This window comes from Cajanus cajan, chromosome 3 (assembly GCF_000230855.2).
Source record: "Cajanus cajan strain Asha chromosome 3, NIPB_CcT2T_4, whole genome shotgun sequence".
Classification (NCBI taxonomy): domain Eukaryota; kingdom Viridiplantae; phylum Streptophyta; class Magnoliopsida; order Fabales; family Fabaceae; genus Cajanus; species Cajanus cajan.
In genome coordinates, this window is record NC_138519.1 from 76,340,672 (window position 1) to 76,484,850 (window position 144,179).

A 144,179-nucleotide genomic window follows, 5' to 3' on the forward strand; every position below is an offset into this window, starting at 1 on the left:
AATATTGATCTCATAGAAATCTCTATAATCTCTCTATAATTTTACTAAAAAGAATGTATTATAATAATTTACTAATCAACAGACCTTTAGAAACCTTAATTTTATAATAATTTCTAATAGACTTTCAGGTTGAATCTAATCATTTAGAGTGTCTATTTTGTTTGTTGTAAGCTACCAAGTGAATATGTTTAAGGATATTCTTTGTCTTCACTCACTCAAAGCAAATTTGTTGAAGTTCTAAACAAATTCTGCTTACTTAAGCACCTGGGATGCTCGTTCTGAGTGGTCAGATGTAATTTTCCAATGTTACTCTCTATCTTGACTTGCTTAAAGCGAATTTGTGACAACTCTAAATGAATTATGGTCGTTGAGAGCATCCATGTTACCTGTTCTAAGCGAACTGATGTAGCCTTTCAATGTTGTTGTCTTTCTTGGCTCCCTTAGAACAAATTTATGGTAGCTCTAAGTGAATTTTCATAGCTTGGAGCGACGATTTTGTGTAGCTTGGAACAATGTCTTCCTTTTGAAACTTGTAGCTTCCAAATTATCTTGTGTTCCATTTCAACAAAGGAAAACATAAAAAATAATAATAATAATAATAATAATAATATTTAAACAATTAAACTAAAAATGAAATTATCTCTTAATTAAGTGTTTTGAGGCTAAAAACAAGATTTAAAAGCATAATATAAATCAATAATTTCCTAAATTGAATAAAATATAAATGCATATTTGACAATTATCAATACTCAAGAAACAAAAACAAACATTACCATCATCATTGTTGTTATGTCACCACCTCACCCTTTACTACATTGTCACACTATTGCACCCTACTATTATTGTCATTGCTTACCACTACTCCACACCTTAGCACTATTATTATCATCGCCTACCATTACCTCAAATCCTACCACCATTGTCTCCACCATCATTATTATCATTACTATGATGATTGTTGTTGTTGCCACCAATGTTATTGTTGTCCACTCTTCCCTTCCTAGTAATAATTGATCAAGATTTATCATGATAACTAATTTTTTTTCTATAATTAGGAGGTATAACTCTCTCTCACTGGGTTAACCTATATAAGTAAAGTGATTTCTCCAATTGCAACTCCATGTATAACACAAGGATCGAATCTCAATCCTTTGTTAAGAAACAAAAATACTGAGCCACTTTTACTAATAACTTTTAGTGATAACTAATATTAAAAAAGGTACAATAGTAAATTTAATACCATTTTATTTGTGTTGTCTATTGTTTATATATCAAACAATGTACAAAATAAAATATTATTCAATAACTTAAGTATTTATTCATATTATTCTTTTTGAATTATACCTCAATGTATATCAAATTGGCCCTAAATAACCTAAGTTGTGATTTATCACAACTTATTAGTTTGATTTAAAAAAAAAACAAAATTTTTAAATTGAAGTTAAATTTAGTTATTTAAATAACTCATTCAAACTTTATGAATTTAAATTTATAGCTTTGTATATATTATCTTTAAAATTGTAATTTTATTTAAGGATAATTATTTGACTTTTCTTGAGTTTACTTATAATTTTACTTACATTCAGCTTATTAATATGAAAATTCACACATATTATATATTTTATTAATTTTAAAAGGAATAATATATATTGGTACATTGATCTGTGGGAGAGAATATGGGTTGGAAAGTTTCAAGTTTGACTTCGTCCCAAATCAAAGATGAGCTTCATAATCGATTCAAAAGGATGAAAGCTACTGGAATACTTCAAGATGCAATCGGGAACAGTTGAGAGAGAGAGAGAGAGAGTATATTTTGCCTTTATAATTTTTTTTTTCTACAAATTAGGATGGAAAATTAATATAATATGAATTGAAAATTAGGGAAACAAAATGCATTTAAAGTTTAAATCGAAACGGATAACATTTTATATGTAATTGAAAACCGATATGATATGTGTAAAAATTATTCTGGTGTTTTTTTTTTTTAATTTATGCCACGAATTTTTAAAATGGTGCAGTTTTAATTGAAAATTTTGGAGTAAATTAAAACAGATTCATAAATAAGAATATGTCCATTTTTACGCATAATGGGTTATCGATGTATAAAAAGATAGTAAAACTAAAGTAAGGCAACGGTATCAAATTCTGCAGCTATGACAATTGGATTTTCGTATTGTTGCTGTCACAAAAATAGAAATGGTCAAACATTAATGAAGGAGGACAAAAAATATGCTGGGCCTAAAATAAGGTCCAATTTTCATATAAGCTAGTTTAGGCTTCGCAATGTGCCCAATGTGCAGACAAAGTTGATCACGAGTTTGAAAATCAAAAGTAGTTAACTATGTCTTTTAGGAAAAATTACAATTGACAGCGCAACTCATTTTTGGACTGGACAGACACGATGATGGTAACATCACACAGATAAGCATATAACTCTTGAAGACTGTGTCTGAAAACGAGAAAATTAGATTGTTTTAAAATTGATTATATAATTAATTTTATTATTATTATTATTATTAATTATAATCAAAATAAAATTTTATTTAGATAAGCTTACTGATATTTCGTACCGTTGTCATTAAAAGTTAGTACTAAAAATCATGCGAACATGGTTCATTCTCAAACAATCTTTGGGAATTGAGAGCCAACATGATAAAGGGCAATCCAACCCAAATTTAACAGTACGTAATTCATCACTAAGAAAGTATTTTTTTATCATTTAACCAATATATTTCCTTATTGTTGAAAAATAAATTTTGTGAATCAACCTAATTAACTAAATATATTTTATTAAATTCAAATTGACTGTCATCTTAATTCTTTTATTTAAGCATTACAATTCAACAATCTGAAAGAAATTAATACAAGTGTCTTTATGTAATATTGAATAATTGTCTACCATTTCAATTCCCAAGCCATCGGTCCAGAGTTCATTGGGGTGTGCATAACAGATCAAATCAAATTAATCCAAAATCCAATCAAACAACTATGTAAAAATTGTCAGAGATAATCAAATCACTTTTATAAAGCAGATTAATTTATTTTTTAAAAAAATAAATCATATATACATATAAAGTAGATAATCAAAACTAATAGAATATTTTAAATAATTAAACTAATTTATCATGTAAAAATAGTTTAATTAATTAAATTAATTAAATTATTGGGTTATTTTAAATAATTAAACCAATTTATTTGTAAAAATAGTTTAATTAATTAAATTAATTTTATAAAATAATTCGATTCAATTTAATTTTATATATCTTTATAAAATAATATATTTTATAACGATCTGATAAGTTATTATACTTACTATTGAATAATTACTATGTAGCGGAAGACAAAGTAATATGCATTAGAATAAGAGTTTATAATATAGTCAATAACTAGTATCTTATACATACAAGCCATATACAAAATATAATATTAAAATGAAATAAACCTAAATGTCAATCAGTGTCTATATAAATCTCAACTACAAAGGAGTAGTCAACAACAACCAAAACTAGCCCACCTTCAGTGTGATTATCGTTCAAATGGATAAATCATCATGTTAATCTTGTCATGCTCTCACATTAAGTATAATTATCGCAATTCCAACTACAAGAAAAATATAAGGTAAACTAGTAAAAAAGTTCAACTTAACATCTTATAAACAACATTATCATATAATATATATACATACATTACAAGAAATGTTACATGTAGTGACATATAAAAAGTGTCATTATAGGTACAATATATGTAAGTATATGTCTATTTGACATATAGTTACACACAATTTTAGTGTTGATTTTGAATGAGATTTAACAACATATTTTGTGTGTCACTATAGTCTATACCCACACTTTTTAATAATATACCAACATATGTTGTAGTTATTGTGTGGGTAAAAGTAATTTTTAGTGACATATATAGTGTCACTATAGGGTGTATGTCACTGTATGACAATTTTATTGTAGTGATATATGTATATGTGTGTGTGTGTGTGTATATATATATATATCAATTTACAACAAAACAACAACATCAGCATAACAACTTAACATCTCACATCATGTACAACATATCTACAAATACATCATCTTTAATGTATCGTCATGCATATCAACTATGAAGATCTCCTACATCTTAGAGTGAGTAGTTTAAGTAACTTGATCCTACCAAATCACAATGACTAGTGTAATACCATAAATAATGGCTGACAGGAAGGTTAGAAACAACAACTAACACAAGGCTAGAAACAATAGCTAACACAAGAAAGATTGCTTTCAGGTCTCACCACTTAAATAAGAAAGTATGGTTCAATGTCAGGATAGGACAATTTGGGTATAGGTCTACCATGACATTAGTCTGCAACACTATCACCTATGGGATTAGCTCATCAACTATCCTTCAAATACCACAACCCTCTGATACTAGGTTAGAGACTAAGTTTTCAACCCAATACTTTACTCGGTTGGTCGCTTTATACATGTATGTCTCAACCTTATTCATACACGAATATCACATAGAACCTAGAGGTGACAACTAAAAATAACGTACTTATTCAAAAACCAACTTACTTATTGAAAGGTTCAACATAGCGTATATACGCATAATAAGATGTTCAAGTTCGAAAACATCTTTAACTTTCTTATAGTTTCTATGTATCATAGCTAAGACATGTATCTAACCCGCATATGTATAGCTTAGCAACTTAACAACTTTATCAACTTTCAACATTCAACATTCAACTTATTAGCAATAACAACATACAATAAACACAACATTCAACTTATAACTTTACAACATATTATCTTAACAACGTAAACATCAAACATCTTTGCAATATTCACAACTTTGATTCTACAACATCAGAAATCAACTTAAGACAACATAAAACAACTCACAACTTCACAACATGTTCAACTTATTACATCATAATAAATCAACTGCCAAACAACTTAAATAATCAACTTTACATCGTACAACTCATTCACCACCAATCAAATGTAAAACAACATTAAATAAATTTTCATTATACAAATCACGGTCAACGACAGTCACTACACATCTGACGCCATTGAAGCATGAAGCTCCTTGTCTCACCCATGCACGACATCTCACCACTCGCCCCCGATGTGAATGAGGCAAAGAGTGCCCCTCAGCCTCACGCCTAGTTTAGCAACATCCATGCCTAGTCCTAATTAGGTAGAGAGTTTTCTGTCTGACTCACCACCAATGCCTAACATGAACCTAGATAAAGACCAACTTCTCATCTCATGCTCGATATCATTCAACCTACACCCATCATAATTCCAAGCCAAGACAAATCTCTCTCCTCATGGCCGATGCCACCGATCATGTGTCCAACGTGGTTAATGTGTGGAACTCAATATCGAATTACTCGGCTAGTGTCCAAATTCAATCATTGGCGAAAACAATCATTGACTAGGCTTTACTTACCTCTCGACTAGACCATATTAGTTTAAGACAAAGCTTTATGACATTAGTGTGAAAGCAAAAATAAAAAAGTAATCAGGTATTATTATTTCATCTCATTGTCTCTTACTTGTTAGAGATCTATAATTTAAATCATAGATTTATAATTTAGTTTTTTTGTCTATACTTATTTAATTGTTTGAATTTGAACATGTTGCATAGAAATAACATTTTGGTCATCTAAAATGCAAAAAAAATAAACAAATTGAAATTGATATTGATTCTCAAAAAAGATGCCCATGATAAAAAAAATAAACATCTTATAATTTTTCTTCAAAATGATGCAAATTTAAATAATTTAGACTCCAAAACTAAAAATTTTGATATTCAAAAATTATATTTAAGAAAATTTTAATATTTTAGTTGAAAATAATGAAAATGAAGATGAATATCATAATAAGATTGACTATTCTAATGATAAAAATTAATATATTTACACTAAATAACTTAGTGAGTATTGTTCATTAGATATTTACAATCTAATAATAAAATAAAAAATGATACTAAATAAGATGTCTATTATGAATGATTCTAAGAATATTTTTGATATCCTAATAATTTTATAATAAAAATATAAACATAATATTTAAATAATTGAGGACATTATTTTCTTATTCACTAAAGACCTTAAAAAACTTATAAAATCAACCTTTTTTAAAATATGTCCTTGGGCAGTTGTCTATGACCATGCAAAATCCATTTTTTAAAGAGTAAGAATTTATTTGACTATAAATTAGAAGTGTTTTTTTTTTTAATTTATTTACTAAAAATAAAAAGTATTTTAAAAATTTTATCCAATGAAGTTATAAGTATCCTATTACGTTCTGGTTCATACAAGCATTATACCTTCATACATTTAATCCACATTTTTTAAGCCTATTTATTAGCATGACATGACATGCGTGCTTTCAATTTTTTGGTGGAACTAATTGTAAAGTATTTATCCTATGAAAAAACGATTCATTCGTGTAAAATTAGTTTCAATTCGTATATATGCGTTTGTTTACATTGATGTGTGACAACTATTTTTCTTCGAATGGGGATCACTTCTAATCGAAAATGACCCTTTTTCTTTCAAACAATGATTTTTGACACCAAAATGTTTTATTAATTTTTCTTCTTTCTATTTATCTTTATTTTCTTACCAAATCAAACTATCAGTTATATTTATAATTCTTTTTTAAATGTTGGATAGTGCCAAAGGTATCCAATATTTTTTTTTCTTTTTTTCCCTAATTATTTCAAGCAAATTATAAAATAATCTAGACATTAATATTCTTTTTTAGTAATCAACTTAGATTTCAATGATAAGATATAGTTTGACCTATTTAGACCCGTCCGGTCAATTATTCATAAAAAAGAGATAGGACAAATTGTCTCTCTTAATTAAAACAAGCTAAAAATCTTGATTTATCCTAATTAAAAGTTGATTGTCAAACGATGAATTAATTAGTCAAAATTTATAAAATTATATTTTTTAGTTTTTTATTAATTTAAATTAAAAAAATAGTTTTTTTATAACAAAATATATATTTGCCCATTTAACTTCAAGATTACAACACGAAAATAATAAATTATGAATTATTAAAGTCTTTCTTTTTCAATCAAAATTAATATTAAGTTTCTCAATAAAACAAAATTAAAATAATCTTAAAGAACTATAATACAAATTGACACATGCCATAAGTTACAAAATAAAAAATAAAAAAAACATTTAATTGAGCATGTCGGCAAATCAACTCATCCCAATTTGCCATTTAATATGACGAATTAGCTTTATAATCCAAACTACTAACTTGTAATCCATTTTACCACCCTTACCTAAATCATAGTTTTTAATCTCCTCGCTACGTTGGAGACACCTCAAATAGTGGGATAGTTGGTCCCAAGATTTAACGCGGCTGCATACACAAGGCAGGATTCGAACCCCTGACATTGCTTAAGCATGGATCAACCCCTACCGCTGAATCACACGCTTGGGGTTAAATCATAGTCTAGTATAATATTCATTTTATTTTCTATTATAATAGTAAATATATAAATAAATTTTAACTACTTTTATCATTTATTTAATATTTAATATTTCAGTTACACTATTTTTTAATATATATAAAAAAACAATTTTAAAAAAATATTATAGAATGATTAGTAAAATTTATTGTTGATGACTAATTTTTATAAAATGTGTAAAATTATTGTTTTTTTTTCTTTTAAATTTATAATACAGAATAGAGAGTGTATCTACAGCAAAAACATAAAAATAAATAGAATGAATTTTCATGCGACGGGGATCAGGGGGTATGTTTGAATGGTAGATACGTAGCATGTGGTAATGGAGGAATAATAAAAGGATGTTAATTTCTACCAGAAATCCCCCACTTTGCTATGTTAACGACACCTTCAATTCTGTCCTCTAAATTTGTCGGCGGGGGTCGTTCACTGTTCAATCCAGTGTTTTAAAACCCGGACCGACCCGACCGGTCGGACTGGTTGGACCGGGAACCGGTGGTCCAGCCGGTCCGAATTTGAAATTGGATCGGTTATGCAGTCGACCCTTTTCAAACCGGATTGAACCGGTTAATTTTCTGGTTAAACCGGTGAACCGGTGGGTCAAACCGGTTCAACCACTTTTTTTTATAAATTTTTTAAGGGACCATATAAATCACAAAAATAATAATGAAAATTGAATCTCTTAATGAAAAAGCAATGAGTCTTATTAAATATAACAATGACTACTTGTTCTAATATATTTGTTTGCAATATATACAACTTAAATAACTTTTATAGTATATTATTAATTTTAAATTATATATTTAATAATGCAATATTTATGTAAATATTACATATATTATTTTCTGATATTAATTGCAAGCATATTATATATGTACATATTATTTATATTTTTAATTTGTATTAATATACCGTTTAACATGTAATTTTTTTATGTATTTTTTTACAAAATAAAAATTAAAATAATTTTAAATAAGATAGAAAAATTAAAATTTAAAATAAGATATGAATTTATTAAAATTTATAAGTATAAAATATATTTAATGTGAATACTTTTTAATAAAAATAAATAAAAATCGAGTCATGCGGTTCAACTAGTGACCCACCGGTTCAACCTTTGACCCACTGACCCAGTACCTTAACCGGTTCGATGACTGGTCCGGTTTTTAAAACTATGGTTGAATCCGATAAAAAAAGTTTGTTGTGCCTTTCTTTCTGTACTTTGCTTTCTAATTCTATTTCAACCTTTCCTATTAATTTCCCTTTTTAGACAAATATCATATTTTTAGTTAAAGTAAAAGCAAGTTTAAAACAAAACATTCACTCCACTAACACAAGTTTCTACATTTATTTTTCTCAATAAAATATTGTAATTAAGCATCACATGTCAGATAGGTGCTAAAAGAACTTACCAAACTTTAACTTTTATATGTTATTAGCGTAAAAGTTTACTTTCACAATCGATAAAAAAAAAATATTATGATATGTTGTCTAACAATATATTTTAAATATTATTTTATATGTTAAAATAAAGTAATATAATAAATTGTTAAAAAAATTTAAAATTATATATAATTTTGTATATTTGATTTCTAAAAAAAGTTATAAATAATCATGTCACACATATACTTTTGTTGCTTTTTTTATTTTATCTTATTGTTATTTTACTGCATTACTTAGTAACTTGACGTGTTTTCATGCAGTTACTACCATCTTCTGTCAACCTTAATGCGAAACATATTCATCATTCTCACCATTCAAACAATTTTAAATTAAAAGGAAGGAAAAAATGTAATATTAATATTAACCTATACCTATTATATATATATAAATATAAGATAGTTTAGAAATTACATCTTTGGATATTTCTCACTGCAATAATAATAATAATAATAATAGGTATATGTATTTTAAAGTATCAATATTTTTTTACAATCATTTTTTCTTAAAATTTCTCAATAATAAAATTTTATAGAGATACAAAGTGAACCTTTCCTTTATTAGTTAGTCTAATTAGTATTTATTTTAGTCAATTTATAAAAAAAATTGCTTTGATATTTGCTCTTTTGCTTCTTTTTGTCTCTAATCTAACAGAGTATCAGTATTTTTTTTTTATATAAAAAAAAAATCAACTCAATTTATTCGTCTCGGTATATTAGTTGGTTAACTCATTTCTACGTGATCAGGAAAAAAAAATATTAACTGGTTAATATAATAATTTTTAAAAATATATTTAAAAATTGTTTTTATGTTTATGTTTGGACTTTGGAACAAAAAAAGCAATTGAGTGATTGACTAACTAGCTAGAGGCAAACCTGTATAGAATAGTAGTTAATGGACGACACAGCGACTGATTCCAACCTTCTTAATGAATTTCCCCTAACTATATTGGGTTATCATTTTTCTGTATCAATGTAAAGGCGAGTAGCATCAAGAGGAATTTATAATAATATCAATTGATGAATTAAAAAAATTAATCAAAAAAAGTTGATGAAATATAAGTGAAATTAATTTTTTTATATATTAATATTATTATATTATCTATAATAATAATTGAGCAATAAAAAACTATGACTAGAATTTTAAAATATTGTAGAAAATATTATTAGTACCAACTAAAATTATAAATAATTTTTAAAATAAAATTATAAAGAAGTCATTTTTGTATGAAAATTGTTCCGGTATACCCAAAAGTCTCACATCGCTTAGGAATCGATGCTAAGGTTAGTTTATAAATACCCTTTCTCTTTAACCCACCGAAGCGCCTTTTCAAGGATAAAACCGTGACAGCCCAACGAGCGCCAAAGTGGACAATACCTCGGATGCGCTGACCCTAACGATGACAGCGGACTTACAGTAGGAACATTGGCGCTAGAAGGAGGGGGCCCATGCCACTCTTGCCCCTTAACATTGACTGGGGGGCTTATTCCGGTGAGGCGCCTTTTCAAGGATAAAACTGTGACGGCTCAACGAGCGCCAAAGCGGACAATACATCAGAAGGGGGCCCATGCCACTCTTGCCCCTTAACATTGACTGGGGTGAGGCGCCTTTTCAAGGATAAAACTGTAACGGCTCAACGAGCGCCAAAGCGGACAATACATCAGATGCGGTGACCCTAACGATGACAACAGACTTACGGTAGGAACAAAAATAAAATTATTTTGCGTCAATCTCACGAGTAGTTTTAAAAAATCTCGCGAATTAACTTGAATTACCAGTGGGATTTTAACTATATTAACTTCATCTTTTGGTATAATTAGTCATTTGTTACTTTGGAACGAAATTGTTTAATAGACAGTAAAAATTGTAACATGCAAGCGGGATTATACAATCATCATATATCTGTTTAAGATTTTTTTTTTTAAATTAGCATTATCACTTAAAAAAATTATGTCACATGACTTAATCACTCGCAATGAGATGTTATATACTATATTTAATATTTAGTTTTTCACCCTTATCTAAAAAAGATGTTACTCTTACTAAATGTTTTGAAATTATTCAATTGTTAACATATTTATATTACATATATTATAATTTTCATTCATGTCAAATGATATATAATTTTTATTATTAAATAAATAAAATTTATACATATTATTATTGTTATGTTATCCATAAATAATATCAATATATTATTAATATATTTATAAATAAATTAAATATTTCATAAATATAATTAGTTATATATTAATATATTTTTACAAATACAAAAATATAATAAATAAGATAAATATATTAGAAAAAAGTTAATTAGAAATATTTGTACAGAGATTGTACAAATATAAGATTTGTATAGTTGATGATGACTTAAAAAAATTAATTTGTACCATCTATATCAACAAGATGTATCTACTTTTTAATAGCTTATTTCATAAGAACTACATAATTAATTGTGCTTGATTTGAGATAATTTAGGAATGGGTGACCTTCTGAGAAGTTTTTCAAAAAATGTGCGAGTGAGGACAAAACATGCTGAAAAGTCTTATATTGATTTGTAGGGTCAATCGTTAATCCTAAAAATGGATGAACATCTCAGAAAAGGACTACCCACAGAGGGTTCTTTCCAATAAGAGATTCTATGACAATATTTGTTTATTACAAGTGTTATCTAAATGGGTCCTATGACAACATTTATTTAAAACAAGTGTTTAAGTGTTGTCTAAAAGAATCGTACAATAACACTTGTTTATTACAAATGTTATCTATTTATGTCCTATAATAATACTTATAGTGTGCTGTTAATAAAGGTAGTGACAAAATCCAAGTCCATTATAATCGGTATAAATAGTCACACAAAACGAGGTAATGTTATCGCTCATTTATCGTTATCTATTATCGATATTTGTATTTGTTCTAACTTGAGCATCGAAGTGCCTTTTCAACCTTAAGATCCCAGATCACTACGTGAAGATTACTAGTATACCCTTAAACAAGTACATCATGTAAAAATTGAATAAAAATTTTCTTCATTTTTTTTTCATTTATATGTTTTGGATGCTTACAAAGCACATGAAATATCCATCGATAAAATATTAAAAAAATAAAATTAATAAAATGTTAATATTAATTTTTCATTTTATCCATACAATTACAATTACAATAATAATATTAATAGTAATAAACTTTAAGCTTAATAGGTTGTCACTAAGTTGATTCTAACCGTTTATTCAAAATTACGATATAAATATACAATAAAAGGACAACATAAAATGAAGAGTATATATTCTCGTGTAAATTAGGTTACATATTCTTGAAACACATTAGACTTGGATCTTGTCGAGATCATGGGAATAGCCACCATTAATTCATATTCTGCATTACCACAAATTTAGGACAAAATAAAGAAGCCCAACAATGAAACCAGTCGCATTAACTAAACACTTTATGCATGATTGGTCATACGTCTTGACGCCAGTTTTCAACTTCCAAAATAACGTTAAGTTTTCATCAATGATCTGATTTTAATCTTAAACATGAATCACACGTGCAATTAAATTAACATGCACTTACTCCATTTTACTCCTTTGCTTGTGAGAAATGATTTTTTATAACAAAATTGTACAACAATTTCTATATATATATATATATATACTATCTTTTTTCATCACATCATTCATAAATTTTTTAATTAAGAAAAGTGATAAATACAAAAAAATAATATTGTATAAATTGTCATTACAAACATTACTCTTGACTTATTATTTAGTATCGACAAAAAAAACTATATTCTCTCTGTTCAATATTATTAAAAATAGAAGAAGAAAAAATATATTTCAAACATATTTAAAAAAAAATTAATTATTCACATTAAATTTTATTAATCTCATAAAATTTTTCTAAGTTCTTCTCGTTATAAATATATATATATATATATATATATATATATATATATATATATATATATATAACACAACCAAAAAATTATGCATTATAAGATGAATATCTTATAGAAAATATTATTAATGACATAAAATATGTTTTTTTATTCATAGATGAGAGAGGTAGTGATTACTTAAAGAACTGAACACAAAATAAAGATGGAAATAATGAAACGCTGGCATGTGTACATAGATATGGTATTGAACACTATATACACTTGAGTCTAAGTAACATTAATTAATCACAGAAAAAGGAGAAGGCCAGTGGGAGCAGAATCCTGATGGTCATGGATGATGTTCCTTGTAGTTGTAGGTTTAGATTTGTGTTGAAGAAGAGCATGTGCAGGTGATGAAGGGAATGCAATGGTTAGGTCAAGGTTTAAGTGGGGTGTTGAAGAAAGCGTTGTTGCTGTTTCTTCTGCAAGACAACTGTGTGTGTCAGAAATTCTATCATTGTTGGCAGAAGATTGTGCGGTACTAGCAGGTCGTGAAATATGACAAGGTTTTGGAACTGGAAAGGTTTGGTGTAGCTTGTGGTTGTTGGGATCAATTCCCATCTTAATTAGCTTTCTGCGTATGTGAGAGTTCCAATAGTTTTTCACCTCGTTATCTGTGCGACCTGGCAACCTTCCAGCAATCAGTGACCACCTGACACCAGCAATGCAAAATCAAATTCTATTCTCAAACCCTAAACCACAAAAATAAATCATTCTAATTTTCCTATGCTGTTTGTTATTAAAACAAATTGACCATTTTTTTTATAATGTTTTTAAAGAATTAAATGTATTTATTTTTTATGTAAACCAAGAGAAGGATAAATAGACAGTTTTTTTTAGAACAATATAAGAGGCATTTGAAAACAAAGATAATACACTATTCCTGTACTATATATCATGAATTTAATTTACATGTATTATCAATATAAAAAAATTATAAAATGTAATGAACATAACTTCTAATTAGAACTTAAAAGTCACCAAATTTATCATACAATATTAATGTGAAGTTTACATTAAGAAAGTGAGTTTCCAACAATTATATTAAAAGTGAACACAATTCATTTGTACTTTAAGTAAAAATAAAAGTATTGAGTGGTTAATTTAACTAATTGAGGGAGAAAGGTACCGGTTGCCAAGGAGGGCATGGAGTTTGATGATGAGGTCTTCTTCATCCTGCGCAAAGTTCCCGCGTTTAATGTTCGGTCGCAAGTAGTTTATCCATCTCAACCTACAGCTTTTGCCACAACGATGTAGTCCTGCCAGTAAATAAATAAGCATGGATATTATATCCTTATAAGAGTTGGTTGATCCGGTAGGACGCAGATACATCTTACGAAACGAAAAACATTGTGTAAGGAATTGGAACATTGTGTGAGAGAATAAAGTACCTGCAGCCTTGGGAAGGGAACACCAACGTCCTGCCCCATGAGTTCTGATGTAATCAATGAGCTTTTGGTCCTCTTGCTTGGACCAAGCACCTTTGTTTGTGCCTTCTTTGTCACAACAAGGTTTTCTCATACTTTTCTTGTGTGGCGAAGGGCTCTGATAACCATGGTAGATATATAATCTATGCTTGTGATGTGATGGAGAAGAGATCATACGATTTGACTTGGACCGGTGGTTTTGGTAGGTGAATCAAGGATTCACTTTATATAATTATGCATTATACGGTCTTTGCTTGACAAATTGTTTACTGTTAAGTAAACGTCATTTTCAGCTATTGCTACCACTTCCCATAAAATTATATTTATTTGACCCGTTCATTTTTCTTTCTGTAAATTACATTCACACATCTAATAATAATCGATTTATATTCATACTCTTTACTTTTTTTTTAATGTTTATCGTTATTTTCTTTAAAAAAATTACAGTATAAGGGTTTTTAATAGCCAAGTAAGTTAAAGTAATATCTAAACACCATTAGTTTAATGTTTTTTTTAACTATTGAAAGAGAATAAGAGGTATTTATATCGGTCATCGATACTTTGGAGTTGAAGTTGATTTTGGGTTATCTTTTTTCTCTTTAATATTAATGATGTTTTGTTATTCGGTTGTCTTGTTAAGTTGAAGGAGTTATATTTATAAAAGATATTTTGATATTTAAGTAAGTAGTTCACTCAAAATAATAAATGTGAATATATTGTGAACAATAATTTTATCTTAATATACAATGTTATTTATACTAATTGTGATGGGTCCAAAATATTAATTAGTCTCAACTTATGATTATCAATTAAGTCATACATTTGTAATTTGTTTTGTATTGTAATTAGTCTTTTATGACTTTGATTATCTTTAGATAAAATGGGGAGTCATTCAACTCATTCGTTGTTACAAGTAATAGGTACTTGAAAATGCTAAACAAATGCATCTAGGTCCTACGAGGGTGCCTCAACATTCGAGGGTGTCGAGGGAGGCATACTTGAACTCACGAGAGTGCCTCGGCATTTGAAGGTGCCAAGGGAGTTACACTTAGATTTACAAGAATGCCTCAACATCCAAGGATGTCGAGGGGGATGTTCTTTGGCTTGTGAGAGTGCCTCGACATTTGAGAGTGTCAAAGGGGATACACTTTGGTTCACGAGAGTGCCTTGGCATCTGAGGATGTCATGGGTGATACACTTGGATTCAGGGGGAGGATGGTGTTTCAATATTTGACGATGTCGAGCGCATTTGGATTCTTCAAGCGTGTATTAACATCCAAAGACGCCAAATGAGGACACCTGAATTCGCAAGGGTGCCTTGTTATCGGGTGGTTATATAATATACATGCCCCCCAAGCCTTGGAGGATTTCAAGAGAAAGACGAACAAGGTTTAGATGACTATATTCGAGGGTATATTTGGAATGATATCTTGCAACCCTTATGTTGCTTATACTTCCTGGAGGTAGTTACATTCATTGGAAAATGAAGAGTCGTGTCTAGTAAACTGTTAGATCATTTTTTTATCTAGCTAACAATTATAAAAGAATGTATCATTCCAATTATAAAAGAATGTATCATTCTGTCTTCTATTGTTAGGGTACTATAAATAGGAATTAGTAGTGGAGTCCACTCTACCATTGTGATTGCTTCTTCTAAGATTGAGTGAATTGCAATTTATGTGTTGATCTTTTGAGTCAAGCACATTATGGTTTTTGATTGGTGCGTGTGGTATGGTCGAATTGTCCAATCAATCTTCAATTGGAGACTCCTCGGTGGGATTGTCACTATTAGGGAGTATGTGTAGTGATTTGTCTACATCATCTTCTCGACCTAGCAAGTCCATTTTCAAAGGAAATCGTGAGGTCGAAAAGGAGTCAAAGGTGATTGTTGTTGAAGATAAGACAACAAATCATCCAGATGGTGGAAATTTCCACAAGACGAATTATCATCTAGTGGCTTAGCCAATCAACCAGTGCGTAAGCGAGCTTAAAGCTAGAGGAGGGATTATAGGCCTGCTACCATGCTTGGGTACAAATGGGTGCATGGAGAAGTAGCTTCCTACTACTCCTGATATAATGAAATGTTGTTCATTCTTAATTTGCTTTTGTATATCGAGTTTTTGAATTTTGACAAGAGGGAAAATCCATATCATATAGGCATCAAAGCTTGCTAAAACGATGAAGGGTATGACCTTGACTACGTTTAATTGGGTAAGACACTAGTCAAGATAGATTTTTTCTATGTGTATGACTGTTGATTTTGAGAATTGAAGGTAATTTGATCGTCGTTCGAGAACTTCACAATGGGTGTAACACCCTAGGTTTTTTTTTAATTATTAAAAAAGATATTTAATTAATTAAGTGGGTTTTAGGATATATTTTAGATCTTTTCAATACTTATGAGTGTTTTTAATTAATAAATAAAAGCTTGTGAAATTATTTTGGTATAGTAGGTATTTGGAGAAAATATACATTTTAATTAATTGTGTAATTAAATGCATTTTAAAAACATATTTTTTTATTATAATTGTTTTATATTTCTTATTGGGTTGAGAGGAATATGTTTATATTACATTATTTATTTATAAATTTTAATATTTTAATGGAAAGGAAGCGTAATCATAGTTTAATTGTGTTATTAGAGAGTTAAACATAAATTAGGAGTTTTATGAAAAGGTTACATCAATTTTATTTTCAAGCTACTCATTTTACTTTAGGTTTTTGTGCTCTAGAGAACTGTGAGAACTAGAAATCATGGAGATTTGTACCTTATTCATCAAGATAAGGGAGGAGTGAGTAATTTTACTCTACGCGTGAGATAACTATTAGGTAGTAAAATTAACCCTCAATCTCTTATCTGTTATTATATGTTGTGAGGGAGGAATTCCAATTCTGTCCTATAATTTATGAACTCGTGTTATGTACTTTTCTTATGTGTGATTTTCTACAACAAAAGTGAGTGTTTTAAGTGGCTAAACCCTACTGAACCACAATGTTTGACCTGTCACAACCAGGTCAAGTGTAAACAACATTAAGCCTCATTAGAGTGTCAGATATACAAATTAAATTGATTTCTCAAGTTCACCACTTAAACTAGGAAAATCTAGTACCACTATCAGGATAGACCAGCTCGGATATGAGCCTACCATGGTCTTAACATGCATAAATTAAGCTTTCTATGAGATTAACCCACTAACTATCCTCCAATTACTACGCATTCTTCCAATAATTGGTTAAAGATTTTAACTCTCGACTTCATACCTTACTTAATTGGTCACTTTATACACATATTACTTGACCTATCCTCCACACGGTCTTTTCTTGTTTCCCCTTGGGCTCTCCACACAAGATCACCTTTGTGAAATTCTCTTGGCTTCAATCTAGAACGACCGTTTAACTATTCTCTATTTGCAGGCTTCAACAACTATTCGTTCTTGTTCCTAATCCTCTTTGGCCATGTTGAGTTCTACTTGTTTTTCATCGACATTATGTTTTCTTTGGAAGTAAAATTGCTAAAAGGATGGCTCCCTAACTTATAGAGTGGCACACAAGTGATCGGTACGCAAAGATGTCAAACAAGTGCATCTTAGTCTTGTGAGGATGCCTTGGCATCCGAGGGTATCAAGGGGGGCGTACTTGAACTTGAGAGGGTTCCTTGACATCCAAGGATGTTGAGGGAGTTACACTTGGGTTTGCGAGTTTGGCTCATGAGAATGCCTCAACATCCAAGGGTGTCTAGGGAGATACACTTGGATTCGTCGAGTGCTTTAGTATTTGACGATATCGAACGCATTTGGATTATTTGAAGGTGTATCACATTTGAGGATGCCGAATGATATTGAATTTGTAAGGATGTCTTATCATTTGAGGTGTCAAAAAGGTATTGCTAATTCTTGGTAATCGAATAGGTATCTAGTATATGAGTATTTTCTAAAATTATTTACTAAAATGAAATTATTTTGAATTTCTTTTTCCAATTTATAGTAGTTAGGAGGGTGATTCTAGTCAACCTAATATTATAGGTGTGACATTTTTTTTATAATAATTTTCTTCCATTAAAAATTTCACGTAATGTCGAAGTGAGAAACGCTGCATCCTCTAGCACAAATTCTCACATATTTAACAAAAACAATAAATAAAAAAAAATTGTAATATGTGGCACTAGTGATGCTATTGTTGACTAGCGTCAAGCATGTTAACTTGTTTGAAGTGAAGAATTATTGCAAACCAGCTCCACTTCAATAAATAATTTTAGAAAGTGTTCCAAAATCATTAATGAGCCGTATTTATGGAATCATATACCTGAAAACAATCGTGGGTTTCAATTCATCCCTTCAAAACTTGAGTGGGATTTAGTGGGCTAACCTGAGTGTGTGGGTGGACTCGAAGTTCGCAAGCCCATTTCGGCTATCCTCCACCTTCTGATTTGGGCTACCTCCACATTTAGGCCTTTTATTTTTTAAATTACTTCCTTTTTGCGTTGATATGACACTTTGGAAATAGTTATGGAAGTGTGAGAAATTTTTAACACTTTCATAAATTTAATTTTGGAAGAACAAAAGAGAAAAAAAAAAGTGTTGAATTTTTTTTATTGGTCTCGGAGAGAAAGGTTGCATCGTTTTGAATATTCTTTGGCCATCATTTTTTTAAAGTCTGGATTCAACAGTCAAAATTTTCTAGCATGTCTAGCAGAGAAAGAAAGTGACACATTTTGAAATTTTATCACTTTCAGAATTTATTTTCCGAAAGTAATAAAAAAAAGCATGCTCTTGGAATTTAATTTATGAGAAAATGTAAAAATAATTTTCGAAATTGGATTTTCAAACATAACTTTGAAAAATAAATGGGTATTCTTAATCCATCCACCTGTATAAGGGTATTTTTAATATATAAAAAAATACCAAAAAAAAAAAAAAACAAAGTAGTGTAGTTAGTAAAAATGGGGTGCAGAGGGAAAAATGATCATCATTCTTTATTACCCAAGTAATGCAACGTCTATTTGTAATTTGGTCTTGTGAACATAGATGTAAAAGTATAATATTTTATTTTATGTGCCCATCTTTCAATATATCCCATTCATCATATGTTTTGAAATGGTTGTTCTGAAACATGTATAATGGGTGCAACATCTAACCGACAGGCACAAAAAGTAATTTTCAAAAGTATTTGATATTTACTACAACAATGGTTCCCTTCCAATTATGTTATTCTATTGAATCTTTATATCTTCTTTGAGCAATGTTAATAACATTCAGGATTGGCAACTTGAACAACTAGAGCTACCCCTCTAGTAAATTGATAATATTTTATTGGTTCTTGATCTTCTTGTTGAGCCATTTGTGTTTGAATGACTTGTTGATCTGAGTACAAGAGACTTATGATATACTCATTGTCTGTTCATGAAAAATACATTGCTTTATTTATATTAGAAAAGTCATATACTTTTATGAAATGATGCATTATTGCTTAAATTCATAGTCAATCTTATCTACGATTGTAGTGGTTGACAATTAAGTAAAAAAAAAAAAAATCATGAATGTAATGATATGAAAAGAAAGTTTAACTTCAAGTTGTCTTACAATTTTTTTTACCCTTTGCATCAGGACTTGTGAATGTAAAATAATAATAAATGTATTTTGATGTATTGGAAGATATTATTTTGAGCTTGATTATCTTAAATTGATGTACATATGTCTTAAATTTAAATTTTGAATATATAACTACATTAAATATATTCAAATAAATAATTTTTTGTTAAACCGATATGAGTAGTGTTGTTTCAAATAAAAAAAATTATGATTGTAGTGGTTGACAATTAAGTAAAAAAAAATAATCATAGTTTTATGAGTTATATATTGCTATTATATATTCACTTTCTAACCTATTTCATTTTATTATTCTTTTTATATCTCTTTTCATATTTTACCACATTACTTATCATATTTATTATTTTTTAATCTTTTCTCTTTTATTTTATTTTTCTTTTTACTCATATACCTCAGAGTAAGACGTGCGTTTATCATTTTATTTTCCATCTCCTAATTAATTACAAGATCACATTTTTGGTCTGAGTAGCAGAAATTTGATCCATTTGCATTGGAAATTGTTGGTTATGACTCACATACTTTATCACATCTAACAATCTTTGCTGCTTTCTTTTGACTTCAAAATATCCTGACGGAAAATCTTTTGTTTACAACAAAAATAAGACAATTGTGTCTTTCATCTTAGGAAATATTTATTTGTTATATATATATATATATATATATATTTATATATTTATATTATAATCTACATTATATCATTTTAAAAAATTAAAAAATCAAATTAAACTTTTAATAATAAAACAATTACATTGAATACATTAAATAAATTTGGATTAAAATAATAATTTAATCTAAATAAATATTATAAGCAATGTTATCATTTCCATGTGAAAAACATCGCAATGTTAACTTTCATCTTATGCTTAGAAGACGTGAAAGTGAAAATAAAATAAAATAAAGTGAGAAAAAATGTATAATACGATTTTTTTTATTCGAAGAAAAAATATAAAGAAAAGTTAATTTTAAAAATACAATATTTTTTTCTTTCAATTCAGTTTTATTTTTTCAAATTCTTTTCACCCTCCTTCTACTCAAGCACACATGAATCAAAATTATTCTCATCTATTATATTGCAACTAATGTAATAATTAATATAACTTGTGTCTTTGTATTAGGGTTTAATTTATAATTTTTTAAATGTATTTTTTATTGGTTTTAAATTTTTATATAAATATGTATTTAAATATTTCAATACATTAATTACGAATGTTAATATACATTAAAATATAGTTATTCATATATTATATTATTTGAATTTGTATAAATACCTATTTTAAAATATTAACTTTATTTACATTTGTAGACTAGTTTATATGTGTGTGTGACAATCATTATAATTATATATATATATATAGACTATTTTTAGAGATTTTCTTTTAAAGAGAAGGTTTTTAAGAATTTTTAAATTTTTATTTAATTTAATTTTTATTTAGTAATAAATAAAAATAATATCATATTATAATATAAATTATTTATCATAAATCTATATTTTTTTTACCATTTTCAATATGATTTATATATTTAAATATAATATTTATTTTTATATATAATTTATTATAAATTTTAATTATATACAATAAATATTTAATTTATGCATTACACACATAAAAATACTAGTTACCAATAAATAAAAATAATATTATCTTACAATATAAATTATTTATCATAATTCTAAAATATAATTTATATCTTTTAAAAACACCTATTTACACAAATTTAAAACATAATTTATATATTAAAACATATTATTTATTTGTGTGTATAATTTATTATAAATTTTATTAATATATAATAAATATTTTATTTATGAATTACAAAGATTAAAATACTAGTATATTTGTATATGTGTATATATAATTTGAATAAAAGTTATTAATAAAATATGTTTTATCTTATATTTATAATAAAGAAAGAAATTCTTTAAAAATGGTTTTTCTTCGTAAAGGAAAATAGAGTAAATAACATTAAGTATATAAACAATTATGTGTAATTTAATTTATGAATTGCAATAAAAAAAATGATGAATACAAATAAAAGATGATGTTTATGTTGATCTTATTTTATTTTGATCATTAATAAAAAAAATACTTGTAATTTTTTTCCTTGTGATTTTGAGATGGTTTATTGTTTCATGTAACATTTTCATCTCTATTTAGGGAATAATTATGTCCTTATTTTAGTATCTTAGTCAAGATTCCGTTCTTAATCATATGCATAAAATAGTAGATGTTGGTAGCACATTTGATATGACCAACAATGTAATGATAGGTAGAAATATAATTTGTTTTTAAAATTATTATTTATATAACAATCTGGTAGGTCATTTTATTTATTATAGTCTAATTACTACATATCAAAAATACAAAACAATGTTTAATTATCTTAAAGTTCTTATATAAGAGTCACCTAATCATTCATGCAATCTACACATGTATAAGACAAAAAACATAATTATTAGAAACATAAATTCCCTTATGGGATTACATACACTCTATACACATATAATTTACATAAACTACATAACTATATATAAAAGATCTCTAATCATCGGTCAAACGCCTATATAATAACTATGTCACATCAGAGTGACACCACCAAAAGTGGTCATTGGTTGCATGACTCTCCACCAACTGAACAAGTTATCTTACTAGTCATATCTCACTCTTATACAGAATATGATGATTGTAGTTTCAACTACAAGGAAAAGAAATGGTAAACTTGTAAAAAAAAAAATCAACATAGTATTTACAACAACAACTTACAGCATACCATATAAACAACTTAATCAACATTCAATACCACTCAATATAACAACTTTCAACTTGTTAACAACATTATCACATCAACATCACAACAATTTACAACACAAACAACAAAATAATGACATCCTTAAACAACTAATGTGTTGTCACTCATCAACTATAAAGATCTCTTACAATAGATGTGAGCAATCTAAGTGACTAGATCTTATTGAATCACAACATTTGACATTTCACAACTAAGTCAAGTATAAACAATGTTAGGCCTCTTAGAGTCAAGTATACAACTTAAATTAATTTCTCACGTTTCGTCACTTAAATTAGGAAATCTACTATTCTTGTTAGGGTACAACAACTTAGATATGAGTCGATCATGAAATTAACTTGCAGCAATAAGCTTCCTATGGATATAGTCTATCGACTATTTTCCAAATAGTACGTTTTTCTAGTAGTCAGTTAGGAATTAAGCCCCAACCTTGTTCCTTACTCGATTTGTCACTTCAACTACAATATGAATCGACCACGCCTTCATATTGTTCCACATAAGTCCTATAGGGAACAACTTAAACAACATACCTTCTTCTAATCTTTATGTATCTTAACTAATGCATGTATCTTCACCACATGCCTAACAACTTATCAACTTAATTAACTATAACATCACTACACATTATATCAACTTAATGCATAATGAGTTATCATCTTATAACATTTATCATATAACTTAATAACCATTCTTCAACCATTAATCAACTTAAATCAACATGTTTTATCATACAACTCATGCCCGATGCCAATCCCAACGCACTTAATGCTACTAGGGATGGCAACAGGACGGGTCGGGTACAGGTTTTATGATACTCGTCCCTGTTCCCGCGACTCAAACCCATCCCCATACCAGTTCCCACCGGGTATGTAATTTATGTCCTCATCCCCATCCCCATCGGGTATACCGGTACTCATACCCGTAAAAAATTATTATTTTTTTTACAAAAAAAATACAGAATATTTTTAAATTATTTTATTATATTATAATTATAATTAAATTGTTTCTCTATCTCATATTTTAATCAAGAGATTTCTTAATAATTAAACAACTATAAATATTTTACATTATAATAAATAATTACACATAATAAAATATTAAATTTTTTAACATAATTCAATCGGGGACGGGTACGGGTACGGGCGGGTATGTATATACCCGCACCCGTACCTGGTTTGACATATCGGGTTTTACCCGTACTCGGTCAAACCGGGCATTTTCTGTCAAAGTTAGGACGGGTTCAGGTATTACCCACGGATACAGGTTTATTTGTCATCCCTAAATGCTACTGAGACAAGGGCTTTATGTCGCTCACATTCAACACTAATACACCTGCGCTCATCGTGGATAAGGTAGAAAGTCTTTGAGTCTTTCACACTCAACGTCAACTCAGGTAGAGATGATTCTCTCTCCCCACATTTGACATCATTCAAATCCACGCCCGGTGTGACCAAGTTAGAGATAATTTCTCTCCTCACGTCGGACACCGCCAATCCTATGCTTGATGTCATGAGAGTTTAGAATCCTTGACTTGAGTCACGTCTAATGCCATGAAGGCCCATCTAGCGTGATGACGATATTTGCACTTGACAAAAGCTCAATTTGGCTCATTTCACCTGAAATTTATCAAATACCAACATGCAAAAGGTAACTCAACTTATATACACATATAGAACTTGAAAATAAATCCAAAAGCAACATGCAACCAAAGATTTAAGACCCAAATCTCAAGCAAAACTACATTCTAAATAAATTCAATTCAAAACAACTAACATTTTATGAATATCAACATCAAATAATCATCACATTCCAAAAATGATCAAACACAAAGTTTCTCTTGCCTTTAATCGCTCAAAAGAAAAGAGAAGAGAAAGAAGGAAGAAATTTTTGCATGTTTTTGACTTAGAATTCTTGGCCCTGCAAGCTTCAAATCACCAATCTACCAACTTCAATCAACTATAGGAAGTGTTTGGGAGGGATGAGAGGAATAAGGGAATGAAAAGATTTCTCAAACTCTACAGACCTTCTCTTTAGTTTTCCTTAAAATATAAACTTATAAAGTTCACATCTTAAGAAAAATCTTATATACCTTTATTTTAATTAACCTAACTAACCGTGCTTAAAACTAACTCAGGAACAACTTAACTCTCAAGATACAAACTATTTTTAATTTTTACTTTTTTGCAGACTATATCTCTCATGTTAATAACAACAAAAAGGAAATAACTTCTCTTGTTCTATATGAATAAAACTACTTACAACCACCTATTTCATTATTTATTTATTTTTATTATTTTATCTCAATTTTTAAGAAATTAAGAGGCATGAAGTAGTGATCTATTATAAAAAAAAAAATATAATTGTTTTATGTCTTCACTTTTTAATAGATTATTATATTTCTTAATTGCTAAAGAGAAAAAATAATCACTTACAACTAGCCATACAATTTATTTGTTTTTTTATTATTTTTTTAATAATTTTAAAAAATTAAGAAACCCAAAATACTTATTTTCTCTACTGGTGGAAATAATTAAAATTTAATTTTACAATAAAGTAAAATCAATCCGGTACATGTTGCGAGACAAACTCACGATGAAACATAAGAAAAGTACGATGACGTTATGAATTGAAGCTTTAGTTTTGGATGAATTTGCTCCAAATTTGGGTTGGAAAGTACGATCTTCCACCGACCATCAATTTTCATGGCTTGGTCAGAGATACCAATCTCATCCAATTCTAGATGGATTCTTGTTTGACCCCATCTTTTTACTCAAGCCGTCTTCCTGGACCGCTACACCCAACTTTTCCAGATTTTTCACCTTTTCTCTACCTTTGCTTTGACATACTTATTACTATGCTTAATTTTAAATATTCTATTTAATATTTTTTAACAATAACAACTATCGAATAGGAATAACAATTACTCCCTCTTCATTTTTATTACAAGACACTTCCAATAGAAACACAAAAAAAAAATATAAGTACTTATTTTAATTAATTAAAAAAAGTAATTAACATTGTTTGAAATCTATAAAATATCAAAATATCTAGAACAAATTAAAACCTAAAATATAAATTTATGGACATGGAGGAGTAAAAAGAAAGGAGTGAAGAGACTGATTTGTAATTGTGATTTATTGGTATCACAATTAATAAAAACATTTATATTTTAATGAATTCGAATCCCTCTCCCTCCCCCTCCCCGTATGAGAGTGGTGGCACTTTGGTAATTACAAATAATAGAAACATATTAAAAAGCATGATGGTCATGTATCGTATATCTATAATATAATATTGAATTATAATAATATGAATGAATGAATGTAAACGCAGAAGTTGGCTGGTTCAGCGTCGAACAGTGTTCCATGCTGTTACAGCCTCCACGACTCACACATCCATCCAACTACAGATTTTCCCGAGAAACTCGCATTTTACGGTAAAATCCTCTCATCCGATTCTCAATTTTCTCAGCTCCTCTCCTCGCCTCGCCTCGCCGCACTCGCTTTCCAATTTCCATTCTCTTCAATCGATTTCCTCTTTCTTCTCTCAATTTCAAGGGCCACAAACTCCAGGAATCCGCACATGGCGCCTCCAATCCTCTCCCTCGCTCTTCCCTCGGACACCGGTCGGGTTCTCAGCATTCAATCTCACACCGTCCAGGTTTTTCTCCTCACCGTTTGTTCCTCGATTGCTTGTTCAAACGCCACCAATTGCATTTACAAATGAAGAGTAACCTCCAATAGTCTCGCCGATATTAAAATCAATAGTAATTCGCTGAGATGTTCTTAATTATGCATCAAATGCTTTGGTGACTGATTGCGCGGGATGAAAAGTCAAAAGATGTCAAGGTTGATGTATTTTTATGTGCATGATGTTTTGGATTCAGAAAAATGGAATTCGTGATTCCTCTTATGCTGTTGGCAATTTGGCCATAATAATCTCGAATGTCATTGTCAGTTGCATTGCATGCAGCTTGCTAAGTAAATTGTGGCTGTTTTGTGTTATTCTCAGGGGTATGTTGGCAATAAATCTGCTGTCTTCCCTCTGCAACTACTGGGATATGACGTGGATCCAATTAATTCCGTGCAGTTTTCGAATCATACAGGCAAGCTGCGTCTTTAGTTTTTCATTTATAGCGTGTTTGGTTTCACATCTCCGGTGTGATTTTTCATTTTTACTTAGAAGCTAATAGTTACTGATTTTACATCTCATTAGTGATATTTTGCTTCTGAACAATCTGAATAAGGTTTGTCTGGAACAGTATACAGTGGCCACATGAATGCAGAAGTTATTGCTGATTGTGTTGGGCTAAATGTGAATTTAGGGGTTGTGAGGCGTAGTTCCAAACATACACTTAAGTTTAGGTGTGGCATGGTATACTTGTTAAAGTAATACTGCAGTTGTGGTTTAATAAAGTTGAGGGTTATAATGCAGGATACCCGACATTTAAGGGTCAGGTTTTGAATGGACAGCAACTCTGGGATCTAATAGAAGGCCTTGAAGGAAATGATTTATTGTTCTATACTCACTTGTTAACAGGTATTTTAAATATTTTTTGATTGTGAAGTATATGGCACTTCCCTCGTGAACTGTATATTAAATCGGTTAAGGAGGCAGCTGATTCAAGCTTTGCCATTATAGATGGCAATTTGTCTTTCTTAGAGGATGTGTTTCGTAAATTGTTTTTCTAGCTCTTGATAAAATGCTTCAATTTATCTTACAGAAAGTAGATGAAATGATTCTTTGACTGTCCATTGAGTGTCATATTCTTTTGGATGTTAGAATTCTTGTGTCTTTTTTTATTTTTTGGTTGATAAACTTAAGTTTCTCTCTTTCTAAATCATTATTTTGTACTATTGTTGAGCCATCCTGCAATATTTCCTTTAGTATTAAAAAATTCTCATCATTATGCGCTTTATGTTATACTTTTGCAGACTACTGTTATATTGTTAGTTGTCTTCCATCACTAACATGTCAGTTGCAATTTTATTTTGTTCCCTATTCCAATCCATGTATTTTCAGGTTATATTGGTTCAGAGTCTTTTCTAAATGCTGTATTGCAAGTTGTCAGCAAACTTCGGTCAAAAAACCCAGAGCTTACTTATGGTGAGCCTATTGAAAATACTTGGGATTTGTTTGATATGCTGGATAAAATTGCCCTGATTAGTTACCCTATCTGACCTTGTACAATGTTTGTGCTTTCCTTTATTATTTTCAGGTTCACTTTTAACATCAGACCATCTTATATTGGCCTAGCTTTTATAAATGTTTAGATATTACTAATTTTTAAAAGGAACAATGGAAGACTTCATTAAGTCTGTAGATATAAAGGGAGGAATTGAAGAGAGAACTTACATACTGTTGTTCTAGCCAACTGGGACTACACTTTTTTAAGTCTCAACTACAGTATGTGTTCCAGATGGCCAACACAGTTTTGTCGCGATTTTTATTAAGTGTTGACAATTGAAGCCTGGGGAATAGGATTTCGGTCTTTTTCCTTTTTAGGTGTTAGGCACTTGGACCTCAATCATGTTTTTTACTTTTTTTTCCTCTTTAGAGAATAAATATATCTATGTATATATAAATGTAATAAAATTGTGCTTCCTTGTCAGTATGTGATCCAGTGATGGGTGATGAAGGAAAGCTTTATGTTCCTCAAGAGCTAGTATCAGTCTATCGTGAGAAGGTATGGCTGTTTGGCGAAAATGTTTCTGCAGGTGTGCAAGTGCCAATAATATATACTGGATAGTCATATACAATGTAGCAAATTTAAAAAAGATGAACTTATTGGACTGAACTATTGTATGCCTTCATCTATAATTGAAAATTATATTTTAATGCTAGTTAACAGGTTCTTATTTTTATAGGATGATACAGTATATTCCTAGTTTTAGTATGTGAGTAACACATTTTGGCAGGTTGTTCCAGTGGCTTCAATGTTGACACCCAACCAGTTTGAGGCAGAACTACTGACAGGCTTCAAGTAATTATATAACAATTAAGAATGCATAAGTTTTTTCTAGTATATATTCGATGTTGTTGGTTTCCTTTCTCTACTGTATAGATGATAGCAAATTAATTTCTTTTGCCTTTTCTGTTTAATACACAACGTTCTTGACTAAGTTTTGGGATGTAAAAGATTGTTTTTGTTGAGATGAAGTTATGGACATTACTCAGAATGAAATTATTTGGTGTCCATGCGGTGCTTTGATGTCAATACTATTTATTTGCTTGCCTTAATTAGGGAAGGTTGAGCTGCAAGTATTCCATTTGTTTTTTCTTTGTAATTTGGGAGAAAGAGGGGGGTTTGTGATGCGTTCCCTCTATCTGTTTGCCTCATTGTTAAAATCCAGGGGTTTCTTGTCATACATATTAGTATATATCTTTGTTTTGCATGCATTTTTGTTGGTGCAGGGTGTGGGTATGATCATATCGAGGGAAAAAATCTTGGTAGTTTTTAAGTGTCCAGTGTACACTGTTGCTGTGCCATGCACTAAGGCATGTTGGCATTTGTTGGTTCCTTGGAAATATATTTTTGTAGTTTTTCATTTGTGGAGCTAATTAGGTTTAGAGCCAACATCCACTGACAAATTAGCCTGTTCTGTAGTACATCAAACAAATGTATTTTGAGTTCTGTAGTTTTCATTTTTCTTTATGTTATCAGCAATATTACTGCCAAATTAGTGCATATTCATTCTGTTTGTGCATCTCCACAATATGTCTGTTTTGCCTTCTAAGTATTCAAATTTCATACTTATTATAGGATTCAATCTGAAGGACACGGTCGAGAGGCCTGTAGGTTTCTCCATGCAGCTGGGCCCTCAAAGGTTTGTTTTTATTGTTGTATGTTGAAAAACACCTTTTTTTTGGGGATCCTGAAGCCTCTTGGTCTAAACTTTCTCCTTTCAACATAGGCTTGTTGTACTGGTCATGACTTTTCCCTTCTGATCTGTGTTTGAAAAACACCTTCTTTTTAAAAAAAAATTTTATAGTCAAGGGCATCTGTTTTTTCCAACTAGTCACAAACGTTTTATACTTTCTCCAAGTTATGCAAATTGATTTCTCATTTAAGTTTTAAACCATGGGCTCAGATGTTTTGACTCCAATATTAAAGAAAAGATTCACTAATTGAATCTGTTGGAAAGTGTCTCCTATTTAAGCAGAACATTTCCTATTCAGTGGCTGTATATTGGGTGTTTGTTTGTTTATTTATTTTTTAAATAATCAGGGTTTGACTTGTATTGTTTTCCTAGTTTCTTTATTTTGCTGCTTTTCTAATATTAGAGATTGTAAATCATGTGTATGTAATTAATAATGCTGAGGATTTCCCAAAGCAATTCAGAAATCCTTTGATCTGTCTCAAGTAGATAATCTCAGTTTTGCTATAATAATTTGAATGCGGGCCTGCGTTATATTCTATGGAAATCCCTGATATGTGGTATACAGAAAAAAGAATTGAAACTACCATTATATTCTTGAGAGTGGATGTCCAAATTGGTCCTCAAAAGATATATGTCATGTCACATTGGTCATCCATTTCTAAAGATTGGTCCTTCAATGATATGTGCAACAAAAAATTGGTCCTTCAAGTCACATTTTTGCTATCAATTTGGCCCTTAAAATGACATCAAAATGGTTTTTGAAGTTGAAGGAAAACCTGTAGTATTAATTTCCATTATAGGACGAATTTAACTTGCATGCAATTGGAGGACAATGTGATGCTATGTATTTCTATGGAGGACCATAATAAGTGTTTACTCTATTTCTTGACAACTAAAATATTGGGTAGTGCAATAAATTTCATTCTTCATTGTCATATAGCCCTGCAAATAGATGATCCAAATCAATTTATCTTGTCTTCCATCTACTTGATTCTTTCACTGAATAGTATAACATGGCATATAAATACTTCTTGGCTTTCTGGATAGCTTTAATATTTTTTTAAGTTCAAGTGTATTTCTTTTTTCAGTTAAGATTCTGGTTTTAATAATCAATATATCCTTTTTTTGTGTGAATTATTAATTAGATCTGTTATTGGTTTATTCATATAATAAAATCCTGCCAGATTGTTGACTCCCTGAAAAATTGTGGATCTTAACTTCATACAAACAGCAGCAGTAGAGGGCTTGCATGCTTGGATCTAACAATATCCTAAAGTGGCATGCTTCTAGTTCTAGTGTTCAAACAACTTGTATTAAACTCACACAGAAGCTTGAATTTAAATTACTAAATTACTCATGTGAATTTTATGCTTGAATCGCTGTATATATCTAATTTTTCTTTTCTTAGTGTTCTTTTTTTGTGCCAAGAAAATGTCCAAGTCTGATGTCACAACTCACAATGACTCTTTCTTTGATGATTTTCCAAAGTGTAGATTAGGGTCTTTTACTCTCAAACATTTAGCTGATGTATATATGCTCTTCAGGTCATAATTACTAGTATAAATATAGATGGGAATCTTCTCCTGATTGGCAGTCATCAAAAAGTAAAGGTGAATTATAATACATTTGTTGATTTAAATATTTTTATTTCTAATTTCAGATATATGAGTGATAATGGAGATTAAAATTACTAGTTTTCATAATTAACTTGCATAATATGTTTGCTTATGTTTTGAGTATTGACAGTGATTTGTAAAATTTCTTTTCCAACTTCCATAATTTTCTTAACACCACACTGACCGAAGTGGTTCAACCAAAAATAGATGAATCCGTTAGTTATATAGTTCAGTTAGTACCTCATATGCTGTAACCAAAAATAGATGAACATTACTTCTACAAATTCTAATGTAATGTAATTTTTGTACATCTGTAATAATACATGAAATTGAAACTTAAATATGTGAGAAATATTTTATAAAATAGTATTAGATTTTTCTATATTTTCCAGTATATATACACACACACACATTGTCCTATTGTAGTAATAGTAGTAGTAATAAAAAAAATTATTATTATTATTATTTATACCACCCAAATAACTGGACCATGAAAAACTGTTTTGTTTAATTATACATTCAGTGGTTAATTCTATACATTTCTACGTTCATCTTTTTAAATTTCATAGACTCGGTGATTTTATTCTACACACTAAGTGCTCTCATGGTAACAACCCCACTTGTCTTATCTTTGTCTGATAGGGAGAGCCTCCCAGACAATTTAAGATCCTGATTCCAAAAATACCAGCTTATTTTACGGTATGAATATTCCTCAAAAAACTTCTGTTTATATTTGGTTTTACCAAGATTGATCTTTACATTTCTTTTAAAGTGAATGACAAAAAATTATTTGGAGTCCAACATAGATAATTTCTGCTTGAACTATTCAATAATTTTACATTTGTAATAAATGGATTATCGTAGTCATTTCAATTTAGGGCCTAAATAGATCTGAGCTGCATGGTGTCTTGTTCATCATCATGTAGAGCTCCAATAATTACTTTTGCCTTGTTTTCATTTTGGAAAATACGATGATGACAAATATTTCATTTTAAAAAACTGCTTTTCATTGCAGTAGCTATATGCTCCTTGGGAAAATAGAGAGCAATGCAGTGGTCAATGGTTCGTCTCCAGCCATAAAACACCATGTAACCACTTTTGCAAACTAGCCACAAAGAAAACTCACCTTTTTAACATCACTGCCCATCTAAAGCCTTCTATGATTGTCCACTTGTTCTGCATGCAAAAAAATAAAGCACAGGGCATATTGCTTTGGTTGCTGTTAATCCATTTAGCCTGGTGTTTATTAGACAGTAAGAATTTTATCCAAAGCCCAAAGGATAAATAGGAAAAATAAGATTCATTCAAGAAAATTTTCAAACTACAATCTTATAAATTCATTCAATAAAGATCTTTAATTCTGTTCTATTTAGATTCAAACTTTCAATGACCATAACTAGAACCTTAACTATGTTCTTATGCTTGTAGGGAACAGGAGATCTCATGACTGCACTTCTTCTTGGTTGGAGCAATGTATTACCTTTACTCAAAAGTTATGACTAGAGTTTGGTCTTGCTAGTAATTTCATAATGGTGATATGATATTTGTCTATTAATTTCAGAAATACCCAGACAACCTTGAGATTGCTGCAGAACTTGCTGTGTCAAGCTTGCAGGTATTTATTTTCTTGATGTGTGCTGTTAATGTTATTATTTTTTATTCCTCTTCTGATATTTGTGCAATTACTTTTGGATTAATAAAAGATCTTTTATCATTCAAAATATTTTGACTGATTTATTACTTCTTTCAAATAACAAGAGAACATTAATCGATATTTTTAAACTTTAGCATTCATCTGCTGAAACAAACCTACAATTTTTTAATAACATGATTAACAGTTTCAAGCTTCACCAATATGTGCAGGCAGTTTTGCATAGGACACTCAGTGACTACGAAAATGTTGGACATGATTTTGAGTCAACCAGTTTAGAGATCAGATTAATTCAAAGCCAGGATGATATTCGCAGTCCACAAGTCAAACTTAAAGCTGAATTATACAGTTAAATTGGTGGTATGATTTGAACATGTATGTATTTGCCTGTATTATTAATTATTATATTTTTTTAAAGAAAATTGAAGTTACAAGAACTTTAGAAAAAAGTTCATCTGTCTCCTATTTATTGATCAATTATAGAAATTGAAGAGTTCTTAAAAGCTAACTTTACTATGTACTAATGTGACCTATTTTGTTGTGTTTGGTAAAAGGTTAAATAAAGAATAACTAGTCTGAATCTATTATTCCTTATTGAGAAAGTAAAATGAATGTATTTTAGAAATATATTTGCACTGACATGGTAACATGACATTGAATTGCTAATTTTGCTGTGGTTTTTACTAGGGTCAAATGATTGATCGAGTCTAATTAACAAGGATTCTTAAACTCTGAACCCAGTTTGGATTGTATATTTAATGAGAAATTTGAATTTCATCTTTATTGTGTGAAAATTAAAAACTTTATGGTAATAATTTCTTGTATATATGATTTTGGGTTTTAGTGATAATGTTTGAAACTTTTTTGTATAAGATTAAGAATGTGCAGAGTTTAGATATGAATGTAGAAAAATAAATGTATATTCTCTAATTCATTATTGACATAAAATGCTTTCAATATGTTTTTTATGTAATTTGATAGAGTTGGACTGTGCTTTATAGAACTTGTTATTAGGTTATTTCTAAACGGTAGCGAGAGTTATAAGACAATGAGAAATGTTTTTGGTTTGTCATGTGCTTACATATCACTCCCAGTTGGCATCCTCCGTTGTGAATGTTAAATGCGCGGTGGATGATTATAGGAAGAAAACTACATCAGATTTGATGGATGAAATTCATGATAGTATCGTGTATGTTGGCCATAGGAGTTAGTTGGTTTGGTCAAAAATTTTATCAAACCAAATGAGTTATTAAAGATTGATGTTTCCGCAAATCAATTTCATGGGCTGGATTTTTTTTTTTTTTGGTTTATTCAATAATAATTGCATTGTGTATTAGACCAAAGGATTTGTAACTCGATTAATATGACCCAACACAATCACAATTTAATAATAATAATAATAATAATAACAATAATAAAACACCACATAATTTGAAACATAATGATTGTTAATTTTATTTTAAAACACAACACATAATTCGAAACCTAAATGATTGTTAATTTTATTTTATAATCACTTTTTTAATTTTTAGTTTGTTAATTTTTATTATCTAATTCAAATAATTGTTATCTAGTATTGCTTGTTTGGAGCAATACACTATTATTATTTTTGTTAGTGTTTATGTTATTTTTTTTTGTTTGGGACATCTATGAAAACTTAAACTAATTATTTTTTTATATATTTTTTGACTTTTTTTTATCTAAAAAAATATAAATATAATAATATTATATTTGATTAACTCGATAACTTAAATTAAATACGGATTAAGTTGGATCACTCAACTAAATCTTGTTCATTTATATTCATAAATTTAGCGTTTATTCTTTAAGTATATATAAACAGGTAAAGTTGATTTATTTTCTCGATTTGAAAATTCTATATTTATCTTTAAGAACCATATTTGATATTAAAATTTAGACATTAAATTTAATAAATGCACTCGAAAATTGAACACACAATCTTGACATCATTTCTAAAACTTATAATTGAGAAATTATTCAATTTAACTATGATGAATCCAGTTAATCGTCAATTGAACAATGACTTGTCTAGTTCTAAAATTATTATTTCTAATGTCATCTTCTATGAATATCTTTGAAACACTTTCTTCAACATTTTCTATTTCATTATCTTCTTTGTCACCTTATATAAACAATAAGACAATGCACTCTTAGTATTTCTTCTTAGATACAATGGAAGTTAGCTAGGGTTTTGAAAAGGTTAAATTTAAAAAAGAATTCATGAGAATAATTGTTAATCACACTCTTTTTAATCCACCAGATCAAAATGAGTATGCATTATCAAATAAATTTTATGAGAAATTAAACACAAATTTTACATGAATGAGTGACGAGGATAAATATAATGTTTTATTTGGAAGAAGTACCCTTGTGATATGTGAATATAAAATATAAACATAAATTTTGTCAAGATTTTTTTCCCCAATTTAAGCATTTACAAATCAAAAGGGTTGATTATAAAATATAAACTTACATGTTTTGTCATGATGTTTAAAGGACAAACAAGAAAAAAAATGATAGTTGAAAAATTATGACTTGATTGGGCTTAGAGAACAGGCTATTTTGTTGGACAAAATCCATGTACTTGGCATTTTTTTTTCATCTCCTTATAACCATTCTACACACTCCTTACAATCATTCTGCACACTGATCTTGTGATATATAGGATGTGTCAGACTGTCAGTCTTGACACATTTGACCCTTCTATATCTAGAATAAGTACATTCCTTACAAGAGAATCCAAACAAATAACAAGTAGGGTCATAATTGCATTAAATATATTATAAATTATTAAATATAATTGAATAAATTAAAAATAGTAAAGTCAAAAACAAGTATCAAATTTAGATTTATAAAAGTATTGTATTAATTTTGTTTATAATTTCATTCTCAATTACATCATTAGAGTGTGTATTAGTTTTATTTTGATATTTTTTTTAATTTAAGTATTATGATTAATATTTATAATTTAGATGTAATTGACTTAAATTACTATGCATTTTTATTTTTTTAATATTATTATATGTTCAAAAATATAAATATAAAAATTAAATAATTTAATCTAATTCAAACCACTTTAAGTGGATATTTAATATTATGTTTAAGTTTGTTCGGGCCATGAGAAAGCCAACTTTGAACTAGTATTCATGAGTTGAACAAATAGACTCATTCATAATCATAAATATATAGAATATGGGTAAATAAGCAGAAAAACTTCATTCTATACAATTTAATCGTTGACCCAGATTATTTGTAACCTGAGAGTAAAGACCTATGGTGCTCCCAAATAATTAATGCATTATTAATAATTTCTTTCTTTCTCTCAATCTCCACATCTCATGCTAAATTATGATAAGGTGTCCAACAACCGCAGCCAACATAATGCAAAGAATATTGATCTGATAATATTTTTTATACTTTTTGTCAAATCATCTATTTTATTATTTTACATATTTTCATATTTTTATTTTATTTTACTCTTTATAATAAAGAATAGCTTTAAATTCTCTTATAATATCTATTTAACCATATTTTATACCATAAATTGAATTTTTTGTATTTTTAAGATATTAAATGTATGTTTTATATATTTAACATATTCTTTATTTATTATTAAGAATGTAAAGAAAATTTTCTATAAAGTTACTCTATTATTCAAGACGTGAGCAAGTATGTAAGAAAAGAGGGCATATTAATGTCTTGGTTTGACTTCAAACTTCAAGGTTCAAACCATGTAAATAAATAACGAAAAAAGATAAACCTCCCTACGTGCATTTATTTAATTATTTTAATTAAGAATACAATGTCGTCCAAAAAAAATCTTTCTGTCCCCTCAATATTTTAGTCAAAGAATAATAAAATATAGTCTAGACAAGGCATTTTGTCGTAACTATAATTTTAGCATACTTTTATATAATTAAAAACTAAAAAACAAGCAAACGTGTGTTACTGTTTCTTTGTTGAATTTGAAAAGTAATTCAGAATCTAATGGTCTAAGCTGGTATTTAAATTAAATTAGTTTTTATTATATCAAATGTTATTAATTAAAAAATTATTGAAATCAGTTTGTATATTTTACGATACTAAATCTAATGAAACAAAGATAAAATATATATATATATATATATATATATATATATATATATATATATATATATATATATATATATACTATGCTGAACGAGTGGAGATACTAGATAAAATAAAAATATATTAAATTTGTATTTTTAATACATTGTTTCTATAAATAAAAAATTCATAATACCAATCAATTAAAGATTATAGTAAATATAACTTTAAAAGCAATTATCACAAAAATTAACAATCATACTATATATAACAATATACATTTTGTCAAAAATATATAATTAGATAACGGTGTAAACAAATTTTATACCATCAATATATTTTACTTTATTTTCGATTGCAAATTAAATTTACTAAAAAGTTAAAATAACACAGAAAAAATAGATAAAAACTCGCTTTACTTGCTCAGAGAATACACAGAAAAAAAAATGTTAAACAATAATGGAGAATATATCAGATGGAAATAAAGGGTAGTCCAATGATTAAAGGCAAGAGTGGGGAAAAATTACAATGAAAGTTATTAACAACTTTAGAGATTAATAACTGATCCATAAACAAGACATGATTTATGAGAGAGTAGCAAGTAGCAACTTCGATTACCTGAAAAATTTTGGTTCACACTTCACGTTCTAAAAGTTTCATAACTTTGTGAAAGATTTTTACAAAATTTTCTCATTGCAAAAGCATAGTGAGAAAAACAAAAGATTGAGAAGTAGAAAGCTCAAAGCAAGTCAATGCTTAACGGTGGCGGCTAGGACAACCCCGTTCTGATTTGGTCGTTCTGAATGATCTTAATAAAGTGGAAAGAAATTTTCAAGAAAAGAACACAATAACATAACATCATTCACACCACAACTTTTGAATTTGGCAGATATCTAGTCCTCTGGTGACAGCTATCTTCCACGTGTGAAATTTCTTGCTTTCACACTTGAAACTTTTCTTTCTTCTCTTCCAAGGCCTTGCTTTCTTTGCCTATGCAAACTTCTCTTTACCAAATTGAAAACTTCAACCTGTAGCTTCTTCTGTGGTTTTACTGAAGAAAAAGAGAGACTCACTAGAAGAGTTCTTTCATGGGTTGCTTCTTTAGTGTGCCTCCAAAGATCAAAGCTGAAAGCCCTCCACGTAATGGTATGGTATCATTCTTTTTCTATTCTTCCCTTTGTTAACTTTATCAGCTTGTTTCTGAACTCTATTTGCTTTAATTGGATCCCTTTTTGGATTGGAGTTCTGAGTGCTCCAACCTTCTATGGTTTTGTCTGGGTTCAATGTTTGACTCAAACATCAAAATAGACTTGCTTCAGATGAATAATATATGATGAGTTATGTACATCCAAAGAAAATTAGAAACACCCTGATATCAAATGCAACAGTTTTATTGGCTTAATTGATGAAATATGTCTAAAATGTTAGAATAATCTTTTCCAACTAATCAATCATTACGAAGTTGTTTCAATTAAACCAATGATCTAGAATATGATTACCAACTAATCAATTAACTTGGAAGTAAAGTTTTGCCGAATAGGATTGCCTTAGCGGATCTGAAGCCAAATCTAATGTCTCCTGTTACTCATATGGGTTACTAATGTAGTTTTTAATATTTTCCTTTCAATTGAGCCTTTCTTTTATATGCAGTTTCTCAACTATGAACTCGGATGCCCTGCACAGTTAATTAAATTTAGTTTAAAAGGATAAACTTATCATGCAATAAAGTTAACAGATGTGATTTATGCAGTTGACAAGAGAACTCGACGATCGTGGTTAGAAGTGAAAAGTAGAAAAGAAAAGAAAGACTGACAGAAAATTCAATTTTAGAGATTATTCCTTTTCTTATTTGTTTTGAAATAAGAAAAAGTTCATGCAATGTAGGATTTTTCTTTATCTACACAATAATAAAAGGTGTGTTGCATAAGATTGCAATAACGTTGCTCCACAACTTCTTCTCTTATGTTTTTTTTTTAAAAAAAAAAAAGAAGAAATGATTAAATGTAAAAGAGTATTGTATGGATTACATTACAGTAATAACTTCTATTGATATGATTGGTAAAAAAATTATTTCCCTATCTGAGTATGTCAGTAAAGTGCTAGTATATGGCCTGAAATGAATCCATGTTTCTGTTTTGCCATGGGCAGGTTTGGACTCAAAGGATGGTAGTAAAGAAGAGAATGGTTTGAGTGGTTTAAGTGGCAAGGTGTCCTCTTCATCTATGCTTCTAACTCCTCAGAGTGAGGATGAGATATTGCAGTGCAGCAATTTGAAGTGTTTCACATTCAATGAGCTAAGAACTGCTACAAGGAACTTTCGTCCTGATAGTATGGTTGGTGAAGGTGGTTTTGGTTCTGTGTTTAAGGGTTGGATTGATGAGCAGACACTTGCCCCTACTAAACCAGGGACAGGAATGGTCATTGCTGTGAAGAGGCTTAACCAAGAAAGCCGCCAGGGACATAGTGAATGGTTGGTAAGTGTCACTTTCACTTGGCATGGCGTTTTACACTTTGCAACTTTTCTCAATGCTTGAGAGTTTAGTGGCATATATGTCAAGTTAAATCCTAGTTAGATAAACTTATCCGTAACCAATTTTAGGAGAGAAAAAATAAGGTAAAATGAATTTAGTTTTTCTTATGGGTTAAAATCAACTTAGGATCTGTTTAGATATAAATTTAGAAGAGTTTTTTAGAGTTTCTTTATTAGAAAAAAAAAACTTTATTTTCACTAAAGAAATTTTCAAAAATTCTTCTAAACCTGTGTATAAACAAACTTTTATGCACTTAAGTTTTAAAGAAACACTTTTATTTAGCTTCTCTAAAAGCTGAAGTGCATAAGTTGATTTTTTTTAGCTTCCAACAGTAGTTCAGTTCATTTTATCTTCTTATTTCTTTTTACTTATGGGGAATCTTATTCAAATAATGTCTTAATTTCAACACGCTTTTTTGCAACCCTTGTGTTTTGTAATGTAAGTAGCAAAATAGATGGTGGTAGTTTATATATTTGTTGTGAATCATGCGACTGATTAACCTTGTACTATAGACAGAAATCAACTACCTGGGGCAGCTGAGTCATCCTAATCTTGTGAAACTAATTGGTTACTCTTTAGAGGATGATCACCGGATCTTGGTGTATGAATTTGTGGCCAAGGGTAGTTTGGATAATCACCTGTTCAGGAGTAAGTTTCTTTGTGGGTTGGCTTTGTTTACTTGTTAGTTCCTAAAGCATCTCAAAATCTCATATCTAATTGTATGTTTCTGGATCAGGGGCTTCTTACTTTCAACCACTCTCTTGGACCATACGTATGAAGGTTGCTATTGATGCTGCTAAGGGTCTTGCATTTCTTCACAGTGATGAAGTTGATGTAATATATAGGGACTTCAAAACTTCTAATATCTTACTTGATTCTGTAAGTGAATCACATTGATCTTACAAGCTTAGGAGATGGATATTATTGGTTAGACTGGCTTTCTGAATTTCGTTTTTGTCAATGACAGAACTATAATGCAAAACTCTCAGATTTTGGGTTGGCAAAAAATGGGCCAGAAGGAGATAAGAGCCATGTCTCTACAAGGGTAATGGGCACCTTTGGCTACGCAGCTCCTGAGTATGTTTCCACAGGTATCACAAATCTTCTTCAAGCTAGTATCACATTCCAAACCTGTTTGAATAAACTGCTTTTGAAAAATATTATTTCATTTTTTTTTTGTTTTCCTTTAAGTACTTTCAGAAAAGTTTATTCACACAAACATATCCTATTATCACACCTTGCAATTAATGGATAGGCATTTAAACTTGGATAGTGTGTAACCAAAATCTTGATTGCATTGGCAGTTCCAAAATTTTGAGAATAATAGAAAAAAGCTGGTATATTCACATGTTGAACTAATCATTTATATAGTTCTTTCCACCTACAGCTTAATTAAGCTTTTGGAATATTGGTGCATGACATCGTAACAAAGCATATATGACCAAGAGTCATAAAAAGCTAAATTTCAATACAAGTGGACGGACCTGTACATTACCTTAACTACACTTAAATCCTTAAGGGAACTTGCCTGTGAGGATGTGTTATTAGATGTAATATAAATCATTCACATGTCTTCACTTAACAATTAAAACTTTTGGAGTTGGTTTATGACAACTTTCTTACTTAACTGCATTCAGATTTCACATGCTCTCTAGAATTCAATTCAAAGTAACTTCAAAACCTTAGCTTGACCAGAACCTTCCATTTTAAGATTTTAAGTAAATTAGCTGCGCATTCTCTCCCCAACTATGTTGTCTCTATAGTAATCACCACATGTCACAACAACAGAACCAAAAAACATGAAACATAATAGCACCACTGACATTTTTCCCATTGTGTTTTTTTTTTTTTTTTTTTGTGAAGGTCACCTAACCAAAAAGAGTGACGTGTACAGTTTTGGAGTTGTTCTGCTGGAACTAATGTCAGGAAAACGTGCACTGGACAACAACAGGCCAAACGGGGAGCATAACTTGGTTGAATGGGCCAAACCACTTCTCATCAACAAAAAGAAGATTTCACAAGTCATGGATTCTCGCATAGAAGGCCAATACTCAAAGAGAGAAGCAAAGAGAATAGCTCACCTAGCAATTCTATGCTTGTCTACAGAACAAAAAGTGAGACCAAACATAGATGAGGTGGTGAGATCATTGGAACATCTTCAGGAGTCCAAAGACACAGGTGATGATGCAGTTGGAAACTCTCAGTGTCAAGATCAAACCATTAAAATAAATGGTCGTAATAGCTCAAGCAATAGTGGCACTCCTAATCCAAGTTTATATCCTTCTCCTCTTCGTACATAGGAGAGGAAATGGAAATGCATGAGACGTGTTACACGTAACTCGATTTGCATTGTTTTGAAGATATACATAGTATAGCATGAGATGAAAGCATGTCTTTTTGTTGTTGTACAGATTTTGGTTTCTTAATATTGGTAAAAGAATTTAAAATACAAAAAAAAAACTTTAATTCACATTTCCTTCTCCTCATTCTCAACTATCGATTTTTTTTTTTTTTAATTGAAATGATCTACTGTTTCAAAATTGACAACTAATGATTAATTATAATTATAAAATATTATTATAATTAAACATTATTTTAATACAAGTGAGACCAATAGGCCAATTCCATATCTAAGAATACAATTTATAATTACTAAACCAAGAAACTTAGTTTAACTATCATGTAAAAATTAAAAAAATAGTTATAATACAATTTATTTATTATATTAAATTTATGATTATATTAAAGATTGATTAAAAATATACATATTTTATATTATTGATGATTTTATGATTTAAAGAAATAATATTCATAAATTAGATATGATGTATTTACCGAATATGATTTAATATTTATTTGAATTTATTATTAAAAAAATTCCAGCTCCTTGTTTGATAGGGTTCTAAATTCGTCCCTAGTAATCAACTAAAGTAAAATTATTCCAATTTAATATTTATTTGAATTTATTATTAAAAAAAATTCAGCTCCTTGTTTGATAGGGTTCTAGATTCGTCCCTAGTAATCAACTGAAGTAAAATTATTCCAATTTAACAAATGTTCTTAAATTTGGGATTATCGCCTATAAAATATACTTGTAAAAAAAAAAAAAAAAATCTGCAATGAATGATTCATAAGCATCATGTGTGAATGGCTTCGATGCTTGATTCAATAGTCAATTGGGTCTCAAGATTCCGAATTCAAGTAGAAAACAACCCTCCAAATAAGTTGAAAACAACGTGAGGCAAATGATGAAGAAGATTAAAATAACACCACCTTGTTGTTCACGTTGCAACTTGAGGTAAATAATAATTAGTCCCGTTCTGAAACCATTTTAATTTAGTTTACGAGAGTTCCACCAAACTGGGTCAAAATTGAACTACTTACATACATCTCCCTTTTCAATGGCCTTTTACATTTCACCATTAAATAGTAAGATTCCGAGTACAAGACCAACTACACCCTGCTGCTCAAGTACAAGATAAAACTTTTTCTCCCTTAATTCATCTCTATATAAATATAAACTAGTCTTTTTAATCCTGATTTTATATCTAAATTTTAATTCTTGATTAAGAAACATAAAATTCGTCTTAAAAAAATGAATTAAAAACTTAATTTTGTTATAAAATCAGTTGATAAAATAAAGGTTGTTATTCATAATTTATATATATCATTCATCTTGTTTGTGACATTGTTAATCTTAACAACTACTTAACTTTCTTAAAAAAATTCTTAAATATTTATCACATGATTCACGTGATGTGAATAATGTTAATTATGTAAAGTGTGTTTGTTTGTTTTTTTGTTTAAACACAATTCAATAGATTTTTTTTTCACTTTTTAAAACAAAAATGTAAAAATAAGAAAATTGTTAAATTGACACTCAGTTGGAAGTAACGGAAAAACAAACACACTAATTATTTTTACATCTTCAAGGAAAGTTTAGCTATATTGTATTATTTATTGGTGCCAATTGACAATTGTTTATTTTGGTATAGGAAATGGAAATACTTAAAGATTAAGGTGGGTGGGTGTCTGGTTGACCCGTTTTTGCCAAAGTCTACTATATTATAAGCCACTAATGATGAATCCTCTATAAAAAGCAAGTACCACCCCTTCCAACGTTAAAGGAAGATACTAAGAATTTTGCTAACTTATAATCTTCATACACAAAGACACTGTTAGTCTGAGAAAGAGATGGCAATTGGGTTCATGGAGGTGCAGCTTGTGAAGGCAAAAGAGTTGTGTCATACTGATATCTTAGGTATATATTTATTGCCTCATTTTGTTTTCAACAGCTTTCATCAAACATTTTTATGTTGATTCTGTAAACCCTTTAACATGTAATAGTTAAGAGAATCTAACTTAGTTGATTCAACAATATGTGTGTAAATATCCTGATATTAAGTTGGATTCCTCTGGATAAAGAATAAATGTAGTGTATATAATAACTTTTTTTTAATGAGTTTTCCTTTAAGCAAACCAAAAACTAATATATCAAGCACCAATATAAGTTCAAGTTGTTGTGTCCTAATTAAGTCGTACTTTAACAGTTCTAATAAGGTTGTTTGTTGTTTGTCTTTAATGTTCTGTTAATAGGTGGTATGGATCCGTATGTTGTGATTCAATACAATGGCCAAGAACAGAGGAGCAGTGTTGCAAAGGGTAATTAATTAGTTCTAAATTGCAAAATTCTATCACATATTCTAGTTGACATTCAAATCACTGTGAAATTAGTACTGCCTTCAAATCTCTTCATTCTGCTTTGAATTGCATGTAGTCAATTGCTTTAATGGTTCTGCTTTGAATTTCATGTATTCGATTGTTTTAATGGTGTCATTGAGAAATTTAAAGAATTTGAATTTTTTAAAATTTAAATTAGTTTGATTTTAATTTTTATCTTTTTTTTAATATTTTATTTGAAGAGGTTAATTTAATTTTTTTTATAAATTTTAAATTATTTGTTTGGATATTATAATTTGATTTCTATAATGAATAAAATTAATTTTAAATATATATATGAGGAGGGTTCAAATGACACCGGTGTAACTTTTACTAAGTGTTACACCGCTCAGTAATTTTATATTAAATGTGAATTTTGAAAATCCAACCGTTAGATTGAAAGTTCATATCTCTTAGATCACATATGTCAAATTTTATATTAATCTAAGATGATTTGATGCTTCATTCTCATAAAAAAAATTGACGTAATATATACATTTCAAAATATACTAATATATGAACACTTTGATTACCTTCAAGTTGTTGTTCAATTTTAACAAAATTTGACATACATGATCTAAGAGATATGAACTTTCAATCTAACGGTTGGATTTTTAAAATTCATATTTAATATAAAGTTATTAAGTGGTGTAACACTTAGTAAAAGTTACACTGGTGTCGTTTGAACCCTCCTCTATATATATATATATATATATTAAAATTTATAAAAATAAATATTAGTCAATTTTTAAATATTTAATAGTTTTAAAGGAGAAAATACGAAAGAGAAATAAGAGAGAGAGAGAAAGAGAGGAGAGAAGGGAGAGAGAAAATAAACTATGAGAGATGAAAGAGAGGTAAGTAAAAGGAAACATAAGACATAGAAGAGAGATAAAAATATATAGGTGAGATAAAAAAGAAAAAATATAAAGAATTTTAAATTTTTACTTTTTAAAAAATAATTTAAAATTTTTCTATTTTAAGAAATTTAACAAATGCTTGAAATTTAAATTCTTTGAAAAAAAATTTCCAAACAAGGCATTTGAATTTTTTTAAAAAAATAAATTATTTCATTAATTTGAAGCTCTCCTACCTAGGGGACTAGTCTTTTGGATTGGATTCTTCTTATGTATTTAAGTTCTAATTATTGGTACTCTCATTTTGAGTCGAGTTACGAAAAGGATTACTTATATATTAGATTAAGGTGCAAATTAAATACTGATAGGTGAATGAAGTCGTCAAAGAAAAAAGGATTATCATCATATCAGTGTCAGTGTCGGTAGAATGAATGTATATTTTTAAAGGAGATGACAATTTAATAAAATATGAAGCTTAATGTGATACTTAAGCTTTGAGAGTCTTCCACCTAATAAAATAATCTTTTAATTTAGATTCTTCTCATGGATTTAAGTCTTAACTATTAGATAGTTAATTGTTATGTTAACTAATGAAATGCAAGTGTTATGATATAATTTTTTTTTAATAATTGAATATGTTTTGAGAGACCAAATATAAGGGAGATAGTTAAATTTTTATTGATTTCATTTTTAGTGAAAATATAAAATAATTTAACATTTAAAATATATGTGTATGTATTTGTACCATTATTGAATATGAAATATTAATTATAATTATATAAAAATTTAATATGTTTTCGGTTAAATTAATTATATAAATTTGTAAAAATTAGACTGCTAGTTTTTTGATTATCCTAATATTAATTAATAACAAATAAATTTTTATTCCTTTTAAGGATGCTTTAAATGACTAAAAATAAATATTTCATAATTTTTATAGACTATTAGAAAAAATTAAAATAAATTAATAAATAATCATAATCTTAGAGACAAAATATGAATGAAATTTTTTTAAGTAAAGTCATTTGAACTTTTTTTATTATCAATGTAATTTTGATAAATAAAAAAATTAATGAAAAATTTTAATATCATAATTTATCATATAAAAAACTAAATAATATTAACAAAATCAAATCAAATCAAATTATAGGAAGTTTTCTTGATATATTTTATAATTCATAAAAAAAAAAGTGATTTTAGTCATTATGTTAAAAATATTTTACTAAAATTAGATGAGAAAAGATTTTGTTTTCTACTTTTTCTCTCCTACAAATTGAATCAAATAAAAAAAATTATAAAAATCTCTCCCTTCCCCTTATTTTTTTTCTCCCACTAAACACTATTTAAACTTCATTGATGTGTGTTACAACGTCTTGTGAAATAGACTTTTCACTAACAGCTATTGATTAAGACAAAGTATGTATTTTTTACATGTGTCAATATGGGGAGCAAAACAAATTTTCCCTTTGTTTTTTTTTTCTTCAATTGACTATTAATAATATGTTATTTAAATCTTTTTTCATGATCTTTAAAAAATAGTTAAGGATATGAATGGGGGAAAAATAACGGTTTTTTGACTTAATGCAATGCAGGAGAGGGTAGTAATCCAATTTGGAATGAGAAATTTGTGTTCAAGGTGGAATATCCTACACCAAGTCATTCATACAAGATCATTCTAAAAATCATGGACAAAGACAATTTATCTAAAGATGACTTCGTTGGTCAAGCCACGTAAGATTTTAACATATTGATCATATAGGAAATACATCTCACTAATCTCACCATATTTTGTTTAAATGTTGTTTATGTTTTAAGGGAATTATTTTTCTTTATATGTAGGATCTATGTGGAGGATTTATTAGCCATAGGAGTAAAGGATGGTGTAAATGAGTTACAACTTCTCAAATACAGAGTAGTTCGTGCAGATCAATCTTATTGTGGAGAAATTGATGTTGGTGTAACTTTTAAGGTGATTAACATCCAATAACTTGTAAATTTAAATGTATGTATATTCCTAATGCTATATTAATAAGATGTAAATTTTATGGATAGACTTTTGAAAAAATTGATTACTAATTAACTAACCTTAAGTACATAGACATATAACATGCTAGTTAATTGTTTTAATGCACTATAATAACTAAATTTTAATGAGACAAATGAATGTCTTACTTCTTTTTATTACATGTTTGAAATGTAAAGGAAGTTTTATAATATATCTTACACTATACCAATAAAATGTGACATAATTTATAGATGACATTCTCTTATAAACACGTGATTAATAGTTGAATATTTGATATATATATATATATATATATATATATATATATATATATACTATTTATTATTGAAATTAACCTCTTAAATATATTTTAGTATTTGAAATGATTAGTCTTTAATTTTTCTGTAAGAAGATACCGTGATTTAAAAAATAAAAAAAAAAAAAAACTTTCAGTACTCTATAGACTATATGTTACTTTGTTTGAATGATGTTGTTTATTGTGGGTGGGATTAATGCACAGGTGGAAGAAGATTTCATTGGAAAAGTTAAACAAGGATGGAAGGACACCAACAAGCATTTGTAATATTAGTCGGCCAACATGAACACCAATTAAGAATTAAATGTAGGTTTTGATGTCGTCCATGTGTAACGAAGATTTTTTATTATTTTTAGTTGCCTTTGATCCTTCTGAAAAGTAGGATTAACATATTAAATAAATAAATCGTTGTGCCACTAAGCTAGTATGCATTGATAATCTTTTGATTTATCCTCGCGATTATTAACTCGTTAATGGTTCAACCTTGAACTTCCCTAACAATAAAATTTTAATAATTTTTTGAGTTGTTGTACTTTTTCTAAAATAAGATAGAATAATGATAAAAATAAGAAAATAAAATAAATACACCTTACTTTTAGAGTGCATGAGAGGAGCTTAAAAAAAGTGCATGTGAGGAAAGCAAAATGATAAAGTGCGTGTTTGGATTTGCGTTTGTAAAATTGATTTGAGATTAACGTGATTTTGTATAATTAATTTTAAGTAAACGTGATTTTAAAGTAACGTTATTTTTGTTTGAATACATTTATTAGAAAATTGATTTTCATATTAAATGATGTTTGGAAAATAGTTATCAAAATTGATTTTAAGTGTATAATTACCAAAATAGACCTTAGTTAATTATTGATTTTTTTGTAGTGTAATGTATTATTTTTTAGTTGTATATTGACATGTATATTATTAATTTTATAACATGTTAAAAATAACAATTAATATATTACCTTATTATATAAATGGATGTATATAAAAACAAGTAAAAATAAAGTAAATTAACAATATATAAAGTAGCAACACTAACATAGGAAAAAAGGAAAATACTTTTTAATGCAATAAAACATTAACCTACAACATCAATACTAATGTTTGTTCTTCAATTGTACAATTTCATCTCGTATTGAATCTCGAACTTGATCCATTTTGGATGAAGAAATAACATTTAGAACTTGATTTTTCTCTAAGTTAATTGTACCATGATAATTACAATAATAAAATGAAAAGCAAGAGTTTACAAATTGTTTTCAAAAAAATATTTACAATTTCAATTCCATATAAAAATCTATGTCCTAAAGAAAATTCTCTGCCCCGATGTCACAATATCAGAGCATACCCACAACTCAACCGTTGGCATTCTAGATGTCACTCGTAGCCGGATCTTCCTCACCTAAAATATCCACAAATCGCATGGTGAGAAAAGAAAATATCTATATATATAGCACATAAGAAAACAAACATATTATCTCATTATAACTTAATATTCATAAATATTTCAACATATCGTATTTCAATCAATCATGCATCGTCATCACGTCATAATTCTCAATCACCCAAATCATCACAAATCTTGCACTTCACACTATGCCAAGGTCACGCTACCCATTTAACAATCTCAGGTCGTGCTCACCCCTGGTATAACACTGTGTCAAGTCACGTTATCCTTATCCCAGGGTCGTGCTCACCCCTGACATGTTAACCAAGGCCACGATACCCATTTAACAATCTCAGGTCGTGCTCACCCCTGATATAACACTGTGTCAAGGTCACGTTATCCCTATCCCAGGGTCGTGCTTACCCATGACATGTTAACCAAGGTCACGATACCTACGTAACAATCCAGAGCCGTGCCCACCCCTGATATAACACTGTGCCAAGGTCACGTTACCCCTAACCTAGGGCCGTGCTCACCCCTGGTCATAGGTGTGAAGAACCACAATCACATCTCATTCACATTCCACACAACATCTCATAGTTCAATTTCATACACGCATCAGATAAGTCCAACATAATGAGTTTCATACATCTCAAGCAATTCACATCTAAGTCATCAATTTCATCAAGTAATATAACAATAACAATCATAAGTTAATATGATAATCAATGGAATTATCAATTTAATACAATGTTAACATAAATAGTAAAACCCCCAATTATTCTAAAACCTAACTCACAGGCACTTTTCTACAGTTTCGTTCTTCCTCTCAGGTCATCATTCTTACAAATTAAATATGTATTTCTAATCCTCAACACATAAGAATCTAATGGGATCATTAATTTCTCAAACAGAAATATTCTAATTTTTCCAAAACTTAGCTTATAGGCACTTTTCTATAATTTCGTTCTCTCTCCCAGATCATCATTCTTACAAATTATTGGCATATTTATAATCTTCTCATCACATACAGAATCTAATGGGATCATCCATTCCTCAAACATAAATCATCCAACTTTTCACAACCTAACTTACAGACACTTTTCTATAATTTCGTTTTCTCTCCCAAAGCATCATTTTTACCAATTAATCATATATTCATGTTCCTAAATACATACATAATCAAATAAGACCAATAATTCTTCAAACAGAAATAATTATAAAATTAGGGTTCTTCCTCTATCCAATTTCCTCATGTAACTCTACATATAAATAATTCTCATTTTCCCTGTACCTGGATAAATAGGAACTAGGGCAGAACCTCCTCCTCTTTTTCCTTGAACAGGGACCAGAACTAAAACTAGGGCAGAACCTTCTCCTCTAGATTCCTCTTGGTCTTCAGAAAGAAGGAGAGGGAAAGAAGAGAGAACAGAAGAGAAGAAAGAATGAGAATGAGAGGTGTGTGAAAAATGAGAAGTGAAGCCCCCTATTTATAGGAATTCTGGCTCACCTACCACTACGGCCCATTCTAAAAGCGGAACGGCCCGTTCTGGCCCTTCAAACCTACGTAAATTTCTCAACTAGAACGGCCCGGTCTAAAACCAGAACGACCCGTTCTGCTTATACATTTTGGGCATTCTAACTATTCCGGAACGGCCCGTTTCAATTTTGAAACGGCCCGTTCCGGGCTGCGAATTGGGCCTTTGGCCCATGAAAAATGGGCTGTTACAATGTGTCACAATATTGCAAATCTATTCTTCCATACCCCAAAGGTTCTCTCAATTGTACACCTTAAACTTGAGTGGTAATAATTGAAAACATTATTATTTTCAAACTCATTCTGACGTCTAAAATCCGGTAGATGATAACGTTCGCATCTATAGGGACCAAGATATCCCACTAGTGTTGGATAACCAGCATCTACCAAATAACATTTACCTATTAAAAAAGTAAAAAAGAATATTAATATAATTTAATTGAAATTGGAATTCAATTGTATTGATATAAATAAATAATACCTTGAGGAGGATGTGGAAAATTCAAGTTGGCAGTTGTGAGAGCATGATCGAAGATTCGAGCATCATGCGCAGTACCTTCCCATCCAGCTAGTACAAAAGTAGAACACATGTTCCAATCACAAACTGCCATTATATTTTGTGTTGGAGTACCCTTTCTCCCAATAAATATTGCTTGGTCACTAGGAGTAACCACACATGGAACATGAGTTCCATCAATTGCCCCTATTGCATTCTTAAAAAATGGCCAGTATCGTGTATCATTTTCTATTTTGGCTTGACTATCATGAAATAGAGGATCTTGTGGCCTAATATATTCTACACATAACTTAAGGCAAGCATTTAATACCTTATGGATATGTCTACTAATAGTCTCTCCAGAGTGTTGAAACCTCTCTTAAAGCATCCTATTTCCTACCACATGACCAACCATGTTTAAAAAAATTGCAACCATTTCTTTAACAGTATTCTTCACATTATCCCATCCAAGCCCAGTTTCTTTACCAAATAATTTATACCATAACCTCCACTCCCTTATTAAATTATCAAACCTATTTTTAAACTTTGTTTTTTCATAAACCTTTCCTGTTAACTCCTTAAATTTGGTTGTAATTCCAACCCATCATTTCTTAGTAAAACTAGTACCCAACTGTTCGCCGTTAGTCACTTGTTCCAAGCATGCTATGATAAAACATTCAGTTGCTTTAAGATCCCAACAAACTTTTTCTTTCTCAAAACCCATACTTCTACATTAAAAGGTTTAACAAAATATAACTTAGCAAATAGTAGCTAAAATTAATACTTAAAATAAACACACTGTAATTGGCAGTGGTATTCAAGCCAAATAACGCCAATTCCTCAACAATATGTATTAATATGCCCAAAGTAGTTATGGTGATCTTACCAACCCAATAATGTCAATAATGCCAAAGTAACAACCGAAGGAACAAATATGCTTGCTACCTGCAAAACAAGAGAATGGAACTTAAGTTCATATCTAATATTTCCTCAATCATCTATGGACACATCATTTATTGCAGCTAGGTACATGAGATTTCTCTACAGCCTTGATTGGTTCCTGAAGTAATGGCAAGAGGATTATGACCATTTAGGACCACAACAAAAGGAACAGGAAACGAACGAGATACTGATGTTTAGGGAAAATTCCAATAATTAGGTCGGCTTTCTATCTCTAGGTAAGTAAGGAGAAGTTGGATTTCTGGAAGAAACTTTTCCGTAATCCAAAAGAAAAAAGTTAATCTATTAAGACTTGAGAGTATCCTTTGTTACCTTACAACTGCATTGACAAAACGTGCATGATGCAGTATCCTCTGTTGTCCATTTAGATTGAAGATTTCCAGCACTTTCACTTATCATTATATTGAGTAGTTTATAATAAAAACTACTGTAATTGCGAGTAAACTTTCACATGAGAAACTAGGAAGTTTAAAATTACTTTAAAAAAATTAATATCAAGGACCGTTTAATCTTGCATCCATGTTGTTGGCCTACAAATGGAAAAGGTAACGAGAAAACTAAAATATAAATTCAATGCAGGGATTGTTGCAAGTAAATTTTCCAAGTTTCAATACCTTAAAGTTACTATATGACACTAAATCAGCCATATCATTCTTCTCACACATTGTTATTATTATATCATTCTTCCTGAAATGCTTAAACTTCATCATACATATGATGGGGGACATGCATGTAAAGAAATGAGAAACACAATTTTCAATTGATACTACTATTTAAACCAATTCTTACTTGGCACACTCGCTCAGCTTGCCAGTATTCTAGCTTTCAACAATCTTCAGAATCAAGGACTTGTTCTCATCCAGATACTGCATGTAAAGAGAAAAGAAAATGGTCATATGAAGATAAAATCTTCAGGAAGCTCATATGCCAGCAAAAATAGAGTTTTATACTAGCCACACCAACAGATCGATAAAGCATGAACGCACAATCCATCAAAATGCAACTTAAATAAAAGTTACAACTTGGAGAGGTTGTTGGTTAGCATTGAAGTACAAAATAAATGCGCAATAAAATTTCTGGTTCACAATAGGTGCAACATGTACACACGCAAGGAGGAAAAAATCCTAAATCAGTGAAAATAAAATTGATGAGAAGAATCAGAACATTTATGAATTAGGTGAGGAGAAAGGGAACATTGAAGTTTCATGAGGACAAATGAGGAAAATCAAATATCCACTTACCAAAATCAATTTCCTGAAAACGTAGAAGCAATCTTCATCAGCTTCAGCCAAAATTGATTTTCGTTCATGGAATCGTGTGAAGAAGAAAAATCCAAACATGCTTTCAGAGAGACGAATTGCGTTTTCGGAAGGAAATACGCGCGTTGCATTAGGGCAACGCGCATCCAAACACGCACAAAGAGGAAAAGAGAGAGAGAATGTTAGATGTTACTATGTCACAAATGATGCCGTTGTAAATTTTATGATATTAAGTTGAATTCTTATAAATAAAAAATGAAATGAAATCAAGATTCTTATAGAATCAATAAGATATATATTACATAATTTTTTTTAATGATAATACATAATAATAAAAAATAACAAGAGATACACCTCTCTTTAATTAAATGACATTTTAAAAAAATTTATAAAAGTATATTTTATTTTATGAAAATAATTTATAATTTTATATAAACTCTTTTTAAGTTGTATTTCAATAGATTTCGTATAAAAGTTTATCAAAATAAATTTCACTTTTAACTTATTTCAATAAACTTGTCAGTCAAATTTATAAATAAATTCTCATTTAATAAACCGATATTTAATAAATAATGTTTAATTAAATTATATCCAAGTACACCTTAAATAACAGCTAAAAACATTTTGGTTCAAAATTGTTTTTTATCCACAAATATAATTAAGTCGTCCTACACTTGAACTCAAGTTTATTAAATGAATTTTTACATTTATTTCACTTCCAATTTGCTATCAGGTAAAAATATTGTTTTATAAACGATTTTTAATAGACAAAATTACATATTATTCCCGATAAATAACACGGGTTCACATACTACTGATAAATTTTACAAGAGTTTCACCAAATAATAAGAACAATTATAAAAATGTACATAAACATTTCTCTTATAATTAAACATATACGATTTGAGTCAATTATGTTAAAACTATTTTAAGAAAATTAAATTACAAAACCAAATTAATTTATTTTTTTTACTTTTTAGGTAAATTTAGATCCTCTTGTATTTTATAATAACTTATAATTCCATCTTCTAAAAGAACACAAAATTTGACCCATATTTAGATGCCTAAGATCTATTAGTTTTAATTTTATACTTTTCTTTGTCATAAATTTTTTTGATGTTAATAAATAACACAGGAAGAACTGAAGTTTATTTATTTTATACGTGATTAAATTATTATTGATCTGAAAGAAAAAAAGAAGAAAAGTAATTGAACTAAAATCATAATGGATCAATTTACGATGTTATCTCTTTAAATAGTTACTCTATCATATTTTGAAGGGTTGAATATTTCAATTATATCCAACATTTTTACAAAATGCAGGTAAATAAAACTTCAAAAGAAAACTGATTTTTTTTATATAATATTTCTTTTGTATGATATATAACCAACAAGGCCGTCTTAGCTCAGCGGTAGAGCGCGTGGCTTTTAACCACGTGGTCGTGGGTTCGATCCCCACAGACGGCGAAGTTATAAATAATTATTAGTTAAAATGTTATTTGTTTAAAACTATTATTAATTTATAGTTTACTGTTTTCATCAAAGCCGTCTTAGCTCAGTGGTAGAGCGCGTGGCTTTTAACCACGTGGTCGTGGGTTCGATACCCACAGACGGCGATTTTACTAAACAATTTTATAACTGTTAATTTTCTTTTAAAAAATATTTAAATTTTGTTGGTTTACTAGACGAACAAGCGGGGATGGCTCAGTTGGGAGGGCGTCAGACTGAAGATCCGAAGGTCCCGTGTTCGATCCACGCTCACCGCAATAAAGCGAAGTTTTATTAATTAATTTTATATAATATTTAATGGCCTCTTTTATTTGGAATCAAAATATTCATTGCCAGTCTATTAAATTATAAATGTTTCTTTTAAAAAATAAAAGGTTAAACAATTTCCATTACAAACAAAAGATTTATTACTTTTCATGTCATGAACGTATTTAGTATATTTTATTAAGAATTTTAAATTAGTTTAAACATATATAATAATTTTATATTTGTAATATAATAAATGTTTATTAATATTATTATTATTTTTACTTATCGGTATATTTATATTAATCATAAGACAAAAAAATAAAAAATTAAACAAAAGTTTGAATTACATCACATTGAAATTCGTGATGAAAAATTGAAAATCATAATCACTTAAAAAGATACATTATTATCAATATTTTTTATTACATTAAAAGTAAAGATTAAATATATTTTTGTATTTTCTTTAGATATTTCATATTTTATTTCCTTGAAAAGTGTCAGACCTTTGATATTTTTCTCATATCTCAACTTTTTCTCTATTAATGTAACAACTAATATTTACATATAAAAATCTTAATTAATAATTTCTTTTAAATATATCTATTTTTCAAAAAGAGTTAAAAAAATATTATTCTTATTAACTTTATTTGAAGAATTTCAAATTCCTTGAGGTAAAATACTTTATTTGGATGAGGAATTTACAAAGAATTTGAAATCCAAGCATATGTGAAATTCCTTCAAATAGTAGAATTTCAAATTCTTCCAAAAATGGGAGAATTTGAAATTCCTCATATTTGTTTTCTTATTTCAGCTATATATTTTATCTTATCTCTTCTTTCCATTCTTTTAATTATTAGATATTCAAAAATATTTTTAAAGTTATTAAATATTAACTAATATTAATTTTTAAATATTTAAAAATGGATTAATATTTATTTTATAAAATTTAATTTTAAAATCTCAACATATATATATTTTTAAAATCAATTTTATTATGGTAGAATCAAATTATCATATTCAACCTAATAATTTAAAATTTAAGAAATTTGAATTGATTCATCCAAACAAAATATTTTAAGAATGATAGAAATTGAAATCAAAGTAATTCAAATATCAAGAATTTAAAATTCCTTGAATTTGTAAAATTTCTCATCCAAACACACCATAATTAAGAAATTTACATAGTTGTCTGTATTTTAAATATTTTAAGTATTTTTATTTTTATTACATAAAATTAAGCATTAAATAATTTTCGGATTTTCATTAAATGTTTCAGATTTTATTTCCTTGAAAGTTGTCAGACTTTTGATATTTTCCTTATATCTCAATTTTTTTATTAAAGTATTAATTAATATTTAAATATTAAAATCTTACTTAATAATTTACTTTGAGTATATCTATTTTACAAAACAAAAATTAATAACGTTTTCCTTGTATGACTTTACATCATATTGAAAATCGTAACACTAAAATATTTACACAATTATATATATTTTAAATTTTTTATTACATAGCAAGTAAATATTAAATATTTATTGTATTTTCATTAAAAAAAATGTTACATATTTTATTTCGTTGAAAAGTGTCGGACCTTTGACATTTTTCTTATATTTCAATTTTTTTCTAATAATGTAACAAATAATATTTACATATAAAAATCTTACTTAATAATATCAATACATTTCATAAAGAAGTACTTTGGATTTTGAAAACATTAATTAAAAATATCAATTAATTTCATTCAACAATTTTGATATACACATTTCATTAAAAAATAATTTTACTAACAAGTACTTTGAATTTTGAGCTCGTTGAATAAAAATAGCAATACACTTCTTTCAATATTTTTAATTATTTTAAATATTTTTTCTACAAAAAAACCTTTAAATATATATATATATATATATATATATATATATATATATATATCCATAAATACATATAGTAAAATCCATAAAATCTCAAGCATGCAATCTAATATATCACATATATTTATCATCAACAACTCATTTTCAACAACAAAATCAACATACAATCAAGATTAATCAACAATCACCTCAATATGCTCAAGTGACCCAAAAATCCCACCATGCAAGAATTTGATCTTCAAACCACCAACACAACTAAAAACTTAGACACAATTCAACACATTCAACAACCAACTTAATCAATGTTTAAGTTCTAGCTTCCTAATTCTAACTTCCCTTACCCCCGAATCCGAAGAAAATTGAGGAAGAAGAAGAGGAAGTGGAAGTTGAACTCCAAGCAACTTTAAGACTCCACATCAGCACCAATCCCCAACTTCAACAACTTTGGATCCCAATGCAGCTTATCAACAATAGCTTATGGGAAGGAATTAGAGGTTTGTTTGGAATAAAAAGGAATAAAGGTTACCTTAAGTTTTAGAGCATCTCTTTCAAGTTCTCTTTCTAAGTTTTATGAGAAAATGAGTTTATGAGGTCCAAGTCAAAAAAAAAATTTACATATTTTTTTTTCTCGATGTCAAATTGGACCTCTATTTAAAGAAACATTCTAAAATACTTAAAACTTTCTCAAGAGTTCCTTGACTTCCAAAGCCTCTCAACAACACACCTCAAAACAACAAAAAAACATAATTATTAATAAAAATATAATAATTAGCAAAAAATTACAATATTACACATAATAATAACAAATAGTGCAAGAGACATTCTAAATTGTATATTATATAAAATAATGAAGAAAATACCGCATATATTACTTTCTAAAACTAAAAAAAATTCAAACACGCCCATAAACTTTTTAAAGATTTCATTTAAGTACTTAAACTACTTCATTATTTTCTTTTTGTCCCTATTTCATGGTGATATTTATAATATATATTTAAAGATTAAGATGGAAAAAATGATTAATATTTTAAGAAAGTTAAACGAAATCCTTAAAACAAAACAAAAACTTATTTGAGATTTTCTTTAATGTGTCTTTAATTTGAGGGGTTAATGTAACAATGAAATACAATTTCAAATAATAAATAAACATATCCATGAAAAATCATTATAAATATCTAAGGAAAAAATGATACATTTTGTGTCTCTGTTTTTTTAAACATAAAATAAGAAAGAGAAATAATGGAGGTTAAATAATAGGAAGTGGTTAATTGGAGAGTGCAGGTGTTTTGGTGAGTATAATTTATGAAAAAATAGAGAAAACATAACCCATATAACAATTAAGATAGTGAGAGAGACATATGGACAAAGATCCTCTCTTGCCTTCATGATTTGGTTTGCAGACAAAATTGAGAAGATCTATTTTAGAGGATTAGTGATTTACAAAGGTAGCTATAATTTATACTTTATAAGGATAAAAATTACATTTACAGAAGTAGTTATAATTTAGACTTTATAAGGATAAAAATCACTAAATATGTAAATCAATTGATGAGAGGTTGTTTTAATTTAATTAAAGGTATTAAATTTGAGTATCGAGTACGTAATTATGTTAAATATTGAGTGTGAAAACTTTGCCGTCTTTATAATACATCTGCACAGCTCGAACAATATTATTCCCAGAAAAAAATATTTATAATCTATAAGGAGTAGGACAAAATAAGATACAAAAACTGTATATGAAAACTCATATCTCTTTTATATACAGTTACAAAATATATATAATATCTAAATCCGATTATATATGATAATATTATCGTCACGAATAATCTGGTGAATCGCACAAGTATACTATATATCTAGTATATATAATATTCGAATTCCCATTAGTAAAAATACTCATATTTAATACTCGACCGTGCTTTGATCAAGATCATCTCCGAAACACAATACATGCGGAAAAAAAAACGGTAATTATATCATGGAAGTGTAAATATATCATTTTTCTTTACTAATACGTGATACTTATTTTATATAAAGGGTTTGACGTTAAAATGTAAAGTTAACTAGCCCACATTAACCTTTTGCTAGGATATTTTCTATATAAAACATGATAAGTTCGACTTGTAATGTGGGTACTCATCGGTTCAAATGATGGTCTTAGAGAATATCTCAATTCGAGACAAGTTCTGAACAACACACTTTATGTAGGGGTGAAACTAAAAAGGGTCAATTTTTTTTTATTTATATATAAATATTCTCACATTATAAATAATTTATTATTATTTATTTTTTTTAATCTTTTTACCACATTATATATAATCTTACATATTTTTGTCTAATTTTATTTTTCTAAGTATAAATTAACATAATAATTTTCATCATCAATCTATAATATTTTTTTATATAAATTTTAGGGAGTCAAATTTTTTTTGGTACATTTTAAAAAAATGAGAAGGGAAGGGGGACCATGGTCCTTCGAGATCCCTCTCTCCCTTTGCCTTAACTTTATGATATACTCATTCTTTTAAGTTATACTTTATTAAAAATCACAAAAGTAGGAGAAAGAGAGTCATTAAATAGGATGTGAAATACATTAATTTTTTTTTAATAAATTTTTAACCAATAAAAGAAAATGTTTACAATAATACGGCAAAGTGTGTTGCTAGTCTTGGGCCTCCTTGGGACATGAGGGTTGACCTGATGCACCTAGGTTCAATTCTCATCCGTATTAAAATAATGTTTGACCAACAGATGTTACGTCTTATGAACACAAATTAGTCCTTAGTTATTAACATTAAAACATTGTGTGAATCATGTCCATGAAAAAAAAGTGATACTATCAATTCGATCCTAAGCACATATATGATTAACTTGTTAAATTACTAAACATGAATACAATTAAGTGAAGATTAAATAAGAATATTCCAATTAGAGTTTGGCTGATTTATGTAACATTATAAGTCGTAGAGTGTTATAGATAATTTTAATTATATGTTTTTATGTTGGGTTGTTGTTTTGTGTTGAGAAGCTCAAAAATTTGGTGAAATTCCTAGTGAGTTTTTGTTGTTAAAAGTGTCTATAAGCAGATGTCAAGTTAGATCTATAAGAGAAAGGTATTTAAGGTCTTTCTTTATAAATAGACTTCATAAGTTCATTTCATCACAGAAGTTAGAGAGAGAGAGTGGTGAGAGAAACTATAGGGATTTGAAACTTTCCTTTCTTCATCCCAAATTCTTAAGCAAAGATTCATTCCTGAAGGATGAAAATATGTTTTTAGGGTGTGGGTGTGGAGATTGCATGAAACTTTCTTCTTCTTCTTCCTCTTCTCTCACGATTTGGGAGACCTTGGGTAAGGGAAGCTATAACTCAACTTTTGATTGATTTGTGTTGTGTATGTTGCTTGAAAAATTTTCATTTTAGTGGCTAAAGAGTTTTGAGATGGAAGATTAGACAATTTGGAGCTTTTGGTTTTCTTGGTGAAAGATTGACAATTTGACAATCTACTTGATGTGTTGATGATGCATATTTCTTTTCCATCAATTTCTGAGTTGCATATTGTTATAATTGGAATATTTTGAGGTTGCATGCATGTATTGCATAAGTTGAGAGGATTTTAGAGATTGGGTGGTGTTCATAGCTATTGGAATTTCTTCAACTATGAACGAGTTTATGGATTTATGAGGCTAAACATATGTTTCCATGCTTGGTGCGAGAATTGGAATGTGCCCCTAGGAAGCTAAGACTAAATGTGAGTTTTCATGCTTAACATGAGAATTGAATATGCCTCTGGAAGGTTGAGGCTAAGCGTTAGTTTCACGCTTAATGTAGGGACTTGGGTGTGCCTCTAGGAGGCTAAGGCTGAGCGTGAAACTCCATGGTCAGTGTGCGAAATTAGTCAAATAATTTTATTCTCTAATTCAGTTGGTTGCTTTCTTGATGAATGATTTTTATGTTGAACACTTGTTGTTTGAGTTGTTTTATGATTAAATGATGATGGACAAGTTAGATGGTTGATGTTGTATGATAACGAAATCTATATTTTGAATGTTGATATGTTGTATGTTGATGATTATATTGTGAGTTGCTAGTTAAAAGTTGAGTTGAGTTGTAGGTCTTGTGATTGTGTAGCTGTGTTTAATATGTTATATTCTTGATATTACTATAACTTTGAGGTGATGAATGTTGAGAATGTTTTATGCATTTAGTCATGGTGCTGTTGAGTTTTGATGACCAACCTAGGACTAGAGGAGAGGTTATTTTTAAAGTTGCTTTATCTCATTGTGTGGATATTATGTTATGGTGCTCTAAGGACCCAATTTGTTGAAAAACCCTTCCTAAAAAGTTGACCCATGAAAAGGATAGTTGAGTCTGCTCTAGGACCTTAGTTGGTACCATGTGTGAGCAAGTTCAAGGCACACATGTATAAAGAGACCATAATATAGGGGCAAGACTGATAAGTGTCTAACTAGTCTGATGAAATATAAATTTGAGACACTTATCTAGCATAAGTTTTGTACATATTGATATAATTTTGGCCAATATATACTTAGAATGAAAGAGGGACTCTTAATTTACGTTATTACATGGAGTGATGAGTCTTTTGATGAGATTTTGTGCTTATTTTGTAGGTTTTGAAGTCTGGAGGCAAACGGCTCAGCCCTTCAAAAGGGCTGAGCGCTTTCAAGCCAGAGAGCTCAACAAGTGCACCAAAGTAGAGGCGCTCAGCCACTCCTAAGTGTTGAGCGGTTTTGGCCCTGGAAGAATGAGTGCTCTTTGCCTCCTAGGCGCTCAGCGGATCTGAAGCGCCCAACCCCTTTTGCTTGCTTAATGGTGAAGAATCATCACAGGCGCTCAGTGGATTTGAGGGGTTCAGCCCTTCAGATTACTTCATGTTGGAGAATTCTCCAAACCGCTCAGCTGTTTCAAGGCGCTGAGCGGTTCCTTCTCTTTCTTGCCTACTCTGTTTTAATTCTAGCACCTATAAAAGGGTAGAGGAGAGAGAAAATAGGAGATGAGAAGTTGCGCGAAGAGAAGAACAGAGAGGAAAAAGGAAATAGAGCACTTTGGAGCTCGTGGGAACGCGGTTCTTCAGAGGATCTCTTTCTTCTACCTTTCTTCTTGTTATTTTGTGATTTCTTGTACCATGGAGAGCTAAAGCTCTAGGGTTGGGATTAATGTAATCATCGAACTCCTTTGTATTCCCTTTTGATTCATATATATATATTAGATCTATTACTTAGTGTCAGTGATTTGTATTCCGTTTTTAATGCTTTGATAAACTGATCATTTATCTTTGATCTTGGATTTAGAATCTGGTTGGAAAAGGTTTTCTAAATCTAGACTCAAAACAAATCACCTATTAGTTTTGAATGCCAGGGATGGTTTTGAAATTGATAGTTGCAACAAGTTATGATTCTTAATGCAGGATATTTAACTGAATGAAGTGAAGAATCATTCATTGAGTCAAATATCTTAGAATTTCTTATACCAAGGAATTGGTCTGAATGAATATAGAGAACTCAATGACAATAGGTAATGGAATCATTTGTAAGAATCATTAGGAATACATAGGAGGGAGATTGATGAAATTTAATCCCAACTGATTCTCATATCTGTTTTTCTTAAATCTAATCTGATTTTTGGTTACTTAAAGTTAAATCACTACTCATCTCAATTATTTAACATGTGTGAATACTCAGATTTTGAAATTACAAGTAACAATTAGTGTAATAGAAATCAAAATCTACTTCACAAGTCCTTGAGGATCGACAACCTTTTGACTATACTACAGAGACTTGGGTGCGCTTGCTCGGAAGACCAACAAAGACCGAACTATACTGATTACAAGTGACTAATCGAGTGGAGTACGAAGTTGAAAACTTAATTCCTAATCGAGTATTAGAAGACATAGTATTTGGAGGCAGTAAATGGGCTAATCCCACAGGAGGCTTAATTAAGCTAGCCAATGTTGACCAAACTCAAGATGAAGATATGTTGTATTTAATCTTGAATGATAAAAGTGAAAACTGTATCTTATTATGTGTTTATGTTTTTGTTGCGTGTTTTCTTTGTGCTTTTTAGTTAACTTAATTTTAAATCTCCATATAAATGATGTTTGATGATGGAAAAAAGTTTTAAAACTGATTTGAAAAGAGATCTGGTTGGAAAATTGAAGTATTGAGTTTTTACTCAAAATAATCGATTATCTCTTAAAATAATCAATTATTTGCTCTTTTTTCAAAAGTTGAGAAACATTGTTGTAATAATCGATTATCCAATGAAATAATCGATTACTTCATAAGCAACTCTCTAGAATAATCAATTATCTTGAGAAATGATTGGTTAAATTGTTCTTGCTAAATTTCCAAATTTGCGAAGAACAAAATAAATGATTATTCATGAGAATAATCGATTGTTTTTGTCAGAAAAATTCTATATATCATTTTTTCACTTTCAAAACTAAAAGAACTTTAACCTTTGTGACATTACTTAAAAAAAAAAACCTATAAAATGTTTTTCTTTGAAAGAAGATGTTTGATATCCTTTGTGGATAAGCCATATTTTTTTTTTGGTTCGTCCATGGAGTATCCACCACCGATAGCAGTGACTAATCTCCTCGCTACGTTGGAGGCACCTCAAAGGGTGGGATAGCTGACCCCAAGATTTAACGCGGCTGCATACACAAGGCAGGATTCGAACCAAGCCATATTTTCTAATAACTAATGTTGTAGTAGATTTATATCCAATTTTATATCTTATAATAGTACTAATCTTCGTTGTTTAAATAGCGACATCTGAGAAGCCAAGTTGTTATGTTGTGGATTAATATCCAATTTGTTAATGAACTAACAGGCCTAAAAAGATCACCCTACGTTGTTATTTCGGTAAGGTTAATCTACTTAAATCACTCACCCTGTGTTATAAGAGATTTTATAGTTGAAATGCATGACGACACATGTAGTTGTTATGTTGTTGTGATGGAAAAATCCGAGTTGTTGATGTAGTGATGTTCAAGTTGATATGGTAGTATAGTAGATTGAGTTGTTCATGTTGATATATATTTGATTATGTTGTGATGCTATATGTTGATACCATTGAAGGTGTAGGAAAAATGTGTTAATATATTAATATTGTTGATGTTTTTTTATTGTATATATGTTGTTTTCTTTTAAATTCTAGTTTATTTTTGTGTGTTTTCATATAGATGAATTGTGATTATCAGATTTGATATGAAAGTAAAGTAAAGATAGGTTTCTAGAAGAGTTGTTTTGGAAGCCAATACGGATGTTTTTTATTACCTTAAAGTACCTAGTTGATAGTAGAAGTTGTTTACCCGACAATTTAGATTGTACAATTTATTTTTATTAAATTATTGTATTTATATCATATATATGTATATATATATATGTTTATATAATTATTTTTATTTCATATGTTTGGTATACAGTACATGTTCACATATTAATAAATTTATAATTTTAAATTATTAGTTGTTATCTGTTACAAATAGTCATGTTGGTAGTGTAGAAATTATGTATAACATTTATTTGTAAGATAGTTGAATCTCTATTAAATAATTATTTATATTTAATGTTGGATTTCATCTTGAAAATATTATCTCCGAACCGAATACACAAGTTAAAAAAAAAACATTTATAGCATGAAGGTATAGATATATCATTTTTCTTTTGTGATAAAATTATATATTTGTTTATATATACAACTATCTAAACACATGAAGGTGTAACTAGAGTTTTTTGGTGCCGAGTGAACGGCAATGAGAATTGGGACGCACTTTGCGAACAGTTTCCTTTCAGGCGCTAACCCAATCGCATCCGGGTAGACGCTCCAATGGAAAAGCTCCACGTCACACGGTGCACCAAGTTTCCACACACGATTGGCGCGCGTGGCATAAAGGAAGCGTGAAGAGGCAATGAGAGCACGAAGCCCTAGGCGGCAGTGAGTGAGTAGTACTTATAGCGTTTATAAAAGACCCCAAAATCAGAACATCTTTGTCATCGTCTTCTTACGATCTTTGATTCATGTAGACTCTTAGGTCACACACCAGATCCACTTTGAGGGAGCTTCCAATTTTTCAAGGGTTAATTTCTCATTTCTTTCTGCATTTTCACTGAATTCGCCTATAATTTACTCTTTACTTGGATTGGATTGGATTATTCGCATACATGTTCTCTTCATCGTGTTTTTTTCTACTGTTATCGGTGCATATTTGATTTTGTTTGATTTTCTCTTCACAAGCTCTGCGTAATGTTTTGGCTAAAAGCTGTTTTGAATTGCCTTGGGGTTTGGTCAATGCGGGACTAGTGGTGATCGTGTTACTGTGAGGAGAGGTGGAACTGGAGTGATTGCGGTGCTGAAGGTGTTGGTTGTTTTAATTTTTTACTATGAGTAATGTGCCGTTTGTTGATTATTGCATGCAACTGTCTGCGTGGAGGCCCCTTTTTGAGTTTGGGAAATTTATTTCATCTTCTTAATCGGAACGGTTGTTTTGTTCTGTTCTGTTTATTAACTGGAGGCCATAAGGGGCGGGTCAAGAATTCATGATCCTCTCCATTTCTTCCATTACTGTAGTTTTAGAGATATAAATGAAATGGAGATGTGTCGCATCATGTAATGGAGAATATCATTTATTTTCCGAAAAGCAAGGTAATGGAAGAAATGGAGAGATTCTTTTCCACAAAGTGACATTTGAATGGTTCTGTGCTTTTTTTTTGTTATACTTGTTGCGTTTTTTTTTTTAATTACATTGTATTTATTTATTTATTTGCGATGGTTCCGGGGCTGTGTGTGTTTTCATGCTTGATCTCTTATACGGTACTTGGTTTTAGTTTCACAATTGAAGGAATACTATAATTTTTAAAGTAATGGAGGGTTTGATCGGATGAAGTGATTGCGATAAAATTTCTGTCCAGGTTTAGTGCTTTTCTCAGGCTCTGAATGTGATATTTAATGAAATTTGTCTGCAAAGCAACAGAAGAGTCAGTTCTAACACTAAATTTGTATTTCAGGTGCTGTAATATTTATATTAAGCCTAGGAGGAACTGTGATGGCTCACAGCAGCTCTGATGAGGATACTGATATCAGTGACTCTGAAATTAGTGAGTATGAAGATAAATCTTATGAAGAACTGAAAAATGGAAGGCAGAATGTGAAAACCTCGGATGAGACTTTCACCTGTCCATATTGCCCTAAAAAGAGAAAACGGGACTATTTGTACAAGGAGCTCCTTCAACATGCTTCTGGGGTGGGTCAGAGTAGTTCACAAAAGAGAAAAGCTAGAGACAAGGCTAATCATTTGGCCTTAGTGAAGTATTTGGAAAAGGATCTCATGAATGTAGATGTTCCATCAAAAGATTCAAAACCCGAAGATGAAAGTGATCCTTCTGTTAATTCTGATGAGCAGTTTGTGTGGCCTTGGATTGGAATTGTTGTTAATATTCCTACTAGACGGTCAGAAGATGGACGATGTGTTGGCGAGAGTGGTTCCAGGCTGAGGGATGAGTACAGAAGCAGGGGTTTCAATCCGGTTCGAGTCAATCCTCTGTGGAATTTCCGGGGTCACTCTGGAACTGCTCTTGTGGAATTCAATAAAAACTGGCCAGGGTTAGATAATGCATTGGCATTTGAAAGAGCATATGAATTAGATCAGCATGGGAAAAAGGATTGGTTTGCTAATTCTGGGCAGAAGTCTGGTCTTTATGCATGGGTTGCCAGAGCAGATGACTACAAATCAAACTATATCTATGGGGAACATCTGCGAAAGATGGGTGATGTCAAAACCATATCCGAGCTTATGGAAGAAGAAGCTCGAAAGCAGGATAAACTTGTGTCCAATTTGACTAACATTATTCAGATCAAGAACAAGCACTTAAAAGAGATGGAAGTGAGATGCCATGAGACCACGGACAAAATGAACCTTGCTATGATGGAAAAAGAAAAACTCATTCAAGCTTATAATGAAGGTATATATTTTTATTGAGCCTTAGGACCAAATAGACATATATTGCTTGAATCAGTGTAGTGGTTGGCTCCATAGGATTTACCCTTGCTTAATTGATTTCTTAATAATAATGTTCTGGAATTCAATTTTGTATTTTTAACAATTGACTATTATTTTAAAATGCCGCGGTATTGTTGTAACAACATTGTTATATGCTATGATTCCTTGTCTTCAGAGATAAAGAAAATACAGTTTAGTGCTAGGGATCACTTCCAAAGGATTTTTACTGATCATGAAAAGCTTAAATTGCAATTGGAATCTCATAAAAATGAGCTCGAGTTGCGGAAAATTGAATTGGAAAAACGTGAGGCGCATAATGAAAGTGAAAGAAAAAAGTTGGCTGAAGAAATTGAGGAGGTATAGTTTTTTATCTTCTTATTTTGATGCATATCTTGTGGTATACTATGATTGAAATTCCTGTGAAATTATGATTAAAGAAATAATAATATTGTTTTTGGCTGATTGATTATAATGGTTGATATTTAGATGTTTCAGTCCTTCAAAGGAAGGAATTAACAACCAAGATCAATCATTTTTCTGTTTTTACTTATAGGATTTGCTGATCATGAAATGATTGGTTGGAAAATTATTTTCAAATAAATTTATTTATGCCAAAGAATTTCATGCCATGGTTTTTCTGTTTTTCCATTATTCAGTTTACTCCCATTAAGAATTTTTCTTTTGTATATATATATATATATGAAATCTGTTGTTGGATTTGCAGAATGCAACAAAAAATAGCTCTCTTGAGATGGCTTCTTTGGAGCAAAGGAAAGCTGGTGAAAATGTTATGAAACTGGCTGAAGATCAAAAGGTGTGTTACCTATCCTTTAGCTTTGTTAATAACCAGAAGTGTCCTTTTTCAGTACAAGAATGACATAGTATTAATGCTATTTATATTTTATACAGAGGCAAAAAGAACAACTCCATGCTAAAATCTTTCAGCTTCAAAAACAACTTGATATGAAACAAGAGTTGGAGTTGGAAATTCAACAATTAAAAGGAAGATTAAGTGTGTTGAAGCACATGGAAGATGATGAAGATGTAGAAATTCTGAAGAAGGTAGATACATTACACGAGGAATTAAGAGATAAGGAACAGTCACTTCAAGACATAGATGCATTGAATCAAACACTAATCATTAAAGAGCGCGAGAGTAATGATGAACTGCAAGAAGCTCGACAAGCATTGGTTGATGTAAGTGTGTATTTTTTTAAATATATCTTCCTGCTAAATCTTTAAATTAATTTGCAAGAGCATCTCAATGAGGATCTGTCCAGTGTCACTATTCTTTCACTTGGATCTTGAGCTGGCACTGCTAGTGTTTTTAGGATGATATTACTTGCCCATTTAAAGTGTTATATGGATTGAAGCACACATGGTCTTATAAGTTATAAATTTACATTTTTTATAGAGAATTCCACTTTTTTTTATTTATTTTATTTTATTTTATTTTTAAATTTTGGTTAACTTTGTGTAGTTAACTTGTATGCTTCATAACAAGGTAGCTAGAGTAAATCAAGTAAAATTAAAATTTCATTCGTTCCATTTCAACTAATAGACTCATATTACATAAAATGTTTTTAATGGTACAGTTGATTATGCAGACAAGACCTAAAATTGTGTGGCTATTATGTTCTGAAAATATTTTGCAATTTTTAAAGCTTTTTTTGGACTTCTTACTATCCAATATTGCTTTCAAGATTTATTAGTAATATTTTTTCTAACTTGCAGGGCATTAAAGAGTTACAATCTCATGGTAATATTCGTTTGAAGAGAATGGGGGAACTTGACACTAGACCATTCCTTGAAGCAATGAAGAAAAGATATAATGAGGAAGAAGCTGAAGAGAGGGCTTCAGAACTGTGTTCATTGTGGGAAGAGTATCTAAAGGATCCAGATTGGCATCCATTCAAAGTTATCATGGTTGAAGGGAAAGAAAAGGTGTGTCTTTGTTAAATATATTTATAGATCTCCTGATATCATCCTGAAGTCTGTGTTTCATTGCATGTCACTTTTAATCAAACTTGGTTCACTCGGTTATTTATCATTTTTGTCCCTTAACGTTTTGGTGGTCTCCATACTCTGTATTATAACTATTTGTCTTTCTGAACCTGTAATACTCTCACAGTTTTACTCTCAGGGAGCCTTTGAAAAGGGAAAAGTTTTTTCATACCTAGGAATCATAATTCCTGAAAATAGTTAAAATATGTTTGGTTACTCATAAAAGTTCTTGAAAATATTCATACATGATTTTCAAGAATTAAAGATTTTCATGTTTGATTATAATAGTATATTCCTAGGTTTATAAATATTTTTTACAAAAATATCCTTTATTAAAATAAATTCATTTTATATATTTATTTATTCATATTTTATTATAAATATGATATTAAACTATTTTTAAAAGTTAAAAATTATTAAAATTATTTATATACAATATTCAACAAAAAAAATAAAAATGCTATATTATAATTAAGAAGAATAAAAATATATTATTTTATTTCATTCAAATAAAAAAAAAGTGTTAACAAATACAATTAAAATGTAGAAACAAAATAAATTTTAATAATATTATTAAAATTGACAAAGTCAACAATTAATGAGATTCGAGAGAGAGAGATGGGAGGGAGAGAGAGAAGGGAAGGGGAAAGTGAGGGGGAGAGGGAGAGAGGGGGAGTGAGAGTGAGAGAGAATGAGAAAGAGAGGGAGAAAGAGATATTTTTTGTCTTAAAAAAAGATACTGGGAATGTTTTTGTGAAGGTGAGATTAAAATGGTTTCTACAAAATTATATTCCTGAGAATCTTTTTATTTTTTATTTTATTTAAAATAGTTATCATACATGAGAAACTAAGATTCCCGTTTTAAGATTCCCAAAAATGTAAAAACATTTCGCATATCAAACATCCCCTTAGGGTATTCTTTATATTGATCTTTTCACTTTAGGGTGTGTTTAGTATTAGGGTTTTGAAGGGGGAAGGAAGGGAGGGCAGCTTTTTAATTTTGAATAATCTCTGAATCAACAATTTTTTAAAATGAAAAAAAAAATGAATAGATTGGCAAAAACTTCATTTTCTAATTTTATCTATTATTATATACATTACATAACTCTTTTAATTTTAAAAATAAAAAAAATTGCTCTCCCCTCCCTTCCCCACTGAAACCCTAATCTCAAATACACCTATAGTGTCGGATGTTTAATGCAGTAGAGGGAGGTTTGTGCTGATGAGAAAAGTCATAGGTGATTTTAGGAGAAAGAATGACCTGACAACTAATAATAACAGTCAATTTGTTGATGTTTTATACTTTAAAATAACCTTTAAGCCGGGGAAGAGTGTTAAAAGGGCCAGCTCAGGCCTTTATGAAAGTGCTCAAGTATGGTAAATTGGTCAATGCTGTTTAAGGTAAAGCCTATCCAGGCTCATTTCCACCCCCAATTGCATTTTCTCCTCATAAATTTGTAATACTTGAAGGCTTAAACAGCATAAAATAAAGTACTTAGCAACAAATTGTATTACGTTCTAATATGAAAATGATGGTGCCAGTAACATATCTTATTACTAAGAATATAACTTAGGTATAGTTTCTTAGGTGTGGTTGATGCTGTTCTCCAATTAGAGTTGGAATTTTACCTTAATAGTATGTATAAATGTATATTAACGAGACTTGCATTAAATGCAAGTGCATAATATCAAGGTAAAACTTCAATTTTGATTGGAGAGCATTACCAATTGCACCTAAAGAATTATACCGAAGTTTTGTCCTATACTTTAGCATTCTACAATAAGGGGATGGGGGATAAAACAAGATAACAATGTGAAATAAAGGGAATATCATGCTGATAGTCTAGAACACAAGTGTATACTGAGCTGACAAGATTAGTGAGGGAAGGAGGGCATTCGCTTGTAAGAAGTGAGAGTAGAAAAGGGACGGAGATGAAGTGCGGGATAAGGTTGAATTGAGTGTCATGTTAGGTTAGGTGGGGAGAAACAGGTCCTTTGAAGAATATTGTTCTAATTTAGCAATTTAATGTATACAAGGGTTTTTATTTCATTTTAATCTACTATTACATTAACATTTTCTGTTCATATATACACTGAATACTTGCACCTTGTAATCTGGCTTCATGCATTTTTCCTTCCAGGAAATTATTAGAGACGACGATGAAAAGCTGAATGGGTTGAAAAATGACTTGGGTGAAGGGGCATACAAAGCAGTGGTGGAAGCATTGTTAGAGATAAATGAACATAATCCTAGTGGGCGATACTTAACCTCAGTATTATGGAACTATAAACAGGGAAGGAGAGCCACTCTGAAAGAAGGAGTACAAGTTCTGTTGAATCAATGGAAAGTTCTTAAACGCAAGAGGGGACTGACATGAAGGTTTGTATATAACTGTATTAGGTTACTGCATTTGTCTTTTGAACTGTAGCTACGGCTAGATTGTAGAGAGAAAAGATTTTAAAAGCCAATGGTATGTGGCTTAGTTACTTATAAGTAACAAGCACCTAGGTTATTTCTTTTCTCAAGAAATTACTTAACTAATTTACATTATTCACAATCACAACCCCCACGTTCTTTTTATATGATTACTTTTATTGTTATTGTCATGTAAATAAGGATTGTATTTCTGAAAGGTTGATGTTGGTTCGGGGATAGCAGCCTGGTAGCATGCGTCCATCTTGGGAGAGCTGTGAAAGTAGCGGTTGTTTGTAGCTTAAGTGATTTATGATAATGTCAAACTATTTTATTTCACTTGCGAATTAGCTTCTACGTGTATCTTGCTGAGAATCAAACTGTTTTCAAACTGCATTCATAATGTCAACGTTGTACTCTAGTGTGGGAGAAGACCTTGAAGTTAAGCGTGTATGAATATATCAATTGGCTTTAATTTTAGCATGTCTCTGAGTTATTGGCATTTTGGTATAAATTATATTTCACCGTCGCTTGTTCATGATACCAAGACGATTGTTAGACAGAAAAACCTTCCATTTGTGTTGTATTATTATCACATAAGTTAAATCATTTACCAACATTACACGTTATAACTGCTTGTATCTTTGAGAAAATTGTTAGGTGAAAAATACTCACCTTGTTGGCGTTCAGATTTTTTTTTATGGAGATTAGTCACTTCTGATTAAGAAAGAAAGCTAAATCAATTTATGTTAGGTTGACGGATTTTATTTCTCATAATTGTATTGAAAAAAATTAGTTAGTATTTTGGATGATAAACGTAGCTTAAACAAAACAGTTATATCTATATTTGTCAGAAAGGTAATAATAGAAAGAGGGTTGAAAAATGATTCTATGTTGTGGCCTAGCATAGCTAAATGATCGGTACATTTTGTAGCTTGGCTGTTAATTATGATTAGGGGTGAGTATGGGTTGGGCTGGTGCATTTTTGTCTAAATCTAACTGGGTTTTTGATTTAGTCATTTTCTTAAATTCAAATTTGACTTAACTAATATTTGAAAATAACTGGGATAAGGTCAGGTCAATTTAATTTTAATACATTACTCCTCTATTATCTATTATAAAAAAAAACAGATTTTTGTTTATAAATGTAAACAAATTATGATTATTTTTATTTTATTTAATGATATTTTTTTAGAATATTCTTTCTTTAATGCATATTTTTTCAGTTGTATTATTTTTTTTCGACAATTATAACAAGGATAAAGAAAAGAATGTTATAAAAATAATATAATTTAATGTAAATAACTAATTTTTTTAATGTGTAATTTCTTTTTATAATAAAGAACAGAAAGTGCATTAATTTTAGTATTGTGTAGTTAAGTTGTAAATTAAAAAAAAATAAAACTTAAATTAAGATGTATTTTATAATACATATTTTTAAAATAACTAATTTAATTATAAATATAATATCATATTATTAATAATTAAATATTTTTTATTATTAAAACATAATAATTAAATAAAATTTATGCATTTTAAGAAAACATTATATAAAAATCGGATTGAGTGGTTTAAGATGTAACTCTTAGAAATTCATTGATTCAATTTCAAAATCTAAATTAACTTCAAATCAAATCGAATTAGCAGACTGAATTCAACCATGCTGATCCCCTAAATATTATGGTCTAATCCTAGGCTAAACATCTCTCTGATCGCATCAGCAGTGGATTATGGGCACATGTATTCAAAATGTATGTTCTAATACGTGTACTTTATTATGTTGGTATTTTCCCTCACATATCTTTCATAAAAGATAATTTATGTTAAGGCATATAGTCAAAGATCAAACGTGGTTGCCTCTCGTGGATTACTGCTTTTAGTGGGAACTAGTCCATTTTATTACCTCTATTAATATTTTATCTTATTTTAAAATAAATTAGAAATGTATATTAAAAAAATTAAAGGAAAGGGGAAATCCATTCTCTACTTGAAGGCAATCACAGTTAGTTGATGATTATTAATTGTAAAAGAAAAGACATTTTTTAATCAAACATTGGTTAATGTTTAACTGTGAATGTAAAATTAATTAGAGGCAAATTAAAGTGATTAAATTCAAATATGAAACAACAGGAAAAAATGCATAAAATATTTACCCAAGGAAATAAAAAAATTTAAAACCAGTTAATGAAATATATATATATATATATATATATATATATATATATATATATATATATATACACCAAGATTAATAGTTAAATGCCTAAGTAGTTATATATATATATAAAAAAAAAGCATTTCAACTCACCTAATATACATTAAATTTTATAAATTTAACTGTTAAATTAAAACTTCTTGGTAAATAAATCAACTTTACAATTTTTTTAATAAATTTTTAAAATAATTAAATATTTCCTTATTATATAAATTTAAATTGATATATATATATATATATATATATTCTTAAAAGAATATTATACATTAATATTAATTTATATAACAAAACATTAAATAATTTTAAAATTTTATAAAAAATTATAGATTTAATTTATTCAATAATAATTTTTAATTTAATTATTGGATAGTTGAAATTTAATTTATATTTTAAATTATGGAGTGAAATAACTATATAAAAATTAATTCTCAACCATTTTTCATTGGAATACTCTTTACATTCAATATTGCTAACTTTTTTTTTTTTTATAAAAAAATTATGAGTAAATTTTTGCTGACGACTAATAAAAAAATTATTGATTAATTCACTACAAAAATTATTGTATTTAACGGAGGTTATTTAATTGGGGTTATTATAACCCCTAGGAATGTGTATAGTTAGTGGAGGTTTTAATAACCTTAGTTAAATTATAGGAGTTTGATTTCAAACCCCAAGAAAGTGCCCAGTGTTCTTTCAGAAACTCCAGATAACATTCTTTTTAATTATTTTATTTTAATTTAATATTTTTAGATTAAAATTTCATTCCTTTTTTTTATTATTTCCCGCTAATTATTTTCCTTCCCTCTTAACCAACCCTCTTCAGACCCTCCCTCTTCAAACCCTAAATTCCTAATCTTTTCTTCGCACACACATACGCATTCCCATTCAAGTGTTTTCTTCCCGTTTTTTCCTTTCGTTTCCTAACCTTTTCTACAATAATTGAAAGGTCAAAAGATATGAAAAGGCTCAAATGGGAAAATTGATGCATTTGTTTTCGGTATAGGCATTGGAAAACATCTGAAAGAGTAGAATCCAAATATAAAAGTTAGTTTTCTTCTCCTAATATATGTTAAGGTACATTGATTGGGATACTTGATCAAGGGAACTTATCTCTGTTTTAGGCTATAATCATTCTCTTTCTCACTTATCTTTGTTTTAGGCTATAAATCATTCTCTTTCTCACGTATTTGATTTCTTTGTTTGTAACTCATTATTGTAATTTGGTGATTTAGAGGGTGGCGGCGGAGGGGAGGGTGGCGCCGGAGGCATTCCACGGCGTGGGAGAGAGGCAGGTGTGGCAGAGGAGGGTGCAGGAGTGTCTGGCGACTAGGAAGTTGGCGGTGTGATCCTTGGCGTCGCAAGACCAGCACAAGGTTGCCTGGTCGGAGTCGTAGAAGATCCTGGCCGGAGCCTTGCACAGCTCGCAGTTGTCCTTCATCTCGCAAGGTTGGTGTTTTAATTTCTCTCTCCAGTGAGGATGAGAAATAAGAAGAAAGAGCCTTTAATTGTCGGCCAAATTTATAAAATTAATATCAATTTCTAGTTTCTCAGTCCCAAACTGCCCCTCTCTACTCTCTCTAGTCTCTACTATTTCATGTTTCCTACAAAATCAAGGACACAGTGAATCGATTGAACAAGTCTGCTGTCAAAAGAGAATCACCGTTAGTAATATGTCATTAACACTATTTTTTAAATCAAGTAGCTTTATTTATAGTTTCTTTTTTATTTTCATTCATGCATCTTTCTTGTTGCTTGTTTTTTACTCTTTCTTATTTCTATTCAACATATTTCTCACTTTTCTTTTTCTCTTTGTAATTCTCTTTATACTTTTGTGTTTTACCCTTACATAATTAATTTATGTGTCAATTTTTTTTCTTACTTTATTCTGTGTTTGGTGGGGTTGAGATATGGTACAAAGAAGCAAGGGAAATGGTACAGTAATAACTAATACTGGAATAATAACAGGTTTGGTGGTAATGATAAAAAATAATGTATCACAGGTTTGGTGGAGAAAAATTTGTAAATTTTTTTTTAACATCATAGTGGGTATGAGGTAGTTGCTCTCACGTAATTTTCCTTTCTTTGGGAGAAGTTGGAGAAGAATTATGCCTCCAAAGATGAGAAAACTTTATCAAACTCAGCTTTTTATATTAGGATTTTGCAAGGAGAAAAATGACTCTTAGACAGTGGTTCGTCACACCTTATATATAACCTCCTTGTTTTTTCTTTTAAAATGAGTTTGTTTGATTGATAATCTCTTTTACATAACAATATTCATTAAGAGTGTTATATTATCTAAACCCTAAATAATAAAACTTAAACCCTAAATCTGAACCATCAAATGAGGATGAATCACAAGCTTATTTCTTATGAAGAGCCCAAGTCCTATGTTTAAGCTGAGTCATCCTGAGTAGCAAGAAGTAATGGCAAGAAGTCATGATATGAGAAATCAAAGCACCGAAGACTTGTGGGATGCCTTATCTTTCTCACCATCACTCGCCCAAAAATCACATATTTGGTGCATATTTTGAGCCAATATGGAGCCATGAGTTTCAGATTTTAGTCTTTTGGGCGTAAAGACTTTTGTTTATAAGTATAACCTGTATGGTGGTTACTTTTTGTATCACCTTTTTCTACCAAAAATAGGACTGCCCTTTATTTATTTTTAATTATTATTCTAAAATTATCCCGATTTAAACAAGTTGAATGTGTGTTCTTTTAAATAAAAAAAACAATGTGTTTGTTTCTTCCATAACCCCTATTTAAACAAGATAATTATGTAGTTTTTACTAGTATATGATTAAATTAAATTCTTATTTGTCATGTTTGTGTGATACTTTAACAGATGATCAGGGCAGTAAAAGTAAAAAACAATTGACTGTCAATGATGTTTGGTATTTACCTCCTACTGAAAAGATTGTTGTGAATTGGAATAGTGAGGACCAACCGATTGACAATGCTGGAGCATTGTTGAATAGGTTTTTAGGTCGAGTTGCAAGAAATGTCAATATATTTCCTATTTGCTATCAAAGTTGGAGAAAGATTCCAAAAGACTACAAAGAAAATGCTCTTAAGCACACCATTGAAGTAAGTGATGTATGCATTCATTTATTTGTGATTTCAAATATACTCAATTTATTGTTAACTTTAATTATTTAATAATTTGAAGGCTAAGTTTGAAATTCCCTCTGAAGCTCATGCACAATATGTCTTCAAGTCACTTAACATAAAATGGAGTGACTATAGGCAACAATTATGGAACCAAAGGAATGATGGAACACGTACAAGAGATGAATTGATTGCAATGGTCCCAGAAGGAATAAATCACTACTAGAAAAATTAATATTTGTGACGAATTTTGTGACGGAAAAAATAGCATCGCTAATAGTGACGGATTTTGTGAGGGAATTTTAAGTTTTGTGACGGACTAGAATTTATTGACTTTTGTGACGGATTTTGTGACGGAATATATTCTGTCTCTAAAAATCCGTCACAAATTTCGTCACTGAATAAAAAAAAAACAAATTTGTGACGGATTTTGTGACGGAAAAATTTTCGTCTCTAAAAATCCGTCACAAATTTCATCGCTAAATAAAAAAAAAATTTTGTGACGGATTTTGTGACGGAATGAACTTCGTCTCTAAAAAATCCGTCACAAATTTTGTCACTAAAATGAAACAATTTAGTGACGGATTTTTCCCTTTCAAAATTTCGTCACAAATAGGTTAAAATATTTTGTGAAAAATTTGTGACAAATTGTTTCCTCTCAAAATATTAAATTTTATTTATGAAACTTTTATATTTAAGAATTATGCATAATTAAAGAAAATATGTTAAATTTTTTTTAAGAAAATAATAAAATTAAAAATATTTTATTTCATTAAAGGACTAAAATAATTATGAAATTCATTTAATTAAATAAAAAATTGTCAATTTTGAACATAAGAAACTAAGACATTCATTAAAAATATTTAAAAAAAAACTTGTGAAATTAAAAAAAAAATATTAATTTAATTTTGGCTTAATTACATTTTTGATCCCTCAAGTATTGTAATTGTGCAATTTTGATCCCTAAGATTTTAATTGGATAATTTTAGTCCCTAAAGGATTGTAATTGTGCAATATTAGTCGTTTAATTTTTAATTGAACAATTATAGTCCCTCAAAAATCATAATTGTGCAATTTGAATCTCTCCCATTAAAAATTTAATAATTTTAAAATTTTAATATATATATATATATATAAAATTTAAAATTATACAATTATTTGCTTATTTAAGTTAACATATACTATAATTTTTATTAATGTAACAAATGATATATATTTATTATTACTAAATAAATAAAATTTATATATTATTAATAATTTAATATTGCTAATAAATTAATATCAATAATATTTTTAGTATATTTATAGATAAATTGATAATTTGATAAATATAACTTAGTATATATTAATATACTTTTACAAAAATATAAATATATAGTAGATAAGATATGTATATTTATATTTTTGTAAAAGTATATTAATATATAATAAGTTATATTTATCAAATTATTAGTTTATGTATAAATATACTAATAATATTATTGATATTAATTTATGAATAATATTATAAAAATATAATATATATATATATATATATATATATATTTTTTATGTATTTATTAATAATAAATATATATCATTTGTGTGACACCCTCTACCCCACATACCATAACACAAATAACAAAAATTGAATAACATAATATTTTTCATAATTGAAATACCAAACATGTTTAATTCAAATCAAAATTCATGTATTTGTGGAATTAAATAGATATTCATACATGTCATGCAACAAGGAATACAACAGAACAATCAAAAAGCAAAATATAAACTTGCATAGTTTGTTTGTTTCTCTCAGGGTTCTCTTAAGAACCTACATAGTATTCTAATCCATACAATAAACATCTTACTCATATAATTGTCTCTTACAATTGCATTCTCTTATGGTGTGTTTGGATGAAGAATTTTACAAATTCAAGATTGCATTCTCTTATGGTGTGTTTGGATGAAGAATTTTACAAATTCAAGGAATTTTAAATTCTTGGTATTTGAATTACTTTGATTTCAATTTCTATCATTCTTAAAATATTTTGTTTGGATAATTAAGTCAATTCAAATATCTCAAATTTTAAATTATTAGGTTAGATATGATAATTTGATTCCATCATGATAAAATTAATTTTAAAAATATATTTATATGTTGAGATTTTTAAAATAAATTTTATAAAAATAAATATTAGCTAATTTTTAAATATTTAATAATTTTAAAAATTAATATAAGATAATATTTACTAGAAAATCTTGTTTTTAATTTTAATGTGTGCAAAATATTTTCATATGACAAAGAAAAAGTTTCCAAGACAATAAATTTCAAACAAATAGTCAATTTATCTGCTAGAATTGAGGATTTAGACAATTTTATAATTTGCCACACAATCTATTATATTTTTCATTTATTTCATTCATTGTCAATATAAATTTAATTATAACATTATTTCCAATTAAATTATTTTTATTTTCACTATTTTTTTCTTAAATTGTTATATGCATTATAATTTGTCACATACTATATTATATATTTTCATTTATAGTAAAAAATATGAATTTAAATTTTAACAAAAATATTCTTTTTTAGAATTTGTTTGACCTTTCTAGATTTGTTTTGATTTCAATTTCAATGTTTACTTAAATGAGTGATGAGTATCCTCGATTTCCATATTTCTTTTAGAATTAGGCTATAAATATAACAAAAAATTTAGAATTAGATTGATTTTCTGGATTTTATCTTCTGAATTTATTTATCTTGATTTCATTTTCAATTTTTATATAATCGGGTGATAAATATGAATAAAAAATTATATATAGTTAGCTTTAATTTTTCTAAATTTATGTGTTGTTATATATATATATATATTAATTTCTTTTTTTTTATATTTTAAATTTCACAATGAAGATAAAAACATATTTAACAATTACTTTGATCTCTTGACTTGATTATGTGAATTTAATTTATTTAATTGAATGATCAATATTAAAATATTTTAAGAACTAACTCTAATCTTTTCAAATCACTCGGTTGTTATTTGAGAATAATAATCAATACTACCAGAGAGTTGTTATATGGTATACTTAAGAGTGACAAAGATAATTTACAAGTTTTTAATTATTTTTTTTAACTTTAATTGCTTCTAAATGAAGGAAAAAAAGTAAGAAAACAAGATAACTTGAAACCCTTCATTGAGTCATATCAGAATATTTATTATAATTTTAATTATGATTTTTATAATCTTTTGATTTAATACTGGATTTCTTTTGATTATAATATTTTAATGTATTTTATTTGAAGTATCAGTTAAAATATTTTATTATCTTTTCATTTTAATTTATTGTAAAATAATTAGAATATTTAATTTAGTATCATAAAAAAATAATCATTTTAAGATTTAATTTATTTAATTTCATTATTTATTATAATACTTTTAGTCATTGTATTGATAATTTTTTTTAATTAAAATATATTTCAAAATTTTAGTTAATTCATTATCATTCACTTATTTTATTAAAAAGTGATCAAATATAATTTATTAAAATTAATTGGAAAAGCATTATTAAAATGGTCTTTTGTATTTATTTGGTACTTTCTCTGGACCTTAATTTTTGTGTTTAGACTTTTTCTTTTGTTCCAATTTTTATTTTTATTTTTATGTACATGGCAGAAACCAAAATCTAAAAAATTTCAGCTTACCTCTAAAACAAATCCCAAAATCTGGAATTTCCCTCTAAAACTTTCAGCTTACCTCTCCAAAAAAATAAAAAAAATTTTGATTTCCCTCCCTAAAAAATCACAAACCCAACAACTGCCTCCCTAAAAAATCAAGAAACCCACGGTTTCTCTTCTCCGAAGAAACCCTTCGAAATCCTTAAGCACCATGAGGAATGAAAGGCTCTAAACATAAAGAAGAAGAGTCATACACCACACTTCCACTTCCACTCTGGCTCTCCCTCTGCCACCGCAGGCCATGGCGGCCTCCGCCCCTCCAACAGCGCAGCGGCCCAAGCGTCCGGTAGCCAGGTGGGGTTCATGTTCATCCCCACCAGCGAGATCGATGTTGGGCGGACGCAGTACATGGCAGCCACCTTCTCCGTGCAGTCGTTCCCCCTCTCGGCATCCCAAAGGCTGAGCCCCATGCTGCCGAACTATGACAGAGTGGGCTTCAACTATGGGCTGAGGGTCCAGCCCACTATGGAGATCGAGTCTAAGCTGGAAATGGCGGGGCGTGTTCGAGTCTTGCACTTTTTCACACATCGCGTTTACGCCAAAGCCGGTTGCAGGTATTCTTAACATTCCCCCTTCCTCCCTCTCTCTAGGGTTTCGCCTCATGTTTTCCCTTTTCCCCTTTCTCAAATTAGGGTTCCAGCGAGCATGGCGGAGGGTCTTGCCAGCCCTGGCTGCGACAGCCACGAGAACGGCAACCACAACCCTCGCTCCAATGTCTGCGAGCAAGACAGGTACCTTCCCATCACCAACATAAGCCGCATCTTGAGGAAGGCTCTACGAGTGATGGGACGACCACGGCCTCGGTTCTTGCACGTGAGATAATTAATCTCGGGCTTCTAAGTGTGACTTTTGGGGCTAACCCTGTCTCTCTCAAGAGAGGGATTGATAAAAGTGTGCAGGGGTTGGTGGAGGAGTTAGAGAAGAAGGCTAGGCTTGTTAAGGGTGGAGATGATATCAAAGGTGTGGATTGTTTCGTGTTTTTTTTTCTGGATTGTTTCGTGTTTTTTTTTTTATATTAATTTTTTATTTTATTTAATTTAATTACTCTGCGAGCAGGGGGTTTTGACATTCGAAGTTGTGCAAATCTTGTTATTAGAGTTTATGAAAATCTTAGAGTTTGTGGAAATCGTAGAGTTTACAAAATTGAGGTCTATGATTTGGTATTTTGGGGTCTCAATGTTATTGAGGGGTTTTTGATCATGGTCGTCATTTCTTTTTCTATTAATATTTTGTTTGTCTTTTTAATTATCTGATTGCCGATTGTGTTGATTCATATGAATATTTACTGTGTTGATTCGTATGAATATTTGTGATTTGTGCTGTGTGATTGTTGGTTTTGTGAGTTCAGTTTTTGATGCTTGAGTTTATTCATCTGAGACAATCTTCCATAAGACTTTAAATTATTTGGTGTTTTTACTGGAATTTTATTTTGGGTTTGACTTTCTAGAGGGTTCATTTATAGTCATGTTTTTATTATTAGAGCTTCAGGTTTGTGATGTATGTTGTTTAATATGGTCTTGTGGTTTGTTTTGTTCCAGTCAATCATCAAATTAATTGATCAGTTACTTGCTAACCATTCTCTATGATTTTTGAAGTGAGCAATTTGTATAGAAGTTGAAAAGGACTGTATACTTGTTTTTTTTTTTGCAGGTTTTATGTAATTTGAGTTCGGGTTGTCAAGAAATAATTGATGGATGATGATAGTAGAAATGGATAAGATGTCTGCTCCTTCATCAAGGGAGCGTGCACAACGCCTCTATGAAAAGGTATTTTTTTTCTCTCTTTTTGATCATTATTTGCCTGATCAAATGTTATTGTATAAGATGGGGTGAATTGGAAACTATCTTTTGTTTGTGTTTTATTGTTGAGCATTATTTGTTTTGTCAACATTAAGTTGGAAACTATGGCAAATAGTCAATTATGGCTTTTATCTTTCTCATCTTTTGTCTTAATCTGAATTTGATGCCAAACTGCATTTTGAAATGAGTTATCAATGATGCAGTAGTTTTTTTTTTCTTTTATATTATTAACCAATTGTAAATTATTCTGCTTATAATTTTTTTTCTTCTACTTCCTGTCAATGTCTGGTTAATGCTTATTGGTGTTTGAGAATGCTAAATACTTACCCCAACGGCTTCTTCTTCTTGTGGTTTTTGAGTACTTGGATTTGGTATGATTTAGGTACAAAGGGACTTTGAGGAACTCCCTTCCACAGCTTTTCGGCCGTTGCGTGACTCATTGAATGCGAGTGAGGGTCTATGTATTTTTGGTGCTATTCATAGGGTGTTTAAGTTTAGGATGTGTATTTGATTCCCTCTTATTTTTTCTGTTAGGTCTTTAGCTTTTCCATGCAGGGCTTTGGTAAAGAGTGCATGCCACGGGGTCAGTGCACCTTTGGAGCACGTTTGGAAGATGAAGAGATCAAGATATTGGCAGAGTTTGTCAAGTTACAGGCTGATCAAGGGTGGCCAAGTATAGAGACTGAAGAAAAGTGATTTAATACATGATTGGTTCAATTTATTTTAAAAGAATAATTGCTTATTTCTTTCAACTTTTTGAGGGAACCTTTGATAAATAAGTGATTATTTATTTAGAATTAAACTGAACCAAACATGCTATTAACTTTTGTTGCATCTTTTCATGATAAATAGGTACGTAATGATTGGTTTACAGTTAATTTGTATGCAGACATATACTGGCATGGAAATTTTGGAGTTGTTTATAAATTTTTTGATAGATTTTGGATTTGTATTCTTTTGTTAATGCTGTTTGGTGGCTTAACTGACCTTTGCAAATGGGTATGTCTCAGGTGGGAAGGTGGTGTACCAGACCACTAAGAAGAGGGCAAGCGGACCCAAATGCCCTGTCACTTGAAAGAGGATCCAAGGTGTATGTATATATATTTTTTTTTTATTTTGTCTTCTTTTTCATATTGCCTTTGAATACTAAGGATCAGTGATTTGTTGTGAAGAATCTAATTTGTATATATGAAAATTAGTATACTTAGAGATCTGGGTATTTATAAAATTACTGAATGTATCTGATAGGCATGCTTTGTACTCAGGGGAAATTTGTCTATCTTGTGTCTTGTGAAATTGTTGAGATGGAAAATTTCTGGATGATTCTTATTTTTTTCCCTTCAATTTTGGTTCAGTGCCTAATTGATTGTTTTTTGTGACGGGTATGTATCTATTGAGGACAGGTTGTGGGAATGAGATTGAGCTGCTTTTCTTAATGATTTTTCTCAGTTATCTGATTGGAATGGGTGTTGGTATGGACATTTTAAGGAGGTGTTTTGGATGCTATAATTTTCAAGTCCTTTGGGTGTTTGTTGGTAGCCTTAATTCTTAGATAACTGAATTCAGATTTTGAATGTTAATGAGTTGTGTGTAATGCGGTGAACACTTTTTTGAAATGATTTTTATCAGTTATCTGATTGGAACGAGTTTTGATTATGGCTTATTGTTGTAAGCTCCTGGCCAAGCTTATGAGTAAGCTTTCACTTAATATGAACATATTGAATAATGATGTTTGGGAGAACTTATTTACATTTTGTTTAGGCTTGGGACAGTTAATAATAATAGCTTATGATGTATACAAATTTTGTTTCAACTTATTCCAATAGTAATGAGTTATTATATACAGTAGATTAATTGTACAAATTAAATACGCAAGATCTTGAATCAATAATTGTTCCATTAACATACTATAAACGCATTTTTCAATGATTGTTTGCATCTGATAGGATTATATAGCAGACTTAGTTACTTGTTATTAAATTTCAGAAGACAAATGTTATTGTTTAGTCCAGAGTAATAGGCTCTGGTAATCGATTACAGTACTTGGTAATCGATTACCAGAGAACCTTTTAATAAGTAAATTTCGAACATATGATTTTCATTGTCTAGTAATCGATTACATGTATAGGTAATCGATTACCAGACTCTTAAAAACAATGGTTTCCTCAAATTTAGTCATCAATAGTTAGTGAGGGATTCATCCCAGTTAGTGACGGATAAAATCCGTCGCAAATTGTGACGGAATTCTGGCGTCGCAAATTGTGACGGATTCTACTTAATTAAAGTCATCACAGTTTGTGACAGATTTAATCCCTCACAAATTGCGAGGGATTTAATCCCTCACAAATTGTGACGGATTCTACTTAATTAAATTCATCACAGTTTGTGACGGATTTAATCCCTCACAAATTGCGAGGGATTAAAATCCCTCGCAAATTGCGACGAATTTTTATTAATTTCTAAACATTTATTATTAGAAATTAGTGACGGAAATTATACCGTTTGTGATGCCTTAATTCCGTCACTAATTGTGACGGAGAAAATAATCCGTCACTAAATATTTTGTGATGCCAAATTTTGTGACGGAATCATTTCCGTCACAAATTCCGTCACTAATTGATTTGTGACGGATTTTATCAAAATTAGTGACGGATTTTTTCCCTCTCTAATTTTAATTTTTCTAGTAGTGAATATAGACCATTGGGCTTCTTATGTTGACTATCGTCTAACTTCAAAAATAAAGGTACTATAAACTATTTTTTTATCCTTTATATTTATGTACCTGGATTTGTTAATTTTTTTTTTTATCATAAATAGGAAATTTCCCAAAAAAATAAGGATAATAGGAAGAGGCAAACATTTCCTCACACTGGTGGATCCAAAAGCATTGCAAGAAAGAGACATGAGATGGTAACTTAAAAATTTCAATAATATAATTATATTTTTTCATCTAACATATATACTAATATAATTTTGTTACATTTTATAGGAACAAGAATGTGGTCGTAAAGTTAGTAGGGGAGAAGTATGGATAACAACACATAAACATGCTAATGGAGAATTTGTGAATGATGAAGCAAGAGAAATTAGTGTAAGTTCATTTTTGGCAAATATTATATATAGTGCTTAAACAAGTATTTGTCAACTTATATTATTACTTATATTGTAGGAAAAAATTAAAGCATATGAATCAAATGCACCATTATCTTCACAAGACATATCAACTCAAGATTCCCTAGCACATGCTTTAGGAAGTCAAGAACATTGTGGACGTGTTCGGGGGATGGGATTGGGCCCTTGTCCATCTCGTTTGTTTTGGATACACTAGACATTCACATAATGGGATGACTTCATCTTCTTCTTATAAACAATTACAAAATGAGGTTAGTATGTGTTTATTTTTCTTTATTTGCTATTAATTTTTTTGAGACTAAATTAATTCAGTGATTGGGACTGAATTGGTGATGCTAATGCTAATTCAATTTCCATTAATATTTTTCAATTTCAACCCTCATTCACATTCTTATTTATATTTTCCCCTTTTATATTTTGTTGTTTTTTATATCGATCCCTTAATTATAGAAAATAATGAAAATTGAATTTATCAACTAATATGTGTGTATTTGTAAACGACATAATTAATTGTTATTAATTCCTTGTGATTTTTTAATTTTATTGGTTTAACTAAATTAAATTTTTGTTTCACAGGTCACTACTTTGAAATCACAATTGGAGGAGCAAAATCAAAAATTTGATGAACAAAATAAAAAATTTGAGGCAATGTTTAACTTTTTTGCGCAAAATTATCAAGGTCAATTGCCTCCCAACTTGGCAATGTTTCAACCTTCACCGGTAACTTTTAAAAGTCAAATAATTTTTTTAATATATTTCGTTGTATAATTTTTTTAAGTTTTAAATTATGATTTACGTTTATATTTCAAGTTTCTGATCAAGGAAGTGTACCAACTAATGAAACAAATTATCAACATGGAGATGAACATATTTGATAGTTGATGAAGAGCATATCAATTTAAAGAAGATTTATCCTTTATTTTCATAAATTTGATAGAACATATTATCATTGTACTAGTTTGTTTTGAGTAACATATTTTATCATTTTATATTCACTATTTTCTAGGATTGACCATACAAGAGTCTTCAGAAACTTCTTTTAGTGTATAAAAGTTTTTATACATTGTGATGTTATGTACTTTTTGTTTCACAATCAAACTAATATAAATTTGTGTTAGTTCTACTTCTATACTTTGTAATTTGCATCTTTGTTACTTGATTTATTTTATATAATTGTATAACAAAAAGGTCATTACGTAAAGAATATTCAGTATAATATTGAATTTGCAGTATAATTATTTTATATAATTATATAACAAATGTAAAGAATATCCGACATAATATTGAATTTGCAAGTATAAGAAAGTATTCTTTTAAAAAAAAGATATTAACAAAATTAGATAATCTAGAAAAAATTTAGATTGTATTAGCGGGGGTTATATAACTCCTAACACATTCCTGGGATTATATAACTCCCACTAATATATATGATTTAATGGGGGTTATAAATGCATGTTACTTAATGAGGGTTACATATGTCTAGTTAATTACTTGGGGTTAGAAACCCTTGTCAAGTAATGGGGGTTAGAATTCGCAACTATATAAGTGAGGTTAGAAACCTTAGTTAATTACTAGGGGTTAAAAATCGCAACTACTTAGTTGGGGTTTAAAACCCCCAGGAAATTCACAATTTCCGGGGGTTGATGAAAATCCCGGCTAAAGACATTACCTACGAATGATTTACCGGGGGTTTTGATAACCCCCTGGAAATGCGTTTAGCGGGGGTTATAACCCCAATTAAATTCAAAATTAACCCCCATTAAATTCCATTTTTTTTGTAGTGATTATTCATAATTAATTTATTTTTATAATAAATTTTTAATATAACTTAATTATGTATTTTTATTTTTATTTTTATATTATATAAACTAAATGACATTTATTTTGGTGCTCCTCTAACAATGTGATTCTGAAGACTTCCATTATATGAAAAATGATTTACAGAAAATTATAAAATAAAAAGTGCAGTTTTTTTATTTTTAACGTCAGTCAGTCCAAACATCAAATGGTAAGCAGCAACTTTTCAGGTTTCAATGAATGGTGATGCTCAGCCACTCTCACGTTTCATTAATACAAAACGTTTCAGTTTGAAATCACTTCACCTTCAACCATAAAATGTCCTCTTTTTTTCTTCTTCTAATTTGTATTAGTATCTTAATCACATGTCCTTTTCTTAGGTAGGCATGCTTCTACTCCATCTCTAATTCATTTTTAGCATATTTTTCATCTGGGTTCGTTGTTTTGGCAAAAGGTTGCCCCCGTTTTCTATTTCGCGATGATAGGTTTAAGCCAATGTCGTCACGAATTTTTTTTCTTAGAATAATTAAGAATATGATTGGATAAAAGTTTAGAAATGTCCTTTATAAGAATTTTTTAACTGAAAATTAATCTTTATTTTTAGTAAAGAATCTATACAAGCAGTCTCTAAATCATTTGACACTTGTAATTTTAAGGTTGTTTAATATTTTATGTAGGCCCTTCATTCCTTGAATCTATAGCAAAATGATGAACCATTGTTATGAGGAGGAGAATCAAAATTCTTTGTATATGGAGCAAAAGCATAGTGAGAAAGGTGTTATTATGAGCAAACTCATTGCGGAGCTAGTAGAGAACATTGATTCCATGAAAAGAAGTATGTTGGAAATGCAAAACAAATATGATGTATCGTTGAACATAACCAAGAAGTTGATGGGCGACAGAGATACAATGCACGAGGAATGTCACACAGGTTAAATACATTTTGAGATTAAGGAATATAGTATAGTATTAGTATCTGTGAGCTTTCAAACAGATTCGAAGAAGCACATTTGTACTTGCATAATTTTGATATTTAGGTTGTGTTTGGATAAAATTTTCCATAACCATGTGTTTCATTTGTTATATACAAATATTAATACTTGTTTCTACTGCGTTTGTTGATATAGGCTTACATATGTGATATGATTTCCATCTAGAATATCATTGGAGTTTATATGTTTTCTGTATTTGATTATGATCAAGTTTCACTAAATAGTAAACACTATTCAGAATTACAACAGTTGAAGGTCATGAACTATAATCTAAGTCAAGAAATGGAATGTATAAAGAAAGAGCATGAGAAGATCAGCAAGGAACTGAAGGAGAATAAGGCCCTAAGTGATCTGCAGCAAAAGAATTTTACGGAGGCAATTCAAAAGGTCGGTAGCAATTGTATCGTTTGATATATAAACTTTACATAGTGTAGTTCAAGATTTATGCTCAAAGTATATTTTGGAATATAAGGTATCTTGACATATTAAGGATAACTTTTTTCTTTTTTAAAGTATCTTTCTCAATACAAATTATATCATGTTCATAATTGGCTAAACTCATGCAAATTTTCTTATTATACAGTCACATTGTATGTACATGAGCAGGTATTGTAAGGTCAGGACACTAATGTTGTATTCTAACCGCTCATATATAGTTTATTTGGATACGTATGATATAAAGTCTTTTTAGATACAAGTTTAAAAGAATTTTGAAAATTTCTCTATTAAAATATGGAGTTTTTTTTTTCTTTTTCTTCTAGTGTAAAAGATTTTAAAAACACTTATAACTTATATTTAAACAGTGTCCTAGCTAAGTTCATTGATCAACCATACGTACTTGACACGCATTTGGATTGTAACTTGGAATAGATTATTCACGTATAACTGTTACTCACTATTATATATACACCTGCATGCAATGTTTTATGTTAACTCTTTTGTAATGGAGGTGGGTCATTTTTACACAAATGGATCAAGTTTCATGTTTAATGTAACTGTCACGATCTATTTCATTCATGATTCATCTTCCGATGGCCAAGATACCTTATGCCAAAATAATACCATCCTAACTTATTACAGAGAGGCTTAACGATGGGTTTGGTTCTTTCCCATTGACATGGTTTCATGTCATCCATGGGGCACCTTAACAATTTTGGCTCTTTTCCATTGACATCTTTTCATTATTCATCGATGAGATACCTTAAGAATTTGGTGCACAGTTTTTTATTAATATCTCGGTTGTGAAACTTGCATAATTGAATATCTACAGATTTTTTGATAGTGTAATCGAATAAATATTCTAACAATATTCGTTAAAATAAACTCTAATATCATATAAAAATATGAATTTGAATTAAATCCTACAAAATATTCATTTTATTCATATCACTTGTTGATGTGTATAACCTTTATCATGAGTTATTACTTTAGTAAAAAAAATGCAATTATATGATTTCATAAAGGGACTGAAATGCTATAGCAATTAATACCTGAGTACATATGGTTAACACGTAGGAAGCTTGTATATATATGGTTTTCTATGATTAAATTTACCTCGTGTCTATTTTTTTGTGGCAGTTTAAATTTGCTTAAATGCAATTGTATGATTCTATGGTTCTATATATGGTTGTAGAAGGCTTATATTGCTGACATTTATTGGTTTTTTTCAGAATGTAATGGAAATTAGCTCTCTTCAATTCGCTGCTCTGAAGCAACAAAATGACTATGAAAATGTATTGAAACAAGCTGAAGAACTAAAGGTCTGTGTTACCTGTTTTTTAAGCTTTTGCATAATTAATTTAAAGTATCCTTGTCAGTTTCAAAATATCACATTATTTATGTATGCTATTTGACCATCTATTTATCTAGGAGAAAAATGAACAGCTGAATGCTAAAATCATTCAGCTTGAAGAGCTAGAACATCAAGAAGAAAGTGACGATGAAGACGATTATAGTAGTGATGAATGACAAGGTAGCAACTAGTAATATTAAACAATTTAAAAGGGATGTGAGAAATACTTGCAGTAATTATTGAATAATATGTTATTTTTGTGTGTTTGAAATCATTTTTAGAAGGTTGTCCGGCTTTGTTTTAACACTGCAGATTCAATTTATTATGTTTGCAGAATGCAACGGATCGAAAATATCTTCAAACAGCTATCTGGGCCAACTGAAAGTTTATAAAAAATATGAAGAATTAGACTTTAGATTATTTGTGTTGCATGTTCGGTAAATCTGTGTTGTGACCTTGCATAGCTAAATGATCAACACATCTTGTAGCTTGGCTATTAATTATGATTTATGATGGTCTAATTCCAATCTATTAAAGTTTACACCTGTTAGTATTTTATCTTATTTTGAAAGAAATTAGAATTCATTCTTAAAAAAATTAAACGATAGGGGAAATCCATTATCTACTTGAAGGGAATCACAGTTAATCGATCATTATTTGTTATAAGAAAAACTCATTATTAAATCAAGATTTTTGATTGGTTGGTTAATGTTTAACTGGGATTAGAACCTTAAATATGTAAAATTAATTAATCAAGATCAATATTAATCGTAAAAACATCATTATTTAATTCAGATTGGCTAATGTTAACTGGGATAGAATAATTAAAAATAATCTTGTGTTACAATATAAGCTATTTATTTTGAACTGAAAAATATAAATTTTAAATAAAATTTATATATTTAAATATAATATTTATTTGTATATAATTTATTAAAAAAATTATTATATATAATAAACATTTATTATGAAAAATGAATATGTTAAAATTAAGAGTACAAAAAACAACTTTTGAATTATGCATCTTGAAAAATAATATAAATGCAATGTAAAATATTTTTTTTAAGGAAACTTAAAACAAAAACTTTATTCTTATTATGCTTGGGCCGGCCATGTTTATTTTTAAGGGGTTTTAAAAGAATATAGCTATAAAAAAGATTAAAGTTTGAAATAGTCAATTGTAAATGAGAGTAGATAGGTTTTTTTTTATTTACTACAAAGAGTAATTAATTTTCAAAATTGTAAAGTGTGTGAGAGGAGTAAAATATAAAATAAAAATAGAAAAAAAAAAAGATAGTTATCGAAATATGAGCTTTTATTAAACGTTTGAATTATATTTTTTTCCTTTTCATTTTGACAATTGACGATGCTTTTCATCACGTGTTTCTATAATTTTTTCATTTATCTCTTACGTGCAATTATTCCATAAAACTTATATTTTGATAATAATTCTCATTAGATTAAGGTTATACATATACTTAATTTACTAAAAGTGGCGGATACATCAAGCTTTATATATGAAATTGTATTAAATATCGAATATTTGGTGAAATTTTTTTCTTGACTGGACCGATTTCATTTTCTTTTTATCGTTCATAGATTTATAATTATCTTATTAACTGTGTCAAGTCTTAGAAATTTCGTAAAAATAATAATATAATTATCTAAAAAACAAAATTATTCAGCTGTTAATAAAACATGTATTTAGACAGTTCCATTGACGTTTTTTTTATAAGTATTATTTAAACTTAAAGTAATTATAAAACAGAATAATTATTTAACCGGACAGGAGAAACTGAAAGTAAAAAACTGTTGGTGTTCTTGGATGAGAATCGGAGTTCTATCTCGTGAATATATTTTAGGATAAAATTTAGGTATGTGTAATAATTACATTAAATGTATTTACATAATATTAAAATAAAATTATAATTTTAATAGGAGAACCCATATAAGAAACTGTGACTAAATTTTACCTTATATATTATTATATTATAAGGTTTCTATCTAATAAATATAAATACTTATTATTGGTGAAAATTCCAGTTTTAATAGAAGAGCACCAACAGCACTGTACTTGAGTTTTGATGAAACTAAATTTGTCTCATGTCCTGGAGAGGGCATTTTAATTTTGGATTTGCTCTTAAAGCTTTCATTTTTCACTCTTCTTTTTTATATTTTGATTGAAATTGTTGGAGTACTATTTTTTTTCATTTTTCTGAGCTGCATTTTGTGCACATAAAAAATAAAAATAGAAAATACGTGTGATTTTTGCAACAAAATGTGGGATTTGTTAGAAGTGTTGGACTGAATTTTTCTGCTTTCTCTCACAAATTCCACCCTCCCATTTTTATGTTGCGTCATAGTCAAAGTTCACAACTTTCATAACTATTCATTCGGGTTCTTTTCTTTACCTTTCAATTTTTGTTTGCCATTGAAGTTGGGTTGTTTGCTTTGACACTTAAAAAGATAACATTGATGATTTGAGGTTTTTTTGCGCAGGCAAGTTGAATTTGTGTTGAAATGTTGAATCATAAGTATGAGGAGGCTCTGAGCAATCAGATAATGATTATTGAGAGCCTTCAAAATGAAATTGAGTGCAAGAATCACAAGTTAATGGAGATGGAGCATAAACATAGTGAGACACTTGCTTTTGTGCGCAAACTCGTTATAGGGCTTGTGGAGAATATTAATTCCAAAGAAAGAAGTCTGCTTGAAATGGAATGCAAGTATCATGAATCATTGAACACGGTTCAGATGAATTTGACGAACAAGAGAGAAAAGTTGCACGAGGAATGTCATAAAGGTATTTTATAATCTTAGAATGAGGGAACGACAAAACACTTAAATGTGTTGTTTTAAAGGGAAAGTTATCTGTATGTGGTGGATCCTTTCTTCTGGAAAACTTGCTAGAATTTTTTTATTCTATAGGCTCTTCTATTACCAAATTTTACATGGATTCCATATTTTGATTTTGGTTTGAAACTGCTTTTTTCATCAAGTCATTTGTTTATGTAACAGCAATGTTTTCCACGAGACTCAGGACTACTTGCATCAGTCTCTGTATGAACTTACATGTTCCTCTTCATCTTTGGATTTAAGACCAAATCTTCCATTGTTGGAATTCAAGAAGAATTAGAAGGCTTAAACTCATATATCTTATTCATACTTGTAACCTTTTAAATACATAATTGAAAGTTGATACAAATTCTGCTTATAAACATAAAATTAAATGACAAATATAAATACTCATAAAAGTGTAACAGCACCTATAATTCCTATAATTAAAAAATCATAAACGTAGGAATTCTAATAATGCTCCATTAATATGAAATAAACTCAAATAATAGATGCTGATTCAGATTGGCAACATCCATCTCTAAATTTCTTTCATGGGACACTCTTATTTCTCCTGTATTAGTCCATGAGTTGCGTATACAGTATCATTGAAAATTTTGTGTTTCCTATGCTTTCTTCTGTTCAACTCATGCTTTATATTTTCTAGATTTACAAATGATGAAGAACATCAACGCTAATATGAATCATGACATGGAATGTCTAAAGAAAGAGAATAAGCAGCTTACCAAGGATCTGGGGGAGAGTAAAGCCCTAAATGACCAACAGCAGAAGAACTTTATTGGGGAGATTGAAAAGGTAAGTAACAAAAAGAGGCATAAGACCCTTCAGGTGTCTGATTAAATCATAGCAAATTGTGTGGTTTTCTATAACCAGACCCCTGATCTATTTCTTGCAGCTGTTTAATTGTTTTACTTGGTATCAGCTAACACTGTCAGCGCATTTCATCTTCTACCTTTTCTGTGAAATTGACTTGTATGCTTTCTGTTGAGGGTTGCTAAGTTGAAGCCTCGTCTCTTACATGTTAAATGACAATGTTAGTTTTTGAATGCATTAACTTCCTATTTAAGGGTAAGAGTTGATTAAAACATAATGTAAAATCATTAATATAATATGAGATTTTTTATTTGAGTTTTTTTTTCTTTTTCATTTGTTTAAATTGTTTACATTCCGATCTTCAATATGTTTGTCTGCTTAATATTTAAAACTTCTATTTAATTCGTTTTCCAATTTTTATTGTTCCAGCTAAAAAGAGTGATAGGAGATCAGAGTCATGTAGGAAGTGATGGCCATTTGAACACTCAAATTTCTACTTTTAAAAACCAATTGAAGGACAAAATGGAATACTTGGAGCTTGTAGAAAACCTTTACAGTTCACTTGTGGTTAAAGAGCACCAGTATAGACAAGAACTATATGATGCTCGTAAAGAATCCATAAATGTGAGATTTCGTCCCTTCTTATTCTTCCACAATGCAATGAGATTCTGTAATTGATCTGCCACAATGAATACCCTTTCAATATAACGTATGTCCCTAATATCATAACATATGCAAGGTGTATAAAATAGCATGACCTCGTCAATTTTCCTTGTAGAGTTTACGAGATATGTTTAGAGTTAGATCTCAACTTGGAATCAAAAGAATGGGAGAATTAGATCCAAAACCTTTTCAAGATTTGTGCCTGCAAAAGTACTCAGGTGAGCAATGGCAGGAGATATCTGCTAATTTATGTTCATCCTGGGAAGAGAATATGAAGGATCCAACTTGGCATCCTTTCAAAAAAATTGAGGTCAATGGCATCTTACAGGTACATGATTGTAAATTACCATTATGTAACAAAATGGCTATCATCTTTATTAACTAAATGAATGATAAAAGTTCTTGTGGAGAGCACATAAATATTTAATCTGACATTAGGCGTATTTGTTGAAATCATTTTTTGACATAATTAAGGTGAATTAATTGTTTTGAGATTCTGATAATTTCAGGAAATATTAGATGAAAACGACGAAAAATTGAAAGGTCTAAGAAGTGAATGTGGTGAAGTGGTATACAAGGCTGTAACAAATGCATTAATGGAAATAGAAGAATACAATTCAAGTGGAAGATATGCAATTGCTGAAATTTGGAACTGGAAGGAGAGAAGGAAAGCCACTCTGAAAGAAATTTTTCAATATATTATCAGACAATTGAAGACTCACAAGCGCAAAAGAAAGTAGAACATATTTTTCTTAGGTTTTGTTGTACTTTTAAATTTCAGTCATCAATATATTGTTTTCCTGGATCCCTTTAACACTTATCTTAATATGGTAGATGAATGTAATTGATATACCAAGAACAGAAAGAGTAATTAATGAATGTAGTAACAACTATTAGAACATTATGTTCTAGTATGTGTTAATCTCTTTTCACAATTGACAAGTTTACCAAGTCTAACAAATTGTCAAGATGAGAATTTATCATTTCCCAACAGACTTACTTCAATATCGGCATATGATACATTAGCCATAATTAAGCAACAAAATTCCTAGTTTATTTAGAAGGCAAGGAGCACAAAGCTTCCTCACATAAAACAAGTAAAAATATAAAATTCAATGTATAAAAACTTTTTTTGATTTTTTTATCAATCACTTAAAGATGCAAATGTAACTTTGACAAATTGAAAATATGTTTGGATTAGATTGTAATTTTGATACAAAAATTATATTTCGTTATTTCTAAAAATATATTTTAAGAATTACAAAACATAATCCCATAATCTTAATAACAAAAAAATATATTATTGTAAAATCAAAGTTTCATATTTTTAAAAAGTGATGCCTTCAAAAAAAATTCTGTATACAATATTAAAGATGGATAAAAAAATTAGGGTATAAAAAATATTAAAGCTAAGAATGTAAAAAATAAGTTTTAAATAATGATAGAGATTAACTAGTAATTGTCTTAATTGTTGGAGAAAAAATGATTTTTTTTTTTAAAACAATTTAGTTTAGAAGGTAATAAATAAATTAAAAGTGTATTTAAAAAATTTGAAAAAAAAGTGTAACTATTAAATATGTATTTAAACACCAATTTCAAATAACGTTTAACAAAAGAAAAACACATTTTAATAAAGAGAGAAAAAAAAAATTGGAGTGTAAGATAACACAGCCTAAAAAGTGGAGGTGTAAATAACGTTTATCTGATGGGTGTGATTCTGTTCGGACTGATCTGAAGGGCCTAGCTTGGTGGCCCATTGAGATAGGTTTTGAGTTTGCTACCTCTATTGGCTCTGCATAATGCTTTTTTAGCTTATTTTAGGGAATGAGAGCCCTGATGTATTCTTATTTTAGTATTTTATCATATGTAATGTATAAGACAAATACTAGTTTTCAATTACTTAAATTTATAATAAATAATTAATATAAATATTTGAATTATATTATAAGTAAAATATGTAATTAATAAATTTATTTTTAACATATTAATTATATTTTAACTTTATAAAATATATTCATCTCATGGTATAAGGTTAATTTTAATTATTAATATTTATAAAATATTAATTTAATTTTAAAATAAAGAAAATAAATTGTAAGAGATAAAAAGTTAAGATTGAAAAAATGTTTTAATTGAAGAATTTTTTTTAAAATGTTTTCATTAAAGAATGACTCTTACAAATATTTTCTTAATATAATATTTACATTTTTCAAACAAATTTGTAGGATGATATACAGTCGGTGCCCCCATGTTTAACAATTTTTTCCATGTAAAATACAAACAAATATCAGTTGAATTAAAAATTAAAAAGTATTATTTTTATTTAAAAGTTAAATTCAATTTAACTTAATTTTCTCTCCGAGTTATCAAAGTTGAAATAAGAATATTAAAGACGTAGATTGGTTTAGGGTTTAGGGTAATGCTATTTCATTTGTAAAACTTCTTCCAAACGATTAAAAATATATTGTAAAACATTTATTTATATCTAATTTTAAAAAAATTTAAAAGTTGGAGCATATATCAGAGTCTCATTCGGAATATACAACATTTTTCTTAAAAAGTATCATATCAAATTATGTAGGATGTATAGACAGATTAAATTAGATATTCTAAAAATTTAAGAAATTAAAATGATTAAATTTAAATTAAAAAAACTATAAATTTCATAGACTAAAAAATAAATTTAAGAAAGAAAAAAAAAATGAGGTAGAGTGACGTGGTACTGATAGGCACACTTTTACAAACAGGGACGTACAGAGCAGCAGTGGTTTAGAAGGTACTCTTCTTGCTTCCAGAGTTACCATCTTTTTCCATTACCCTCTGCTAATCCTATTAGTATCATTTTGCTTTCTGCTTCTTATTGTATCCTTTCTTAACATGTACATTTTGGACTACCTTCTTATATGCTTGCTTATGCTCATGTAGATTTCTTATTTTTCCTTTCTCTTGTGTGCTACCATCTATTATTTGCACTCTCCTCTTATCCCAAAAATAAAATAAAAAAATTAACAGAAACGTAAATGAAGTGTTCAAGTTACTGTCTTTGTGTTTTTTTTTTCTTTCTCTAAAAAAATGGAACAGGACATAAAAACCTTATTTTTAAGATTGTTTGTTTCATATTCAAAAGTTAAATTTTATTTCCATGAAATAAAAATTTGTATTAAAGGTGAAGACAGATAAAACACTTCAGGATCCAAGTTTTGTGCTTCTGGCAAGTTGTAACTTCCCTCAACATATTATACTTCTCTTTGGCCCTTTTCATTTTCATTTTGATGTTTGAGCTAAGATTACATGCTTATCTCTTTCCGTTTTTTTGCCTTCTTTTCATGCTTTTTTGGTACATTTTAGTCTCTCTTTTTTGGTGCATATACTTTTCGTGTTTATGATATGCATATGTTGTAGGTTTAAAAAAGTAACCGATGATGTTGTGTAGTTCTAAGACTAAAAATGTTAGACTTTGGCTTTTCCGTTTCAGTTTTATACCCATGCAAGGTTCATGACTTTCATAACTGTTTCGGTTCTTTTTCATTCTGGTGCATTGAATTTGTACTATTTTGCAGATGGCGAACCGTAGTTATGATGAGTCTAGTAGCAAGCAAGACGTTGCGTTTGCAAACCTAAAGGAGGTGATTGAAAGCCAGAAGCAAAAAATTATTGATGTGGAATATAAAAATATTGAGAAAACTGACTGCATGAGCAAACTCAACGAATCGTTAAAACTTATTACAAGCATGGTTAAGAAAGAAACTATGCTGCATAAGGAATGTCAGAAAGGTATATATTGTCTTTATTCTGAAATAGTGGCTATAATTTATATCATTAGCACTAAATTATTGTTTTGTGATATGTTATTTCTTTTGAAAAAACTTTGGAGATTTTGCAAATTATATATTGAATTTATTTGGATATTGTTTCATTCGGCCAATATCATTGGAATTTGGAATTGCATGTTTCCGGTAAATATTAAACTTAGCTTCATACATTTCAGAATTAAAACAGATGAAAGTTCTGAACACTAAAATGAGTCGTGACGTTGAATGCATTAAAAAAGAGAACGAGATTATTACAAAGGAATTGGAAGAATGTAAGACAGTAAATGATATGCAGAAGAAGAAATTTACTCAGGAGAATGGGCTAATCATGAAGGAATTAGAAGAGAGTAAGGCCCTAAATGAAATGCATCAGAAGAAATTTACAGAAGAGATTCGAAAGGTTAGTAGCAATCAGTGCCATATATTACTTCATCTTTATTGGGCTGGATTCAGTTTTTAATAAATGATCTATTAAAATTTCAAATCAAGTTAGAATGAAATAAGCCCATTTACCTATTTATTTTATCAGTTTAATTGTGTTTAAGGTACCTGTTAAAAGCCTTGTTTCACACTAACGGTGTTCGTGTTTTCAGAATGTAATGCAAATTGGCTCCCTTCAGGTGGCTTTGAAGCAAAAGAATAATAACAATGTTTCAGGATTGTCTGAAGAACTAAAGGTCAGTCTTAACTGTTTTTAAGCTTTGTAAATGTAGCAGGTATCCATGTCGGCATCAGAAGAGTATATTATTAGTGGCATTTGATTATCTAACCAGGTTCAAAATGAGCAACTCAATGCAAAAGTGATTCAGCTGGAAAAACAACTAGAATGCTGTCAAAACCTGGAATTGGAGAATCAACAACTTAAAGAGAAATTAGATGTGATGAAGCACATGGAAGATGAATTTCTGAACATGGTTGGTGCTTTACATATGAATGTAGTGGAAAAGGAACGGTTACTTAAGGACTCAGAAGATTTCAACCAATCACTAATCATTAAAGAGCGTGAGATTAATGACGAGCTTCAAAATGCTAGAAAGAAATTGATTGAGGCAAGTTTTTTTTTTTTTTTTTTTTTTAATTTTATTATGACATATGTCTTTGGTTATCCTAATGGGATAATAAGTCATTTTGTTGTTATTGGTATATTTGTGTTTATCTTTGGTTTTAAAGGAATGATTCTGTGAATGAATTTGGGGGAGCATATGTTCAATCATATTAAGATTTACGATTCTTATTTGAATTATTTGGCCGTCATTGGATGATTATGGCCTTGATCGTGCATCTGATGATGATATTGCCTTCCTGATGTGTTGTGTGATTTATACATGATTTTAATTGAATGTTGTAACTACTCAGGTCTAAAATGAAAGTTGCTTTGAATGGCACATGTGATGAATCTACATTTTTGTATAGTGCAATGCATCCCTATTATTTTCTACTGCCCTTGATTACGAAGATGCCTCTTCACTTTTGCCATGTATCACATTACTCACTGGACTCTTATGAAAATTTATCGTTTTTGAAGCTTTCTATAATTTTTTACTTTTCTATATTGTTTTCTAAATTTACTAATAATCTCTTCCTTTTATTGCAGGGTATTGCGGAGAGATCAAGTCTTGATGATGGCAATATTTGTGTGAAACAAATGGGAGAAATAGACACTGAGCCTTTCCTTAAAGCTTTTACTGGGAAGAGAAGATATAATGAAGAGGAAGCAGAGCAGAGAGCTTTAGAAAAATGTTCATTGTGGCAAAAGTATCTAGGGGATCCCCATTGGTATCCATTCAAAATAATCACAATTGGTGGGAAATCAAAGGTGCAACTTCATTAGACACATTGATATCCTGAAGTTTACCTACTTGATAGTATCTTTCACTCTTAATAGAATTTATCTCATTCTATTGATATATGTATGCTGTTTTTTTTTTTTTTTTTTACAAGATAATGAATATCATGACAAAGTTGAGAACAAGTATGACCTTTGTTGTTTCAGGAAATTATAAATGAGGAAGATGAAAGGCTAAAAAGATTGAAAAGGGAAATGGGTGTTGGAGTATATAAAGCTGTGGTGACAGCTCTAAAAGAAATGAATGAATACAACCCAAGTGGGAGGTTCATGGTAAGAGAATTGTGGAACAACGACGAAGGAAAGAGAGCTACACTGGAAGAAGGAATCGAATTCCTATTAAATCAAACAAAAACAAAACGAAGGAAAATAGGTCAAATGGATGATGGAGCAAATGAGAATGGTGATGATGATGAAGTTTTTGTAGAAAAAAATAAGAGAGATGAGGTAATACTAATGTTGTGAGTGAACGTAGCAACTCACTGTATTTTTTTATTGAGTAAGAGATGACCTTTAAATAGCCATTTTACAACGTACTGAACTAACAAGAAGATAATAAAAGATCTTATCAAATCAAAACTTATCAAAAAACTATCTTATCTAATCTGAAACAAAATAACTCAAAAGATAAATCAAATAATTCCAGATAACTTAAATCGGATATCTCGGATATCTTGGAATCTCTAGAAATTTTAGATTTTCCAACAAAACTCCCCCATAAGCTTAAATTTTTTTTTCATTTTGATGCCTCTTCCACCAGAGCGCGATACTCCTCCGCGTACCATGGCCTCGCGAGCCACACGACGTCCAACACCCCCGACGCCGCGGTGGCCGATGCCTCTTTTGGGACACAAAAGTACCCGTTGTTCTTTGATCCACCTCTAAACCCAGAAAATACTTCATGATGCCCAAATCGGTCATCTCAAACTCTCTCTTCATCACTTCTTTAAACTCCTCAACTAGCTCAGCTTTGCTTCCCATCTCACTCTTCCCAATTGATCCGATTTCTTCATCCATTTCTTTCTTCCATCTCTCATCAAGTACTGCCTCTTCAAATTTTATGTCTTTTGTTCCTGTCAATAGACATACTACATGTAACTCGTCAGTGGAGTTGTAGATGTCTTGCAAGCTCCGAGTTCTAAGCTGCTCAGGTTCATCATCTTCCTCGGAATGCTCATTGGTCCTATCCGAGCTTCTCCCTATTATCTCCGATCTCTCCCTCTCAGAGTTCGAGCTCCCCGAAGTCTCTTCAGAGTTACTCCAGCTCCACTCGCTTTCCTCTTCTACCTGGACATCTCGGCTTACCAGAATTTTTCCTGTAACAGGGTTGTACAATTTGTAGGCTTTTGCCTTTTCATCATACCCGATCAAGATATACTTCTTGCTCCTATCATCAAGCTTCGTTCTGAGCTGAGCTGGAACATGACCGTAAGCAAGGCTTCCGAAAATCTTGAAGTGATGTATACTCGGTTTTTGTCCACTCCATGCTTCTTGAGGTGTCACATCATCCAATTTTGAATGTGGGCACCTGTTCTGTATATATATAGCACACTGCACTGCCTCTACCCAAAACTTCTCAGGCATATCCTTCCCTTTAAGCATAGCTCGGACCATATCAAGAATAGTCCGATTCTTTCTTTCAGTTACTCCATTTTGTTGTGGTGAATATGGAGCTGTGAGAAAACGTTTTATACCTTGCTCTTCACAGTATTCCATAAACTCTGCCGATGTGAATTCTCCACCTCTGTCCGACCTCAAAGCTTTAATTTGCTTGTTAGTCTTTTTCTCTACCATGACTTTAAACTTTTTAAAAGCTTCAAATGCCTTTGATTTTTCTTGCAAGAAATATACCCAGGTCTTTCGAGAGAAATCATCTATGAAAGAGATGAAATATTTCTTACCACTGAAGGATGCAGGAGAGATTGGTCCACACAAGTCAGTGTGTATCAGGCCAAGTTGCTCCTTTACTTTGTACTCGGACGAGTTCGGAAAACTTGTTCTTGTATGCTTTCCGAGTACACATGCTTCACAAAACTTCTTATCAAACTCAACACCACGTAGTCCGTGCACCAACTCCTTCCTTGATAGCTCGGCCAAACCTCCAAAGTTCAAATGCCCAAAACGAAAATGCCACATCATGGCTTCATCCTTCACGTCCAGCTTTAAGCACTTATTTTGAATGATGTTCAGCTCCAGTTTATACATCCAGATTCTTTTTCATCTCCACTCGGGCTATTAAGCGATCATGCTTGTCCTTCAAATAAAGCACTCGATCCTTCATCAGAACCGAGTTGCCTTTCTCCATCATCTGCCCCATGCTTAAGATGTTGCTCTTAAGTTCGGGAACGTAGTAGACATTTCTTATTTCTCCAACTCGTCCATCCTTCTGCATAAACTTGATGGTTCCACGCCCTTTTACCACCACCTTGGAATCATCTCCAAATGACACGAATCCAGCCTTCACCTTGATGAGTTCGTTGAAGAAACTCTCTTCTCCACACATATGATTGCTCGCCCCAGTGTCCAAATACCAGACCGAGTTGTTTAAGCAACTCGAATCAAGCTCGGCTTCTGACTTCTCATCTGAGCTTGGAAGCTCAACTACTGATCTCTCCACGCAACTCAAGTTTAGCTCATCCTCGGAGGCACAACTCGGACGTAGCTTGGTCTCCGAGCTCTGCGTCATCATCAAAATTCCTGCTTCCTCGTCCTCTTCTTCTGTGAGAAGATTCGTCTCTTTCTCTTCACTTCGGCTTTTAGCTCGGCAATACTTTGTTATGTGACCGTATTTGCCACAGTTGTAGCAATTTGCCGATCTGCATTCTTTTGCGTAGTGGCCGAGTTTGCCACACTTATAACATTCCACCTCGGACCTCGGTTGACTTCCTTGGCTACGATCACCTCGTCCTTGTCCACCTCCATGATCACCTCGTCCTCTACCTCGTCCTTGATCACCTCCATGATCACCTCGTCTTTTGCCTCGTCCTCCATGATCACCTCGTCCTTTGCCTCCTAATGTTCGGCCCTGGGTGTTCCGAGTTTCATTCAAATTAAGTTGCGCCTGTAATGCTTGATCAAGTGTATTCTTCATCTTCCTCCTCCTTTGTTCGTGGGCTTCGAGTGAGCCAGCGAGCTCTTCCACTGAGAGGACTGACAAGTCCTTTGACTCCTCAATTACGCATGCGATACTCTCGAAATCATCTGTTAATGATCTCAAGATTTTCTCCACAATTCTACTTGCTGGCATTGACTCCCCATTCCTTCCGAGTTGGTTAGCCACCTTCTCCACCCGAGTTATGTACTCGGATACTTGTTCCTTATCCTCCATCTTCAAACACTCAAACTCTCCTCGGAGAGTTTGAAGTCGGATCTGTCTGACACAGTGATTACCTCTGTGCGCAACCTCCAAGATCTTCCATGCTTCCTTTGAAGATGCAGCGTTTGCAATCTTCTCGAAGCTTGACTCATCCACAACATTGTACAAAAAATACAAAGCCGATTTGTCCTTCACTCGTGTCTTTTCCAATGCGGTAATCTGAGCCACAGATTGGTCTTCGTCCTCCTCGGGTTCTTGAAACCCCTTCTCCACTATATCCCATAGACTTTGGGAACCCAACAGGGTCTTCATCTGTAAACACCAATTATCATAATTGGTTTTCTTTGACAGTTGTGGTACGGTCATTCCATTAACAACCTTCGCCATTACTCTCTCTTTCTTCTTTCCTCCCCTTCACAGGCGCACACTATTTTCCTCTCACACTCGGCACTCAGAGCATAAAGCTCTGATACCAATTTGTAGAAAAAAATAAGAGAGACGAGGTAATACTAATGTTGTGGGTGAACGTAGCAACTCACTGTATTTTTTTATTGAATAAGAGATGACCTTTAAATAGCCATTTTACAACGTACTGAACTAACAAGAAGATAATAAAATATCTTATCAAATCAAAACTTATCAAAAAACTATCTTATCTAATCTGAAACAAAATAACTCAAAAGATAAATCAAATAATTCCAGATAACTTAAATCGGATATCTCGGATATCTCGGATATCTCGGAATCTCTAGAAATTTAAGATTTTCCAACAGTTTCGTTTGTAAGAAAGGGTGTATAATCCGCTAAGGTTGATAGTGAGGTTATTTTGAGTGCAGGTTGATGTGTGACTAAATTTGTTTTGAGGACTGACAAACACTCTAGTTACTCTCGTCAGATTTCTTTTTGTTGTTCCACACATGTATTTATCATGGATGTGTTTTTTGCTTACTTTATTTTGTTCAAAGTTTGGCTGAAGTTTTATATGTCTGACTGGTATTAAAAGTTATTGAACACTGTTCTGTATATATCAATACTCTTTGTTAGTCTTTGTTTTTATTTCAGTGTATAAATTGGAAGGTTAGATTCGTTTCCCTTAGACTAAACATATATCTATATAAGGTGGAAGGAGTTTAATAGTAGGGGTTGCTGCTGTACTCTGGATAAATGAGGGATTTTGGTACTGTATCTTATGTGTATATACACATCATTTAAATGTCATGTCAGTCTTTTAAATAAAAATTATTTTGTATTTAAATTTTTACATTATTTATTTTTAAGTTTTTATTAATATTTTTATAATTATAAAATAGTAACCAACCAGGCCTGTTAAAGAGACTATCTGTTGGATGAGATGTTTGCATAAAATCATCCACCGGAACAGGAAGCTGGAACTGAGCTTCAATTCCATAACCTGCTGCTCGCATTTCTGGACAATCAAAACTGGTCATTGACTTGGGCAAAAGTTTGAAGGCTAAAGAACATCGTTCATACATATTAGCCTCCATATTAATCTCAGTCTTGTGTAATGCAGGGTTTACATATCCTGCAGTTGCTTGGTAAAGAGCATTCCAGGATAAATAATAGCTTCTTGAGGTCCCAGATCTCCATCCACAAGAATCCACCGAGCCCGCTATGACCCCTTTTATTTTAGAAATCCCGGGCAGAAGCGACGTGGTCGAGGCCCTAGGCCGGTTCAGCCGCAGAAAGAACACGGGCCTATGCGTCCTGTCCGGTTCGGGAACTGTCACCAACGTCACTCTCCGTCAACCCTCCGTCACTCCCGGCGCCAGCGTCACTTTCCACAGTCGCTTTGATGTCCTCTCCCTCTCCGCCACGCTCCTCCTCCACGACTCGTCGCGCGGTTTCCACCTTCGCCGTCTCGCTCGCTGAGATTCCGAAAAAAAAAAAAAAAACGTGAACTTCAACGTGGATGTGAATTTTAAATAATTAGAAAATTATAAATAACTTAGATTTACACGTAAGTGTCACATCATCAACAGTACCAGTACCCTTCTTTTATACAGGATACCGTAGAAATTCTCATTGAATTAAAGTTGAGGTGTAATGTTGACCACAATCCTATATCTCGTCCAAATTTCTCTGGGAGAGAATATATATATATATATATATATATATATATATATATATATATATATATTTGTTTTAAAAAAAATTAGTATTTGCATGATATATTCATTTCATTAAAAAACATGACATTTGAAATATATGATTAATCTTCTTGAGATAAAAATAACTTGAGCTAAGAATTTAATTTTAATTTAAAATACATGGATTAGTTTAACAGTTCTAAAAAGTATACACAAATAACAATGAAAAATAGTTTAATTTTATTACATTATTAACATAATTTTTTTACCACATTAACGAATTAAATTAAATGTTAATTATAACGTATAATTAACTATTTGATGTAACATTCGAAACTTATAAATTCTTTATTTTTCATTTTATCCTTATTATTTTGTTACAATTTTTTCTTTACCATTTTTTTAAAAAACCCTTAACACTATCTTTCCCTACGATCAATTGTCAATTTTTGGTAATATAAAATCGCCATAATCATAATATAAATCCATTTATGTTATATTGTTTCATCTAATAAAAATTATTTTGAGAAAATAATAAAATTAGTAGTTATATTATTCTAATGTGAGATAATAATAATCTAAAATAGATTAAATATGAAAAATAATAATTATTTAAAAACATATACAGTTATTAAAATTTAAATTATGATCAAGTAATAAAATACCTTTCTATGTTATTTTATATTTATTTATACTAAATATTTTTAACATAATTAATTTGTTAATTTATTTATCAACTCTTAGTTTTTATTTTTATTTTTCAGCTTTTTTGTTTTAAGTTTACACGTGAGTCCTGGTTAGATGTGGTGTATACAATCTTAAGCATGTGTGGTGTGACGATCTGCATACCAATGAGAAGTTGCAAAGTCTTTCCCAATGTTTAGCAATGAATACTGAGTAGTCTAACGCCACTTTCAATCATCTATAAATACTGCTACTTTTCCAAATGCAACTTTACCTCAACACATTTTACTCTTCTCTTTGCACATTTTCATTTCAATATTTGAACCAAGGTTCTCCCTTCTCTCATTACATGTTTCTGTTCATGTTTATATCTTTAAGTTGTACATTTTTTTTGGGTGACAATATTTGCACAAGAATTTCTACGATTTTTTCATATATGTGTTGATGATTTGTATTCCCTCTCGTTTTATTATTTGTCTTTTTCTTTTAATATTCCAAGTTTGTCTGTAGAAATAGACACATTGTGTTTGTTTTTCTTTTAATATTGTTATTTGTTAGGGAAAATTACTTTTTTCTCTTAAAATTCAGTTTAAGTCATAAAATGTAATTTTCACATTAGGTTGGAAAAAAGTCCACACTGTTATTTAATATCAAATTTGCAAATGCTTGCCAATGACACTCGTAATAGCTTATCGAAAATGATTTTACAAATCCAATTTACACCTTGGAGGAAGAAAGAAATAGGCCCAGAAGTGAAGAAAAATAATGAGTATGAATGTAAATGTAATGAGAAAAGAAGAAACATACATAAGGTTGTAAGGTGAATGTAAAATGAAATAAGTTTTAGGTAAGTATTTTATTTATTTATTTATTGAGATGGCTTTAAATTAATTTGTATTATTTTGCAGATGGCGAATCATAGTTGTGAAAAAATGACGAGTAAGCAAAGCAAGGCTTTTGTGAGTTTAAAGAAGGAAATTGAAAACCAGAAACAGATCATTAATGTTTTGGAGAATAGAAACACAGAAAAAGATGCTTGTATGAAAAAACTCATCGGATCGTTGAAAACGTTTACAGAAATGACAAATACAGAAAATAGGCTGAATGAAGAATGTGAGAAAGGTATTTTCTTTACTCTGAGCTAGTTATTAATATTAGCATTAATTTGTTTTGTTATGTGCTATTATTATTTTTAATCTTTTTGGAGATTTAAAATATTTCTTTACTGTGTTTGCGAATTTTACATGCAGTCCCTCAACTATTTGGGAATTTTTATAATTGAGTTTTTATAGTTAATTTGTGGCAGCTTGAAACTACCACAAATGTAACAATTTGTTGTCATTTTACTAGTTTCAAATAATCAATTACAAAAATTATAAAATATCATTTACTCAATTACAAACTTATAAATTTAGGTATTTAATTAAAAATTATTAAAAAATTCAAGTATCTACTATCTACTTATATTAAACTTTTCCATTGTTTATTGCTGAAAATGAAACTACTTTTTGATGCCGTGTTTCTTCTCTTCATGAATCAGGGCTTGTTAATTTTCATGTGACCTTTTGGGTGACAAATTGAAATAAAGCATATAGCATATAGGCCTACATCTGTACATGATTTTTTTTTTTTGGTATATCATTACTAGAATTTATTTTTCAATGTTTTCTATGCTAATTTTTGTTAGTTTGTTTTTAAAATTATCAGCATTACAGAAGATGAAGGTCTTGAACTCTAACATGAGTCGTGACATGGAATGTGGAAGGAAAGAGATGGAGCTGATCACAAAGGAATTTGAAAAGAGTAAGGCTATGAATGATATTCTGCAGAAGAATTTTACTGAGGAAAAACAAAAGGTCAGTACTCAGTAGCAATCTGTACCTTTGGATGTATAGGGTTTTCTACAAGGATTAGGAACAAAACATAGATAGAGGTATTATACATTAAATAACATTTAATAGAATTATTTATTATGCATATTATTAATTTGAAACTCTAGTTTTAATTAGAAATAACCACACCAATACCTATGCTAGTAAGTGTAAGATTTGTTGTTTCTATAAAACCCCTTCTCTATTTATGAATATTACTCGTGAAAGTGTGAAACTCGTTCAAATTAGAAATAAGTCAATAACCACTATCAACACTTACGAAGGGTGTGTTTTGTAAATTATAAAAATTAGATAATTTCAATAATTAATTATGTGTATAATCGATTGTAATTAAAATAATTTTTTTTGTGGATAAATTTACTGAAAAATGATTTTTAGATGTTTGATTTCAATTGAATAAAAAAAACAGCTTTTATGAAATAAATCCGTTGTAGGAGAAAAAAATTGTTAAATAATCATAAGATTCAAGTTTTGAGATTAAAGAAAACTTATTTTTCATAAAAAAAGGTTTATTGTTGTTCCAAACAATTAACTTTTTTTATATAAAACTTTTTTCATTGAAAGTAATTGAAATGATGAGAAAAAATATTTTCCAAACATGTTATAAGTATAAATTTAAGTCTATTTAGATACAAATTAAAAAATAGTTTTGAGAGTTTTTCTATTAAAAATATTCTTTATTTTCTGTAGAAAAACTTTTAAAAACACTTCTAATTTTTTTTCAAAAAAAACTCTTTGTCCTTCTTATTATGTTCCTTGACTATTTATTTTAGGAGTTTTAAGTTAGTTAACCGTCTTTTTGGCGGTTTTGTTCAACAATCAACATTGAAGATGTTTATTGTTTTTTCAGCTGAAAAATCAACTAATATGCAATCAAAAGCTGGAATCGGAGAATCAACAACTAAAAGGGAAGTTAGATGTGATGAAGTACATGGAAGATGAATTTCTGAAATCGGTGGGTTCTTTGCATATGGAAGTAGTGGAAATGGAAGATTTCAACCAGTCATTAATCACTAAAGAGCGTGAGAGTAATGATGAGCTTCAAAAAGCTCGAAAGAAATTGATTAAGGTATTTTTTTTCTTTTGCAAAAATTATCTTCTCTTATGAAGTGATGATTCTTTGAATTAATTTATAGTAGTATTTGCTCATCAGGTTCATTTTGATCACTCTTATTTTAATTATTTGGCTGTTATGAAGATTATGGCCTTGGTTATGTATTTGATGGTGATTTTTCTTTTCTGTTTAAAGTTTTATTGATTTGAATTTGTGTTACAATATGATGATAGTTATTATGATATGGTTATACTTCTTTTGGTTTTAAATAATACACTTAAAATAATAACTTGATTATTATTTGTATGATCTACTAATAATTGCAGGGCATTGAGGAGATATCAAGTCATGATGGTAATATCTGTTTGAAGAGAATGGGGGAAATAGACACTCAACCTTTTCTTAAAGCTTTGAGAGCAAAGAGAAGATATAGCAAAGAGGAAGCAGAGAAAAGAGCTTTAGAAATGTGTTCATTATGGCAAAAGGATGTGCAGGACCCTCATTGGCATCCCTTCAAAATAATCACAGCTCATGGGAAATCAAAGGTAAAACTTTATTATACACAAATTATTAAAGATGTTGGTTTAAATTAAATCCAACTTTAAAAACTAATTTATAAAATAAAAAATTGTCTCTCATTTGTGTATTTTATGTTTAACATTATAAATTTATTACGTACATAAATGATAATGGCTCTTTTTAATAGAATTACGATACATTCTAATATCATTTTAAGTTGATAGACCTTAACTTATTTTAAAATAGCATTACAACCTATATTATTGGAATTTTGTAATAATATTTGAATGTGAATTTGAATTTAATTCAATTTAATTTAATCATATTAGTAGTTGATGAGATTTCCAACATAAATCTTCCAAAGAAACCCTAGTCGATAATATGTCTTGCAAAACTGCCTTACATGAGAATGAACACAACTTTGGTCATTTCAGGAAATTATAGATGATGAAGATGCAAAACTGAGAGTACTGAAAAAAGAATTGGGAGATGAAGCTTACAATGCAGTCGTGGCAGCTTTGAAAGAGATTAATGAATATAATTCTAGTGGTAGATTTATGATCACTGAATTGTGGAACAAAGGAGTGGGAAGGAAAGCTACTATAGAGGAAGGGGTTGAATTTCTATTGAATCAGATGAAAACAATGAAGAGGCAAATACGTGTAAGGAGGATCAATGCAATTGACAATACTGATCAAGATGTCGGCCAGGGTCATGGTTTATTTTCCCTTTCAGTGAGTTTTGGATTTGAATGGAAAATTTAAATGGAATAATTTATTTATTTAAAGAATTTTAAATTATTTGAGGTGAAATACTTTGTTTAGAAGGAGAATTTAAAATTCAAGTATTTGTAAAATTCTTTAAAATAGTAAAATTTCAAATTCTCTCAAAAAGTAAGAATTTAAAATTTCTCATTTTTTTATTTCACTTATATATTTTATCTTATTTCTTTTCTCTTCATTTTTTTAATTATTGAATATTTTAAAATATTTTAAAATTATTAAATATTATCTAATATTAATTTTTAAAATTATTAAATATTTAAAAATTGGTTAATATTTATTTTTATAAAATTTAATTTAAAAATCTCAACATACAATTACATTTTTAAAATCAATTTTATCATGGTAGAATCAAATTTTCATATTCAAACTAACTATTTAAAATTTAAGGAATTTGAATTGACTTATCCAAACAAAATATTTTAAGAATGATAGAAATTGAAATCAAAGTAATTCAAATACCAAGAATTTCAAATTCCTTGAACTTGTAAAATTCCCTATCCAAACACACCATTAGGGGTGTTAATGAGGTGGAACAGAATCGAGCTTTATTATTTTCGTCTTTATTTTCATCTCTATCTCCGTCTCCATTTCGTCTTCATCTTTATCTCTGTATTCGTCTTCGTCTCCATCTCTATTGTTGTATCCTATATCCATTCCCGTCTCCATGTCTAATAGGTATAAAATTTGTATCTTCATCTCCATTCTTGTCTGATATTAATCATATTTTTTTCGTACTCGTCCAAAAATTAATTAAATAATTTTTTTAAAAATAAATATTAGAAAATCAAGAATTTCAACATATAGAACAATTACAAAATTATATTAATTAAGTGTTATTTGCATAAGTTTAAAATAGAGTAAGAATTACATAAATGTCAAGTAAATTTTAAAAAATTAAAATTTTTAAAATTTTAAAGTGGATGTGGGACATATATGTATATTTATCTCATCCTCATATCTGATTCAATAAATTGGATATTACTTGTATTCAAACAAATTACATATTTTTCATTAAAATCAGGATAAGTTCAAATTTATAAATTTATTTATTATCCATAATTTAAGTTAGAATGCTAAGTTACAATGGTGTGAAATATCAAGAAAATAAATAAGAGGTAAAAAGATGTAAATAGAAAAAGAAATTTTAAAAAAATATTTACATGGTTAAGCGTAATAAAATTAATTGTATAAAAGCAGGGTGTAATTATGCATAAAGAAGTAAAATAAATTATGCATAATATAATGAGCAAAAATGAAATAGGGGTGTAAGTAATTGTATTTTTTTATGAGTTTGACATTTGAATTTTTCTTAATCCTATATTTATTAATGGGTTAAATTTAACTTGAAATGCAGGGTACCGAAACCTAGATGCAGAATCAAATTTTCTAAACATCACCGCACATGATCGCAGGGGTGTAGATCGTTTGCATTCATCCGAGTTCATTTTCAGCATACTTATAGAGAAGGAAATGTTTGTGTTTGATTGGATGCAATTAAATATTAGCCTTTTATTTTAGTTTTTTTACATCTTTCTCATTCATCAGAAAATATTCGTTTAGATGAAGAAATAGTAAACTAGTAATACTTCCCTCCTTACTCCTATATTTTATTATTCTTTTATATTCAATTAAACAATAAAAAAAAAGTAATACATACATCTAAACATACTACATAAATGATGAATAATTCACTATCCCAACTTGGTATTTTATAAAGGTAGAATTTTATGTAAATTGGGCCTGAAAACTGGTGGGTTTGGGCAAGGCCCAAATAACGGCCTAGCTTTATCCACATGACAAAGTGGTATAAAAAATTTGGTAAAAAATAAAAAGGGGTGGTGCTAATGCTATATATTTGTGGCATAGGCCCATTTTCAAAAGGGGGCTGTGATTACAAAGAGAGAGGCTTGAGTGGGAAACCTAATTCCATTCGAATGAAGTTGAAGGTGCCGCCATCTCCTTTGCATCAAATCAAAGGTTCCGGCTTTGGTATCTCAATTTCCGAAACTGAATTGGGGGTTTTCTTTTTCCCACAGTGACAGATCTTTCTAAATTTACACTTGATATGAGCCCTCTTTTTTCTTTTTTTTTTTATTATTATTATTTTTGCACTGTGTGTTTTGTACGAGGAAACCGTTGTGTTTTGTTTTCTCGTTGAAGTGTCAGTGCGCACAGAGAAAGCTCAATTTGGGCAGCGGCCAGACAACCGTAGGGATGGTTTTCCACAGATTATGACCTTTTCTTTCCTCATTCTCTACTGATTCCATCCCACATTTCTTCCTTTTAATCACTTATCAAGTTAAATTCTATCAAATGTTTTTTTGGTCCCTTTAGGGTTTTAATTTTGTTTCTCTAACTAAAATTATTCTTCAATTTAGTGTCTCAAGGTAGTAATTTCATATAATCAAAGTTTTTCTTATTCCAGGGAAAACCAGTGATTATTATTTTTCTGCCAAATCTTTTTGACACCTAAATACTATTTTGCTCGATTCAATGTTGACTTGTTCATTTTGTTTGATTAGTGTTATTTTGACATAAGACTTGAAAGGTTATATATGATAAGAAACAAGACATGTGCATGCTGTGATTAATTTGGAATCAACTGACTGCATTTGTTAGATTGTGTTGCTTGTGGTTGTGGGGATGGAAAGGATTGGGTGTGGAATATGGTTATAGTGACAACTGAGATGAGTCATTTATTTGTGCTTGACTAATATGCAGCTGGTTTTGAGTGTTATGTTTGCTAAGGTGTAGTCGCAATGATAAAGTATTAAGGGCATGTTTGAGAACAATTATTTTCCGCCCATCCCTTGTTAGTTGCATCAATAAATCGTTTCCCACATTAACATGACCTTTTGCAGATATCTATATGTTCAATTTAAATATATAGGCCTATGATATAAAACGTGAAAAGGGCAAGTTATATCCGAGAAACCCAAAACCACTACGATTTGGCATGACCGAAAGTATTGTTTAATGCAAGGAATGGTGAATAGAAACTTGTCTATGATATAGTTGAATAAAAATGATGTTTGCGATGTTTGCTCTTTCGCTTGACAATTGACATAGAAGAGTTCCTTAATCAGCCATTGCTAATAGAGCGTCTAAAGCTTTTGAAACGCTACACCTAGATATTTCGTATTTGGGGTCCTTATGGAACCAGCTCAATTCATTACCAAAGGCCACAAGTATGCACAATAAAGATGTAATGAGATGGCTCTATATGAATTTGGCATGAAATGGATGAAATATTGTTTGTACTTTTATTTTATAACCATATTATTAATTGAAATATTATTAGTTAAAAATATATGAATTTGGCATTGTCAGTGACGTATCTTTAGTGAAATTTCTTTCCTAATGACATTTTTTTTTCATAAAATTTAGACTCAATTTTGCTTAAGGTGATTGAGTATTGCTAGTAAAATTGTTTTTTTTGGTTGAAATAAATTATTTATTTTTATAATTTTACTTATTTTATATTTGAGTCGTTATAGTTTAAAATATATATTTTCAATCCATATATTTGTCTTTTTCAAATTCTCTTTTGTCCTAGTATATAAAAAAGGATTAAATCAAGCCCTTTATTTTTAGTAACTAATGCTTATATAATTATTTATCTAAAAAGACTTGCACAAACTAATTTTAACTAATAGAAAATTTTGTTTTATTTTATTTTTCTGATTTTATTCTCCAAAAATATGTTTAAAGAAGATTATGCAAATAAGTTCTTATTACAATACAAGATGGTTCCGTAACAGAGAAACCAAAATATATCATTCCATTTTTAAAAGGAAATTTATATCATGATCTCAGTTCATTAATTGGAATTTAAAACAATTTTAAATGTAGTATATAATTCACTCTAATACTAACATTTCCTTTAGTGACAAGTCTCGATCGTATCTGGTGGTAGGTAATTCGGTTGGAAGGTACAGACAATTAACGGATGCCAAAGCAACAATGATTCAAAGACATTCTTTTTCGATTGTACGACAAAGTTACCAAAGTTATTCATTAAACTTTAGATATTACTATTTGCAACGATCTATGAAGCTTTATTGGCCCTCAAAGCTCATTTCCAACTAATGGATCCAGGTATGCAAAAGATATGTATGTTTTACAAGTTTGATCATTAAGCCACCCCATGAAAGAATCAAACTATATATCAACTCTTCTTATACCATGTATATATTTTAATGCAAAGTGTATAATTAAGATTAATTTAGACACATATTAACTGTATCAAATCAATTTTATGCCGTTAATAGTAGTCTCACACAATCAATTTCATGATCTCAAAACACCTTGAACAATCTTGCAGTTGCAATAATAATAATAATATCGTTCTTTTTACATTTTCTATAAATAAATAAATAAAAAGGCACAAATGAATAGTTACAGAAGCAATCGTCCCTTCATATGACTTCAACTTTTTTGAAGAATCGAGTAGGAACCACCTTAAAGGTGGTCTTAGAGTGATGCATATCTTTATGGAAATTGAAGATGCGAGGATGTCTTTAGCTTGAGGAAGGTTTAATAAGATAAATAAGCTTGAAGTTGAAGATATGAAAATGAAACTTCTGAAAAGAGCAATGCTCTGTTCCACACACAGAATATACTTGTCAGTGTGCTTCAATCTGTTAGCTTCTTGTGCATAATGTGAGAAGAAAAGTGAAAGAAAATAAATTAAAAGATTTAAAATATAAAAGAGAGAGAGAGAGAGAGAGACTAACACAGTTATTTGAATTTTTAAAGTTACAATTTTTTTAATTGAATGTTTGGAGATAAAAATTTCAAATATTAACAAAAATTAATAAAGGATAGGTTTGGAAACTATATGAAAGTCCATCAATTGTTGTATATTTTCATATATTTCAAAAAGCTAATTTATTTGTAAAATTATTTTGAATTTAAGTTTAAATTTAAAATAATTATTTATTTAATTATAAGTTTTAAAATTTAATTAATATTAATTTTAATGAGATATAATAATTTGATTGTTATAGTTTTAATTAATTTTAATTATCAAACATTTTAAAATTAATTATTTTAATTTTTATGATTAATTATAGCCACAATAATTAATATCTCCTTTTATAAATATTAAAAATCAGTTAGATGAATCAAACACTATTCTTTCTTTTTTTAGGTTAATAACTTGCCAATTTTATATCTCCGTTTTTAGTAAACTATGAAGGAATGAAATGAATATTTAGATAAATATAATTATTATTAGTCTATTTTTATGTAAGTTTAAAAGAGATTTTGATATTTTTTTACTGAAAAAATTTAATAAAGAAACTCTTTTTTTTTTTTTTTTGATAAGCAATAAAGAAACTCTTAAAAAACAAACTTCGTTTGCTACTAGTATTCTAGTTGATAGACATATATACATGAGTAGTTCAAAGGTTTTTATTTATCTAAATGTTAATTAAAAGCTTTATGATACCGTAAAATGCATGTTTTAATATTTTTTAGCAAATTTAACTATCAAATTCATATATCAAGTTTAGAAATTAATTTTTTTTAAATTGATATAATCGTTTACTTAATTTTCCTTAAAATGTGCTTGGATGTAAATAAAATTTTATGAGTATTTGTATAGACAATTTTTTTCCCACTAAAAGTACAGTAACGTGAGTCATTAATAATATTTCATAAATTATTTATAGTTAATAATATTATTTTTACTAAAAGCTTAATATTTATTAAATTTAATAATTAACTATTAGTTATTACCTTAAATTGTAAAAGAAGTTATCCAAAATTTTAAATTATAATTTCATAAAATTAGTAATATATTTGTCTCTGCATATTTGATATATATGCAGCCTCACTGCCTCAGCCTCAAGATTTGGGGAGTGTGGAGGGTATTTGCTCGAATCTTGGTACTTAAATTTATGATGATCTCTATGATTATTATGGATTATAGTAATATTGTTAGTTATGTTATGGTGAAGTTTTAATAGCATATTTTGCTATTAAAAAAAATATAGAAAGTAATTTTTACGTATTGGGCCTAGGCCCATTGTTACCTGTCTTGGTCTTAACGTCCTATTAGTCCTAGTTACAAGTGTTGATCAAGTTTAACACTAATATACAATAGCATCGATAGCATTAGCATTATTATAAGTTATTTGGACAGTTTTGATGTTTTTTAAATGCCTAACTTTCCCCTTTTAAAATCTCTATTAATTGAACTAACTACACTACTTGTGCTCTGTGTGGTTTTATCCATCGGGATTAAGTAACGTAAATTAATTACGAAAGTAACATAATTTCATGAATATATTATTTCTTGTGTGCACACGTGTGTTTATAACTAACTATACTACTTTAAAGCACTGTTTATTTAAAATTTATTCATTAAATTTTTTTAATATAATCACGCATGGTAATGATGTTTAAATTTAGAATTTTATGTATACTAATCAACTTTTCATCATTAGATTAATCCTAATACTTTTTTTATTCGTTAAGGTATATATATATATATATATATATATATATATATATTATTTATTTATTTAAATAATAATAAAAAATTATCCTTCATTGAAATATTAATAGCTTGTCTTACAATAGTAACAAAACCTCTTCTATTTTCATTTTTTTACATGTTGCACCTACCGAAAAAATGAGTACTACTAGATGACTTATTTTTCTCCTTTTCATATGTGGTCTATAAATCTTTTTGGTAAAGTAATATACTCGCAATAATATTCTGACACTTAAATTAGAAAAATAATATAATTGTAGGTAATTAGTGTATTTTTTTTATTGACATCTACCTTATTTCATAGGGAATAAATACAAGACATTTAATTGATATAATAAAGATATTTTATTAATCATTAATGACAACCATGAATAGTGTGAATGTTACCATCCACCTTGTTACCACAGGTTGAATGGTTGTTAAAAAGGGATAATTAATTAAAAAAAAAAGTAATAATTACACTTTTAATTTTTAACTGAAATTTTTTATATTTAATATTTTTTTGCACAAATTAATCTCTTAATTTTTTAATTATAGTATATTAGTTATTGTGACAGTTTTAATGTTTTCCAAACGCCTAATTCCTCCTTTCAAATCTCTAAACTATTCCTTTTACAACTAATTGAAGTATTTTAAGTTAATTTTAATTAAGAAAGAAGTTGTAATTTATTTGACCATTTTTATCTTGTTTTATAAGTGTTTATTAAAAAAATCCAAATAAAATCGATCTCTCATACAATAAAACTTTACTTACAAAAAAAAAAAAGCAAAAGAAAAATTAAAAAAAAAAAAAAAAAAAAAGACAGAAAAAGCCTTGATTATTAAGGGAACATGTGAAACACATAAAAATAGATGGGACGAAAATTTCACTTTTTGTATTTATTTCCACGGTTTGGAATATCTTAAAAGTGAAATGATGGGAAAAGATTGTGGAACCCATAAGGCCATAACCAAATGCTATCCATCCATTTTGGTAAGAAATGAAAATATAATGACATTTAGTTTAGGTAAAATTTTCCGAAATCACAATTAAAAAGAAAATGTGAGATATTTTTTTATTAAAATTAAAATTAATTGATACATGAATTAATTAAAAGTTTTCTTTATATAATTTTTATATTTTTTTAGTTTATGTATAAACTAATTTTATCTCATGAAATTCTTTTTTTCTTTAAAAGTCTTTCTAGAAAAATTTATTCAAATGGACCCTAAACTTTATGTGAAGACTAACTTATGTTTATTTTTACATGCCTTTTTTTATTATTAAGAATATTTATGTTATTTTATACATTTTATTTTCATTTTCTATATAGTTAAACAAGACAAAAGATAAGGTTCACCTATCATTCTTATAAAACTTAAAAATTATATCACTTTTCACTCTCTCCTTTTTTTTTTTTTTTTTTTTTCTTTCTTTCATTTAATTCCCCCAAACCCGAGATAATATAATTGGATTGATGAGAGGGCCAAAGGTGGTGGATAGTGGATTGAAAGTAGCAAGAGGGTTAAACCCTTCCAAAATCTGCTTCTCCCTCAAGCTCCAAAGCAAAGTCTAGTTTGGTTGAGCATGATGCTAATGTCCAACACTTGCTTCTTCACCAATCAATACCCAAATGAAGAAGTAAAGGCTACCCAAGCTTCTGACCTGGGACATCTCACTGTATACCATTCTATTCTCTCTTTTCTTCTTAACTACTTAGTACTATCATTAAATTATCTTTAAGTCATGAGGGACATGAAGTGGGTAGTGGACCCTCACCCTCTTCATTTTTCTTTTTATTAAATTTACTTTTTTCACCTCAAATCTCAACTAAATATGTTCAAAGAGATGGATAAAAATCTTTTTTTTTTTTTTTGTATATTTCAATATTTGTTTATTACTTAGTAAAAAAATAAAGAAAAGGGAAATACTTATTATTTTGAATGGAAAAAAGGTTAGAATTCAAAATCAAACCGATCAAATAGTAAAATAAGACGCGTAGCTAGCTAGTTTGAACCTTGCAAAGTTCTTATTGGGTTGCATCAATTAACGCGATCATTTATTATATCATTGGCATTCATTGATTGCACATGCAGAAAAAGCTTGTAGAAGCCCAGTTACAATCCAATACATGGTCATTGTCCACCTTATAGCCTCAACAAATAACAATTATTGGGCACACCAACCTAGTTTTCCTCTTTCGACTTCAGATTTATCAATTCTTTTATATTTATGACTAAGTATCCAAAAATAAATAGTTGCTGTAATATTTTATTTAGATTAATAAAATAATTTAATTAATTAATTTTAATTAGGCATGTAATTATTTTTTGCTGTATAATTCAGTTGAAAGAGGCATATAATTAGGGTGAAGATAGCATGATTTAATTTTTCTTTAATTATACGTTATTACCAAATAATATAAGAAGTGATCCTATATTTTTGATGATAACAACCGAACTAAAGATTGAAATGTGAGAGGTATTTTTCGAAATTAATGATGCATTCAGAATGAATTTCAGATAAGATGTTTGAATGGGAGAGGAAAATGGCATGGAATATTGGATCACATGCAATGCTACTTTCCCTCGCCATTTGGGTTGGAATGGACAAAATAAATGCAACCTTAGAAAGAAGGCACCGCTGCATGCAAAATTTAATCTAATGCTTTATTACACACAAAGCTGAGATTCCAAGAGTAAGTTTTGCCATCTTTAATATTTTTACCTAACTTAAACAAAATTATCTTCCATAATAATATATATGGATAAAAAAAAAATAGTTGTATACTGTCTGAACATAAATTAGTTATTAATTATTAATTTTGAAATATTGTACGAATTATGTCTATGAAAAAAATCTAAGATGTAACTGTTAGGCATGCGTATTTTCCAAGTAATCCTTTCGTTTGTAACTCAAATTTAGCAACCAAAGTTTGCGTGGTAGTTATACTTACACATGATTATTCAAGGTCATATATAAAATCCTGATCATCAACATCTTTATATTATTGACGTCAAATTTTGTAAGTTTGTTAGGAAAATAAATGAATAACTGGAATGAACACATCCTTTCTAAAATCCAACTTTATTTCCTCTAACCATTGTGCAAGTTCCTTGATGGAATTGAGTTGTTAAATAAATTTGCCACCAGATAATTTTGAACTATGAGATTGAAATTATAAAGTATAAGATGGATGAAATATATTAACAAATTAATTTGTCACTTTTTATTACTAGTTGAATTATCTATATGCATCTATATATCTATACATATATATTATTTACATATATTATAAAGGTACATATTATAAAGAAAATATAAGTTGATGTAACTATTTTTTGTCTTTATTTTTAGTAGATAATTATACCTTAAGAAAAAAAATCTTTCATATTTTGTAAATAAACCACTCGCAATCATTCTTAAATTAGCTTTCTCTAGTTTTTTTTTTTTTTTTAAGTTTTTAAAAACTGAGAGATATGAAGTGTTTCTTTTTCCTTCTAGTGACAATAATATAAATAATAAGATACCATGTTACTATAGAATACAGGTAATTGGCTCTTTAAAGATAAAAAAAAAAGTCGACTATTTATTAAATATAGTTATAATATTTGCTAGTTATGAGGAACATGAGGGTGGAGATCATGGTCCATGGTGACATCTGAATCAAGTTGAAACTTGAAAGCAAGGCCATAACAATAACATTGATGAGTGATGAGAGACATGTGGATGAAGATCATGATTTGAGATAACATAGGGTGGAAGTAAGGCCTAAAGCTAGATGAAAGATATGAAGACTGAAATCATTATTGAAGTGAGATTTGACTTAGACTCTAAATGAGTGAAAGTTATACGTATCATTGAGGTCGTCTTAAGCCACGAGAGTTTAGGCCCCTTGTGTGGTGATATATTGGTGAATGGTGATGTTAGACAAAGGTATCCACTTCGGCTTCAAAGACTTGGTCAGGTAAGAATATTACATGAATTCATTGTGCAATGTTTGGATTGTGTTAAAAAGGTTGTTTGGAGTCTAACTATGATAGGTTGGGCCTAATGAGATCTTAAAATGTTATTATATTTATTTTTTAGTTTTATGTTATTTTATATTTTTAAAGATTAAATATGTTTTTAATCTCGTAAATTTATAATTAATTTATTTTTAATCCTTCGAATTTAAAATTGGTCATATTAATTCTTGAAATTTAAAAAAGATATCTTGTTTTAGTTTTTATACTCAAATTTTGTTAAAAAATTTGTCAAATATTATTGTATAAAATATATCTAATGGTGTCTTTACTAGTGAAACTATCATATTAAATTCAACTGCTATTGTATAATTATCTCAATCTGTTATTTTTTTTATATTATTGGTGACATAAGAAACTAAAACAAGATTTTTGAAAATTAAAGAGACTAAAAATATTAATTTTAAATTTGAGGAATCAAAAATAAATTTATCCTAAATTTGATTAACTAAAAACATATATAAACTTTCTCTAAAATAGGATGATGACAATTTTAAGGTCATCAGTAACTACTAGGCTATAAATTTGTATCCCCTTAGTTCTTAGAGGTATGAATAAAAAATATGAATGTTAATTTTATCTTCTTGCAAGTATTTTAATGATAGATATTAAGAGTAGCGATAGAATAGCTTGTAACTCTCTTTCAAAAATGGTTTCCAAGATAAGGATTATTCTCTAATTAATTTAATTATTTTCATACACCTATTTCTTGTTGAGAATGTGTAAAATTTACAAGATTGAACATTTAGGTATGATACGATAAGAAATTGTCTAATAAATACAATAATAATCAATAATCAATAAGATAAACTTTAATATTATTTAAGAAAGTAATTTGGAGTTTAACTCAATCTTACAAAACTGACTTGAGTTGGTCTTTACTAAAATACACGTACACTAATTTGACCATCTTAGTGTGTGTTTGTGTTTTTGTAACACACATTCTTAAGCAAGTGGGAAGCATATGAGAGAAAACTTATGAATGAATGGACACATGTTTTTTGTAAACCGAAAACCAAACCCAATCTCCATCAAATTGTAGGAAAATAAGTGGAGAAAAGAGATGGGTTTGGTTAAAGCAGGAACTTTTTTGATGGTTGTCTTTACTGCGTCATATAATAAAAAGTATAGAATGGAATAGGGTGTTTTGGCACCCCATTTACGAAACCTTGTAGATCACGTTAGCTAGAGACCCTTTTTCAGTTTCTCTCTCATTCAGGGGACAACCAGCTGGCGGAGCAAACCGAGACATGCTGTATTCACAAGTTTTCACATGCTTCTTTCAACTTACAAAATGCCCCTTCTCTCTCTATTATATATCCTCACTTTCTTCCTTTTAATCCAATCTCCATTAATTAATTATACATATAACAGCATCTTTCAAAGATCTATCAAATATCATTCCAATGGGGGAACATGGTTCAAATTGCTTCCCATTCTGTGATCACCGAGATAAACCTCACTTTTCCAACGTGCTTCCCAGCTCTTATTACACAACAAAACAATCTTTTCTTTACAACGGAATCTTCATTCGCCCTTTCTTTTATTCACATTTTCTATGCTTCTAATCATAATCCGATCTATTTGAATCTTTTTATCATATTTTCATACAGGAACATACATCTTCCTGGTTTGTGCCACAAAATTTATTAACACCACGTTGTGGAAACACTATTTTTATTCGTCACTCATTAAAAGGAATCACAATACAATGTACCCAGTATCCTACCTTAATTTCCCCAATTATAAATAACTATAATTATTGGACAACACGGAAATATATACTTGTTAGATCTTATTACTAATATTTTCTTTATTATTGGTTGAAAATCATAAGAAACTAACAAAATCTTTGATTTTTCTAAAAAAATTTCTATCACTAATAAAGTGTGCTAGAAAAAAGTATTCAAGAGGACATTCATATCATGTTACAAAAGGTAAGTAATTAAATTGAAATTCTCACATAGTAATATGGAATTTGAATTATGAAAACGCAGTTGTGTTAGATACAACTTTATTACTTATAGCAATTTTACTGGATTGGAATAAGATTATTTGTAGAAGAGGTTAGGCGTGTTCTTGAAAAAGAATTATCACATGGGTGGATGAAATGATATATTACCCTGTCTGCAGTTTGTAATTTTGTTCTTTGCTTCAATGCCCCAAAAATAAAAAAGCTCCCTAGACAAAACTTTTTTTTCATACATCCTAATCCTGATCGTAGCATCTAATCTGACAACTTATTTGTGCAAATGGGGATTACTCTCTGTCATCTCCTAATTACAGGCCACCAAAGTTACTTAATTTGACAAAAGTTTCAATTTCAAATTCCACCATATTCCTTTCTTCAGCTTCCAGCTACCGCTTTAGGAAAAAAGTAACATAACCAACTTCTAGTTTTGCTGTACAAGGAAGCCAGCTTTTTAATTCACCAACTATATATTTTATTCAAAGAGATCATCAAGGGTATTGTTAAGTACCCTCGCAATCATATCACCAATAAATAGGTTCGTCCTTGAATTTAAGGTTGAATGCATTTTGTCACAATGGTTTGGCACAATGCTATTTCCATTATGTGATTTTGAAATTCACTCTCTTGCTTCATATGGTTAATTTCATCAGCACAAATCGATATTATTCTCTTAATATTATTATTGGGAAAAGAAATGATACTTGTTGACCATAGGCTTTGTACTTTGTAGTGTTTAAATAATTTGGTTTTGGCTACGAAATTTTGTGTGTGTTTAATTTATTAAAATGGCATTAAATTATCTGAAAGCGTTTGAGAAATACATACAAGTATATATATGCTTGCTTAACATTGAATTCTAGAGTCAAGTCAAGCTCAAATGCACAACCAAACTTCTGAGCAACTGAAATTGACTGTGTACGTGTTAATTTAATGTGAAGGAAGATAGCGTAAGAGTTATCTCTTCCTCATGGTGGATATTTAATTTTGGGTTTGTTTGATTATTTTCAATGGGTTGGTATGAGATCTGGAATCTGGAATCATCACATGCATTATGGAAACTCTTTTAATTTTTTAGACTTTGTCAATTAATTAAATAGACTATAACTCATAAGATTATGTCCAAAACGTTGAAATCCAACAAACTCGTTTATCTCTGGTTGCTCATGTTAAGTTAAAACATATTGCACGTGACAAATTCATTACTAACCAATACTTTTATTGTCCTCTCTCGTTTGGTGCGTCTTGTTCCTTAATAAGGCAATGAAAGGATAATAAAAATAATGCAAATCATATGGAGGATCCGAGGTCTTCTTATAATCCTTAGTTAACATAAACTTAGATCTATATCTTGCCATTCTGATGATACATGTTTTTTTTTTTCATTCATAATATTTATAAAAAAAATTAATAATTAAGAACTAATTTATATTAGTAAAATATGATTTTTATTAGTCAAATATTATTTTAATATTAATAAATTTTAGAACATCAAGGAATTCTGTATTTCGAGATAGATCTTATTAATCGATCTTATGTTTCAAGACAGACCTTATAATCATTGAATCAAGAAATTATATATATGTTTGATAAGTTAAATAATTTATTTGTTGATTTAAGTAAAATATTTTTTTTAACTGCACAAATTTATTTGATTTGTATGTTCTTAAAAATATTTTTTTCTTTGCATAAATTGATTTGAGGTTTTTATAGGTCTTAATAAAATTAATATTTAACACTTAAATTGCATTTAATAATTTTACAATGAAAGAAAAAATTTAGTTTATTTTTTTATCGCGCTAAATCTAGCGTTTTTGAAACGTAAAATTTAAATACAATTTGATTTAATCAATATCATCATATTTCTTAAATGTTTTTTTGAGTAAATCATACAAGTTTGTTGAAGCAAACACAAACTATTACTTATTAAAAACAAAACAAACAAGTTTAAGGTACCTGGCCACAATAAATTACTTGTGCATTTGTTTATTCTTTTTCTTTTGAAAAAAAGTATATTTTTTTATAAAATAACGATTTCTTATTTTTTTTAATAAGTTTTAATCCAATCAATCAAATTTAACTTAAAGTGATTTGAATTATATATTTTTTCATTATTTTTATTTCTAGTTGACTTTGGAATATTCGATAAAACTTGAGAAATAATCTTAGTTGAAATTTCAAACATCTCCCTTATAATAACTGCTACAATTTCGAATTAATACATTATTTTATATTCAAAACTACTAACAGAAATTACATGAGGATATCTTAATTTATTCTTCAGCTCATTCTTTATTAAAAACACAATATTCTAATCATTATTATGTAAATAATAAATAATAAAATAATTTTTAAACTTATTAATTCAGAAACAATAAACACATACAACAATGAAAAAATTAATTTAGAAAAATATTAATATATTAGTTTCATAAATATATAATTATATATATAGCATTGTTTAAATTTTTTTTAAAAAATCTCTTTTAAAAAGTATTTATATTTCATTTAAAAAGTATTAATTTAGAGAGTATATTCATAAAGAAAAATATTAATATATTAGTTTCATAAATATATAATTATATATATAGCATTGTTTAAATTTTTTTAAAAAAAATCTCTTTTAAAAAGTATTTATATTTCATTTAAAAAGGTTAAAAACGATTTATTTTAAAAACAAATAGCTTAGACAAACATATTAAAACAACAAAAAAAAAATTGTTTATTTTATTAAAAAATACATTTTTCTTAAGAAAAAAGTTTAAACAAACAGGTTTAATTATGACATCTTTAAAACAAATAATTTAGATTAAAAGATCATGATTAAAATTATCATCTATTATTATTATCATTGTTGCCATTATTATTATCATTGGTACTACTACTATTGTAACTACTATCACCACCACTTTATCATTATCGTTGTTATTACTATTTTTATTAATATCGTCGTTGTTACCGCCACCACACTGTTATTGTCGTTACAACATTATTATTGCTACAAGAAAATTAAATGAATATAAATCATTACTAAAAGTTGAAATTTTTTTAACGTATACTTTTACTTTTACTCTTTTTGATTTATATGTCGCATAATTTGAGTTGTGTAACAATGATTTTGTAAATTTTACCTATAACAAATAGTTATAAATACAAGTATTTGAATTTTACCTACATTAAATATTTATGAGTAAAAGTAATTTTTAATTTTATTAGAGTCACCATGTTTACAAGAACAAAATATTTGAAAGTATAAATTATTTTCTTAGTATATTATTATTATTATTATCATTATTAATATCATTAATATCATTGTTATTGTACTACGACAAAAATGTACTTGTAAAATGGTCACAAAAATATTCTTAGTGAGAATTAATCTTAATTAAAGAGTAGAAAATTTGATAATTTTAAAGAAAAAAAACTTATTTGTTTAGAAAAGAGAAATTTGTAGATTTTCATATTTAAGATGGTTATTTGTATATACTTTAATTTCTATATATAAAAAAGTGATAGTTGAATAATTACAAGTCCTACGTAAAAGAATTTAGGACATATTATACTTTATTTCCTTTTAATTTCACACTTTTCTAACATTTTTATACTATTTTTTTATCACTAATTAAATCCTCCTATAATTTAGATTAAAAGTGAAATAAATTGTAATTAGTTAAAGCCATGTTGAAAAATCACAGTTAAACCAAACAAAAAATGTTGAAAAAATTAAAATTACAAAAATCATATAATATAATTTCTCAATACTTCAGCTTTTCTTGTAGCATTCACTAATGTTTGTTTTTGGCAAAACCATGTTTCTTTTCTTGTTTTTATAATGCAATCTATTTTAAATAAATATGAATAGCTAATTTAAATTGGGCTGGTACGTAGATTGTTAACTCATTCAAAATAGATTGTTAATTGTTCTAAAGTAAATTATTGTCTAATCTAAAGTGAATGTTTTGAATATTAAAAAATCAAAGTAAAAATTTTCTTAAAATTGGTCAAAATTAGGAGTGTAAATGAATATGGATAAATTCACACTAATCCAAATTAACTCAATGAACTTAAATTAAACTTTTGTAGTGTTTAAATCATACTTAACTCCATCCGATCAAAATTTGGTACTTTTTTGACCAGTGACCCAATCTAATCCGATCATATATTATAATAATAATAATAATAATAATAATAATAATAAGTTAGTGTAACCACTTGATTAAGTTAATACTTTGTGATTCTTATTTAATATTGAGTATTATATTTTTAGATTGTTAATATTGTAATAATACAACATATTTATTTTAAATTTTATTTTATATTAATGTTAATTATTGAGCTGATGACAATATAATAAATTTATTTTAAAATTTAGTTAGTATCATAAAATATCAAATAATTTTTATTAATTATAAAAATATTTAAATTTTTATAATAAATTTAATAATATTGAACTAATCAAATCCAATCTAACTTATTAAATTTTAATCAAATCAAATAATAAATTCATCTAATTCTAATCCAACCTAATCCATTTACGTGTTATGTGAAAACTTTAATGAAACTAAAATATTAAAAAACTGGTGAAGTATATGCGTAACGCACCCTAAAAAAATTATAAATAATTAAAATAAAATAAAAACTCACCCAATTAACACTAATACAATGGGATTATTGTTGGACCAATTTCATTGGTAGAAAACTGAAAACCTCTATTTCGGTATTGACCAGACAATTTTACTTCTAAATGTGACAAATTTTATTGTCCATGAATGCATATTAATTAATTTTAATTTGACCAAAGTCAATATTTATATTGTTAGACTTTTCCAACATTTGGGTCTGAGGCCTAGTGCCTAGTCCGTAACAATGTCCTTCCATTTGACACACTATACCCATCTATCATACTTATAGCTTTTATTGTTCTGTATAATGAATGTCTTCAGGTTTTCTGTATAAGAAGATAGGATTGATATCAAATTTGGCAGCATCTCCTATTTGATGTTCTTTCCAGTTTATGAATATTGGGAAACCTGACATTTTTTTCCAAAAGGAGAAAGAAAGAGTCAATTTCGAAACTCTAGAGTTGTAGAAGGTTGTATAACTATGAAGTATTTTAAAAAAAAAATCAAAATTAAGAAGAAGAAAAGGATAGTAATTGAAGGAGGGAAATAAAGATAAGTAAAGTTTGTAGCTTCTACGTTTCTCAAACATATATGACATAAGACTCAAGTTAAGAAAAACTCGCTAAACCGCGTTCCTTGTTTTAGATTAGATGAACATCGTTAGTTATGGTAGATAAATTGGTAACCAAATATTTATATAAATAATATAATGCGTTGAAAAATTGAATTAAATCATAATTCACCTTTTCAGATGATATTAAAATTTATTTTAATCATTATTATTATAATTATCAATATATTTACTATCAAATTATTGATTTGTTTACAAATGTTAAATTTTGTAAATTTTATGTTTGAGATATTTAATTTTTAACATAAAAAATGTGATAAAAAAAAACAATATAAATAATGTTTAAATATATATTTAATTTTTTAAATTTAAAATAAAATTATTTTTTGTTCCTCAAGTTTAAAACTGTTATTTTTACTTTTAAAAATTTTATTTTAGTTACTCAAATTATTAATAACATATATAAAAGTTATTAATTGAGACATTTATGAACTATCAATTGGGTTTAATGTGGTATTTTCATTAGGAGCATGCAAAAGATCCAAACTAATTTAAATCAACTCATAACTGATCTATTGAAAAATCATATCTATTTTGAAGAAAAAAAATCTGAACCGATCTACTTTATAAAATTGGTTTAGTTATCCAATCCATTTTTATAAATTGGATTGATTCGATTCGGTTCAATTTTAAAAAATGATCCATATATAAGTAAAGAAGGAATAATCGCGTCGCACCAATTCAATTTTAAAAAAATCAATCAATATTTTAAAAAAGCAAATCATATAAAAAAAAAAATAGATCAGTTAACCGATTCATATTTATAAAATGGATCGATTTGATTTGGTTTGAAATTTTCAAAAATTCGTCCATGAACATCTCTAATTTTTGTTAACAAACATTAATAAATATAATTTATGCAGCAATATTTGATAATTTTTCTAACAAAATTTAAGTGTAAGAATTAAAATAAGATTTTTTAAATTTAAAAAATGAATTTTAAATTTAAAAAGACTAAAAATAAATTTATTTTAATTTGAAAAAAATTAAAAATATATAAATAAAAAGACAATTTTAGCCTTAGAAAAAGATTATATGTAAGATTGAGTTAAGATATAGTTACTAGTTAGGCGATGTAAGAAAGATGTAAGAAGCAAGAAGAAACATTAACCAATGACCCATGGGAGTACCCGAACCCGGCGGCGGCTGTTAAGTTTGACCCGAAAGATGATTGAAGAATTGAGACGTTTGGAACAATAAAAGAAAGTGGGACCCACTTCTCTTGGGGAAGAAAGTGACGTGAATGAGTCCCATAGATAAGATTTTTTTGTGGTTCGTCCTTGAGTATCCACCGCCGACAGCAGTGACTAATCTCCTCGCTACATTGGAGACACCTCAAAGGATAGGATAGCTGGCCCCAAGATTTAACGCGGCTGCATACACAAGGCAGGATTCGAACCTCTGACCTTATTTAAGCGTGGATCAACCCCTGCTGAACCACACGCTTGAGGTTATTCACATAGATAAGATAAAATCGTAAAACAAAAAATGTGAATAACTGCACACATACTTTCACACCAAATTATCTCTATTAGTGTATGCTATGGGTAAATAACCGCCAACAACTTTTTTGCCCCTCGTTTTTTATTTCCACCACAATATAAATATATAATATATACTACCCAATTTTCCAGCCATTCATTTTCTTTTCATTTCATTAATGAAATATGTTTTACTTTTTTTTTTTTAAGTGTATTGTCAATGTCATCAACTTGTGTGTGATTGACAAGTTAATTATTTTGCTTTTCGTACGTGACGAAATATTTTGTTTATGGGCAGGGATTGGTGGTCTTAAATTTTAATTATAAAGGTCTTCAACTTCAAATCACTTTATCTTTTTGATAGGTTGAATCACAAACGGTGCAGGAAAATTTAAAGATAAAATTTGGTGTCCATTTCTTGGATTTAATGTAAAAAGTAAGATTGTTAGCTTCAATCTTAACACAATTAAAGCGAATTTTCTTAATTGAATATCTTAAATTTATAGCAAAATGTATCCTGATAGGTTTCAAATAAAAATAAAAGAATCTAAATGGCGTGTCCACTCTTAAGTGAATTTCCGCATTGTTAATTTTGAAAAATTATGATGACTATTGCATTAAGAAATCACTTAAAAGTATGGGTAAGAAACAATTAAGGAATGTAAATAAAATATAATAAATAGAGATAATTTTTTTAATATTGTAAACTAATTACAAACTATCATATTTACTAAATTTATTAACTTTTATAGTATTTATTTTAAAAATTATTCTAACAATGATTATTGATTAATTGATAATATAAAATTACATTACACTAATATTGTATCGTTATCAAACCATAAAATTTAACACTTAACTTATATTGAATTTTCATGTTCTCTTTTGGAAACATTTGTTGTAGAATTATCATTATTTTTTAATTTGTGAAAGTCAAATTTATATCAAGATATTTATACCAACTTACATATTCTATTCAACCAATTGAGTTAAACCTCATTGATCACATCTTCTATAAGTTATTTTTAATCATTACCATAATTAGAACTTTTGTCTCCTTAACGAGACCCCAACTTATATGCACAAGCTTTAGTCTTTTTGGATTAGCTATGAAACTGTTTTTCAATATCGACTTTATTACACATTGTGTTTGGTTGTGAGAAGAAAAATAAGTGAGAAATGTGATCTTTTTTTTTAGTGAATTAGGTGAGAAATAGGATGAAAATGTATTTGCTTAATTAATTTTAGAGAAATAGGTAAGCAATAATATTATGAAGTTGTTTGGTTTGAATCAATGAAGAGGAAATAAATTATAATTGAAGAAAACCTACTATTTTATGTAACATTGTCAATTCATAGCCTTTGTTGCTTGATTGGCAGTCACTGTTGAAAACTTTGAGATTGGGAGACCTTGATAGCAAGTTGATCTATAAGCAGCAGGGTCAAAGATAATAGGAGTCAACTTAAGAAAGTATAGAAGAAAGTTTTTTAGTTAAGAGCTTCATAATTCAAGTTTAGAAGTTGCGGAGAGAAGTTGCAGAGAGAAGCTACAGAGAGATTCTCTCAGAGAGATTCTCTCAGAGAGATTCTCTCTTCCTTCTCCGTTCTTTCTTCTCTATTCTCACTAGGAAACCTTCCTTTCCCTTTATTCTTCAACTAATTATAGTTAGAGGTGGTGAAGATCCAATCTTTTAAGGTTGGAACTTCTAGAGGTTGGTCTGTGAAGTTACTTCTTCCTCTTCTCTTCTTGTGGATTGGTTCTCTAAGAGGTTAGAGAAGCTGTGATTTCGAATTCTTGGGTGTGTGGTCTAGATTGTGATGCTAAAATGAGTTGACTTTGAGTTGTTAGGATGAATTGGGGCGATGAAATTGATGAAGTTGGGAGAACTTGTAGCTTTGAATGGGAGGATGAGAAATTAGGTGATTCTTGATTGATTTTAAATGCATTTGTTTTCGATGCAGGTTGTATTTATGTTCTTTTATGCTTTTCATGTTGTTGGAAGTTTTGGATTTTAGGTTGAATGGCCAAATCAAGTTCCACATAGGTACAAAACCTGATATCGCACTGAGTGTAGCTTCAGGACACTAAGCGTGACTCCAAAGAAAGGTCTTTGTCCCACTTATGTCACGCATAGGATCGGTGGCACCAAACATGAGAAGAGAGACTCGTCTTTGTTTGGCATTGGGCATGTGTCAGGCAAATAACTGTCTGCTTAGTTGAGATCAAGTGTGGGTGTTGCCACGTTGGGAGTGAGAGAGTAGGAAACTCTCTGCCTTAATCATGTCGGGTGCAAGCGATGTGGCGTCGGGTGTGGATGAGACAAAGTTCTCTTTAATTTGCCTTAATGGCATTAGGTGCCTATAGAGGACGTCAGGCGCGAGTCACATGCTAAAAAGTTAATTGTTTAAGATGTTTTAATAACTGATTAATGATGAATAAGTTGTATGAGTAATGATGTAAGATGACATATGTGTTGATATGCAGTAAATTGAACATGTTGTATAGTTGTGAGTTATTTTTAAGTTGTTTAAGCTAAATTTGATGTTGTTATATTAAGCTGCGCATGTTGCAAAGATGTACATTATTTAAATTGTTCACACTGGTAAGCTGTATGTTGAAAGTTAATAAAGTCGTTGAGTTGATAAGTTATGGATATGTGGGTTAGATATATATCTTAACTACAATATGTAAAAACTAGAGGGGAGTAAGTTGTTTTCAAAATTAGAATATCTCATTGTGCGATATATGTTGCAGTGCTTCGAAAGCCGGTTGAAACCCTTTAGTATGTAAATTGGCCTTTAAATGGGTAAGTTGTTTTTTAGTTGTTCCCTCTAGGTTTTATGTGGTATCCATTTGTGGGCAAGATTAATGCATGTGTATAAAGTGACCGCTATAAGTAAAGTACTAGTTTAGGAATTAGTTTCTAACCTAGTATTGGAGGGTTGTGATATTTAAAGGGTAATCTGTGAGCTAATCCTATAGGTGGCTTAGTGTTGTAGGCTAATGTCGTGGTAAGCCCTTACCCAAACTGTTATACCTTGACATAGTATCATACTTCCTAGTTTAAGTGGTGAAACATGATAAATCAATTTAGCTTATGCTAGTCGTTGTTTCTAGCCTTGTGCTAGCTATTGTTTTTTGACCTTAATCCCAATCATTGTTTTTTAGTGTTATACAAGTTGTTGTAATTCGGTAGGATCAAGTCACTTAAACAATTTATCCTATGTTGTAAAAGATCTCCATAATTGATATGTGTACGATGCATCAAATGTGATGTATATATTAATATGATAAATGTGTTGTGAGTTGTTAAGTTGTTGTACTAACGATGTTGTCCTATTGTGAGTTGTTATATTTATTATGATGATATTGTTTATGTTGAATTATTTTCATAAGCTTACCCTATTTTTTTTTCTTGTGATTAAAATTGTAATGATTATACTTGATATAAGAGTAAAATAAAATTAACGGAATGACTTGTATAATTAGAAGATAACCACTCTAAAAATGGTTAAGTTTTTATTTATTTATATTTTTATTGATAATTACTTCAATTGTAATTAAATCTTGTATAGATGTTGGCTAACGCTTAGACTTATTTTATATTCAATACGGTATTTTGTATATAATATATATGTACACAAATTATTATTATGTTGCTTATTCCTTAATTACATATATTGTATACATGATATTAATCTTTAGTTGCATGATAAATCCAAAGTCTAAATATTCAATTGATACATTACATTTTACTCTTTCAAAATTAATTACATAGTATCTATTAGGATTAATTTATTTTTGTAATCAAATAAAGATTGTTGTCAAATACAACCAAACCTGTATTCGAATAAAAAATGATAAGCATTTATGGTACATTAGGCACATTTGAATACAAAATAAGTACATTGGAATACAACAAATAACATTAAAAAAATAACATACAAATTCAAATAAAATAGAGTCACAATTGATTACAAGACTATATTTCACATATTATTTCTACGATCATTAATCAATTAAACAAAAGTTTTAACCGAATATAATGTCTTAAAAAACTCATGATCAATCAACAAAGAGGGACAACACGGTCATGAATGGACTTACATACTTGTGCAACATTTCTCATCTATTTCTCTACAAAACTGCAAAAAAAAAAAAAAAAAAAGTAAGATCCACACCTTTTTCCATTTCTGATCTAACAATTTCTTATTAAACAAACAAGTAAACTTATTTCCTTTCCTTAAGTCCAATGCCCTCTTCACTATTTCGAGGCCAGCAGAAAGTTAAAGTTTATTTATTTATTTATTTTATCAGCCAAGCAATAAATATTATATATAATATAAAAACACCAGAGTCACTCAATTACATATATAAAAAGTCACAAAACAAGTTTAAATAATAACTTACAAATTACTTAGCAGAAAGTTAAAGTTCATGACCTATTATTATTGAATATATGTTTATGAATTGAACGAATTTTTCTCACAAGCTCATATCCTAGTGAAGATTCAAATGTTAGTCTATCAATTTGTAAAAAGATAATCTCTTTAACTAAACTCAACTTCCGTTGGTAACGCACTAATTAATTGCCCAAAGAAAACAATCATTTAAAATTAAGCTATTATTTAATAAACATTTTTTTTGCAAACATAGTTTATCGTATTTAAGAATATATGTTCACAAAAGACGAAAAATAATTTAAAGGGAAATTTGTGATGAAAGAACTCCTTCTGTCTCATTTTATTCCACATTTCAGCAAAATAAAAAAATCTCTTTTTAATATTATTTTATAATGTGAATGACAAACTTATTAAATATATTTATCTGATTATATTTTAATCATTTTAATTAAATTCAACTTTTATTAATATTTACGGCATCGACTTCTAAAAGTAAAATGGTATAGGTTAACCATATGATAAAAACGAATTGAAAATCTTGACCTATCCTTGTTAGAGATAGGTTGACTAATTTGTGTAAAATTTAATATTTTTTTTCTTGGTAAATGATTTATAACAAATTTTTTTTCTTAAATTTCAATATTACAATACAAAATAATAAATTAAAAATTACGATAAGTCTTTCTTTTCAACCAAAATTGCTATTAATAACTTTTGAACAACACAAAATCAAAATAATTTTTAAGAATTACAACAAATACTATTAGTCTTTCAATGATAAAAATATACTACAATAAAAAAATAACACACCATAAATTACAACATAAATAAATAAATATTTAATTAACTCAATAGATTGATGGATTAGATGTAACAGACTATGCAAACTAAAATATTTATCCTGAATTGCGACCCACTTTGTCACTTTTATATTTAACACTCAACCCAAAGAAAAAAAAGTTAAATATTATTTAAACTTTTAAGCTATTATTTAGTAATATTTTTTTTAGTTTGCAACATAGTTAATGAAGATTAAGAATATATGTTTACAAGAATCACTTGAATCGGCTTAATAATAAAAAGTATGAATATTATGTATGAAATTTTAAGTTGGAACTGTTATGATATTGTAATTCTTTCATAAAAAATAATGCACGTTTACAAAACCCATAAATTAATTTAAGGAACTTGTTCTAGGTAATGTAATTCTCTTATATTGCATATTGTGCTTCTCATACCTTTTTTTGTTTTAATTTAGTTAGTACCGTCAGCCTTGTGCACCGAAGAGAAACCTTAGACAAGTGAAAATAATAACTAACCAATCTAGTTTGCAAGAAAAATTTCTAAATTCTTATGTATTAACTAAAGTAGACAAAGGAAAAAGGAGTTGAACTTTTTACTCAATTGCGATTCTCCTTCAAAATTAATTAATTTAGCAAAAAAATATTTTAAAAATATTTAAGTTGTATTATTCTTAATTTAATTGCTATTTAATAATTACGCACTAATTAACAAATGATTTATTTATTTTCCTCTTATAAATTAAACAAAGTACCTGTCTTTTTTCATTAAAATTTCTCTTTTCTTCCCTTTAGAAACAGACAGCCTATGTATATATATATATATATATATATATGCATATTTATATTTTATAGCATGATCTGTTTAAAAGTACGCAGTACCCCATCCCAACCAAAGTATCAACATTTATCGTTATTTTTTTTTTGTTGGTATGATTGGATTTCTATACAATGAGGAAGATACTAGAAACTGCAGTGAAGGGGTCAGTGGATAGAAAATCGAGTCATCAGTGGCACTGTTCTTTATCTAAAACTAAAAACTTTGTGATGATGAACTATGAGCACCAAATTATTATACTATGTACTCAAATTCAAAACAATACTAATACTTATATACATATAGAAAGACTTTATGAAAACAGTAATTGGAAAGGCGAGTAATTAAACGACCATAATAACTAAAGTGAAGCAACAGGAATTTTTTTTTTTCCTTAGAATCAGAAATTCAAAAACACATGAAAAGGAAAGGAACTAAAAAAAGGAACCAAAAAGAGATGGACCACTGAAAGAGATAAACAAGGAAGGTAATAATAATGGACATCACATTGGACACTCCTCATAGGAAAAGCCAAAAAAACACCCCTTCATGTTTCTAATCCTGTCTAAGGAGGAGTGAGGCTGGCTGACACGTGGCACGAGGGAAACAATCCAAAGGGGTTAAGGACGGGTTTTGGTTTTTGGTGGGGAGGGTGACCTGCTATAGCCGGTGACATGTACCCTTTAACTGGCTTGTCCGGTTGTGTGGTCAAAACCATGAAGATAAATATAAAGGGTTTAAGACCACTGTTGCGTGGTTTTTGTTTACGGTATTGGTGGGTTTTTGTCCCTTTAAACTCTTCTGTTATTCTATCTATTATTCTATCTATTGTTTCGTTCCATCTCACAAAACAAGAAAAAAAATAAAAAGAAAAAGGAAAAAATGAAAATTTCACGTTCCTGAGAGAGAGAGAAAGAGAAAGTTCAGGACTTAAATGCTTTCAGTGCCTGAATTCCCTTAGATCTCTTGCATTTCCAAACAGTTTTCCGGGGTTTTTGCTTTGCACGCAAGTTGTACTTTTTTTCGCTGTCGGAAAATGAGTTTCATCGGAAATTTCGTTGCTTGATCGTAGTTTGGTTCCTCGGATCGTTGTTCGAATGTTGTTGTCTCAAGAGGTGAGTTGGTGGGAGAGGTTTTATTGTATGTCAGAGGTTTTGAATTTTTTTTTTTGGTGTGTGTTTCTTCTCATCGTCTCATGGTTCTCGGTGCGATCTCATCGTGGTTGTGTGGTGGAGATTGTTTGTTTACTCTCTCTCTTGTTGAATTTCGGAGATGCAATGAACAGAATTGTGGTGGATTGTACGCAATTTTGTTCTTACTTCTGGAGATTCTGTTTTTATTTTGGAAAAAAATTCTGGGGTGTTGTTGATTTGAGAATTGAAGATCCGATCGTGGAAGTTTGGTTGTGTTTGTTGTATGCAAATGGTTTTTCGTTTGTTTCAATGAAAAAAATTATTTTTTTAATGGGGTTGATGTTGTGGACTTTGTGTTGAGGAGTTCAAGTTCTTTGATTTGGATGCAAGTGCTGCAGGTTCTTGGAATTTGGTTCTTTTTTGTTGATCTCGCACAATTAGAACTCGGCAACTAATTGCAGCGTGTATTTGCTTTATGATGGTTTTGAATTTTATGATCCTTCCATGCGTGTGTTTCTATTTTGTTTTTGAACTTCTGATCGTGGATTTATATATACGATTCTTTAATTCGCTGACATCTCGGGAACGATTGAATAATTGGGAATTTTTTTTCCTGCAGTTCCTTGAAATTCGTCTGAATTCATGTTAGCATTCGGATTTCGTGTGATCAATTTCATGTTTCTTATGTGGATTCAACTTTCTACCCCTTTTATGTGCGTTCTATTGTTTATCGTCATGTTCTTTTCAATGAAATTGAATCCGGGAGTCAAATGGGTCTTTTCTGGAGTTCCCTTAAATCTGACCTCGTTTATTCCGCATGCATTCATCTGGGATATGAATGGTACTATACTGCAACAGTTAGGTGGATTTTGTGACAGATTTGGTTTCTCTGACGTCTTGCTTCTTTAATGTTATTTTTCATATTTATTTTTCTGACAGATTTAGTTAATTTAGTGAATTTTCCTCTGTACATGATCTTAATTATTTCATATGTAAGATATAAGTCCTCGAGCAAATAGAAATTGTCCTTGTCAATTGAAGCTTAGATTATTCAAGTTGCATTCCTTGGTTTGGTAGTATGGGGAGAACCAATAACTGTGGGGCTATGTGTATTTTTTATCAAGTAACCGTCGATTTGAAAAATTTGCACATGTCTTGTTCCGGTGGTAGTGTGTCATTGCTTTCCTAATTTGCAAAGTTTAGCAAAATGTGAAAATTAACTTGATACATGTCTTCCTTTAATATTATGGCAGTGAAAAAGATCTGCTGTATTTGTGTTTCTGGTTATTTGATGAGCCAACTATGGTGTTGAAGAAGAGGGTTGATTATAGATTTAAAGGCTTTCGAGTCCCAGTTATACCTAAAGCTCCTAGATCTGCAAGAGTAAGTACTTAGTACATTTTGCAAGTGTGCTAGTTGTTTTATGTTTTCCATTTTTGTGCATTGAACTCTATTTTGATCCTTTTTTTGATAAATGTTCAGAGGAGGGGTTCTTTCAACAAAGATGATGATGGTCGAGCCTGTGCTATTGAACTACTGGCTTCTTTAGCTGGGCAGTTGTTGCAGGAGAGTGAAAGTTCTGCTTCCAGCAATGCATCTGAAGGAAATCATCAGCCTGCATTTAGCCACGGTGTCATTGGGCAAGATAGACAGGATGAAGTGAAACCATTAAAAACCGAGGAAGTTCATCAGGGAAGTTGTGCAGAGAGTACTTTTAAGACTGAGGTAGCCTCACAAAACAGTAGTCGGAAATCTGTTTCACATGCCAAGACTGATTGTTTGCTAGAGCACGTTTCAGTTAATACTAATTCTGACTGTCGGAAGAAAGTTGAAGCTGATGTTAAGACTGAAATTTCCGATTGTGATAATAAGTTTGGACATTATTCTGATAGGTTAGTAGAAACACCTGAAAACTTTAGGGAGTCTAGCGATGGTAACATAAAGAAAGGATTTAAATGGGAACAGGAGGTCGGCAGTTCATGCTTTCGGGAATCAACTTTGGCTGATAAATGTAGTTTGAAGGAGCACTTAGAATTGTATGTATCTCCTACACTAATTGACTCAAAAAGTAATCTTAAGTCTCCATTTCATAGGAAATCTTTTCCCAGTGCATCCTTTTCCAGGCATGGGAATGGTAGTAAGTTAGGTTTTAGAGATGATGACGAAAACTTTTTAAGGTGCAAAAAAGCTTGCACGAAATCAAAGGCTTTTAGGTCTCCACGACGCATTGCACACCGAAGAATCAGGAATTTGATGTCTTCCAAATACTGGAAGACAGCTCCAAAGTTGAAGGACTGCGAACTTTCTAGATCCGGTAATGTGGCTTATAAATGTGCTACCAAATGCTTTGTTATTTGCTGCATGCTATGTCTATGAGTTTAATTGTGTCTCTCACCGAAAGTAATATAAAATTTGCAGATTTAGGAGTACCAAATTATCATAAGAGGAAGACTTGTTATGGTGTTGAAAGGTCTCAGCTTAACACCATTGTTAAAAGGAGGAAATTCTTTGACAGAGTTTCAGGGGTAACTTCTGATGGAGGATTTAGCAGTGAGAGTGTGTCCAATTCACCTCAGAAAGGGACAGATAGAGACAAGCCTAGCTCATCTGCAAAACTTCATGTATCTAAGGCCAAGGATTCTCATGGTAACTAATTCTATTATGTTCATTCATTGTTTATCTTAATTGTTCCTTTCACTTGATAGTAACTTATTTTCTCTGTGTACCTTGTGAACAGTGAAGTTTAGCATTAAGTCAATAAGGATACCAGAGCTTTATATTGAGGTTCCTGAAACTGCAACTGTTGGTTCACTAAAGGTATAAATAGAGATAGCTTTACTTCTATTTTTCAAAATATTCATTACTGTTGTCAATGCTTCATCCATGCATTTGCAGTCTTGTCTGGCTCTAACCTTTGCAATGTGTGTTCTTGCAAAATTTTTGTAGAGGAGAATCATGGAGGCAGTGATGGCTATAGTTGGAGGTGGTGCGCATGTTGGTGTTCTTCTTCAGGGGAAAAAAGTTAGAGATGACAATAGAACACTTGTGCAGACTGGTATATCTTGCAATGAAAATTTGGATAGCCTCAGTTTCATGTTGGAGCCCACTTCTCTACAAGCTTCTCCAATTTTGTGTGTTGGTGATCCTTGTTCTCAATGTGAAACATCTCAGCCTACCAGGTGAGCCAAACTTTATGACATTGTTACTTTTAATCACCATAGCTAATTCATGGGGTAGAAATTATGATTCAGTTATATGCATTCAAATTTTTATTTTGATACTATAACTAATATCATTATATGATTTTTCTAGGCCCACAGAAACTCCTGTCTTAGATTCAGGGATTACAGATACTTTACATGACTCACCCTTGCTGACATATCCGGGCAACCTAATTGAAAGTAACCACGAGTTTACTTCTTCACCCGCCGACACTACAGTTGACAACATAACACCTGATTCCAGAGCACTAGTTGCTGTTCCAGCTATCACAGAAGCATTAGCTGTGGTTCCTGTGAGTCAGAAAACCAAGCGCTCTGACTTTGCACAGCGTCGAACCAGGAGACCATTCTCTGTGGCTGAGGTAGAAGCACTCGTTCATGCAGTTGAGGAACTAGGAACTGGGAGGTACGATGTTATCAATAAATCAGCTTTACCTGCAGATAGTTGTAGATCATACGTCGACCAATGATAGAGGACAAAACTGGCCTGCTGATAATGTTTATATACTATGCAGGTGGCGTGATGTTAAGTTGCGAGCTTTTGAGAATGCAGACCATAGGACATATGTAGACTTAAAGGTACATTATTTTTTTCCTCCCCTCTGTACCAAGTACCTTTTAACATATGTGGGGTTTCTTTACATGGTTTAACTACTAGAAAGATAATACATAAAAAAAAAAAGGCATTTGAGTTATGGTTAATTTGGTATTGGTCTTTGTCATTATTTCTGTTGGTATTACGGCTCCTGTTTGATCCTATAGATATTCAGTTGGTCCCTGGGATAATATGATTAGTTTGTTTAGTCCATTTCTGTTTTATTTTATGTTTTTGTATGGGTAATTCTTAAATATTATGCTCAGAATTATGCTTGTTTTCTTAAGATGATGAAATAACTCTTTTAATAAAAAAAGGATTGGCACAATTGCACTGATTCAATCCATTTCATGGTTAGTTTGGTTATAAGGGCATAAATTGTAATGCTACTAGCATTGCTTAATTGTTACTTGATGTGCACAGGATAAATGGAAAACATTGGTGCACACTGCAACAATCTCCCCTCAACAAAGGAGAGGAGAGCCAGTACCTCAGGAGCTCTTAGACAGGGTTTTGGCTGCACATGCTTTCTGGTCTCAGCACCAAACTAAGCAACATGGCAAGCACCAAGCTGGACCTGGAACCTTGAAGATTGCAGAAGCCTCAGCTGAAAGACAGTGTGTGTGTTGAAGGTGTACAATCACTTGTGATGATGGTGTAGAAAGGAGTGGTGGTGGTGTTGTTGACAGGACAAAGAGGAAGACAAACTTGTACATTTTGATTCAATTTCATGTAATATTCTTACACCAAATTCTTTGCCGGCCATTAATTGCATTCGGGTTGGCATTTGTACATGATTTGATGCAATAAGGTTGTTGTTCTAACAGGAACTTATGCTGTTCTTTGATTTTTTTTCTTGATTCTTTTTCATTTATGAATGTATGTAGAAATGTAAAAAAGAACATGACAGGCCAAAGGAAAGGTGAAAATGTTCATGTTATTATCTTTCTCTTCATTTATGGAAATTATTGTTCCCACTTGTTTGATACTCACTTTCTATTTGCTGAATTGGTTCATGTTTACTATTTTGTATGTTTATTTTTGCTTTTGATGGTAAATATATTTATATATTCTTTAAATCAAAGTATCCCATAATCGAAAGATAAAAAATAATCTCTTCGGAGTTTTGAAATCTATTTAAAGAACTGATATTTTCTAATACATTTTTTCAAGACTGATGAAAAAAAAAAAATATTTTTCTATATAGTTATTTTGTTGTAAGAAAAATAGAAGTCATATCTTATTGTACAAATTAGTTGTGAATATAAGTTGAGGGTGAGGAGGGTCCACCATTATTTAGAGTTGTGGCTATGATTTAACTTTATAAAAAGTGGATGAAGACAAAGAGGACTGTGGATACAAGGACGAATATTCCCCCTCCTCCGGGATCCTTATCCGCAGTTTACACGAAATTCAATGTGCACGTGCCCCATACAATTCTTTTTAATCATAAAATCATTTTTTATGCCTTTAAATCAATAATCCAAGCGTGTGGTTTAGCTGTAGGGGTTGATTCACGCTTAAGCAAAGTCAGTGGTTCGAATCCTGCCTTATGTATGCAGCAGTGTTATCGGCGGTAGATACTCCAGGGACGAAAAAAAAAAAAAACAATAACGCTATTGATTGGTGTCAATTATTATTATTATTTGTTTTTATTTTTTATGATTAACTAAATTTGAAGCTACTCTAGATTCTGTCAAAGAAACAAAAGTAAGTCTAGATTAAACAGAAAATAGGATTTTGTATAATTAAATATGTTTTCATGAATTTCATTTTCAAATAATAATAAATAACGTCAATATTTTAATAAAATTGACCGTAACAGTAGTAAATTGTGAAACTTTCATTTAATCATTTAATATCTATATTCTGGTCAGCATTTTATTTCAGTTCTACATAAAATTTTTATGTTTTAGTGTTTTTACGTTTTCTTTTTTTAATGTTTGTTAGTTTTATAGTGATGCAAAACTGTTACAAATGAAGACGTAAAAAACTAAAACATAAAAAAACTATTATTTGTACGGACTGAAACAAATATATTTTTCTTTTAGTAAACGGTCATTTTAGTCCATTAATTTGAAATATTTTGTTATATTAGTTTTTAAGATTAAAAATTTAAGAAAATGATAAATAAGTTATTGAAAGTACAAATTAACAATCATATTTATCCTGTCTTAAAAAAAATAAAAAACAATCATATTAATTCAAACTCAAAAAAAATAAATTAAAATGATAATATTAATATATAATCAAAGATCAAAATGACATTTATTAGTTAAATATAACATTTTTTTGGGTTTAATGACTAATGTGAACATGCTTTACCACTTTCAAGGATCAAAGTAATTGTTAATTGAATATTTTAATCGTATGAACTAAAATAAAATGTAATTATATAAAAGATAATGCTTACTTAAATTATTGTAAAATTATAGGGTCGGTCTAAAGGTAAAAGGTTGGAGTTTGGATTTTTGTTTGAATTTTGTGTCATTATTGTAATTTCGATGGATCAAAAGAAAATTAAATTCATTGTGTAATCGTATGAAAATTGTCGAAAATGTTGAGTGTAATACTCCAAATTTTTTAAAATTATTATTATTACTATTTATTTATTAAAGGAATTTTGTAAAATATTTTAGAGATTTTCAATGATTATTAGTGTTTTTAATTAAATAATAAATAATCACAAAAATGGTTTTTTTTAATATTTATTAGAAAAATATGTATTTTTATGATATTTTGTTACAATAAATATTTGGAGAAATTTTTTTATATTATAATTATTTATATATTTTATTTTAATATAATTATGTTAGGAGAAATATATTTATTTTATATATTATATATTTGTTAATAATTAATTATTTCATTTTATTATAATTATTAGGGTTGTTTTAATAATTGTTAATTATTTTATATGTATGTGAATATTTTATAAAGTTTTATAATTAAACGATTTATTTATTTTATTAAGTGAAGGAAGAGTTTTATAACTTGATTAAATGTTTTACATGGTAGTATATCCTCTTAGTGAGAGTGTATTGAGGGTGTGACTGAACATGTACTCCTAAACTATTTTACTTGTATTGCTAAAGACAATGCACAAGTGTGATATACGATTTTTTACTAGTGTTATATGCATGAATATACAGTCTGTGTCCATTACATAATATATAAAAATGTTATCTGTTATTGTTTATTATGCTATGAATGAAGCAAATGTGATGATGATATTTATCTGTGTATGCTATATCTTGTTGTATGTTTCTATTTGACTATCCAATATCATGAGATAGAATGAAATGTTTCTCACTCCTTTATTTTGAGTTGTTCTTTTTGTATGTTGTTGCGGATGATCTTTAACACGATATTAAGGATATTAGTGACGAAGTTTAGTCCTCATAGATGAGTTATATTTTGATAGGATGTGACATCGGTATTTAGTTAAAAAATTTCTTCCTGTTATTATGTTTTAAGACAATTCTTTATTTTTGTTGTAATTTCAATTGGCTTTTATTTAAATTAAAACATGATATTAAGGATATTAGTGACGAAGTTTAGTCCTCATAAATGAGTTATATTTTGATAGGATGTGACATCGGTATTTAGTTAGAAATTTTCTTCCTGTTATTATGTTTTAAGACAATTCTTTATTTTTGTTGTAATTTCAATTGGCTTTTATTTAAATTAAAACATGATACCTTCTATGTTGAACATTGAAGATTTATTTATGATAAAGTTTTCTATTCAGTTTTATTTATTCATGTATTATGATATATAAAATAGGAGATGTCACATTAAATTTTTTTTTTGTAGATAAAATATAAATGACATAACATTCTCATAATTATTGCATAGAGAGTCAATGACATACTAATAATCTTTTAACCAAACAATACTATTCCCTTTTTATTGGTAGTCAAAGCCGCAATAAATACCAGTAATTATCAAATTGAGAATTAGTAAAGACCCATCATAAAAGATCAGACTTTACGATGAATTGAAACGATTATTATCACAAATA

The 144,179-nt window shown here is 29.3% G+C and overlaps 10 protein-coding genes, 2 long non-coding RNA genes and 4 other non-coding genes across 22 annotated transcripts in view; 13 read left to right on the top strand and 3 right to left on the bottom strand.

Annotated features, from left to right (window-relative positions):
- Window positions 1-13,018: 13,018 nt before the first annotated feature.
- On the bottom strand, window positions 13,019-14,495 carry LOC109799455 (transcription factor MYB8). The gene is made up of 3 exons (XM_020360027.3): window positions 14,263-14,495; window positions 14,001-14,130; window positions 13,019-13,523 (listed from the first exon to the last, which is right to left on the bottom strand). The coding sequence occupies exons 1-3, from the start codon at window positions 14,471-14,473 to the stop codon at window positions 13,118-13,120; spliced, it is 747 nt and encodes a 248-aa protein (XP_020215616.2). The 5' UTR covers window positions 14,474-14,495; the 3' UTR covers window positions 13,019-13,117.
- An 11,490-nt stretch (window positions 14,496-25,985) lies between these two features.
- Window positions 25,986-33,365, top strand: SOS4 (pfkB-like carbohydrate kinase family protein). Its single transcript, XM_020354794.3, has 13 exons — window positions 25,986-26,145; window positions 26,267-26,369; window positions 26,721-26,814; window positions 27,144-27,248; window positions 27,732-27,815; window positions 28,322-28,395; window positions 28,628-28,692; window positions 29,473-29,536; window positions 31,135-31,200; window positions 31,849-31,905; window positions 32,635-32,679; window positions 32,768-32,821; window positions 33,070-33,365. Exons 1-13 carry the CDS (start codon window positions 26,027-26,029, stop codon window positions 33,208-33,210), a joined length of 1,071 nt encoding a protein of 356 aa, XP_020210383.1. The 5' UTR covers window positions 25,986-26,026; the 3' UTR covers window positions 33,211-33,365.
- Window positions 33,366-37,691: 4,326 nt separating this feature from the next.
- On the top strand, window positions 37,692-41,947 carry LOC109797101 (receptor-like cytoplasmic kinase 176). Of its 2 annotated transcripts, XM_029270673.2 has the most exons (7): window positions 37,697-38,092; window positions 38,697-38,860; window positions 39,095-39,420; window positions 39,990-40,125; window positions 40,214-40,356; window positions 40,445-40,568; window positions 41,341-41,947. In XM_029270673.2, exons 3-7 carry the CDS (start codon window positions 39,169-39,171, stop codon window positions 41,775-41,777), a joined length of 1,092 nt encoding a protein of 363 aa, XP_029126506.1. In that variant the 5' UTR covers window positions 37,697-38,092; window positions 38,697-38,860; window positions 39,095-39,168; the 3' UTR covers window positions 41,778-41,947. The 2 variants fall into 2 exon arrangements, with proteins under 2 accessions (XP_020212611.1, XP_029126506.1); XM_020357022.3 differs by lacking the exon at window positions 38,697-38,860 and having other exon boundaries at window positions 37,692-38,092.
- Window positions 41,948-43,581: 1,634 nt separating this feature from the next.
- LOC109796758 (16 kDa phloem protein 1) lies at window positions 43,582-47,794 on the top strand. Its single transcript, XM_020356576.3, has 5 exons — window positions 43,582-43,738; window positions 44,074-44,139; window positions 46,646-46,784; window positions 46,893-47,022; window positions 47,579-47,794. Exons 1-5 carry the CDS (start codon window positions 43,672-43,674, stop codon window positions 47,639-47,641), a joined length of 465 nt encoding a protein of 154 aa, XP_020212165.2. The 5' UTR covers window positions 43,582-43,671; the 3' UTR covers window positions 47,642-47,794.
- Window positions 47,795-48,655: 861 nt separating this feature from the next.
- LOC114915019 (uncharacterized) lies at window positions 48,656-53,223 on the bottom strand. The gene is made up of 4 exons (XR_003802903.2): window positions 52,993-53,223; window positions 52,541-52,617; window positions 51,678-51,736; window positions 48,656-48,773 (listed from the first exon to the last, which is right to left on the bottom strand). It is a non-coding gene; the product is annotated as an uncharacterized LOC114915019 (long non-coding RNA).
- Window positions 53,224-54,405: 1,182 nt separating this feature from the next.
- Window positions 54,406-54,477, top strand: TRNAK-UUU (transfer RNA lysine (anticodon UUU)). Its single transcript has one exon. It is a non-coding gene; the product is annotated as a tRNA-Lys (tRNA).
- Window positions 54,478-54,554: 77 nt separating this feature from the next.
- Window positions 54,555-54,626, top strand: TRNAK-UUU (transfer RNA lysine (anticodon UUU)). The gene has a single exon. It is a non-coding gene; the product is annotated as a tRNA-Lys (tRNA).
- A 77-nt stretch (window positions 54,627-54,703) lies between these two features.
- Window positions 54,704-54,776, top strand: TRNAF-GAA (transfer RNA phenylalanine (anticodon GAA)). Its single transcript has one exon. It is a non-coding gene; the product is annotated as a tRNA-Phe (tRNA).
- Window positions 54,777-64,391: 9,615 nt separating this feature from the next.
- Window positions 64,392-71,557, top strand: LOC109812279 (protein INVOLVED IN DE NOVO 2). 5 transcript variants are annotated; one of them, XM_020376304.3, is made up of 9 exons: window positions 64,615-64,737; window positions 65,486-65,569; window positions 65,666-66,619; window positions 66,833-67,014; window positions 67,382-67,471; window positions 67,567-67,854; window positions 68,392-68,601; window positions 70,803-71,041; window positions 71,296-71,557. In XM_020376304.3, exons 3-8 carry the CDS (start codon window positions 65,704-65,706, stop codon window positions 71,037-71,039), a joined length of 1,923 nt encoding a protein of 640 aa, XP_020231893.1. In that variant the 5' UTR covers window positions 64,615-64,737; window positions 65,486-65,569; window positions 65,666-65,703; the 3' UTR covers window positions 71,040-71,041; window positions 71,296-71,557. The 5 variants fall into 5 exon arrangements, with proteins under 5 accessions (XP_020231959.1, XP_029126503.1, XP_020232026.1 ...); XM_020376370.3 differs by lacking the exons at window positions 64,615-64,737; window positions 65,486-65,569 and adding an exon at window positions 64,392-64,599; XM_029270670.2 differs by lacking the exons at window positions 64,615-64,737; window positions 65,486-65,569 and adding an exon at window positions 64,392-64,595.
- A 2,476-nt stretch (window positions 71,558-74,033) lies between these two features.
- LOC145956604 (uncharacterized) lies at window positions 74,034-77,286 on the top strand. The gene is made up of 3 exons (XR_014432843.1): window positions 74,034-74,735; window positions 76,135-76,376; window positions 76,459-77,286. It is a non-coding gene; the product is annotated as an uncharacterized LOC145956604 (long non-coding RNA).
- Window positions 77,287-80,096: 2,810 nt separating this feature from the next.
- On the top strand, window positions 80,097-90,172 carry LOC114917084 (uncharacterized). The gene is made up of 15 exons (XM_083071347.1): window positions 80,097-80,669; window positions 80,748-81,075; window positions 81,766-81,881; window positions 82,297-82,363; window positions 82,449-82,766; window positions 82,925-83,004; window positions 84,732-84,824; window positions 84,904-85,005; window positions 85,084-85,297; window positions 85,623-85,766; window positions 87,521-87,774; window positions 88,074-88,222; window positions 89,506-89,595; window positions 89,705-89,807; window positions 89,962-90,172. The coding sequence occupies exons 11-14, from the start codon at window positions 87,549-87,551 to the stop codon at window positions 89,801-89,803; spliced, it is 564 nt and encodes a 187-aa protein (XP_082927473.1). The 5' UTR covers window positions 80,097-80,669; window positions 80,748-81,075; window positions 81,766-81,881; window positions 82,297-82,363; window positions 82,449-82,766; window positions 82,925-83,004; window positions 84,732-84,824; window positions 84,904-85,005; window positions 85,084-85,297; window positions 85,623-85,766; window positions 87,521-87,548; the 3' UTR covers window positions 89,804-89,807; window positions 89,962-90,172.
- A 1,104-nt stretch (window positions 90,173-91,276) lies between these two features.
- LOC109816716 (factor of DNA methylation 2) lies at window positions 91,277-94,860 on the top strand. Its single transcript, XM_020381805.3, has 6 exons — window positions 91,277-92,024; window positions 92,127-92,430; window positions 93,130-93,278; window positions 93,726-93,920; window positions 94,075-94,287; window positions 94,469-94,860. Exons 2-6 carry the CDS (start codon window positions 92,148-92,150, stop codon window positions 94,697-94,699), a joined length of 1,071 nt encoding a protein of 356 aa, XP_020237394.1. The 5' UTR covers window positions 91,277-92,024; window positions 92,127-92,147; the 3' UTR covers window positions 94,700-94,860.
- Window positions 94,861-106,657: 11,797 nt separating this feature from the next.
- Window positions 106,658-112,014, top strand: LOC109816718 (factor of DNA methylation 1). The gene is made up of 7 exons (XM_020381807.2): window positions 106,658-106,847; window positions 107,433-107,581; window positions 108,468-108,686; window positions 108,998-109,216; window positions 109,625-109,907; window positions 111,330-111,398; window positions 111,842-112,014. The coding sequence occupies exons 1-7, from the start codon at window positions 106,658-106,660 to the stop codon at window positions 112,012-112,014; spliced, it is 1,302 nt and encodes a 433-aa protein (XP_020237396.2).
- Window positions 112,015-112,081: 67 nt separating this feature from the next.
- On the top strand, window positions 112,082-112,251 carry LOC114917086 (small nucleolar RNA snoR143). Its single transcript, XR_003805824.1, has one exon. It is a non-coding gene; the product is annotated as a small nucleolar RNA snoR143 (small nucleolar RNA).
- Window positions 112,252-135,967: 23,716 nt separating this feature from the next.
- LOC109816707 (telomere repeat-binding protein 3) lies at window positions 135,968-141,141 on the top strand. Of its 2 annotated transcripts, none has more exons than XM_020381793.3 (9): window positions 135,968-136,321; window positions 137,593-137,722; window positions 137,822-138,653; window positions 138,758-138,985; window positions 139,077-139,156; window positions 139,286-139,518; window positions 139,652-139,966; window positions 140,076-140,139; window positions 140,579-141,141. In XM_020381793.3, the coding sequence occupies exons 2-9, from the start codon at window positions 137,642-137,644 to the stop codon at window positions 140,783-140,785; spliced, it is 2,040 nt and encodes a 679-aa protein (XP_020237382.1). In that variant the 5' UTR covers window positions 135,968-136,321; window positions 137,593-137,641; the 3' UTR covers window positions 140,786-141,141. The 2 variants fall into 2 exon arrangements, with proteins under 2 accessions (XP_020237382.1, XP_082927474.1); XM_083071348.1 differs by lacking the exon at window positions 135,968-136,321 and adding an exon at window positions 136,347-137,180.
- Window positions 141,142-144,151: 3,010 nt separating this feature from the next.
- FZR3 (FIZZY-related 3) overlaps window positions 144,152-144,179 on the bottom strand; it is a 3,690-nt gene continuing 3,662 nt past the window's right edge. Inside the window, exon 10 of the mRNA XM_083071349.1 lies at window positions 144,152-144,179. This exon is cut by the window's right edge and continues 232 nt beyond it. The gene's annotated coding sequence lies outside the window, so the exon portion shown is untranslated.

Bases quoted from the DNA above. Each gene is read 5' to 3' on its own strand.
- LOC109799455 (XM_020360027.3), bottom strand. From the start codon at position 14,473: ATGATCTCTTCTCCATCACATCACAAGCATAGATTATATATCTACCAT. The intron at 14,131-14,262 runs GTACTTTATTCT...ATTTACTGGCAG, and splicing joins TTCCCTTCCCAAGGCTGCAG to GACTACATCGTTGTGGCAAA. The intron at 13,524-14,000 runs GTACCTTTCTCC...TGCTGGTGTCAG, and splicing joins CATGCCCTCCTTGGCAACCG to GTGGTCACTGATTGCTGGAA.
- SOS4 (XM_020354794.3), top strand. From the start codon at position 26,027: ATGAATGTAAACGCAGAAGTTGGCTGGTTCAGCGTCGAACAGTGTTCC. The intron at 28,396-28,627 runs GTATGGCTGTTT...ACATTTTGGCAG, and splicing joins TATCAGTCTATCGTGAGAAG to GTTGTTCCAGTGGCTTCAAT. The intron at 28,693-29,472 runs GTAATTATATAA...TACTTATTATAG, and splicing joins GAACTACTGACAGGCTTCAA to GATTCAATCTGAAGGACACG.
- LOC109797101 (XM_020357022.3), top strand. From the start codon at position 38,035: ATGGGTTGCTTCTTTAGTGTGCCTCCAAAGATCAAAGCTGAAAGCCCT. The intron at 40,357-40,444 runs GTAAGTGAATCA...TGTCAATGACAG, and splicing joins CTAATATCTTACTTGATTCT to AACTATAATGCAAAACTCTC. The intron at 40,569-41,340 runs GTATCACAAATC...TTTTTTGTGAAG, and splicing joins TCCTGAGTATGTTTCCACAG to GTCACCTAACCAAAAAGAGT.
- LOC109796758 (XM_020356576.3), top strand. From the start codon at position 43,672: ATGGCAATTGGGTTCATGGAGGTGCAGCTTGTGAAGGCAAAAGAGTTG. The intron at 43,739-44,073 runs GTATATATTTAT...TTCTGTTAATAG, and splicing joins GTGTCATACTGATATCTTAG to GTGGTATGGATCCGTATGTT. The intron at 46,785-46,892 runs GTAAGATTTTAA...CTTTATATGTAG, and splicing joins GACTTCGTTGGTCAAGCCAC to GATCTATGTGGAGGATTTAT.
- LOC109812279 (XM_020376370.3), top strand. From the start codon at position 65,704: ATGGCTCACAGCAGCTCTGATGAGGATACTGATATCAGTGACTCTGAA. The intron at 67,015-67,381 runs GTATAGTTTTTT...TTGGATTTGCAG, and splicing joins TGGCTGAAGAAATTGAGGAG to AATGCAACAAAAAATAGCTC. The intron at 67,472-67,566 runs GTGTGTTACCTA...TATTTTATACAG, and splicing joins AACTGGCTGAAGATCAAAAG to AGGCAAAAAGAACAACTCCA.
- LOC114917084 (XM_083071347.1), top strand. From the start codon at position 87,549: ATGATGAACCATTGTTATGAGGAGGAGAATCAAAATTCTTTGTATATG. The intron at 87,775-88,073 runs GTTAAATACATT...AACACTATTCAG, and splicing joins GCACGAGGAATGTCACACAG to AATTACAACAGTTGAAGGTC. The intron at 89,596-89,704 runs GTCTGTGTTACC...CTATTTATCTAG, and splicing joins AACAAGCTGAAGAACTAAAG to GAGAAAAATGAACAGCTGAA.
- LOC109816716 (XM_020381805.3), top strand. From the start codon at position 92,148: ATGTTGAATCATAAGTATGAGGAGGCTCTGAGCAATCAGATAATGATT. The intron at 92,431-93,129 runs GTATTTTATAAT...TATATTTTCTAG, and splicing joins GCACGAGGAATGTCATAAAG to ATTTACAAATGATGAAGAAC. The intron at 94,288-94,468 runs GTACATGATTGT...TGATAATTTCAG, and splicing joins AGGTCAATGGCATCTTACAG to GAAATATTAGATGAAAACGA.
- LOC109816718 (XM_020381807.2), top strand. From the start codon at position 106,658: ATGACGAGTAAGCAAAGCAAGGCTTTTGTGAGTTTAAAGAAGGAAATT. The intron at 109,217-109,624 runs GTAAAACTTTAT...TGGTCATTTCAG, and splicing joins CAGCTCATGGGAAATCAAAG to GAAATTATAGATGATGAAGA. The intron at 109,908-111,329 runs GTTTATTTTCCC...CTTGAAATGCAG, and splicing joins AGATGTCGGCCAGGGTCATG to GGTACCGAAACCTAGATGCA.
- LOC109816707 (XM_083071348.1), top strand. From the start codon at position 137,110: ATGGGTCTTTTCTGGAGTTCCCTTAAATCTGACCTCGTTTATTCCGCA. The intron at 137,723-137,821 runs GTAAGTACTTAG...ATAAATGTTCAG, and splicing joins AAGCTCCTAGATCTGCAAGA to AGGAGGGGTTCTTTCAACAA. The intron at 139,967-140,075 runs GTACGATGTTAT...TATACTATGCAG, and splicing joins GAGGAACTAGGAACTGGGAG to GTGGCGTGATGTTAAGTTGC.